Below are 144,179 nucleotides of genomic sequence, written 5' to 3'. Positions count from 1 at the left end.
CACCCCATGTCCAGTCAACGAAGCAGTGGAAGGGATGTGCCAGTGTCTGGAGGCTGTTGGGGCCTGGATGGGTGTCAACAGACTCAAACTCAACCCTGATAAGATAGAGCGGCTGTGGGTTCTGCCTCCCAGGGACAATTCCATCTGTCCATCCATCACCCTGGGGGGGTGATTACTGACCCCCCCCCCCAGAGAAGGTCTGCAACTTGGGCGTCCTCCTCGATCCACAGCTCACATTAGAGAAACGTCTTTCGGCTGTGGCGAGGGGGGCGTTTGCCCGGGTTCGCCTGGTGCACCAGTTGCGGCCCTTTTTGGACCGGGAGTCACTGCTCACAGTCACTCATGCCCTCATGACCTCCAGGTTCGACTACTGTAACACTCTCTACATGGGCCTACCTTTGAAAAGTGTTCGGAAACTTCAGGTCGTGCAGAATGCAGCTGCGAGAGCAGTCATGGGATTTCCCAAATATGCCCATGTTACACCAACACTCCGCAGTCTGCATTGGTTGCCGATCAGTTTCCGGTCACAATTCAAAGTGTTGGTTATGACCTATAAAGCCCTTCATGGCACCGGACCAGACTATCTCAGGGACCACCTTCTGCCGCACGAATCCCAGCGACCAGTTAGGTCCCACAGAGTGGGTCTTCTCCAGGTCTCGTCAACTAAACAATGTCGCTTGGTGGGACCCAGGGGAAGAGCCTTCTCTGTGGCGGCCCCGACCCTCTGGAACCAACTCCCTCCAGAGATTAGAATTGCTCCCACCCTCCTTGCCTTTCGTAAGCTTCTTAAAACCCACCTCTGCCGCCAGGCATGGGGGAATTGAGATACTCTTTCCCCCTGGGCCTTTACAATTTTATGCATGGTATGTCTGTATGTAGGTTTGGTTTTACAATAAAGGTTTTTAACTGTTTTAATATTGGATTGTCATATGCTGTTTTACTACTGTTGTTAGCTGCCTCGAGGCTACGGAGAGGGTGGCATACAAATTCAATAAAATCAAATCAAATGTCTACCACATGTGATAATATTTTCCAACATGGGGTGGTGGTGTAATTGTAATTTTGAGGACTGGTCATAAGTATCTTTTTTTGAGTCCACTGTAACCTTGAAGGGTTGTTAAGTGATTGGTCATAAGTCGGAGCTATTGTGTTCATGACCCAAAATTCTGGGGTCAAATGTGACTGGGTCATTTTGGGAAATTTCTAATGTATCAGGCACAAGGCAACTCTGAAAAACCAGATGAAGAGATGCCATTAAGCATCTGACATAGCAAAATCAAACATACCTCGGTGGCCCATTCTTTCTTTAACTCCATCTGTCTCAAAGTGGTTTTGTCAATTCTTTCTTTTGCTTCTTCCAAAGAAATTCTAAAAAATTCTTAAAAGGGAGAAGAGGGCGGTGAGGAGACATATAGAAGAGACATACAGTAACACCTCGTCTTACGAACTTAATTGGTTCCAGGAGGAGGTTTGTAAGGCGAAAAGTTCGTAAGACGAAACAATATTTCCATAGGAAACAATGTAAAAGCGATTAATGCGTGCAAGGGGGGGGAATTGCAAAATGGTGCTCCGCTGGGCGCTGCCGCCCGGCTGTCACCTTTTGAAAAAGCCAGAGGGCTTCTTGGGGTTATCCCGAACCTGAACTTTTTGCCGAACTTTTCAGGTTCGGGTTCGGGAGGCCGCCGAGAACCGCCGCCGCCCGCCTGTCAACTTTCGAAACAGTCGGGGGCTTCTTGGCGTTCTCCCGAACACCGAACCTGGAAGTTCGGCAAAAGTTCGGGTTCGGGTTCTGTTGTGATTCCGTCTGAGGCCCCTGCTCAGAGGGGGAGGATGAGGAACAGGAGGTTCAGGCAGACGGGGAGGAGGAATCTCAGGCTGAGGGAGAGGGAGGACAGCCAGAGTCCCCCGAGAGGGAGCTCTCCCCAGCAAGCAGCCTGGATTCCTTAGATGAAAATGCACAAGCAATAATTGATCTCCAGCAGAGAAGAGCAACACAACGAAGGGGACAATTAGACAGGTACTTTCAGCACTAAAGAGGCAACAGCTGGGTTTGGGTGTGGTGCTCTCGGAAAGGCTGAAAAGGCAGACCCACCCTTCCTGGCTTGTGGAGTATTATCTTTGGGAGTCCTGGGACCTGGCTGTGATCTTTGGCGTCTTGGAATTCTGGTTTGTGACTTTGAATACTGAAACCTTGGGGGAAAAAGGTGTGGGTCTTATTCTCTACAGTGGTGGGTGTGCCAGCAAGAAGTCTGCTGTATTGCCTGGCCATCAGGACTCTGCTGTGAAGTCTCATAGCCTGCCTGTTGGGAAGAACAGGTTTTTCTCTGTGTTTATTTTTCTAACTATAAAGTGCTTTTGCTTTTACCAGCGTGTCTGGATGCTTTTTCCAGTTGGTGTTGAAGTCTGGGGGCACCCAGACAGAACAGGTTCGGGTTCCGGCTGTTTCAGAAGATTACAGCCTGGTGGCGCTGCCCAGCGGAGTGCTGTTTTTGCGATCGGTGGCGGTGTTTTCGGCCGATCTGGAGGCTCAAACGGAGATGGGGAATCCCGATAGGGAATTCCATGGGCGGAGCTTTGACGTCTCGAAAAGTTCGTATCACGAGGTACCACTGTATATGGTTAGGCCTTTTTAAGATGTCATCCAGAATTTAAATTAAATTATGACAATTGAGACCAGAATTCATGTGGCTGAATGAGAAATGTGTTAAGTGAGTTTTACCTCATGTTATGACTTTTCCTGCCACATTTCTTAAGTGAATCACTGCGGTTGTCAAATTAATAACACGGTTGTTAAGTGAATCCAATTTTCCCATTGATTTTATTTTATTTATTTATTGATTGATTAGATTTGTATGCCGCCCCTCTCCATAGACTCGAGGTGACTCACAACAATAACAAGAACAATGTAAGAACAAATCTAATAATTTAAAAACACTAAAAACCCCATTATTAAAAACAAACACACACACAAACATTCCATGTATAAACTGTATAGGCCTGGGGGAGATGTGTCAGTTCCCCCATGCCTGACAGCAGAGATGGGTCTTAAGAACTTTACGAAAGGCAAGGAGGGTGGGGGCAGTTCTAATCTCCGGGGGGAGCTGGTTCCAGAGGGTCGGGGCCGCCACAGAGAAGCCTCTTCCCCTGGGTCCCGCCAGCTGACATTTAGTTGACGGGACCCGGAAAAGGCCAATTCTGTGGGACCTAACTGGTCGCTGGGATTTGTGTTCCAGAAGGCGGTCCCAGAGGCATTCTGGTCCGATGCCATGAAGGGCTTTATAGGTCATAACCAACACTTTGAATTGTGCCCGGAAATTGATCGGCAACCAATGCAGACTGCGGAGTGTTGGTGTGACATGGGCATATCTTGGAAAGCCCATGATTGCTCTTGCAGCTGCATTCTGCACGATCTGAAGTTTCCGAACACTTTTCAAAGGTAGCCGCATGTAGAGAGCATTACAGTAGTCGAACCTCGAGGTGATGAGGGCATGAGTGACTGTGAGCAGTGAGTCCCGGTCCAGAGAGGGCCGCAACTGGTGCACCAGGCGAACCTGGGCAAATGCCCCCCTCGCCACAGCTGAAAGACGGTTCTCTAATGTGAGCTGTGGATCGAGGAGGACGCCCAAGTTCCGGACCCTCTCTGAGGGGGTCAATGATTCCCCCCCCAGGGTTATGGACGGACAGATGGAATTGTCCCTGGGAGGCAGGACCCACAGCCACCCCGTCTTATCCGGGAGGGTTATAAAAATTGATCATGTGACCCCCAGGACACTGAAACCGTTATAAATGCATTTATGTCAGGCATCCAAATGTAAATAATGTGACCATCGGGGTGCTACAATGGTCATAAGTGTGAAAAATGGTCATAAGTCGCTTTTTCAGTGCCGTTGTAACTTCAAATGGTTACTAAGTGAACTGTATGTCGAGGACTACCTGTATTCAAGAATTAAAGTGAACAATTCTGGTTTCTCTCAAGTTTCAGTTACCATCCAACTCAGCGTTACTTGAGCAACGATTGGTGCCAATTTTTGCTCTTTTGGCCAATACACAAAGTTCCCTTCAACTCGTCTAGTGTTTCCAGATGTTTTCTTCCCGCTGTTCCCAGCGTTTCCCACCAGCATGGCCAAGAGGCACACAGGCTCCTGAAACATCTGGAAGACGCTATGTTGATTCAGCCCTGTGGTTCTATCTATCCCGCATTTCTCCCACTTAAAATCTGGAAAGAATTAAGAATGGGAAATTCTTGACTCCACACTTGACATGGAACTACATCGGCCAGCTGGCAATACAGAAACAAGTGGGAGGAGGAACTGTTAGGATATTAAATTTAGTAGCTGGAACGGTAAAATGGACAATTTTATTTTATTTATTTACTCATTTGTCCAATACACAAATACATAGGAAGAAAAATAGACATGTGATAATATAAAAGAGGGTGAAAGTGAACTTAGAGGAGAGGATATAAGAAAGGAAGAGAATATATAAGATAGGTGAAAGAAAGGAGAGACAATTGGACAGGGGACGAAAGGCACACCAGTGCACTTATGTACGCCCCTTACTGGCTTCTTAGGAACCTGGAGAGGTCAATCATGGAGAGTCTAAGGGAGAAGTGTTGGGGGTTAGGGATTGACACAATTGAGTCCGGTAATGATTTCCACGCTTTGATAACTTGATTGTAGAAATCATATTTTTTACAGTCAAGTTTGGCACGATTTGTATTAAGTTTGAATCTGTTGCGTGCTCTTGTGTTATTGCGGTTGAAGCTGAAGTAGTCATTGACCGGTAGGACGTTGAAGCATATGATCTTGTGGGCAATACTCAAATCGTGTTTTAGGCACCGTAGTTCTAGGCTTTCTAGGCCCAGGATTGTTAGTCTATTTTCGTAGGATGTTCTGTTTCGAGTGGAGGAGTGAAGGGCTCTTCTGGTGAAATATCTTTGGACATTTTCAAGGGTGTTGATGTCTGAGATGTGGTATGGGTTCCAGACAGATGAGCAGTAGTCTAGGATGGGTCTGGCAAAAGTTTTGTAGGCACTGGGGCAGAACACACAGCTGTAGCTGATTGGTTGAAGAGAGCTGGTTCCCGAGGCAATCTATGCTGTGATTGGTTGCTGTGGTTGCAAAGGGGGAGTATTGGGGCCTGGTGACTGACGGCCCCTCCACCAGCCAAAACAGAGGAGGAGGAGGCCTAGGCAAGGCAACCTACTAGGGTCACCCAGAAAGCAATGCACCACATTTTTTTTCTCAGCCTACAGTAATGGTATGAATATGAAACTTTAGATATACATTATTTGAGTTGTCAGGAGTGCGTGTGTAAATTTTGCATTTCTTCAGACAGATAGCGTAGCTGCAGCAGTGTTTCGAAATGGTGTCTGTAAGTGATGTATGTTACAAGCAGCGTGCCATCATTGAATTTCTCACTGTAGAGTGTTGTGGTTAGCTCTGGCCCAGCTCCTGCCCCAAGGACTGTGGATGTGGGGGAGACATCCACATGCTGCAGGCCTGTTTTGCCCCCGGTGGAATCTGATGATGAAGGCTCCTCTGACCAAGAAGACATGAGTGACATGGAGGAGGAGAGTGTGGCAGACAGCTCAGAAGGAGATTAATTATCTAGCTCCTCCTTGGATTCAGAACAAGAGTTAATGATACAGCCACGCATGCGGAGAGCGATGCATAGGCAGCAACAACTGAGAGATTATTATCAAAGAAAATGAGGCCACCTGTGGTTGGGTGGGGCTGTGGTCATTAGTGAGGCTGCTATAAATAGCAGCCTGTGGGTTTGGCCATTGTGGAGGATTATCTGATCATTGTGTTTCATGACTGCTTTATGACTTTGACCTTTTGTGTGCTGATTTTTCCCCACTTTGAAACTAAACCAGGGCAAAGTGCGTTTCACTTTGTGAAAAAAGAAGGACTGTGAATTGCCTCACAGATGCAAGCTAAGTATCACAGAACTGATAAGGGACTTGTACCAATTACCAGTTTGGTTGGAGACAAATGCACTTTGCTATACCAAAAGAGGGCTTAGGTTAAGTGAATTTTCATTATAAAGAACATTGTTTTGAATTTTCAAATGTGTGTGTGTCTGAAATTTGTACCTGTGAATTTTTGGGAGGAGTCTACCAGAGAGCCCGACAGAACATAGAGAAAGAAACTTAGGAACATTCACAAACGTTTGTGTACAGCTTATGGAGAATCTGCAGTCGACAGAAATACGGTTAGTCGCTGGGCACAGAGGGGGAGGCCATTAGAAGATGGTTCGGCAGAGCTCCAAAGTTTTGTGACCAGAACAAAGAGTGGTACCGTTTGGGACAATGGGATCTGAATGACCAAAAGTCTGCACAGACATGTGATAATTTTAAACCAACTTCTTAGTAGGCCTCTAACCAGTCACTGGGTTGCTACTGGTACAAATAAGGATGCTGCACCGGTAGCGAAAGTTGTGCTGCGCGCACAGCTTAGCTTCTCCTGTGCATGTCCCAGCTTGTTTTTGCTTCTGCGCATGCGCAGGAAGAAAAATCTAATGAGAGGATGCACACACGTGCAAGATTTCAGCCATTTTTTGCTTCTGAGCATGTGCAAAATCAAAAATAATTGCTGAAATCTCGCCCATGTCCTGTCGGAATATTTTGCTACCTGCGCGTGCACAGAAGCAAAAAACATGCTGGGACAGGTGCAGGCACATGCAGGAGAAGTAAAGCTGCATGCGCAGCGCACCAGTGGCAATGGGAATGGGAATCCGCCTCTGCCTCTAAGAGATTCTTGCCTGCAATAATGGGCAGCCAAAATTTTTACTGCCACACTGTGGGTCTGGCTTATTTTGTGGGTGTGGCTTAATGGTCATGTGACTGGGTAGGAGTGGCTTGCCAACCATGTGACCAGGTGGGAGTGACTTGAACGATCATTATCGTTCAAGTGAAGTGTTAAGTCCTCGACTTAGAATCTTACCATTGTCGCTCACTGGGGTGACAATTGGCTTCGGGTTTCCCGCGCTCTCCTTCCTGGGTTGCCCCCCCTGACTCAGGCTGGGAAGCTAGGCGAACGGTTGCTGCCAGAAGCATAAATGCTGCCAGCGACGTTTCCCCCCACGCCTTCTGTTTGCACCTCAGGTGGGAGGTGGCCGCGTGAGGCTGGAAGGGAGCCGGGCAGGAAAGAGGGAAGCTCGTCCGAGGGCAGGAAGGAGGAAAGAAGAAAAAAGCAAGGAGCGCAGACACAGCAGTAGGGAAAAAAAGGAGAACTGAGACGAGACCAGTAATCCAGTGTTGGTTATGACCTATAAAGCCCTTCATGGCACCGGACCAGATTATCTCAGGGACCGCCTTCTGCTGCACGAATCCCAGCGACCAGTTAGGTCCCACAGAGTGGGCCTTCTCCGGGTCCCGTCAACTAAACAATGTCATTTGGCGGGGCCCAGAGGAACAGCTTCTCTGTGGTGGCCCCGGCCCTCTGGAACCAACTCCCCCCGGAGATTAGAATTGCCCCCACCCTTCTCGCCTTTCGTAAGCTCCTTAAAACCGACCTCTGCTGTCAGGCATGGGGGAACTGAGATATACTCTTTCCCCCTAGGCCTTTACAATTTATGCATGGTATGTTTGTTTGGATGTATGATTAGTTTTACAATAAGGGTTGTTTAGTTGTTTTAATATTGGATTTACATGTTCTTTTTTATTATTGTTGTTAGCCGCCCCGAGTCTATGGAGAGGGGCAGAAATCAAATCAAATCAAATCAAATCAAATCAAATCAAATCAATCCAGGAAGTGACAACCACCGATAAGCTTGAGTTGAATACTCATCTTCATTTCTGCCGGTGAAACTGTGTTCCACCCCGTCCTGCCTGCTGACCACCACCCCTGCTTACCTGTCATTTCTTCAAGATCTTCCTTCAGCTTTTTAATATCCTGCTCCAAGAACTGAATCTGATTTCCGTGTTCGCTGCTTCCCACGTTTTTGTAGGAGGTCCAGTAGTCAATTTCAGTTTGTTTTTGGACAAGTTTCTGCTCAACGTATTGTATCTGGAAACGCATATCTAGGGCAAGGCAACATTTTCAGTACAGTTATAATAATAACAACTGTTCTGTCTATGCAGGCCAATGACCCAAATTAAAACACAAACACACACACACACTCGAAGCATAATAGAAAAAAAGTATTTTGATTACTACACATTCAGGTGAAAAATGGTTAATAGTTTCAGCTCAAAATTAGTCCATTCTGGCAGGGTTCCCAGCTTAATAGTCTCTGAGATAAGAACAGGTCCCGGGGCGGAAGCAAAAACTCATTAGGGAGAATTCCTTTGCAGTGATTCTGTCAATCAACTGACAGAGTGATCTGAAAGCATAAAGTGTTCCTGGAACTCACACATGGCCATGATTTTTCAAACATTTTTTGCCATACCCACTTCTCCCAAGTTTGTTGCTTATATAGGGACAAGGCGTGGCCAAGAATCACATAAAGCTACTAATGCAAAGATCCTTTCCTTCTCAAATATTCATGTCTGGGCATTGTCCTCCTCACTCTTGCGTCTAACATGGGCTCCTCCACATCCTCTTCTGACTCACTTAATACCATAACTGGGGTCTCACATTGAACCTCAGTCTCTCAGACTCAGAAGAGCGTATCGGTAGTGATACCCGTTCAATTTTATCAATATCTTTTTGTAGGTGAGGTCTCCAGAACTGAACACAGTATTACACTCTTAACTGGGGCAGAACAGAACTGCCGCTACATCTGTCCCATTTTTTACCCACCCACCTCAAAGCAACCACTCAGGAACCTCTTGTGAACCAAAATTCCTAAAAGCCCTCCAGCAACGATCCTGGTTCTTCAACCCTCGAGAAACCACAGCTCACCTCTAATAAGTTTCTCCTGATCTTTCATGTACTGCCATTTGGCCATCATGGCTTTCTCAACGTCATCCCGAGTCACGATTTCTACTTTTTCTAGTTCTTTCTCTTGCTCTTTCAGGGCTGTCAGCAGGGCTCGGATGTGCTCCATCTGTTCAAATTTGAGTTGCTGATTCTGGTGGCAGGACAGAGAAGGCGTACTTTGGATGGTTCTCCCTAACAGTCATTCCTGCACATGCACAGGAAGCAAATCTCACCAGGGGGCGCTTGTACGCGTGAGATTTCGGTGGGTTTTTTTGCTTCTGCGCATGAGCAGAAGCAAAAAACCCCAACCCGCCGAAATCTCTCTACTGCATTTTGCGCAGAAGCAAAACCATGCTAGGAGGTGTGCACAAAAGCTAATTGAAGCTGCGCGCACATCACAACTACCGGTGCGGGTCCTCATTCGTAGCGCTAGCAACCCAATACTGGACAAGTGCACCCAGTAACTGGGCAAAGAACTCATTGTTAAAATTTTTGAAGGCCACCCCTGCAAAACGGTGTTCCATAACTAAGATGGGTCCCTCTTCCCAGGGGTGGGCTACCCTACCGGAATGGGAGCATGCCCCTGCTCCCCCCGCACATGAGCGATTCAACTTCTGCACATGCACAGAAGGCAAGCAAGCACTCTTTCCAGGGTTTTTTCGCTTCTACGCATGCGAGCGTGGGCGGTTGGGGAGAGCTGGTGCAAGCGTGGGTGGTGGGGAGCAGCTGGCGTAAGACATGAGTGAGGGGCTTGCGGCGGGGGAAGGCAGCGCTCGCGGTGGGGGAAGGAAGGGCTTGTGGTGGGGGAAGGCAGCGCTCGTGGCGGGGCAGGGCAGGCGTAGGTCTGGGGAAGTGCCGATTTGGCGTGCACACCTGGCGGCACCACTGGAGCTAGGCTACGTGCTACATTGCCACCACTGGAACTGCATTCCTGACTGTTCAGGGTCGGGCCCACCCCTGCCTCTTCCTGAACCTCAAGAAAGCCCATTTGCTTGCTTACTCTTTCTTTGCTTCTCTCATTCTCGGCTTCCAGTTGCTTGATTTCAGCCAGGAGCTGATCAATGACATCTTCCTTAATCTGAATTCTGAAAGGTAATGAAGGACAAAAATAAGCGGCCGTGCTTTCAGAAAGTACAATGCTCTCTTCGCAAGGAAAGGTGGAAACACCAGCGGAAGAAATAGGCTGAATATTTCAATTCTCTGCTTCAGGTTTCATTTTAAAGGAATACAGTGGTACCTTTATTTACGAACATAATTCGTTCCGTGACCAGGTTCTTAAGTAGAAAAGTTTGTTAGAAGAAGCAATTTTTCCCATAGGAATCAATGTAAATGCAAATAATGTTTGCGATTGGGGAAACCACAGAGAGGGTGGAGGCCCTGTTTCCTCCCAGGAGATTCCTAGAGAGGCCCCACAGAGGCTTCTCCCCACCTTTTCTGGCCCTGTTTCCTCCTAGGAGATTCCTAGAGAGGCCCCACAGAGGCTTCTCCCCACGTTTTCTGGCCATGTTTCCTCCCAGGAGATTCCTAGAGAGGCCCCACAGAGGCTTCTCCGCATGTTTTCTGGCCATGTTTCCTCCCAGGAGATTCCTAGAGAGGCCCCACAGAGGCTTCTCACTACCTTTTCTGGCCATGTTTCCTCCAAGGAGATTCCTAGAGAGGCCCCACAGAGGCTTCTCCCTGCCTTTTCCAGTTACAGTTTTGGAAGCTCGGGTTTGTAAGTGGAAAATGGTTCTTGAGAAGAAATGTCCGTTAGGAGAGGCGTTCTTAGGTAGAAGTACCACTGTACAATGAAACCTTCAGTCAGGGAACGTTGATGCAAAAGAGCAAATGTTGGCGGTTTTATTTGACTGCCATATTTTATTTTATCATTTCCACAACACACATGATGGTAATGAATATCTCCGGGACCGCCTTCTGCCGCACGAATCCCAGCGACCAGTTAGGTCCCACAGAGTTGGCCTTCTCCGGGTCCCGTCAACTAAACAATGTCATTTGGCGGGACCCAGGGCCAGGGGAAGAGCCTTCTCTATGGCGGCCCCAAACCTTTGGAACCAACTCCCCCCAGATATCAGAGTTTCCCCCACCCTCCTAGCCTTTCGTCAGGCATGGGGGAATTGATACTTTCCTTCCCCCTAGGCTTATAAAAATTTATGCATGGTATGTTAGTATGTATGATTGGTTTCTAAATTGGGGTTTTAAATTAACTTAAATATTAGATTTTTTTACATTGTATTATTATTGCTGTGAGCCGCCCCAAGTCTGCGGAGAGGGGTGGCATACAAATCTGATTAATAAATAAATAATAATAAATAAAGTGATAAAAATGAGGTCATTTGCATGGAACCCAGCTGCTGTGGCCTGGAGGTGGAGCTCACCTTATCCTCAAAACGTTGCTACAGAGCACTGCACACCAAGTTAACTAGACACAAGTACAGTTGTTCCCTGAATGCCATTACTCTGCTAAACAAATAATTCGCTCAACATTACGTACTGTTACTACTATTTTTTTCTCATCATTCCTATCACTTATTTCCTCCCACTTAGGACTGTATGACTATAACTTGCTGCTTGTATCACTAAGATTTTTATTAATATTGATTCTTTCCTGATTGCCTATTTGACCCCTATGACAATCATTAAGTGTTGTACCTCATGATTCTTGTCAAATGTATCCTTTATGTACACTGAGAGCATATGCACCGAAGACAAATTAAATAATAATAATAATTTATTAGATTTGTATGCCGCCCCTCTCCGAAGACTCGGGGCGGCTCACAACGATAAAAACAATATTATAATGGCACAAATCTAATATTAAAAAACTAAAAACCCTATCATAATTAAAAACCAAACAGCACATACATAACAAACATAAATTATAAGGAGCCTGGGGGAAAGATGTCTCAAATCCCCCATGCCTGGTGGTATAGGTGGGTCTTAAGTAGTTTACGGAAGACAAGGAGGGTGGGAGCAGTTCTAATCTCCGGGGGGAGTTGATTCCAGAGGGCTGGGGCCGCCACAGAGAAGGCTCTTCCCCTGGGGCCCGCCAGACAACATTGTTTAGTCCAGTGATTTTCAACCTTTTTTGAGCCGCGACACATTTTTTACATTTACGAAACCCTGGGGCACATTGAGCGGGGTGGGTGGGGGGCGCTAAAAACGTTTCGACAAAAAAATTCTCTCTCTCTTCCTCCCCTTCACTCTATTTCTTTCTCCCTCCCTCTTTCTCTCCCTTCCTTCCCCTTTCTCTCTCTCTCTCTCCATCCCTCTTTCTTTCTCTTCCTTCCTTCCTCTCTTTTTTGCTCTCTTTCTCTCTCCCTCCCTACCTCCCTCTATGTCTTTCTCTCTCTCTCCTTCCCTCCCTCTTTCTCTCTCTTGCTTTCTTTCTCTCTCTTTCTCTCTCTCTTTCTTTCTCTTGTTTTCTCTCTCTTGCTTTCTTTCTCTCTCTTGCTTTCTTTCTTTCTCTCTTTCTTTCTCTCTCTCTTTCTTTCTCTCTTTCTTTCTTTCTCTCTCTCTTGCTTTCTTTCTCTCTGAGTTTCACGGCACACCTGACCTTGTCTCACGGCACACTAGTGTGCCACGGCACACTGGTTGAAAAACACTGGTTTAGTCGACGGGACCCGGAGAAGGCCAACTCTGTGGGACCTTATCGGCCGCTGGGATTTGTGTGGTCACACTTGGTCAATAAAGATTTCTATGCTATGCTATTCTCAATGATGCAACCTCCGGGCACGCGCAGTGCTAAAAACCCAGCTGCACAAAAATTCATTTTTTTACGACTTATACATACTGAAATGCCAATAGGGCTTCTGGAAAATAGGTCCTAGGCTCTTTGGATACTTGTGAAGTTCCTTTCTTTTTCTTCTCTTTTTTCTTTTCCTTTGCCATGGCTTGTCTTTATGAAGTCAAACAAATCTGGAGGTCAAGAAAGATAATAAATTTATTTATTTATTCATTCATTCATTCACTCACTCACTCACTCATTCATTCATTCACTCATACATTCCTTCCTTCCTTCCTTCCTTCCTTCCTTCCTTCCTTCATTTATATTTGTATGCCTCCCCTCTCCGTAGACTCGGGGCAGCTAACAACAATTACGACAGCACCTAAGCACCTGGGCTAATGATTCCAACACAATCCTACACTTTTTTTTTTTTAGAAAGTCTGTTCTATTAGGTTCCTTATTATTGATTTCCTGAGGATGTGGTATAGAAAGCAGCCTAAATAATAATGTATTTATCTATCTTTCCTTGTTTTCTTTGTAACAGTTCTAGGAGAAAGGCTTAATTATCAATTGAAATTTAAGTTTTGGAAATGTTTATGGAGAATCTCTAGCAGTTGCAAACTTTAGTCAAACAACTGGATTGTTTGATTGATTGATACATTGGGTATTAATAATTGTTTTGCTCAAGTGCCGCCTTTTTGTTAGATACATCCCCTATCAACGCAAAAGAGATTAAAGGGCCACATTTCATGAGCAAAGCAAAACATTGCAGGTCCAGGGATTTGGCACGAACCTCTCCCAAATAGTCCAATTTTCTTATCAAGTAAAAACAAAGTCCAGAGAGTCCACACACACAATCCTGAACAGCAAAAACCACGATCTTGACGAAACAATGAATCAGATAAACTGCCATGAGGCTAAAACACCAGGCTGCACTTTTATCTGTAGCACTAATTACAGCAGCCCCACCCAACCACAGGTGGCCTCATTTTCTCTTGTAATAATCCTTCAGTTGTTGTCTCCTACGCATCACTCTACGCATGCGTGGATGTGTCATTAATTCTTGTTCAGAATCCAGGGATGATACAGATGATTGATCTCCTCCTGGGCTGTCTGCCAAACTCCCCTCTTCCCTGTCACTCACGCTTCCTTGGTCAGAGGAGGCTTCGTCGGAAGATTCCATCGGGAGCAAAACAGGCCTGCGGCATGTGGATGTTTCCCCCACATCCACCTCCACATTCCTTGGGGCAGGAGCTGGGCCAGAGCTAACCACAACACCTTCTAGTTTCCTTGACAGCTATCCATCTCTGCACGATCCATCACCTTTTTAATTACCACCCCCTCTTCTGGTATTTTTTAACTTTTCCATTGTTGGGCATGCTTTGGCTTTTTAAAGTAGAAAAACCATATTTTGTCTGTTGTACCCAGTTCTTTCTTTGTGCTAAAGAACAATCAAAAACTCAAACAGGAAACCCTGTTTCTGGAATTGAGATACGCTCCTCTTTAAATGTATATATTTATCACTGAACACAACAATTTCTAATTGGGAATATATATATACAGGGATACCTCGTCTTACAAACGCCTCGTCATACAAACTTTTCAAGATACAAACCTGGGGTTTAAGATTTTTTTGCCTCTTCTTACAAACTATTTTCACCTTACAAACCCACCGCCGCCGCTGGGATGCCCCACCTCCGGACTTCCGTTGCCAGGGAAGCGCCCGTTTTTGCACTGCTGGGATTCCCCTGAGGCTCCCCTCCATGGGAAACCCCACCTACGGACTTCTGTGTTTTTGCAATGCTGCAGGGGAATCCCAGCAGAGCAAAAACGGGTGCTTCGCTGGCAACGGAAATCCGGAGGTGGGATTTCCCAGCGAGGGGAGCCTCAGTGAAACCGTAGCATCGCAAAAACATACAGGTCTGGAGGTGGGGTTTCGAAGACTTCCGTGTTTTTGCGATGCTGCAATTTCACTGATGCTCCCTTCACTGGGAAACCCCACCTCCGGACTTCTGTTGCCAGCGAAGTGCTCGTTTTTGGAATGCTGGGATTCCCCTTCTGGGATTCCCCTGCAGCATCGCAAAACCCCGAAGTCCGGAGGTGGGGTTTCCCATGGAGGGGAGCCTCATGGAAATCCCAGCAGTGCAAAACGGGTTCTTCAGCTGGCAAAAGGGGTGAATTTTGAACTTGCACGCATTAATAGCTTTTCCATTGATTCCTATGGGAAGCATTGTTTCGTCTTACAAACTTTTCACCTTAAGAACCTCATCCCGGAACCAATTAAGTTTGTAAGACAAGGTATCACTGTATTCCCAATTAGAAACGGTTGTGTTCAATCATTTCTAGTTGTGTCAAAAGCAATCCACGATTCCTTCAGATGACAATCAAAAATATGGGAATGGAATGTGCTACAGATAAATGCACTCGCCCCCAAATACCACAGTTATAGAGTTTGCTGTCCAAGTGTGATTGTCCCCTGAAGAATTCCAAAATGTAGAACATGTGGCAACACTTTAATAAAACAACATATTACAAATATTAGTTCATGAACAGTACAGCATTTTATCAGAACACACTGTAACGTATTAAATGTGTCTACTGCATGTAGACACATTTAAAATAAAAATAAAAATATGGAAGCTGTTTTATGAGCAATATCCAGATTTGGTCAACCCAACTCCTTCCCAAAATTAAAGGAATTTGAGCTACATACTATATTTTATTGTTTCATTGCGTTCTGAGTAATATCTCACACAAACTTAGCTTGCCTGCTCCTATTCCAAGGAGCAACCATAAAGATGTTATCTCAAATACAGCAGAGAAATGAACAGAACTGAGTTAAGAACAAGAAATTCTTCCTTTAAACAGGAATTGGGTGGCTTTTAGATTTTGTAGTAAGGGAGGGAGGGAGGAAGGAAGGAAAAGGACAAAAGAAAGGAGAGGACAGAAGGATGAGAAAAGAGAAAGGGGATGGAAGAAAGGAAGGAAAGAAGGATGGATGCATGCTGGAAAGAAGAGGGAAGGACGGAGAAGGAAGAAAGGAAGGAGGGAAGGAAGGATGATAGATGGAAGAAGGAGGGAGGGAGAAGAAAGGAAAGGAAGGAAGGATGGATGGATGGATTATAGAAAGAAGAGAGAAAGAAGGAGGGAGAAGGAAAGAAGGAAGATAGAAAGAAGGAGGGAGGGAGAAGGAAGGAAGGAAAGAAGGATGGATGATGATAGAAGGAAGAGGGAAGGAGAAAGAAGGGAGGGAGGGGGAAGGAAGGAAGATAGAAGGAAAAAGAGGGAAGGAGAAGTAAGGAAAGAAAGGAAAGGATGGATGGATGGATGATAGAAGGAAGAGGGAAGGTGAAGGAAGGGAGGGAGGGAGAAGGAAGGAAGGAAGATAGAAGGAAAAAGGAGGGAAGGAGAAAGAAGGAAAGAAAGGAAAGAAGGATGGATGGATGGATGGATTATAGAAGAGAGAGGGAGAAGGAAGGAAGGAAGGAAAGAAGGAAGGAAGATAGAAGGAAGGAGGGAAGGAGAAAGAAGGGAAAAAAGGAAAAAAAGGAAAGAAGGATGGATGAGTGGATTATAGAAGGAAGAGAGATGGAGGGAGAAGGAAGGAAGGAAGGAAGAAAGGAAGGAAGGAAGGAAGGACTATTTTGTCATTCTTCCCCCTGCTCACCAGCGCCGCCCTCCCGCCCTGCAGGGGAACTGCCTTACCCAATTTCTCTCTTCTTGGAGGAAGATAGGAGGGAAGGAAATACTACATCCAGCTGCTTTCTTTTGATTGGCTGCCACCGCAAACTTTACCAGTTGCCGAGGTAACCGCGCCAAGATAGGCTCGAGGAGCCTAAGACACGGCCGGCCGCCTCCAGCGGTTCCTTCGTCCTTTTAAACGGGAGAATGGCTCCCTCTTGTGTCTTAGCTTAAAAACTGCAAGTACAATTAGACGCCGAGGAAGAAAGCAACGAGCTGGTAAAAACTTTTAATTTGGTCTTCAAAAACGGAGTCATGCCTTTTGTTTCCTCTCTATATTGCAATATTTTCTTGGAAAACCAATAAAGAACAAACCTGAAAAAAGGGAAAACCTGAAAGAGGTTCACAAGTATAATGTTTATATAACTTAACTTACAAAGAAAAATTCAAGAGCAAAAATGAAACCTTTCTATCTTTCTATCTTTCTATCTTTCTATCTTCCTACCTACCTTCATATCTATCTATCTATCTATCTATCTATCTATCTATCTATCTATCTATCTATCTATCTATCTATCTATCTATCTATCTATCTATCTTTCTATCTTCCTACTTATCTACCTACCTACCTACCTACCTACCTACCTTCATATCTATCTATCTATCTATCTATCTATCTATCTATCATCTATCTATCTATCATCTATCTATCTATCTATCTATCTATCTATCTATCTATCTATCTTTCTATCTTCCTACATACCTACCTACCTACCTTCATATCTATCTATCTATCTATCTATCTATCTATCTATCTATCTATCTATCTATCTATCTATCTATCTATCATCTATCTATCTATCTATCATCTATCTATCTATCTATCTATCTATCTATCTATCTATCTATCTATCTATCTATGATTAGAATTCTATGCTGCCCTATTCCTTGAACTCAGGGTGGTTCACAAAAAATAGTACATAACATGTAGAAATCTAACATTTAAAAAACACATTAAAACTCCAATTTCTTGAAAAACCAGGCACACCAATATGTCCATGTGATTATCTCTCCCCCCCCCCCCTCTTTTATACAGCTTTTGGGTCATTTTTATTGTGCTTCAGTGTACATTTTTTGGTGTACATTTTTTAAAATTTATTTTTGATTTGATTTGATTTGTATGCCGCCCTTCTCCGAAGCCTCAGGGCGGCTGACAACAGTAATAAAAATAATATACAAGAACAAATCTAATATTAAAAGTCTAAATAACAGTTTAACATTAAAAGCCTAAAAGCCCCATTATTTAAAAAGCATACACACAAACATACCATACATAAAACTACATAGGCAAGGGGAGATGTTTCAGTTCCCCCATGCCTGACGGCAGAGGTGGGTTTTAAGAAGTTTACGAAAGGCAAGGAAGGTGGGGGCAATCCTAATCTCTGGGGGGAGCTGGTTCTAGAGGGTCAGGGCTGACTATTTTGTAATCAGATCAATTCTTTAAAAAAATTAATGAACAGCCCTTGGAAAAAAGCCTCGAAGGACAGGAGGTACTAGGATTTAGGATGACTCTCTAAACCACCAGAACAATTTTAATTTTTTAAATCATCTCTGTTTCGCTCATTTGCTACAGCATTTTAATTTCTGCTTCAACAACTTAAAGGTCTTTTTTTTTAAAAAAGAAATTTTAATTCTACCCTTTTGTGGGTAATAGTGTGATTACAAATTTTACTTCAGGAGTACTGCAGCTTACATTCTAGGTTTTTAAGATCTTAAAGATATGGCTTTTATTAATAGGTAAAGGAATACTAATGGCAAATTTTAATTAGAAGATAATTGGGCTTATCTGGATGACAAAAATTAGAAAGAATGGAATAGGGGTATGATGGTTACTGAAATTAAAGAGGTAGATGGGATTAAAGAATTTGTAATCTGAATATACAGTCGTACCTCTACCTACAAATGCCTCTACTTACGAACTTTTCTAGATAAGAATCGGGTGTTCAAGATTTTTTTGCCTCTTCTCAAGAACCATTTTCCATTTACAAATCCAAGCCTCCGAAACTGTAACCGGAAAAGGCAGGGAGAAGCATCTGTCGGGCCCCTCTAGGAATTTCCTGGGAGGAAACAGGGCCAGAAAAGGTGGGGAGAAGCCTCTGTGGGGCCTATCTAGGAATCTCCTGGGAGGAAACAGGGCCTCCACCCTCCCTGTGGTTTCCCCAATCGCACACATTATTTGTTTTTACATTGATTCCAATGGGAAAAATTGCTTCTTCTTACAAACTTTTCTACTTAAGAACCTGGTCACAGAACGAATTAAGTTCGTAAGTAGAGGTACCACTATATAAAATTTACTAACTCAAGGCTATTTTGTTGTAACAAAAATAGAAGGTATATAGTTATTGTATGTTATTATGTGGAGAGAGAAAAAATACCCCCCCCCCCCAAAAAAAAACCCTTTGTAAATGAAGAAAGGTATGAATAGAACAGAGATCTTGCAGGTCATCAAGTCCAACCCCTGCTTAAGCAGGAAATCCTACAGCACCCCAGCCAGATGGCAGTCCAATCTCCTCTTGAAAGTGTCCAGAGTTGGGGAGTTCACAACCTCCGCAGGCAGGCTGTTCCACTGGTTGATTGCTCTGTCTGTCAGGAAGTGCTTCCTTATTTCCAGGTTGAATCTCTCCTTGGTCAGCTTCCAACCGTTTTTCCTCGTCTGGCCCTCTGGTGCCCTGGAAAACAGCGTGACCCTCTCCTCTCTGTGACATCCCCTCAAGTACCTGTAGACTGCTATCATGTCCCCTCTGGCCCTCCTTTTCTCAAGGCTATCCATGCCCAGTTCCTGCAATCTCTCTTCGTAAGTCTTGGTTTCTAGTCCCCTAATCATTTCGGTTGCTCTTTTTTGCACCTTCTCCAGAGTTTCAATGTCTCTTTTGAAGTGTAGCGACCAGAACTGAATGCAGTACTCCAGATGTGGTCTGACCAGGGCATTATAGAGTGGTATTAATACCTTCCTAGTCTTGGAGTGTATCCCCCTGTTGATACAGCTTAGGATTGTGTTGGCCTTTTTAGCTGCTGCTGCACATTGTTGGCTCATGTTTAGTTGATTATCCACCAAGACTCCAAGATCCCTTTCACAGTCGCTACTGTTATCTATCTCCAAATCAGGGGTGCTGGAGTTTTCCTCTTATTTAATAATTCTCCGTTCCCTTATTATTTTATTTATTTATTTATTTATTTAGTCCAATACACAATGAGGGTTTTAGTGGGTGTATATCTATATACACATAGTAAAATACATGATGAAGGTTATAGAGGAGATACTCATAGTAAAATATATCTAAGAAATAATAGAAAAGAAGATATAGTAATAGAACATATCAATGAAAGAATAGAAGAAGAGATATAGAAATAGAAGAAAGGTATAGGAGATATAGGAGAGCAATAGGACAGGGGATGGAAGGCACTCTAGTGCACTTGTACTCGCCCCTTACTGACCTCTTAGGAATCTGGATAGGTCAACCGTAGATAATCTAAGGGTAAAGTGTTGGGGGTTTGGGGATGACACTATGGAGTCCGGTAATGAGTTTCACGCTTGGACAACTCGGTTACTGAAGTCATATTTTTTACAGTCAAGTTTGGAGCGGTTAATATTAAGTTTAAATCTGTTGTGTACTCTTGTGTTGTTGTGGTTGAAGCTGAAGTAGTCGCCAACAGGCAGGACGTTGCAGCATATGATCTTGTGGACAATACTTAGGCGTCTTAGTTCTAAACTTTCTAGGCCCAGGATTGAAAGTCTAGTCTCATAGGGTATTCTATTTCGAGTGGAGGAGTGAAGGGCTCTTCTGGTGAAGTATCTTTGGACATTTTCAAGGGTGTTAATGTCTGAGATGCGATATGGGTTCCAAACAGATGAGCTGTATTTGAGGATGGGTCTGGCAAAAGTTTTGTAAGCTCTGGTAAGTAGTGTGAGATTGCCAGAGCAGAAGCTACGTAGGATTAGGTTTATAGCTCTTAAAGCTCTTGAATTAATAATTGTTTTGCTCAAGTGCCGCCTTTTTGTTAGATTCACCCCCTATCAACACAAAAGAGATTAAAGGGCCACATTTCATAAGTAAAGCAAAACATTGCAGGTCCAGCGATTTGGCACGAACCTCTCCCAAACAGTCCAATTTTCTTATCAAGTAAAAACATGTTTAAATGTTTATTTAGCAGGAGGAGGTGATTGTTCTTGTCAGCTGCCTTCTGACCTCAATTCCTTTTTTGGGTGGATTGCTCTTCCACGAAGTTAAGCTGAGTTAGCACATGCTTTGGCTATTCTAAGATGGGAATCGGCGGCTTGCGGTCAGCTCTATAACTAAATAAAAGTTGCTTGTGTTACTAAAACTGGAAGCTTAATCTACACCCACAGTTTTTTGATTGATCAAATCCTTCCAGTCCATTAAATGAGTGTTCTAGGGCAGTGTTTTTCAACCAGTGTGCCGCAGCACACTAGTGTGCTGTGAGACATGGTCAGATGTGTTGCAAAGTTCAGAAAGAGAAAGAAAGCAAGAGAGAAAGAAAGCAAGAGAGAGAAAGAGCGCGAGAGAGAAAGAGCGCGAGAGAGAAAGAGAACAAGAGAGAGAGAGAAAGCAAGAGAGAGAGAAAGAGAGAGAAAGAAAGCAATAGAGAGAGAAAGAGAGAGAGGGAAGGAAGGAGAGAGAGAGAAAGACATAGAGGGAGGCAGGGAGGGAGGGAGAAAGAGAGCAAAAGAGAGGAAGGAAAGAAGAGAAAGAAAGAGGAATGGGGAGAGAAAGAAGGAAGGGAGAGAAAGAGGGAGGGAGAGAGAAATAGAGCGAAAGGGAGGAAGAGAGAGAGAGAATTTTTTTGTCCAAACTTTTTTTAGCCCCCACCCTCTCCCCGCTCAATGTGCCCCAGGGTTTCGTAAATGTAAAAAATGTGCTGCAGCTCAAAAAAGGTTGAAAATCACTGTTTTAGGGCTTTAAAGACAGAAACCTGAAGATAAGGAAAGCTTCTTCACCTCGACAAGGAGTCAAGTTAGTCACACCATTGTTGTACCAAGATATATTTTTTTAAATTTAAAATAGTCGCACAAAACTCTAAACCCCACAACGGAATAGTAGATGCCCACACGGTATCGTTTTAATCCCATTTCCCCCTTTTCGTTCAGGTCTGTTATCAAGATGTCTGAGGTTGCTTATGTCCCCAAAAAGCCAAAATTTTAGGTTCACGGAAAACAGAATTTGTAACTAATTGTAAGGCTTTTGAATAATACCCTACATGGTTTATTTATTCGATTTTTTAATGCCGCCCTTCTCCTTAGACTCAGGGCGGCTTACAACATGTTAGCAGTAGCACTTTTTTAAAAAACAGAGCCAGCATATTGCTCCCCACAATCCGGGTCCTCATTTTACCCACCTTGGAAGGATGGAAGGTTGAGTCAACCTTGAGTCGGTGATGAGATTTGAACTGCTGACCTGCAGATCAGCTTTAGTGGCCTGCAGTACTGCACTCTACCCGCTGCGCCACTTCAACTCTATCTCGGTTTAGATAGAACTCTTTCCATAGAGATCTGAAATTCTGGAAAAATGTGACCTCTCCACTATTTTACCTATTTCTTATATCCATAAATTAGTTGAAGGATTTAGTTCCAAGGTAGGTTTACAGTAGTTCAATATTTTAACTTTCTCTTACTCTTTCCCTTCATCTACATCCTCTTCTTTCGTCTTCATGCATCCTTTTAACCGTGTTAATTTTTAACTTAACTTTAAAATAGTCGCACAAAACTCTTAACCCCACAATGGAATAGTAGATGCCCACACAGTATCGTTTTAATCCCATTTCCCAACCAAGTAACCAAGATGATTAAGGGATTGGAAACCAAGACTTATGAAGAGAGACTGCGGGAACTGGGCATGGATAGCCTAGAGAAAAGGAGGGCCAGAGCGGACATGATAGCAGTCTACAAGTATACGAGGGGATGTCACAGAGAGGAGGGGATCACTTTATTCTCCAGGGCACCAGAGGGCCGGACGAGGAACAACGGCTGGAAGATGACCAAGGAGAGATTCAACATGGAGATAAGGAGGAACTTCCTGAAGGTCAGAGCGATCAACCAATGGAACAACCTACCAGCGGACGTTGTGAACTCCAACACTCTGGACATTTTAAAGAGAAGATTGAACTGCCACTTGACTGGTGTACTATAGGGTTCCTGCATGGACAGGGGGTTGAACTCGATGGCCTTCATCGTCCCTTTCACCTCTAACAATCAATCAATCAATCAATCAATCAACAAACAAACAAACAAACAAACAAAAAACAAACAAATAAATTAAAATAAAATAAAATAAAATAAAATAAAATAAATAAAAAACTTTGATATTTTTAAACTTGTTGAATTTATTAACTCATTTTTTAACGGTGCTTTTAGATATCTTTTTACCGGTAATCATATTTTGTGATGTTTCTTGTAAGCCACCCAGCCTTACCTATGTGGCATGGGTTGATGTAGAATAGAATAGAATAGGATAGGATAGGATACGACAGGACAGAACAGAACAGAACAGAACATAATAGAATCCTTTATTGGCCAAGTGTGATTGCGCACACAAGGAACTTGTCTTTGGTGCAGATGCTGTCAGGGGTCAATTAAGCAATGAGGAAACAATCAATATTAATAAAAATCTTAAGGCTACAAGCAACCAGTTAGTCATACAGTCATAAGTGGGAGGAAATGGGTGATAGGAATGATGGGAAAAAACTAGTAGTAATACCCTGTTTCCTCGAAAATAAGACGTACCCCGAAAGTAAGGCAGGTCAGAGGTTTTGCAGAATTTGCTAATATAAGGCACTCCCCGAAAATAAGGCATAGTCAAGTTTACATACGGTATGATGGAAAAACATACAGTACCATTCAAAGCTGTTCATAGCGGTACCGTAATAATGTGGCGTCCCCTGCTGGCCCCTTCCATCGCTTTGTACCGTCCAGTACAGCAGACACAGTCTGCTGCTGTCTCACCGCCATTACAGTCTCCACTACAGTGCGTAGACTGTAGTTCCTCTGGTGGCCGGAAGCTGCAATAGCGGGAGTATACTGTTGTACCATATAAGTGCCATCGTTTGTGTGTGTGGGTGCCATGCTGACAGGTACCGTACCGTAATCAGTGTACCGTACGGTACACTTTCTTTGGGGGTGTCAGCTTTTCTGCCTGTGAATTTGTCTTATTTGAGAATTATAAGGCACCCCCCGAAAATAAGACATCGCACAACTTTTGGAGCAAAAATTAATATAAGACAGTGTCTTATTTTCAGGGAAACACGGTAGTAGTGCAGACTTAGTCAATAGTTTGACAGTGTTGAGGGAATTATTTGTTTAGCAGAGTGATGGCGTTCAGGGAAAAATTGTTCTTGTGTCTAGGTGTCTTTGGTGTGCGGTGCTCTATAGTGATGTTTTGAGGGTTGAACCAGTTTATGTCCAGGATGTGAGGGGTCAGTAAATATTTTCCCCGCCCTCTTTTTGACTCATGCAGTCTACAGGTCCTCAATGGAAGGCTGATTGGCAGCAATTGTTTTTTCTGCAGTTCTGATTCTCCTCTGAAGTCTGTGTCAGTCTTGTTGGGTTGCAGAACCAAACCAGACAGTTATAGAGGTGCAGATGACAGACTCAATGATTCAACGAAATCTGATAAGCAAACAAGTGAATTTGACTCCATTTTCTCATATGGAATTAAGTTTCTAACCCCATTGCTTAATATGGGGTTAAATCATCTGCCCTCCTGCTTAGAAAAATCCTTTAATTCAGATGCCTCAGCAGCTATTTCCGCATCTCTTAAATGTGAGGTTTACCAACAGATTTGCTTGGATCTTCCTAGATTCCAACCCTTGCTTTAGTCTAAGTCACGGGTATCAATTCACAGAGTCACATTCCCGTCATGTGATGTATCGGGACATGATAACATCTTCCAGTATTTGAGGGGCTGTGAGAAAAAGGAATTGACTTATTCTCTACACCAGTGTTTCCCAACCTTGGCAACTTGAAGATATTTGGACTTCAACTCCCAGAATTCCCCAGCCAGCATTTGCTGGCTGGGGAATTCTGGGAGTTGAAGTCCAAATATCTTCAAGTTGCTAAGGTTGGGAAACACTGCTCTACACCACCAGAAGACAGGTAGAAGCTTGTTAAAGAGAGATCCAAGCTAGAACCACATTTCGGATATAAACACCCTAAAAAATGTCCAGAAATACTTTACCAGAAGAGCCCTCCACTCCTCCACTCACAACAGAATCCCCTACGCAACTAGACTTACAATCCTAGGTTTAGAAAGCTTAGAAGTACGTCGCCTTAAACACCACCTAAGCATAGCCCATAAAACCATCTGCTACAATGTCCTTCCTGTCAACAACTACTTCAACTTCAACCGCAACAACACACGAGCACACAATAAATACAAATTTAAAGGAAACCGCTCCAAACTCGACTGCAGGAAATACGACTTTAGTAACTGAGTAGTTGATGCATGGAACTCACTACCAGACTCTGTAGTATCATCACCTAACCCCCAAAACTTTACCCTTAGAGACTATCCACTGTTGACCTTTCCCGATTCCTAAGAGGTCAGTAAGGGCCGTGCATAAGTGCACCAGAGTGCCTTCCGTCCCCAGTCCTAATGTTTTTCTTTTACTAGTATTTTTTAATTTTTTTATTAAATTTGTATGCCGCCCCTCTCCGTAGACTCGGGGCGGCTCACAGCAGTGATAGAAACAATGTACAATACAAATCTAATAATACGAAGTTAAAAACCCATAATTTAAAAAAACATGCACACAACACACCATACATAAATTATATAGGCCTGGGGAAGATATTTCAATTCCCCCATGCCTGACGGCAGAGGTGGGTTTTTAAAAGTTTACGAAAGGCAAGGAGGGTGGGGGCAATTCTGATCTCTGGGGGGAGTTGGTTCCAGAGGGCCGGGGCCATCACAGAGAAGGCTCTTCCCCTGGGTCCCGCCAAATGACATTGTTTAGTTGACGGGACCCAGAGAAGGCCAACTCTGTGGGACCTAACCAGTCGCTGGGATTCGTGTGGCAGAAGGCGGTCCCGGAGATATTCATGTATATAAACATTGTTATATCTTTGTATACTGCCAATACATTCTTGATAAAACAATAAATAAATGAAATAATTTTTCTGACGTTGAAGACAATTAATCAATGGAACAGAAGTTGCCTTCAGAGATGTGGGAACTCCATCACTGGAGGTTAATCTGGAATATCTTAAAGACTCCCATCTAAGGCAGAATGTTGGAGTAGATGACCTCTAAGGTCCCTCCCAGCCTTATGATTCTATTCTATTAAATCAGAAAGGAATTGGATACGCAGAAGCTATGGAAACAGGATTTTCTGTTGGGTAAAAACATTCAAGATCCTCGGTGGCTCTATCTGAGTCATTTATTCAACTATCTGCTCTTTTCAAACTGTTTTGTGGCTTGACTGGTGCTACCACATTCTCTGCAAGGAGATCGCCTCCTTCAACATCAATATTTACCAAAGGTTATTCCTTCCTTTTTTTTGGTTTTTTTTTAAACTTAGTGCAGATAGACTGTTGTTGCTTTCTGCTGCAAATTTGTTCACTTCCCAATCAAAATGGTTATGTGATAACAATGGACCTCATCTTGAAACTGGGCTTCATTGTGGTTTTCCTAGACATTCTGGGCAAATGATAGATAGGTAATAAGATTCTGGAACATATCTTGGCTGCCTTTTGAGGTTTGGCCCCACCAGACCAGTAAGTTTATGCACTATTTATTAAATATTTAATAGGTTTTTTTTAAATTATCCTTCTTTCTCTAGTACCTTAGTATGATCATTAATTACTTTTAAAATAGGAAATAATTAAATAGTATATTTTTCCCATAAATGCTTTAATCATTATCTAGAACTGAACTTTTATAGCAATGAAAGAAAATTGAGCTACTTGCCTAATCTGTTATCATACTGAGCCTTGTGGGTTCAGTACAAAACCTTAAAATGTTACTGTGCTCCTCAACAAATAATGCTGTCTATCATTCGTCCTTTTTGTGGCTATTCAAATAATGTGACTTAATCAACTGAAAAAAGAGTCCAAGCACCTATTAGAGAACTTATCTTGGTTGGTCAGCCACTCCCACCCAGTCACATGACTTTTAAGCCACCCCTCGTCACATGATTGTCAAGCCGCTCCAACCTGGTCACATGGCTGGCAAGCCACTCCTACCCTGGTCACATGACCATCAAACCACACCCACACAATAAGCCACGCCCACAGTGTGGTAGTAAAATTTTTGGCAGCCTTTCATTGCTGCATAAATATAGTAAACTTAATTCAGGCAACACAATTAATTAACTCATTAATTAACTCATGTTCTGACTTTATGCCATCCACTGAACGATAAACAACCCAATTGGCTGTGTTTCTATTGTATGCTCAACTATTTCAAAAACAACTAATCATTTGTTGTGTAGATATACCATAAAGTCCTTCATTTTACCCGAGTTTAAGATTAATGTGTAAACATAGACAGTACATCCTTTGAAAACTCTTTATGATTATTTGTAATATATGCTGTGGTTAGCTCTGGCCCAGCTCCTGCCCCAAGGACTGTGGATGTGGGGGAGACATCCACATGCTGCAGGCCTGTTTTGCCCCCGGTGGAATCTGCTGATGAAGGCTCCCCTGACCAAGAAGACATGAGTGACAGGGAGGAGGAGAGTGTGGCAGACAGCTCAGAAGGAGATCAATTATCTAGCTCCTCCTTGGATTCAGAACAAGAGTTAATAATACAGCCACGCATGCGGAGAACGATGCATAGGCAACAACAACTGAGAGATTATTATCAAAGAAAATGAGGCCACCTGTGGTTGGGTGGGGTTGTGGTAATTAGTGAGGCTGCTATAAAGAGCAGCCTGTGGGTTTGGCCATTGAGGAGGATTATCTGATCGTTGTGTTTCGTGACTGCTTTACTGACTTTGACTTTTTGTGTGCTGATTTTTCCCCGCTTTGAAACTAACCCAGAGCAAAGTGTGTTTCACTTTGTGAAAGAAGAAGGACTGTGAATTGCCTCACAGCTGCAAGATAAGTATCACAGAACTGATAAGGGACTTGTACCAATTACCAGTTTGTTTGGAGACCAGTGCTCTTGGCTATACCAAAAGAGGGCTTGGTTTAAGTGAATTTTCATTATAAAGAACATTGTTTTGAATTTTCAAACGTGTGTGTGTCTGAAATTTGTACCTGTGAATTTTCGGGAGGATTCTACCAGAGAGCCCGACAGAACAATATACGGGATTTCTTAGCAAACAGACCAAAGATGGCACAAATTAGCCATGGCTACAAACATGAGAATTATAAGGAAAAATAAAACACCTTAGTAAGCTGATGTGTCATTGCCATACAGGCTGGTTTTAAATGGATTTACATGGATTAGAAGCTCAAAGAGATGAATCAGAATAAGCTATCGTAACTTAGGACAGCTGATTATGACGTACGTCGATAACCATAATGTGCAGAACTCCATGAATAACAAGAACTAAAATCTTGCAGACATTGAGGAGGTGTGCAGTGATCAATTTACCCAATAAACTTCGCCAGTTTAGTCCAACCAATTTTACAACTTTGACCCGCTGGAGAAACACAGCTGATCCCCCCTCCCACTCACACACCTGCTATTGTGGAATGCCAGCTCTCTCTGTATTGTGGCCAATTTTGTATTGCAGAGAGCCCTCAACTTAGAACCCGAGCATCACAATTGAGCCATAAATTTCAGTCAAAAGTCACAGTGGTGTTTAAATGTGTCACCATATACAGGGGTGTGTGTGTTTGTTGGACAAAAAAATGGAAACACCATGCAGCGCTTCCATGGAATCCAGATTTGTGAAGCTCCCTTCGAACAGTTTTTGTGGAAACTCGGTTCTGTAGGTGTCTATTGAGCTCTGCAGTGATTTTAGGAGCTGTGGTCTTGCGATCCGCTCTAACAATTCGCTTTAGAGTCCGACGGTCTCTCTCAGACAACTTCGACTTTCGACCAGACCTGTGCTTGGCTGAGGACATTTTCCCTTCTCTTTCAAAAGAAGTCATTACGTTTGAGACATTCCCTAACCCATTCCATTCTATCCTATCCTATCCTATATTCTATTCTACTCTATTTGATTCCATTCTTTCCTCTATCCTATCCTATCCTATATTCTATTCCATATTCTATCCCATCCCATCCTCTATTCTATTCTACTCTATTCTATTCCATTCTTTCCTCTATCCTATTCCATATTCTATTCTATTCTATTCTATTTGATTCCATTCTTTCCTCTATCCTATCCTATCCTATATTCTATTCTATTCCATATTCTATCCCATCCCATCCTCTATTCTATTCTATTCTATTATATTCCATTCCATTCTTTCCTCTATCCTATCCTATTCTATTCTATTCCATATTCTATTCTATTCTATTTGATTCCATTCTTTCCTCTATCCTATCCTATCCTATATTCTATTCTATTCCATATTCTATCCCATCCCATCCTCTATTCTATTCTATTCTATTCCATTCCATTCTTTCCTCTATCCTATCCTATCCTATTCCATATTCTATTCTATTCTATTCTATTTGATTCCATTCTTTCCTCTATCCTATCTTATATTCTATTCTATTCCATATTCTATTCCATCCCATCCTCTATTCTATTCTATTCTATTCTATTCCATTCCATTCCATTCCATTCTTTCCTCTATCCTATCCTATCCTATATTCTATTCTATTCTCTATTCTAAACAGTCTTTCAAGGGTGTGTTGCATCTACAGACCTTATCAGTCCTTGGACAGCTGCCAGACCGATTAGCTTCTTGACCCAACGCCTACGGAATATTACTTGGCAAGGAGATTCCGTGAGGCCGATAAGCCAATCGTCCCATGAATAATGAACTAATTTCCTCCTGCAAACACCACTCCCCTTTCACTCCTATTTATTTAGCAACAGCAATAGCATTTAGACTTCTATACCACTTCCTAGTGCTTTTACAGCCCCCTATAAGCGGCTTACAGAATCAGCCTCTTGCCCCCAATAATCTGGGTCCTCATTTTACCCACCTGGGAAGGAGGGAAGGCTGAGTCAACTTTGAGCCGGTGGTGAGATTTGAACTGCTGAACTACAGCTAGCAGTTAGCTGAAGTAGCCTGCAGTGCTGCATTCTAACTGTGCGCCACCCGGGCTCTAACATTTCCTATGGGAGGGGCCATTCAGTGTCCCCTTGTGCTTTTACTCCCAACTCTGTTCCTTAATTGTTCCCTTATCTTGGCAGCTCTGTAGATCAGCACATCGGAACAGGCTCCAGCTGTTCCTTAGCCACACTTATTCCCGACTCCGAAGGTAGCTGATAACTTTCAGATGGCCCTGGTCCCATCTCTGCCTCAAATGCAGAGCCTTCCCCAGGACTGGTCCATGTTCCTCCAAAACCTTCTCACTGCTCCAAGTCTATTGCCCACCATCCTGGCCACTGGTGGGTCAGTCACAACACATATCTCCAGATAAGTCCAGTCACCTTTCCTAATTCCAATGCAACGGGGCAAAACTCCAAACAAATATATATATATATTTAGTATTAAAACAAATCTTCAATATTATTGTTCTATTAAAGCAAATAATAATAATTATAATTATTTATTTATTTATTTTATTTTATTTATTGGATTTGTATGCCACCCCTCTCTGAAGACTCGGGGCGGCTAACAGCAATCATAAAACAGCGTACAATAACAATCCAATACTAAAAATAATTAAAAACCCATTAATATAAAAACCAAACATACATACAGACATACCATGCATAAAATTGTAAAGGCCTAGGGGGAAAGAGAATCTCAATTCCCCCATGCCTGGCGGCAGAGGTGGGTTTTCAGGAGCTTACGAAAGGCAAGGAGGGTGGGGGCAATTCTAATCTCTGGGGGGAGTTGGTTCCAGAAGGCCGGGGCCGCCACAGAGAAGGCTATTCCCCTGGGTTCTGCCAAGCGACATTGTTTAGTTGACGGGACCAGGAGAAGACCCACTCTGTGGGACCTAACTGGTCGCTGGGATTCGTGCAGCAGAAGGCGGTCCCTGAGATAATCTGGTCCGGCGCCATTACTGTATAATTATATTATAATAATTATTCTTATTCTTATTTATTAGATTTATAACAATAAAAACAATATAGGTACAAATCTAATAATTAAAACTATGACTAAAACCCATTATCTTGAAAAACAATCAATATTACACAATCAAACAATCAATATTAACAATCAAACTACACATAACTTTTAATGGTCAGAAGGGAGGGCGTGTGCTAATTGCCCCATGCCTGGCGATATAGGCTCTTGCGGAGGGTGGGGGCAGTTCGGATCTCTGGAGGGAGCTGATTCCAGAGAGCCGGGGCCGCCACAGAGAAGGCTCTTCCCCTAGGCCCTGCCGGACGGCATTGTCTGGTCGACAGGACCTGGAGAAGGCCAACTCTGTGGGACCTGATCGGCTGCTGGGATTTATGTGGCAGAAGGCGGTCCCGTAAGTAATCTGGTCCGATGCCATGTGGGGCTTTATAGGTCATCACCAACACTTTGAATTGTGTCCTGAAACCAATCGGCAACCAATGTTAAATTACTTCAGCATTTTTTAATGCATGGAGAACACTTAAATAACAACAACAATCTACTCTTCTATCCTGAAGTCTATCCTACAGGTAGTCCTTAGAACCACAATTGAGCCTCGGATTTCTGTTGCTAAGTGAGATATCTGTTTAGTGAATTATGACTTTTTTGCCATAGACATTATCGTATTTTTGGAGTATAAGACAGACCCTTTTCCTCCCCAAAAGAGGCTGAAAATTCAGGTGTCTTATACTCTGAATGCAGGTTTTTTTGAAGCTTCCACCCCCAGCCCTAACTAGCTGCTAACAATCTCCCCAGCTCTTATCTTGCAGGTTCTGTCATTGCTACTCTTTGCAAAGAATGTTTTGCAAGCCCTATGTCTTTGCAGGGTCTTTTTCATTGATCTAACTTGCTCCAAATGTTTCTTTCCAGCCCTAACCAGGTGCTAACAATGTTCCCAGCTCTTATCTTGCAGGTTCTGTCATTGCTACTCTTTGCAAAGAATGTTTTCCAAGCCCTATGTCTTTGCAGGTTTTTTTAAATTGCTCCAACTTGCTCCAAATGTTTCTTTCCAGCCCTAACCAGGTGCCAACAATATTCCCAGCTCTTACCTGAAGCCTCGTGTGTGCCGATGAGCGAACCGGTAGCAACAGGATTTAGAACCCACTATTGCAGTGGTTCTCAACCTGGGGTTCGAGACCCCTTTGGGGGTCGAATGACCGTTTCACAGGGGTCGACTAAGACAAATTTCCCATGGGGTTAGGAACTAAAGCTTCTATTGTGTCCCTCTGACCTTCCTGCCAATCAGCTTAAAGCTCTGTTGGGAGAATGGGCGCTAGGCTTATGGTTGGGGGTCACCACAACATGAGGAACTATATTAAGGGGTCGCGGCATTAAAAAAGTTGAGAACCACTGCACTACTGGATGTAAACGATTACATTTCATTCTCTCAGACTTTTGCTGGGGGAAATATTTAAAATATTTTCGAACAACGAAGAGCAAAAGTTGCTTTTCTTGCTATCCCTCAGCCGGTTCTTATCTCTGGGTTGAAAATGTTTTAACTGGAATACCCTTCTCCACCCCTAGTTTTTTTTCTCTCTCTCTCTTCCCAATACCGGCGCAACCACATTCCATTTTCAAACCAGAGAAATAAATGTAATGAGCTTGTCCTAAAACAAACAGACGTCCATTTAACTTCCTGATTCTCAGGCAAAGCGCCAGATGCATGTCTTACAAACACACATTTCCTTATAGCACAATGCTCTTTCTGCGTGAGAGGCATCAAAGATAGGAAATTAAAAGTCTGGCCGGAGCGGTTGTCATGTGTTAAATATGAAATGTCGGGTCCGGCAGAGGAAGGAAACAAACCAAGCCTCACCAAGACATAACTCACTTCCATGGAAGAATTCGGCTTTCAAAATACAGTGCTACTTCGTGTTACAAACCCCTCGTTATACAAACTTTTCGAGATACAAACCTCGAGATTTTTTTTGCCTCTTCTTCCAAACTATTTTCTGACATTGGAACACCATCTTTCGGCTGTGGCGAGGAGGGCGTTTGCCCAGGTTCGCCTGGTGCACCAGTTGCGGCCCTATCTGGACAGGGAGTCATTGCTCACAGTCACTCATGCCCTCATCCCCTCGAGGTTCGACTACTGCAACGTTCTCTACATGGGGCTACCTTTGAAAAGTGTTTGGAAACTCCAGATCGTGCAGAATGCGGCCGCGAGAGCCATCGTGGGGCTTCCTAGATTCGCCCATGTTTCTGCAACACTCCGTGGCCTGCACTGGCTGCCGATCGGTTTCCGGTCACAATTCAAGTGTTGGTAATGACTTTTAAAGCCCTACATGGCATTGGGCCAGAATACATCCGGAATCGCCTTCTACCGCATAAATCCCAGCGGCCGATAAGGTCCCACAGAGTTGGCCTTCTCCGGGTCCCCTCGACCAAACAATGTCATTTGGCGGACCTCAGGGGAAGAGCCTTCTCTGTGGCGGCCCCGGCCCTCTGGAATCAACTCCCACCAGAGATTAGAACGGCCCCCACCCACCTTTGTCGCCAGGCATGGGGAGTTACGATATTCCTTCCCCTAGGTCATTACAAGTTATGTATGGTATGTTTGTGTGTATGTTTGGTTTTTTATAATAAGGGTTTTTAGTTGTTTTATTAAATTGGATTGTTACATGTTGTTTTTTTATCATTGTTGTTAGCCGCCCTGAGTCTGCGGAGAGGGGCAGCATACAAATCCAATAAATAATAATAATGATAATAATATTTTCACCTTTACAAACCCAAGCTGCCACCACTGGGATGCCCCGCCTCAGGAGTTCTGTTGCCAGCGAAGCGCCCATTATTGTGCTGTTGGGATTCCCCCGAGGCTCCCCTCCATGGGAAACACCACCTCTGGACTTCCATGTTTTTGTGATGCTGCAGGGGAATCCCAGCAGTGCAAAAACGGGCGCTTCTCTGGCAACGGAAGTCTGGAGGTGGGGTTTCCCAGCGACGGGAGCCTCAGCGAAATCTCAGCATTGCAAAAACACGGAAGTCCGGAGGTGGGGTTTCAAGGACTTCCATGTTTTTGCGATGCTGCAATTTCGCTGAGACTCCCCTGAATCTGAAGAGGTCAACCACGGATATTTATTTATTTATTTTATTTATTGATTTTGTCCATTACACGATGAGGGTTATATTGGATATACATATAGTACATACCTAATGAAGGTTATAGAGGATATACACATAGAAAAATATATTTATTTATTTTATTTATTTATTTATTCTTTGTCCAATATACAATACATATAAAAGGGAATGGACATTAAGTGATATATAAAAGATAGGAAGTAAAGAGGAAGAGAAGTAGGTGGGAAGGAAAGAATATATATGATAAAAGGGAAAGGAAAGACAATTGGACAGGGGACGAAAGGCACATCAGTGCACTTATGTACGCCCCTTACTGGCCTCTTAGGAACCTGGAGAGGTCAATCGTGGAGAGTCTGAGGGAGAAATGTTGGGGGTTGGGGGTTGACACTATTGAGTCCGGTAATGAGTTCCACGCTTCGATGACTCGATCGTTAAAGTCATATTTTTTACAGTCAAGTTTGGAGCGATTAACATTGAGTTTGAAGCTGTTGCAGTTGTTGCGGTTGAAGCTGAAGTAGTCGTTGACCGGAAGGACATTACAGCTAATGATTTTGTGGGCAATACTTAAATCGTGTTTTAGGTGCTGCAGTTCTAAGCTTTCAAGATCCAGGATAGTTAGTCTGTTTTCGTAGGGTATTGTTTCGGGTGGAGGAGTGGAGGGCTCTTCTGGTGAAATATCTTTGGACGTTTTCGAGAGTGTTGATGTCTGAGATGTGAGATATCTAAGAAAGAATAGAAGATATAGAAATAAAACATATCAATGAAAAAATAGAAGAGATATAGGAATAGAAGAAAGGTATAGGAGATATAGGAGAGACAATAGGATAGGGGTCGGAAGGCACTCTAGTGCACTTATGCACGCCCCTTACTGACCTCTTAGGAATCTGCAGAGGTCAACCGTGGACAGTCTAAGGGTAAAATGTTGGGGATTAGGGGATGATACTACGGAGTTCGGTAATGAGTTCCACGCTTTGACAACTTGATTACTAAAGTCATATTTTTGAAAGTCCAGTTTGGAGCAGTTAATATTAAGTTTAAATCTGTTGTGTGCTCTTGTGTTGTTGTGGTTGAGCTGAGGTAGTTGTTGGCAGGCAGGACGTTGTAGCATATAATCTTGTATCACACTACAGTACAAGGTTTCTATTCTCTACCCTAGTGTTTCCCAACCTTGGCAACTTGAAGCTATTTGGACTTCAACTCCCAGAATTCACTAGCCAGCATTCGCTGGCTGAGGAATTCTGGGAGTTGAAGTCCAGAGAGCTTCACGTTGCCAAGGTTGGGAAACACTGCTCTACCCTACTGTCATTCGAGGACGGTCCTCATCCCAAATCCAAGACCAACCCTACAGCCATCAATCTTCCAAAGCTCGCCCAGGACGGGCTCACTAGCAGCCGCTCGCAATGAAACCGAAAGGAACGAGGCGCAGGTGGGACGTCAAAGTGAGGCTCCGCTCGGAGTTCCCGGAGGGGCGCGGCGGGGCTCCTCCCTCCCGCTCTCCGCTGCTCTCCCATTGGCCGGGAGCGAAGGGGTGGGGCTGCCGAGCCGGGAGCGCCGAGCCCAGCCGAGTGGAGCCGAGCTTCCCCCCCCCCTCACGAAAGGAGACCCAACTCCGACCGAGTTTCCCAATTGCCAGGGGCGGCTCGGTGCGCGCAGTCCCAGCCCCGGCCCGAGCGCAGGTGAGCCCGTTGGAGGCGCTGCCCAGGTGGGTTTCCGTGGGCGTGGCCAGGCGGTGGAGGGAGGGGGCCGTGGGGGGGGGACCCCCCTCCCCACATGGCCGGTGAGGGCAAGCCGCTTCCCCAGCTGCAAAAGGCGAGGGTCGCCGGCGGCTTTTCCCATTGTGTGTTTGTGAGAGAGTGAGTGAATGAGAAAGGGAGAGAGAGAGGAAAGAAAGAGAGAGAGAGGAAGGAAGGAAGGGAAGAAGGAAAGAAAAGAAAGAGATTGAAAAAGAAAGAGGGAAAGAAGGAAAGAAGAGAGAAAAAGGAAAGGAAAGGAAGAGAGAGAGAGAAAGGAAGAAAGGAAGGGAAGAAGGAAAGAAAAAGAGAAAAAAGAAGAAAGAGGGAAAGGAGGAGGGAAGAAAATAAAAGAAGAAAGAGAGAGAAAGGAAAGGAAGAGAGAGGGAATGAAGGAAGGAAGGGAAGAAGGAAAGAAAGAAGAGAGAGAGAAAAAGAAAGAGGGAAAGAAGGAAAGAGATAGAGAGAAAAAGGGAAAGGAAGAGAGGGAAAGGAAGGAAGAAAGGAAAGAAAAAAGAACGAGAGAGATGAAATGAAGACAGCAAGGGAAAGGAAGCAAGAAAGGAAGGAAGGGAAGAAGCAAAGAAAAGAAAGAAAGAGGAGAGAGAGAGAAAGAAAAAGAATAAAAGAAAGCGGGAAAGAAGGAAGGAAGAGAGGGATAGAGAGAGGAAGGAAAGGAAGAGGGAAATAAGGGAAGAAGGAGAGAGAGAGAAAGAAAAGATGGAGAGAGAAAGGGAAGGAAAGGAAGAAAAAAGTGAGAGAGAGAGAGAGAAAGAAAGAAAAAAAAAAAAAGGAAAGATGAAAGAGAGAGGAAGGAAGGAAAGAAAGAAGGAAGGGAAAACTTGCTCTGCCAAGCTGCCTTCCCCAAGCTGGTGCTTGCAGGATTCCTTTCCTCCCTGGGTGTCAAACTGACTCAGAGCGATGGGAGTTGCAGTATGAGATGGGATCACTTTGGGTTGCAGCCAGGTGAACGGTAAACTATGGTTTGCCGGGAAAGTCTACATTGAATCGGGGCTAAGTTCACCCAACTCAGGGGATCCAGAAAAGAACCACACTGTGCAGGACTTGTAGTGGGAATGTGGTTCTTAAACAGGATGCGGTGCACAAATTTTCTACATGTATACACTGTACATGCTTTCATTCTTAAAGCCTGCTTAGAGAAGCGGTATATAAGTCCCGTATGAAACGATATGTATGAGCCTTAAGTGCTATTGCTAAATACCCGTAGTTTTTGCAGACACTGCTGGTTTTTAAAAGCTGCTGTGCAAGTTCTATGAAATTGTTTTGGGACGGACTGGGTTTTTTTTTGAACGGTTGCTGGTAATTTATTACCGATTTGTTGGATTTATATTCCACTTTTCTTATGGGACATGAAGAGGGACGGGATTCCTTAACACCCCCCCCCTCCTCTTTAATAAAAATCTCAGTCAAACCCTAAGAGCGTTGATTGAGTCAAATAACTTGATCCTCTAAAACAGTATTTCCCAATCTCGGCAGCTTGAAGGTGTCTGGACTTCAACTCCCAGATTCCTGGCAAATAATAGAATAGAAACATAGAAACATAGAAGACTGACGGCAGAAAAAGACCTCATGGTCCATCTTGTCTGCCCTTATACTATTTCCTGTATTTTATCTTACAATGGATATATGTTTATCCCAGGCATGTTTAAGTTCAGTTACTGTGGATTTACCAACCACATCTGCTGGAAGTTTGTTCCAAGGATCTACTACTCTTTCAGTGAAATAAGTAGTAGATCCTTGGAACAAACTTCCAGCAGACGTGGTTGGTAAATCCACAGTAACTAAATAGAATAGAATAGAATAGAATTATTTATTGACCAAGTGTGATTGGATACACAAGGAATTTGTCTCCGGTGCAAAAGCTCTCAGTGTACATACAAGCAATAAGTCATAACTCATGATCACACTCATAAAATACAATCATCATAAATTATAAGATTATGCTCTCTGGTAGTCCTGTTGTTTTTTATTATTGACTATTAATGCAGGTCACATTACTGTATATACATTTTGTCCAAGCAAAATTTATTATCAACAACTTTAACGATAATTAAATAATCTACTGCTCCCAGAAATCCAATCTGCATTAGATCAGGAGGGCTGGCTGAAAGGCATTCTATTGGATTATTATCATTATTACTATTATTATTACTATTTATTAGATTTGTATGCTGCCCCTCTCCGAGGACTTGGAGTGGCATTATTCATTATTTGTTTACCAGAGTGATGGCATTTGGGGGAAAAATGTTCTTTGATGTGCAGTGCTCTGTAGTGACATTTTGAGGGTAAGAGTTAGAATAGAATAGAATTCTTTATTGGCCAAGTGTGATTGGCCACACAAGATATTTGTCTTGGTGCATATGCTCTCAGTGTACATAAAATAAAATATACATTTGTCAAGAATCATGTGGTACGACACTTAATGATTGTCATAGGGGTCAAATAAGCAATGAAGAAGCAATATTAATAAAAATCTTAGGATATAAGCAACAAGTTATAGTCATACAGTCAACATGGGAGGAAATGGGTGATAGGAATGATGAGAAAAACTAGTAGAAATAGAAGTGCAGATTTAGTAGAAAGTCTGACAGTGTTGAGGGAATTATTTGTTTAGTAGAGTGATGGCGTTCAGAAAAAAACTGTTCTTGTGTCTAATTGTCTTGGTGTGCAGTGCTCTGTAGCGACGTGTTGAGGGTAGGAGTTGAAACAATTTGTGTCCAGGATGCGAGGGGTCAGTAAATATTTTCCCCGCCCTCTTTTTGACTTGTGCAGTATACAGGTCCTCAATGGAAGGCAGGTTGGCAGCAATTGTTTTTTCTGAAGTTCTGATTCTCCTCTGAAGTCTGTGTTGGTCTTGTTGGGTTGCAGCACCAAACCAGACAGTTATAGAGGTGCAGATGACAGACTCAGTGATTCCTCTGTAGAACTGGATCAGCAGCTCCTTGGGCAGTTTGAGCTTCCTGAGTTGGCGCAGAAAGAATGTTTTTGATGTTAGGTGACCATTTTGGGTCTTGAGATATGATAGAACCTAGAAATTTGAAGGTCTCTACTGTTGATACTGTGTTGTCTAGTATTGTGAGAGGTGGTAGGATTATTCCTGATCTGACTGATGTTGAACTTCGCCTCAGGTAAGGATCTCCACTTTTGGCAACTTGTGGACTTCAACTCCCAGAATTCCCTCAGCTAGTTACAATTTGAAGTCCACAAGTCTTAAAGTTGCCTTGTTTTGGACACCTGCCACCCTTATAAATCGGTTTTGCCACCTGGAGTTTCCCTTTTGATGCTGGACAGCTCCGTTATATCGTTGATGGAGGAAACGTTGGCTTTTACAAGTGGTCCTTGAGTTATGGCCATAATGGAGAGGTTCAATTATGGCAGTGTTTCGCAATTACAGTGGTACCTCTACTTAAGAACTTTGTTCCGTGACCAGGTTCTTAAGTAGAAAACTTTGTAAGTAGAAGTAATTTTTCCTATGGGAATCAATGTAAAAGCAAATAATGCGTGCAAACCCATTAGGAAAGAAATAAAAGCTCAGAATTTGGGTGGGAGGAGGAGGAGGAAGAAGAGGAGGAGGACAGTCGCTGCCCAGAGCGAAGGGAGCGTTTCTTTTCTCTGGGCGCTGGCAGAGGTTTATTCCCTCTCCAAGCGCCCAGGGAAAGAGAAATGCTTCGTTCGCTCTGGACTGCCAAAGCCTCCTTAACCGCCACCAAAATGCTCCTCTGGCAGTCCAAAAAAGCCTGAGATGGCTTGGAATAAAGGGGGAATGGCAGGAAACTGGTTGGGCCTTTGTGCCACTCTCAAATTTCCTGGGAATTTTTTCCGGGCTCGGGTTCTTAAGTAGAAAATGGTTCTTAAGAAGAGGCAAAAAAAATCTTGAATACCTGGTTCTTATCTAGAAAAATTCTTAAGCAGAGGCGTTCTTAAGTAGAGATTCCACTGTATTTTCTGTTATGCTCCCCCTAGGAAGAAGTAAACATTTCATGCACCCACCAACTCTCCGCCGGGACAATTGTTTGCAATATTCAGCACATTTTCACTGAAAAAACTCCAAGCGGCTTATCAGTGTGATTGGGGTGTAATGTGTTTAAGCAACGCCATAATTTATTTGGCTTCATGCTGTCTGCTGCCAACATTTTTAGACAAAGTCTAAACCAGTGTTTCCCAACCTTGGCAACTTGAAGATATCTGGACTTCAACTCCCAGAATTCCCCAGCCAGCAGATGAGGAACAAATTAATTAGGAAGAACAAATTAGGAAGCACCATATCCACCCCCATCCCAGTTAAAAACGGTGTTCCCTAAGGTAGTGTACTGGGACCAATGCTCTTCATTCTCTACATCAATGACCTTGGCGATTGCACCACAAGCAACTGTGTCCTCTTCGACGACGATGTAAAACTCTTCAACACCACCGATAACACAACTACTCTCCAAAAGGACCTGAACTCTGTTTCTGAGTGGTCTAACACATGGCAACTCCAAATCTCAACTAGCAAATGCTCTGTCCTACACATTGGGAAGAAGAATCTGAACTTCAAATACGAACTGAATAATCAAATTATCACAGATAATCCCCACTCAGTTAAAGACCTTGGTATACTAATAACAAAAGATCTAAGTGCCAAAGCCCACTGCAACAACATAGCCAAGAAGGCTTCAAGAGTTGTAAACCTAATCCTACGTAGCTTCTGCTCTGGCAATCTCACACTACTTACCAGAGCTTACAAAACTTTCGCCAGACCCATCCTCGAATACAGCTCATCTGTTTGGAACCCATATCGCATCTCAGACATTAACACCCTTGAAAATGTCCAAAGATACTTCACCAGAAGAGCCCTTCACTCCTCCACCTGAAACAGAATTCCTTACGAGACTAGACTTTCAATCCTGGGCCTAGAAAGCCTAGAACTAAGACGCCTTAAACAAGATCTAAGCATTGCCCACAAGATCATATGCTGCAACGTCCTGCCTGTCGGCGACTACTTCAGCTTCAACCACAACAACACAAGAGCACACAACAGATTTAAACTTAAACTTCCAGAGGGCTGGAGCCCACACCGAGAAGGCTCTTCCCCTAGGCCATTGATGGGATCTGACCGGTTGGTGGGACTCATACGATTTGCTGTTTGTTATATAGAGATGGTGTTTTTTTTTGCCGGAACCTGGTTATATAAGCGAAGGTTTCTGGAAAAATGTTGTAAATCATGGTCAGTTAACCATGACGGGGACTTTGATAGTGTCAAGCATTACCTCTAACCAACCTTAAGCCGAGGCCATTTCGTAGCTTATGAATTCCTTTTCAGGGTTGAACCTCTGTGTTTTCACTCTTGGCATAGAAAAGAGAAACAGAACTCTGCAAAACTTGTCTAGCAGTGAGTAAACAGTGAGCAAAATGCTACAGGTGAAAGGAGGAAGCTGTTGCAAGTTTATAATCCTCTTTACAATGAAAACAAGTCAGCAAATTAAGAAAAAGGCGATTTGGTTATTTTGCGGGCTGTTTTTTTTTGTCTAGAGCCATTGTTGCCTGTGGATGCATTTTGTGGTCTTTAATGAGACATAAAGGAAAGTTTTCTCCTGCTCTGGCTGTCCCAAAGCAGGTTTTATTTGTATTTCTTTTTGGACCAGGCTACCTCCGGAACCGCCTGCTACCACACGAATCCCAGCGACCGATAAGGTCCCACAGAGTTGGCCTTCTCCGGGTCCCGTCGACTAAACAATGTCATTTGGCGGGCCCCAGAGGAAGAGCCTTCTCTGTGGCGGCCCCGGCCCTCTGGAACCAACTCCCCCCGGAGATTAGAACTGCCCCCACCTTCCCTGTCTTTCGTAAACTACTCAAGACTCATTTATACTGCCAGGCATGGGGGAGTTGAGATATTCCTTCCCCCTAGGCCATTACAAGTTATGCATGGTATGTCTGTGTGTATGTTTGGTTTTATAATAAGGGTTTTTAGTTGTTTTATTAATTGGATTGTCACATGCTGTTTTTATCATTGTTGTTAGCCGCCCCGAGTCTACGGAGAAGGGTGGCATACAAATCCGATAGATAGATAGATAGATAGATAGATAGATAGATAGATAGATAGATGGATAGATAGATAGATAGATAGATAGAAAAATAGAGAGAGAGAGGGGAGAGGCAGATAGGTAGGTAGGTAGGTAGGTAGGTAGGTAGGTAGGTAATTGCATTTATTGAAATAATCCAGGTGGTTTTATTTATTTACTTACTTACTTACTTACTTACTTACTTACTTACTTACTTACTTACTTTCTTACTTACTTATTTATTGGATTTGTATGCCGTCCCTCTCCGTAGACTCGGGGTGGCTAACAACAGTAATAAAAACAGCATGTAACAATCCAATACTAAAACAACTAAAAAATCCTTATTATAAAACCAAACATACATACAGACATACCATGCATAAAATTGTAAAGGCCTAGGGGCAAAGAGTATCTCAGTTCCCCCATGCCTGGCGGCAGAGGTGGGTTTTAAGCAGCTTACGAAAGGCAAGGAGGGTGGGGGCAATTCTAATCTCTGGGGGGAGTTGGTTCCAGAGGGCCAGGGCCACCACAGAGAAGGCTCTTCTCCTGGGTCCCGCCAAGCGACATTGTTTAGTTGACGGGACCCGGAGAAGACCCACTCTGTGGGACCTAACTGGTCGCTGGGATTTGTGCTGCAGAAGGCGGTCCCTGAGATAATCTGGTCCGGTGCCATGAAGGGTTTTATAGGTCATAACCAACACTTTGAATTGTGACCGGAAACTGATCGGCAACCAATGCAGACTACGGAGTGTTGGTGTAACATGGGCACGAATCCCAGCGACCGGTTAGGTCCCACAGAGTTGGCCTTCTCCAGGTCCCGTCGACTAAGCAATGTCATTTGGCGGGACCCAGGAGAAGAGCCTTCTCTGTGGCGGCCCTGACCCTCTGGAACCAGCTCCCCCCAGATATCAGAGTTGCCCCCACCCTCCTTGCCTTTCGCAAGCTCCTTAAAACCCACCTCTGTCGTCAGGCATGGGGGAACTGAAATTTCCCTTCCCCCTAGGCTTATAGAATTTATACATGGTATGCTTGTATGTATGAGTGGTTCTTTAAATTGGGGGTTTTTAGATTGTTTTTAATATTAGATTTGTTTACATTGTCTTTTTATATTGTTGTTAGCCACCCCGAGTCTTCAGAGAGGGGCGGCATTCAAATCAAATCAAATCTAATCTATATATATATATATACATATATACAGAGCTGGAGGGATCAGGTCTGGTGGCTCATCTATTAATTCTCTGCCTTACAAGGCAGAAGCTGCCAGATCGAATCCCAGTAAGGAAGGGTATATATATATATCTGGGAAAGCCCATGATTGCTCTCGCAGCTGCATTCTGCACGACCTGAAGTTTCCGGACACTTTTCAAAGGGAGCCCCATATAGAGAGGTTTTCCAACAGTTAATGGCAGGTCTCTCCTAGTTTTTCCCTTTTTCTATTTAGCCACTTCCAAGTCAGGAATAGGATTCTTTGTTTCTTTGTCCCTTCTGCATTTTGACAAGGACTTTTAGGGAGTTTTCTCTTCTCAGCAATAATTCATGATTGACTTCACCCAGCTCTCCTCAGTTATGGTAGCCTCACCTAACATGTGGCAGGTCAGGTGCATTTGATTATTTTTTTTGGTGAGTGTTGAAAGAAGAGGCAAGCGAAGTAATGAAAATATATTGGAATTTTCCCATGAAAAGGATGGGGAGAGGGAGGGAAGGAGAGAAGGAAGGAAGGAAAGGAAGAAGAAAGAAAGTAAGAAAGAAAGAGGGAAGGAAGGAAGGAAAGAAAGAAGGAAGGAAAAACAAAGAGAAGGAAGGAAGTAGGAAGGGAGGGAGAGAGAGAGAAAAAAATAAGTAAAAGAGGAGGAATGGCTGGAAGGAAAGAAAGGAAGGAAGAAAAGAAAGAAAGAGGGAGGGACCGAAGGAAGGAAGAAGCAAAGAAGAGAGGGAGGAAAGGAAAGGAAGAGAGAAGAAGAAAGGAAAGGGAAGGAAGGAAGTAGGAAGGGAGGGAGACAGAGAAAAAAGATTAAGGAAAAAAGGATGAATGGTTTTGGAAGAAAAGAAAGGAAGAAAGAAGGTAGGAAAGAAAGAAAGAGAGAGGGAAGTAAGGAAGAAGGAAAGAAGAAAGAAAGAGGAAAGGAAAGGAAAGGAAAGGAAGAAAGAAGGAAGGAAAGAAGGAAGGAAATAGGAAGGGAGGGAGGGAGAGAGAAAAAGATTCAGGAAAAGAGGATGAATGGTTGGAAGAAAAGAAAGGAAGAAGTAAGGAAAGAAAGAAAGAGGTAAGTAAGAAAGAAGGAAAGAAGAAAGAGGAAAGGAAAGGAAGAAAGAAAGAAAAAAGGAAGGAAGGAAGTAGGGAGGGAGGGAGGGAGGGAGAGGAAAAAAGATTAAGGAAAAGAGGATGAATGGTTAGTTGGAAGGAAAGAAAGGAAGAAGGAAAGAAAGAGGGAGGGAAGTAAGAAAGAAGGAAAGAAGAAAGAAAGAGGAAAGGAAGAGAGAAGAGAGGAAGGAAGGAAGTAGGAAAGGAGGGAGAGAGGGAGAGAAAAAAAGATTAAGGAAAAGAGGATGAATGGTTAGAAGGAAAGAAAGGAAGAAGAAAAAAAGAAAGGAGGAAGGAAAGTAAGGAAGAAGGAAAGAAGAAAGAAGGAGGAAAGGAAGAAAGAAGAAGGAAGGAAGTAGGAAGGGAGGGAGGGAGAGAAAAAAAGATTAAGGAAAAGAGGATGAATGGTTGGAAGGAAAGAAAGGAAGAAGAAAGAAAAGAAAGAGGGAGGGAGGGAAGGAAGAAGGAAAGAAGAGAGGAAGGAAGGAAGGGAAGGAAGGAACTAGGAAGGGAGGAAGAGAGAAAAAAAGATTAAGGAAAAGAGGATGAATGGTTAGTTGGAAGGAAAGAAAGAAGGAAGTGGAGGGTGCATGGGATAGGAGGAGAAAGGCAAAGGGATGGAGGGAGGGAAGGACGAGGATGTAGAGAGACAGAAGTGAGGGATGGAGATGAAGAGAAGATGGATAAATGGATGTGGAAAGGTAAAGGGAGGGAAGGAGTGAAGGCAGGGGAAAGCGAGGAAAAGAAGGAGAGAGGGAGGGAGGAAGGTCGCTCTGTTCAGACCTGGAGAAAGCAGATAAGGAGCCATCTGCTTCCTTATTTGCTGGTCCTTCCAAAATCCCAGTTCTTGCCTTTGTGTTTTGTGTACTGATTGCTTAATTGTTTGCAAGGTTATTTCTGCGGAAAATGTTTTATGCACCTGGCTGGTGATGGAGTATACCACCAACTCAAAAAGACCAGCATCTGTCATGATTAGCATCAGCAAACTTTTATTCTTCAGCCTGTAACATTGCCATGAAAGTCAACCCCGATTTTGTCCTTCAGAAATGCTAAATCGCTTACCTTAATTTTTTCATGCTCTAATAATGAAAGGAAAACTGCAACACCAACAAAAACTCTTGTGTGATTTAGATGCGTTCCCAATAATTATAGAAACATAGAAACATAGAAGACTGACGGCAGAAAAAGACCTCATGGTCCATCTACTCTGCCCTTTTACTATTTCCTGTATTTTATCTTACAACGGATATATGTTTATCCCAGGCATGTTTAAATTCGGTTACTGTGGATTATTTTGTTCAGGGGTGAAATGCTCTCATTTCAGGCGTGTCTGCTGGTCATTGTAGAGGCAGAAGCAGTAATGGGCTGCTGACCCCACGGTTGGCTAGGGTTGCATCCCATAACAATAACATCAATAACAATAACAGTGAGTCGAAAGAGACCTTGGAGGTCTTCTAGTCCAACCCCCTGCTTAGGCAGGAAACCCTAGACTACTTCAGACAGACGGTTATCCAACATCTAAAACTTCTAACGTTGGGGCATTCACAACTTCTGGAGGCAAGCTGTTCCACTGATTAACTGTTCTGACTGTCAGGAAATTTCTCCCTAGTTCTCAGTTGCTTCTCTCCTTGTTTAGTTTCCACCCATTGCTTCTTGTTCTACCCTCAGGTGCTTTGGAGAATAGGTTGACTCCTTCTTTGTGGCAAGCCCTGAGATATTTGAACATTGCTATCATGTCTCCTCTGGTCCTTCTTTTTATTAAACTAGCCATGCCCAGTTCCTGCAGCCGTTCTTCATTTGTTTTAGCCTCCAGTCTCCTAGTCATCTTTGTCGCTCTTGTCTGCAGAGGGCCGGGGCCACCACAGAGAAGGCTCTTCCCCTGGGTCCCGCCAGACGACATTGTTTAGTCGACGGGACCTGGAGCAGGCCGACTCTGTGGGACCTTATCGGAGGTTGGGATTCGTGCGGCAGAAGACGGTCCTGAAGGTATTCTGGCCCGATGCCATGTAGGGCTTTATAGGTCATTACCAACACTTTGAATTGTGACCGGAAACTGATCGCCAGCCAGGGCAGGCCGCGGAGTGTTGCCGAGACGTGGGCGAATCTGAGAAGCCCCACGATAGCTCTCGCAGCTGCATTTTGCACAATCTGAAGTTTCCGAACACTTTTCAAAGGTAGAGAGCATTGCAGTAGTCGAATCTCGAGGTGATGAGGGCATGAGTGACTGTGAGCAATGACTCCCTGTCCAGATCATAGTTTGATAAATGAAATTTGAATCTGAAATATTTCTTTATAGGAAAGAAGGAAGGAAGGAAGGGATGGAGGTGGGAAGGGAAAGGAAGGGAGGAAGGAGTGTTGGGCTGCAGAAAGTATCTTAGAATGAACCCAGGGAAATAAAGATTAGAAAAGAGAGTTGTTTTCAGACTTGCAAGAGTCTGTTACCATAAGCTTACCCTAAAAATAGTTTTAGGACTCATGACTGGACTACTATGATTCTTCTCTGGGCTACTTCAAAGGGCTTCCTTTGACAGTGTTAAACTAAAGATTTATAATTGAAGTCTTGAGCTTTATTATGCAACTATTGCCATAAAGGCTTCAAGAGTTCTTAACCCAATCCTACATAGCTTCTGCTCTGGTAATCTCACACTACTAACCAGAGCATACAAAACTTTCGCCAGACCAATCCTTGAATACAGCTCATCTGTCTGGAACCCACACCGCATTTCGGACATAAACACTCTAGAAAATGTCCAGAGATACTTTACTAGACGAGCCCTTCACCCCTCCACTCGCAACAGAATACCCTATACAACTAGACTTACAATCCTAGGTTTAGAAAGCTTAGAACTACGTCGCCTTAAACACGACCTAAGCATAGCCCATAAAATCATCTGCTACAACGTCCTTCCTGTCAATGGCTACTTCAGCTTCAACCACAACAACGTATGAGCATACAACAGATACTAACTTAAAGTAAGCCGCTCCAAACTCGACTGCAGGAAATATGACTTTAGTAACTGAGTAGTTGATGCCTGGAATTCACTACCTGACTCTATAGTATCATCACCTAACCCCCAAAACTTTACCCTTAGACTCTCCACTTTTGACCTCTCCCGATTCCTAAGAGGTCAGTAAGGGGCGTGCATAAGTGCACCAGAGCTCCTTCCGCCCCCTGTCCTAATGGTTTCTATTTTACTAGTATCATGTATATAAACATTGTTATATCTTTGTATACTACCAATACGCACTTGACAAAACAAATCAATACAATAAATATGGAGAGTGAAAGGATGAAGATGAAACAAGGTGATCCAGATGACAGTTTAGTTAGTGTAATATATATAACCCATAATGAATGTTAGGGTAAGGCCAGGTCCAAGGCAGCACCCTGACATCAACAGTTCAGGGTACACCCTGGGACTGAGATCTGTGAACACACACACAAACTTTCTCCCTCTCTCTGTAGAGTAAATCTTTCAGTTCGCTTGTGTTGTTTTTCTGCACTAATTGCAGGTTTTCTAGTATTACTAATAAAACTAGTTTATCAGGAGCTGTGGGCTTGAATCTCAGCCGACAAGCTTTCTAATTCAAGTATCAGCCCCAATGAAGCCTCCCCCCCATCTTCCTCCTCCTCCTTCCTCCTCCTCCTTCCTCCCAGAGTTTATCTATTTATTTATTTATTTATTTTATTTATTTATTAGATTTGTATGCCGCCCCTCTTCGTAGACTCTGGGCGGCTAACAACAGTAATAAACAGCATGTAACAAATCTAATGTTTAAAATAATTAAAAAGCCCTTATTAAAACCAAACATACACACAAACGTACCATGCATAAATTGTATAGGCCTAGGGGGAAAAGGGTAGTTCAGTTCCCCCATGCCTGACGACAGAGGTGGGTTTTTGAGGAGCTTATGAAAGGCAAGGAAGGTGGGGGCAATTCTGATCTCCAGGGGGAGTTGGTTCCAGAGGGTCGGGGCCACCACAGAGAAGGCTTTTCTCCTGGATTCCGCCAGACGACATTGTTTAGTTGATGGGACCCGAAGAAGACCGACTCTGTGGGACCTAACCGGTCGCTGGGATTCGTGCGGCAGGAGGTGGACCCGGATGTATTTACAAGCCTTGTGGTCTTGGATATACAGTGATACCTCGTCTTACAAACCCCTCGTCATACCAACTTTTCGAGATACAAACCCGGGGTTTAAGGGTTTTTTGCCTCTTCTCCCAAACTATTTTCACCTTACAAAACCAAGCCGCCGCCACTGGGATGCCCCGCCTCCAGACTTCTGTTGCCAGCGAAGCACCCGTTTTTGCGCTGTTGGGATTCCCCTGAGGCTCCCCTCCATGGGAAACACCACCTCTGGACTTCCGTGTTTTTGCGATGCTGCAGGGGAATCCCAGCAGCACAAAAACGGGTGCTTCGCTGGGAATGGAAGTCTGGAGGTGGGGTTTCCCAGCGACGGCAGCCTCAGCGAAATTGCAGCATCACAAAAACACGGACGTCCGGAGGTGGGGTTTCGATGGATGGATGGATGGATGGATGGATGGATAGATTAGATAGATTAGATAGATAGATAGATAGATAGATAGATAGATAGATAGATAGATAGATAGATGATTAGATAGATTAGATAGATAGATAGATGATTAGATAGATAGATAGATAGATAGATAGATGGATGGATGGATGGATGGATGGATGGATGGATGGATGGATGGATGGATGGATTAGATAGATTCAAGTCCCAGTGGGTATGGCTAGCTGATGAGGCCAAAATAAGGCCGAAATAGATCTATCCTAGTCTCCCTTAATTTTCAAATTCAGCAAAAAACATGTGACATATATCTACATACATATACCCATGAAAATCTACGAAAACACACACATATACATAATGGTCTTGGTATATTCGGGTTTCTTCCCATGTAGGAAGAAACCCGAATATACCAAGACCATCATACCTGTACCCGTGAAAATCTACGAAAACATATATATACATACATGCATACATACATACATACATACAGACAGACAGACAGACAGACAGATAGATTAGATAGATGATTACATAATTAGGTAGGTAGGTAGGTAGGTAGGTAAGTAAGTAGGTAGATAGATAGATAGATAGATAGATAGATAGATAGATAGATAGATAGATAGATAGATAGATAGATAGATAGATAACCAACTGGTGATCTTTCCTGCTAGTTTCCACAAGCAAAGTCAATGGGGAAGCCAGCAGGAACTCAACAGTCCTAATCAAGTGATGTACTTGAATTCAAATGACTATAATGTATTTATGTAACAACAGTAACTCTGGATTGTTGGAACTGCCGTTGCTATGCAGCAGCAGGCTTTATGACCACTTGATGGCTAACAATGAAAGTTCCGATCCCTGTATATGAATGATGAAGATTGACCATCTCCTGTGGGCTCCAGTAGGACTTTCATTCAAGTTGAACTCAATACTCTATACTGCTTTTCACATTTTGTGTTCAGTGAGTAGATCTTTACTCTAAACCCGGGGGGAGGGGGGGGAGAATATATTTGAAGCACAGAATCAAGCGTTTTATGTGTAGCATAGAATCGAGATTGGTATCATTTTAGAAGGCCTTGGTAATACAGTACCACACTTGGAATACTGCAACCAGCTTTGGTTACCATCATATAAAAAGGTGTTGAGACTCTAGATCAGTGAGATGGCCGACCTTTTTTCCATCGGGTGCCAAAAGAGTGTGCACACTTGCTATTGCGCATGTGCAAGTGCCCACACCCATAATTCAATGCCTGGGGAGGGTGAAAAGAGCTTCCCCTGCCCCTTGGAGGCCCTCGGGAGGCCGGAAATGGCCTGTTTCTCAACTTCTGGTGGGCCCAGTAGGTTCCTGTTTCGCCCTCTCCAGGCTCCAAAGGCTTCCCTGGAGTTGAGGGGAGGGTAAAAACATCCACCACCACCCCGGAGGCTCTCTGGAAGCCAAAAACACCCTGCCAGAGCCTCTGGGCGATCCACAAATCAGCTAACCCATGCCATAGGTTCTCCATCACTGCTCTAGATCATGATGGTAAACCTTATTTGGTTCATGTGCCAAAAGGGTGTGTGTGGTCATGCTAGCATGTGGTTCACATGCTCATCCCTCCATGCATGTGTGCGACCCCCAAGCATGCCCACAGGCCTTTCTGAAGCCCCAAAGATTTAAAAAATCATGCGTAGAAGCACAAAATCACTGAAATTGCGCATGCGTGAGTGTCCCTTTGTGAGATTTTGGTGTGTTTTTGCTTCCTGTGCATGCACAGAAGCAAAATCACACAAGGGTGTTGGGCTGAGTCCTCGGAGAGGAGTGGCATACAAATCTAATAAATTATTATTAATAATTATGTGTGCACAGGCACATGCGCGCATGCCCGAATCAAGAGGATTCTCCAGGCATTGACCACTCTGTTGCTGAAATTGTATTTTCTGCCATCAAGTTTGGTTTGGTTTACCTTAAGTTTGTATCTATTGTCAGGGTGTCCAGCAAACCTGGGAAATGGAATTATTATTATTATTATTATTATTATTATTATTATTATTATTATTATTAATATTTATTAGTCTTGTATGCCGCCCTTCTCCGAGGACTCGGGGCGGCTCACAAAATACAATACAATAACGTGTACAATCTAATAGTTAAAAACTCTTAAGTTAAAATCCCCTTACATTTTAAAAAAAGAGTCAACTAACTCAATTGCATCTACACATAACATTTAATGGTCAGAAAAAAGAGGGGGCACGATCTAACTGCCCCAGGCTTGGCAACATAGATGGGTCTTAAGGCTTTTGCAAAAGGCGAGGCGGGTGGGGGCAGTGCGAATCTCTGGAGGGAGCGGATTCCAGAGGGCCGGGGCCACCACAGAGAAGACTCCTCCCCTAGATCTTGCCAGACAATATTGTCTGGTTGATGGGACCTCGAGAAGGCCAACTCTATGGGACCTGATCGGCCACTGGAATTTTATCAGGGAAATCGGCAGTTCGGGAAATATCAGGGAATTATCAGGGAATTCATGGAAAAAATGAAAACAAGTCTCCGGAGAGGGGCGGCATACAAATCTAACAAATTATTATTATTATTAAATGGAATAAATCAGGGGGGAAAGCCAAACTGCAATAAAATATTTAAGTCAGGGAAAAATCATGTAAAAAAAAAAACCACGGATCATGGTGCCTGGCAGAATCAAGCAAAGTTATGGCAACAACTTGCTTCCTCAGCTACCGATATTTCTCCATGGCTTAGCTGTTTGGTATGACATCATCTACGACCGCGACTTAATTATATTGCAAGTTACAGGGAAATATCAGGGAATTTCAAAATGCTTTCCCCCTGGACACCCTGAGTTTGTACAGTAAGACCTCACCTATCGCTGGTGTTACATTCCAGACCCGGCCGCGATAGGTGAAATCCGCGATGGGGAATTTATCGACTGATAGTACTTATTTAAGTATTTATATTTTAATTGTTTGGTAAGTTTTCATTGTTTTAAGTGTTTATAAACCCTTCCCACACAGTATTTATTTTAGATACAGTATTTAAATACAGTATTTACAATTTTAGATTTTTTTTTTTGGAAAAACCTGCCGATCGAGTTCCGCGGGCTGTTTAAATCTGCCGATCGACTTCCTCAGAAACCCGCGAACCAGCGAAGATCCGCGAATGATTTTTCTCATTAATATTTCTTGAAAACCCGCGATGAAGTGAAGCCGCAGTAGGTGAAGCGCGATATAGCGAGGGTCTACTGTACTCGTGTATTGTTGTAGTTGAAGCTGAAGTAGTCATTGACAGGTAGGACATTGTAGTAGACAATTTTATGTGCTACGCTTAGATAAGATCTGACACGGCGCAGTTCTAAGTTGTCTAAGCCCAACATTTCAAATCTGGTAACATAAGGTTTTGTGTTGCGAGCAGTGGAGTGGAGGATTCTTCCCGCAAAATATCTCTGGACCCGCTCAATTGTATCCATGTCCGATATGCAGTGTGGGTTCCAGATGGATGAGCTGTATTCGAGAATTGGTCTAGCAAAAGTTTTGTGGCAAATCTGTGGCAAAGATTAGGTTCTATTAAGACAGTCTGTCTAGTTGCAATATTTGTTCATGTTAACCTGGCTGTGATGACAAACTGAGTAATAGAGATAACTAACCGCATATTATTGTGTTTTTTTAAACTGCAAGAACCTGACTGCATGAAGAAATACCAGCCTAGGGCAATTATTATGGCTGCAGTGAGCTTAGCATGCAAATACTACGGGTTGTGGCTTGCAAACCTTTATTCTTGAAATTATGGGGTGTGAACGATTCATGCTTAATAGGAAGAGGAATTTCCACTTGTATAATTTCCAGGTAATCAAATTAGCAAATACAAGTCATATGCTGCTTTTTTTCTTTCTTTCTCTAGCCAGCTAAATAAAATTTGCTCGAGGGATTGAAATATGGAAAGTTCTTGAATCTCCAAAAGGAATTACTCTTGCTTATTTTAATGACTTCTGTATTACAGTGTTCCCTCGATTTTCGCGGGGGATGCGTTCCGAGACCGCCCGCGAAAGTTGAATTTCCGCAAAGTAGAGATGCGGAAGTAAATACACTATTTTGGGCTATGAAAAGTATCACAAGCCTTCCCTTAACACTTTAAACCCCTAAATTGCAATTTCCCATTCCCTTAGCAACCATTTAGATTATTATTCACCATGTTTCTTTATTAAAGTTTATTAAAAAAATATTTATTAAAGGTGGACGAAAGTTTGGTGATGACATATGACGTCATCGGGTAGGAAAAACCGTGGTATAGGGGGGGGGAAACGCAAAGTATTTTTTAATTAATATTTTTGAAAAACCGTGGTATAGACTTTTCTCAAAGTTCGAACCCGCGAAAATCAAGGGAACACTGTATTATCAGACCTGAATCTTGGAGAGAAATGAACTTTCTTATCAAAAAAAGTATACATTTACTATACAGGGGGTCCTCGACTTAATGACCACAAATGAGCCCAAAATTTTTGTTGTTAAGTGAATTGTTTGTTAAGTGAGCTTTGGCCGATCTTACGACCTTTCTTGCCACAGTTGTTCAGTGAATCACTGCCCTTGATAAGTTACTAACCTGGTTGTTAAGTGAAGTTGGCTTCCCCACTGACTTCGCTTAAGCTTTCTAATGCTGCGACCCCTTAATACCGTTTCTCATGTTGTGGTGACCCCCAACCATAAGTCTAGCGCCAATTCTCCCAACAGAGCTTTAACCTGATTGGCAGGAAGGTCAGAGGGACACCCCCACTGTAAACGCCTGATTGGTCGGATTGTAAAAATAAGTTCCAAGGCGCCAGAATAGAAGCTTTAGTTCCTAACACCATGGAAGATTTGTCTTTTCCCACGGTTTTGGTGACCGCTGTGAAACGGTCGTTCGATCCTCAAAGGGGTCCCGAACCCCAGGTAGAGAACCACTGGATTAGAAGGTTGCAAAATGGGAATCACATTATCCTGGGACATTGCAACAGATTCTATGGAACTGGTAGTAAACTTGTCAAAGGTTGTGAAGTCAGCTTCCTTGCTTCCCAATCCTGATTGTTTAAAAAAAAGTGGATAAAGAAAAGACCTGGTCATGGCTTACAAGTGGAACACTCAAAAAGGAGACAGAAGGACTAATACTGGTGGCACAAGAACAGGCCAGTAGAACGAATGCTGTTAAAGCCAGAATTGAAAAGTCCACAGACATTCTGAAGTCCAGATTCTGTAAAGAAACAGATGAAACAATCGATCACATACTCAGCTGCTGCAAAAAGATCGCACAGACTGACTACAAGCATAGACACGATGCTGTGGCACAGATGATCCACTGGAACTTGTGCCGGAACTACCATTTACCAGTGGCAAAGAACTGGTGGGATCATAAGCCCGAAAAAGTGGTCGAAAATGAGCAAGCAAAACTACTGTGGGACTTCCGACTTCAGACTGACCGAATTCTGAAGCATAACACACCAGACATTGTGATCGTGGAGAAAAAGAAAGTATGGATCATCGACATCGCAATCCCAGGGGACAGCAGAATTGAGGAGAAGCAGCTAGAGAAATGAGTGAAATACGAAGATCTAAAAATCGAGCTGCAACGATTCTGGCATAAGCCCGTGAAAGTGGTCCCAGTGGTACTTGGCACGCTGGGCGCAGTACCAAAGGATCTCAGCGGACATTTGAAAACCATCGGAATTGACAAAATCTCCATCTGTCAATTGCAAAAGGCTGCTTTACTAGGATCGGCAAACATAATTTGCCGCTACATCACGCAGTCCTAGGTGCTTGGGAAGCGCCCGACTGGTGATGAAATATGAAATCCAGCATAGTGATCTCGTTTGCTGTGTTGTACTGAAATAATAATAATAATAATAATAATAATAATAATAATAATAATAATAATAATAATTTGTTAGACTTGTGTGCCATCCCACTCCGAAGACTACTTGCTCAAAACAAGCAACTGAGTCATTTATGAGGCTTGCAGATGTCTTGCAGATACAAACAGCGAACCAGTAGTATTCAAAGTAACATTTACTGTTTGCACCAAGTCTTAATCCCATTTATTAAACACCCACGTGACAAATAAGTTGGACAGATAATCTCATCAAAGATCAGCTTGAGTTAACAGTTTAGCCAGGGCTGCCCGTGATAAGGTTTATCGAATGAAACTTTTCCTGGGCTGTTGGTGGCGTTATCTTTATTGCTTAGTCCTTCTTTGCTTTTAGATAGGTAACTAGGAGGAAACTGAGAGAAGAGAATCAGAAGATTAATGCTGGTTTATTTAGAAACATGCCAGAATTGCTTCTTGATCAAGGATACTTTGAATTTCCTGCGCATTTATCTATGCAGTTCAGGCATGGGAAAAAGTTGGTAGTGGCTTCAGACATTTATTTATTTATTTATTTTGTCCAATACACAATAATACACAATGAAGTAATAGAGGATATATTTGTGTAAAATGTATTAAAGAAAGAAGAGAAGAGAAAATATAGGAATAAAATATATCTATCAGAGAACAGCAGAAAAGATGTAGGAATAGAAGATATATGAGATATCGGAGAAATAGGACATGGGATGGAAGGCACTCTAGTGCACTTATGCATGCCCCTTACTGACTTCTTAGGAATCTGGAGAGGTCAATCATGGATAGTCTAAGGGTGGATAGTCTACGGGTAAGGCTCGACTACTGTAACACTCTCTACATGGGGCTACCTTTGAAAAGTGTTCGGAAACTTCAGATCATGCAGAATACAGCTGCGAGAGCAATTATGGGCTTTCCCAAAAATGCCTATGTAACACCAACTGCAGTCTGCATTGGTTGCTGATCAGTTTCCGGTCACAATTCAAAGTGTTGGTCATCACTTATAAAGCCCTTCATGGCACCAGACCAGGGTATCTACGAGACCGCCTTCTGCCGTACAAATCCCAGCAACCGGTTAGGTCCCACAGAGTGGGCCTTCTCCGGGTCCCGTCAACAAAACAATGTCATTTGGCAGGGCCCAGGGGAAGAGCCTTCTCTGTTGCAGCCCCGGCCCTCTGGAACCAACTCCCCCCGGAGATTAGAATTGCCCTCACCCGCCTCGCCTTTCATAAGCTCCTTAAAACCCACCTCTGCCATCAGGCATGGGGGAACTGAGATATTCTTTCCCCCTAGGCCTTTACAATTCATGCATGGTATGTTTGTTTGTATGGATGTTTGGTTTTACAATAAGGGTTTTTTAGTTATTTTAGTATTGGATTTACATGCTGTTTTTTATTACTGTTGTTAGCCGCCCCGAGTCTACGGAGAGGGGCAGCATACAAATCCAATAAATAAATGAATGAATGAATGAATGAATGAATGAATGAATGAATGTTGGGGGTTAGGGGATGATACTACAGAGTCAGGTAATGAGTTCCACACTTCAACAACTCAATTACTGAAGTCATATATTTTACAGTCAAGTTTGGAGCTGTTAATATTAAACTTGAATCTGTTATGTGCTCTTGTGTTGTTGTGGTTGAAGCCTCTAAAATAATGACCAGTTGACTTTCTGAAGCACTTGGCAAGACATTGTAAGTTGCAAACTCACTAAAACCGGATAAATTCTTTTTCCCTGTCCATCGATGACACCAAGGCATGCCACCTCTCTCTGTCATCCATAGGAGATTTTTTTCAGAAGTACATTTGAACAGGAGACCAGGAGATGTTACATTGGAGTGCTAAATGGGGGAGTTGTAATTCAAGGACAACCTGTATGTTTTTTGAACTACAAGGTTTGCCTGCCACCCAGGATCTAGTATGCGTGAAGGTTTTAATCTGAGATTGCCAACATCTACAAGTTAGGGTTTTTTTTTTAAAGGTTATATATGAACCATTTTCTGTAGGCCATAATTTAGAAGACTGTAAATCAAAAAGTTCCAAATTTTGAACTGCAATATCAAAGAACAATGAGGGAAAAATATTGCAGACCAATATTGTAAACCAAATTCAACATGCTCACCAACTATAATTTAGTTTTCTCTGTGTTTGTCAGATTTATATTCATACCCTAATTATACAGCAGCAAACATACAGATGTGTTCTAGACCACAATATATTTTTGAGGCTGAATAAATTGCCCACGTTGGCCGGTTTACTCTACTGTCAAGTTTTAAAAACAATTTAAAAACCCCTAAAACTGAGAAAGTTAGTAAAAGTTTCCTTTTTTTATGATCCTAAAAGAAATCTGTCAAAATTTATATCGCAATAAATTGTTGCAAGCTTATTTTGCGTGGGTATGTACATGTTCATCATTTTTAAACCATTTTTGGAAAAAAATACATTGCATTTATTTATTTGTTTGTTTTGTCAAGTACATATTGGTGCTATACAAAGGTATAACAATATTATATACATGATACTAGTATTATATACATGATACTAGTAAAAAAGAAACATTAGGACAGGGGACGGAAGGCACTCTGGCGCACTTATGCACGACCCTTTTCTCCAACATGGCCATCCCATGTGTTGATTTATGTGTCATTAGTTATTTCTTATATTATTATTAACATGCTCTGATGCTAGGGAGTTAGACATTCTACTCCTCCTCCCCACCTGAAAAGAACTCTGTTCCAACTACCAATGGGCGTGGCCAGCATGTGACTCATCTAGCCTGTGGGCTGAGAGTTTAGACATTCTACTCCATGCTAAGGAGTTCCGTTTTGTAGCGAAGCATGGAAGAGCCTCGGTGGCACAGTGGTTAGAGTGCAGTACTGCCAGCTACTTCTGCTGGTCACCGGCAGCCAGCCAGTGGCGAGATCGAATCTTGCCACCGGCTCAAGGTTGACTCAGCCTTCCATCCCTCCAAGATCGGTAAAATGAGGACACAGATTGTTTGTTTGTTTGTTTGTTTACTTATTTACTTATTTACTTATTTACTTATTTACCGGTACTTATTTACTTATTTACTTATTTACTTATTTACTTATTTACTTATTTACTTATTTACTTATTTACTTATTTATTAAATTTGCATGCCACCCCTCTCCGTAGACTCAGGGCGGCTCACAACAGTAATAGAAAAACAATGTACAATACAAATCTAATAATTAAAACTAAAACCCCATAATTTAAGAAAACATACACACAACATACCATACATAAACAGTATAGGCCTGGGGAAGTTATCTCAGTTCCCCCATGCCTGACGGCAGAGGTGGGTTTTAAGCAGCTTAGGAAAGGCCAGGAGGGTGGGGGCTGTTCTAATCTCTGGGGGGAGCTGGTTCCAGAGGGTCGGGGCCGCCACAGAGGAGGCTCTTCCCCTGGGCCCTGCCAAACAACATTGTTTAGTTGACGGGACCCGGAGAAGGCCAACTCTGTGGGACCTAATCGGTCGCTGATGTTGGGGGCAATATTATTATTATTGTTATTTATTATTCTTATTCTTATTATTATTATTTATTAGACTTATATACCACTTAGAGAGGGGTGTAAAGCACTGTGAAGCAGTTTATAAATCTAAACGCTATTGCCATATCTAGCTATAGTACTTTATAAACAAATGAGGGTTTCTTATATAGTTATTCAGCCATTAGTCGGTCTTAAGGGTGTCAGTTGACCAGAATCTCATGGTTTCCTTCCCCCTCTTATGTCTCTTATGTCTTATCTGCTTTGACTTGTTCAACTGCCAACCCAGTTTCCTGCCATTCTTTCCAGTACAAAATATTATTTACAGACCGGAGAAATATTCAACACCAATTAGTGGGCTGTGGAAGTTAATGCATTTAAAATTCCAGCACAGACAGGGGTAACTTGAACACTAATTGGGCACACCCAAACCAATTGGGAGCTGGATTCTGCTTTAACAAAATAATGAGTTGACTAGAGTGACCTTAGTGTTTACCTCACCTACAAAAAGATATTGACAAAATTGAACGGGTCCAAAGACGGGTTACAAGAATGGTGGAAGGTCTTAAGCATAAAACGTATCAGGAAAGACTTCATGAACTCCATCTGTATAGTCTGGAGGACAGAAGGAAAATGGGGGACATGATGGAAACATTTAAATATGTTAAAGGGTTAAATAAGGTTCAGGAGGGAAGTGTTTTTAATAGGAAAGTGTACACAAGAACAAGGGGACACAATCTGAGGTTAGTTGGAGGAAAGATCAGAAGCAACATGAGAAAATATTATTTCACTGAAAGAGTAGTAGATCCTTGAAACAAACTTCCAGCAGACGTGGTTGGTAAATCCACAGTAACTGAATTTAAACATGCCTGGGATAAACTTATATCCATTGTAAGATAAAATACAGGAAATAGTATAAGGGCAGACTAGATGGACCATGAGGTCTTTTTCTGCCATTAGACTTCTATGTTTCTATGAGGGGAATCAAAAAAATCAAAAACTTTAAGGCTTAAAAAAAAAAGAGGGACTCTAAGGTTGTGAGGAGGAGCATACACTTCCAATATACCTCCCATACACTGCGCCAGAGAGAGAAACCCAGGGGGAATGGCAGGAAACTGGCCGGGCCTTTGTACTGCTCTCAGATTTCCTGGGAAATTTTTCAGGGTTCGGATTCTTAAGTAGAAAATGGTTCTTAAGAAGAGGCAAAAAAATCTTGAACACACGGTTCTTATCTAGAAAAGTCCTTAAGTAGAGGCGTTCTTAAGTAGATGTGCCACTGTACTATACATCAGTGTTTCCCAACCTTGGCAACTTGAAGATATCTGGACTTCAACTCCCAGAATTCCTCAGCCAGCATTCGCTGGCTGGGGAATTCTGGGAGTTGAAGTCAAAATATCTTCAAGTTGCCAAGGTTGGGAAACACTGGTATACATAATCTACATAATACTAAAAACTAGAAGGAAATGGAGAACCAATGAAAAATGGAATTTGGGACACATTCTGCTTTTTCTTAATTGTGTTAAGAAAAAGTAGAATGTGCTAACAGTGTACATACTAATAGCTGAGCTATCTGTGCTCTCAGCCTTGCGGTAGGTCGTAAGGATGTGGTCTATGAAAGGGGGAGCTCACAACACAAATTCTGTGTTGTGTTATTTATAAATGTTACCATGCTTCTGATAATTTTTCATTCCACTCAGAATAAATAGAATGCAAGTCTACCCTGTACATTTTCAGGGTGGCAACCAATATATATATATATTTCCCCCCGAGGATCAGCCATATTAAGGGATTGCAGCATAAACAGTAAAGAATCCTGCGGCAATTCAAAGACTTAAGAGGTTATTACGGAGGAAGTTTTACGGATGACAATTTACTCTTTCAGATGCTTTAATGTCATAAAGTAGCCTGTGGTCTTGTAAGAGCTGACTGTCATCGTAACTTTGTTCGCCTTTGAGGTGACATTACTTTCTTCTTAATGGTCATATTGAAAAATATACATCCAATTAATAATAAATATATAAAATGTACATACTGGCTGAGACTTGAGAGGGCGGGGGCTTCGATATTCTTTGAAATAATTTTTCATTCCCCGATCGTGGAAGGACACCACCCAATTTTGACGCAAATTGTGAGATTTTGCTCTGGAATGTACAAAAGCGAAAGGAACTCATGGATTTAAAAAAAATAGTATGAATCATATCAAGGCAAACATTAACAATTTATCCTGCTTTAATATGGTATACCAGCGAGGGCAAAACATTTTAGCTTGGATGCCAAAAGTGTGTGTGAGTGTGTGTATGGGGGGGGGGCTCTCTAGGAATCTCCTTGGAGGAAACAGGGCCGGAAAAGGCGGGGAAAAGCCTCCGTGGGGCCTCTCTAGGAATCTCCTGGGAGGAAACAGGGCTGGAAAAGGCGGGGAGAAGCCTCCGTGGGGCCTCTATAGGAATCTCCTGGGAGGAACAAGGCCAGAAAAGGTGGGAATAAGCCTCCGTGGGGCCTCTCTAGGAATCTCCTGGGAGGAAACAGGGCCTCCACCCTCCCTGTGGTTTACCCAATCGCACACCTTATTGGCTTTTACATCGATTCCTGTGGGAAAAATTGCTTCTTCTTACTAACTTTTCTACTTAAGAACCTAGTCACGGAATGAATTAAGTTCGTAAGTAGAGGTACCACTGTATTCATTTTCCCATATGTAGATGCATACTTTGCGGTATTTCCCCCCCTCTTTCTGTACTGATTACTCATTGTGCTAAACTGCATTCTGTACAGTCTGTTCTCCCAAAGGTGCTTTTTTTCAAGAGGCAGCTAACTGGATTTTCTGGTTTTTCTTGGAAAATGTTTTGCTTCTCATCCAAACATAGAAACATAGAAGATTGACGGCAGAAAAAGACCTCCTGGTCCATCTAGTCTGCCCTTATACTATTTCCTGTATTTTATCTTAGGGTGGAGATACAGTGGTACCTCAAGATACGAACCCCTCGTCTTATGAACAACCCGAGATACGAACCCGGGGTTCAGAAAATTTTTGCCTCTTCTTACGAACTTTTTTCGTCTTACGAACGCCAAACCCGAACTTCCGGGTTCGGCGTTCGGGAGGCTGCTGGGAAGCCCCCCGGCTGTTTTAAAAGGTGACAGCCGGGCTGCGGGGCTTCCCAGCAGCCTCCCGAACCCGGAGGTTCGGCAAACCTTTCGAAGGTAAATCTTACGAACCTTTCGTCTTACGAACCTCCCCCTGGAACCAATTAGGTTCGTAAGACAAGGTATGACTGTATGTTTATCTCAGGCATGTTTAAATTCAGTTACTGTGGATTGACCAACCACGTCTGCTGGAAGTTTGTTCCAAGCATCTACGACTCTTTCAGTAAAATAATATTTTCTCATGTTGCTTCTGATCTTTTCCCCAACTAACCTCAGATTGTGCCCCCTTGTCCTTGTGTTCACTTTCCTATTAAAAACACTTCCCTCCTTATCCAAGATTCTTTATGGTTACTTAACCTTCGTTACCAGTTCGGAGTCACGCTAGAAGTTCCCTTTTTGCATGCATGCTCGTCTGTGCATTTCACCCATTTTTGGCGGGCTTCTTATACTATTATTAACATGCTCTGATGCTAAGGAGTTAGACATTCTACTCCTCCTCCCCACCTGAAAAGAACTCTGTTCCAACTACCAGTGGGCGTGGCCAGCATGTGACTCATCCAGCCTGTGGGCTGAGAGTTTAGACATTCTACTCCATGCTTGGAACAAACTATGCGTAGAGGGTTATTTTCCCATAAATTTGACTCCGGTGGACAGATTTCAAGCGGTAGGGCTGGTTCGGAGGCATGTCCAGCTGGCCTTTACTGCTGGTTTGGGGAGTTGGAGGAAATTCCCACTACTGGTTCTAGCGAACCGGTAGGAACCCACCTGTGAATCTCACCAGGCAAGTGTTCATCGTCGCCAGCGCTCCCTGGGTGCTCCAAGTAATCGGCGAAGGCGTGTACGTTTCCGGTGGTCGGGTACACACTGTCAGTGCAAGATCCAGTTTCTACGCATGTCCAGGAAGCCAAATTATGTGTAAGGACGCTCACATGAACAAGATTTCACCAATTCTCAGCAGTTTCTTTGCATTCGCGGAAGCAAAAACCCGCTAAAAATGAATGAAATCTCTCTTGCACGAGCATCCTCACAGGAGATTTAGTTTCCTGTGCAAGCGCAAAAAACCAAATTTCGTGTGAGGATGCACATGTTTGGACACTCGAGTGCAAGCGAGATTTCACCAATTCTCGGCAGTTTCTTTGTTTCTGCACATGCGCGGAAGCAAAACCCTGGGAAAAATTGGTGAAATCTCTCTTGCACGAGCATCCTCAGAAGGGATTTGGCTTCTGGCAACTAGCGCAGAGAGCCAGGTTTCATGTGAAGATGCTCACAAGAGTGAGATTTCACCAATTCTCGGCAGTTTCTTTGCTTTGGCGCATGCGTGAAACCAAAAAAATGCCCCAAATTGGTGAAATATCTTGCACGAGCATCCTCTCAGGTGATTTGACTTTCGGCACAAGTGCAAAAAGCCACATTTTGTGTGAGGATGCTCACAGGAGCGAGATTTCATCAATTCTTGGCAGTTTCTCTGCTTCCGCACATGCAAAAAACCACCAAAAATTGGCAAACTTTCTCACCAAGAAGCGTCCTCACATGAGGACTTCCTGCATTTGCTGAAGCCAAATGTCTCCTGTGCGCGTGCTCGCCCGCCGGTCACACAGAGCTGTCTGTGCATCTCCATATTCGCTACCGTGTTTCCCCGAAAATAAGACACTGTCTTATATTAATTTTTGCTCCAAAAGTTGTGCTACGTCTTATTTTTGGGGGGTGACTTATATTTTTCAAATAAGACAAATTCACAGGCAGAAAAGCTGACACCTCCCAAGAAAGTGTACCGTACAGTACACTGATTATGGTATGGTACCTATCAGTATGGCACCCACACACACAAACGACGGCACTTATATGGTACAACAGTATACTCCCGCTATTGCAGCTTCCGGCCACCAGAGGAACTACAGTCTACGCACTGTAGTGGAGACTGTAATGGCGGTGAGACAGCAGCAGACTGTGTCTGCTGTACTGGACGGTAAAAACCGATGGAAGGGGCCAGCAGGGGATGCCACATTATTACGGTACCGCTATGAACAGCTTTGAATGGTACTGTATGTTTTTCCACCATACCGTATGTAAACTTGACTCCGCCTTATTTTCAGGGGGTGCCTTATATTAGCAAATTCTGCAAAATCTCTGACATGCCTTACTTTCGGGGTACGTCTTATTTTCGGGGAAACAGGGTACCACTCTATAGAGTGGCCCATACCAGCAAGAACCCATTACTGAATCTCACCATATCGATTTGACCTCCTCCCTCCCTCCCATGCATACAAATCTAATAAATAATAATAATAATAATAATAATAATAATAATAATAATAATAATAATAATAATTTCTTCTACCAGAATTGAATATTTCTTTTCCTCTCTTCTCTTCCTGCAGATGAAGACCTTCTTGATATAAACGCCGACCACGTAACATCTGTAGTACGATGACCATCATCCAAGAAGGCCAACTCCACTCAAGAGACTCTTGGCTATCCACATACCGCTCGCCCAAACCCTGCAACAGAATTTAGATTTTTGTTTTTTCCCTTTTTCTTTTTGAAAGAAAACGGTGTTTGCTCTTCACAAACCGACAAGTTCTGGCTTTGCTGGCGAAGATTTTTGGATTTATTTTTTTCCTTCTTGGCTGGAAGCCAACAAGATGATCGATTTGAGCTTCCTCACCGATGAAGAGCAGGAGTCGATTTTGAAAGTGTTGCAGCGGGATGCAGACTTAAAGAAGGCCGAAGAGGAGAGGGTCAGGTAAGGAAAGGCCTCAAATAATTCCACCCTACAGAGTCAAACACAAATGAGCATAATTGCGGCAACAACTTGCTTCCTCAGCTACCGATATTTCTCTCTGGCTTAGCTATTTAGCGTGACCTACGACCGCAGCTTAACTAGATCGCAAGTTACAGGGAAATGTCAGGGAAGGTGGGTGGGTAGGTAGGTAGGTAGATAGATTGATTGATTAGATAGGTAGATAGATATATAGATATATAGGTAGATAGATATATAGATATATAGGTAGATAGATAGATAGATAGATAGATAGATAGATAGATAGATAGATTAGATAGGTAGATAGATAGATTAGGTAGGTAGGTAGATTGATAGTTAGATAGATAGATAGATAGAGAGAGAGAGAGAGAGAGACATAGAGAGAGAGATATTAGATAGATAGATAGATAGATAGATAGATAAGATAGATAGGTAGATAGATAGATAGATTAGGTAGGTAGGTAGGTAGATTGATAGTTAGAGAGAGAGAGAGAGAGAGACAGAGAGAGACAGAGAGAGAGATTAGATAGATAGATAGATAGATAGATAAGATAGAGAGAGAGATAGATAGATAGAGAGATAGAGAGAGAGATAGAGATAGATAGATAAATAAATAGAGAGAGACTGATAGAGATAGATAGAGAGAGAGAGAGAGAGAGAGATTAGATAGATAGATAGATAAATAGAGAGAGAGAGAGAGATTAGGTAGGTAGGTAGGTAGGTAGATAGATAGATAGATAGGTACATAGATACATAGATGAAAGATAGAGGAATGGAGCACTTTACTCTTTCCGGTAGCAGGCCTTCAGTGGTTAGGGAGCCCTATTCTCGAGGACCTCTAACGTAGAATTCGATTTCTACGAAAGTTTGGTCTCCAGCCAAAGTCTACGGCGTCTTTTCTTCCTTGTTTTTCTTTTGACTTGTGGTTTTAAGAGTTTTCCTTACTTGAGATCTAATCTGGCCTTGGCATTTTGTCTGCATTCCGTTCTTACGACCTTTTTGCTGAAAGAGGAGTGAACAGCCACATAGCTCACTGCATTTTAGCCCTTGTGCAAGATCTAATAAACCTCGGGCCAGAAGTCCCACTCCGCTCAGCGATGAAAACAGGGAACAACTTGTAAATCCAGCCAGTGGGTTTGTGGAATACTCATACTTGGTTTGTGGATGTAATGACAGCATGTGGATACACGATGGGTTTTAGGAGAGGTTAAAAATAATCTGGCGCTTTTTGGACTCTTACCACCAAGGCCACCATGGCACCATGCAGTCTGAGAAAGTGAAAAGTTGTGGCTGTGTTTTACACTAGAAAAACACCCTCTGTTGTTTTCCTAGGTTTTCTTTGGTGGCAATAGCACATGGGTGTGTGTGTTTTTCTGTGTTTTACTTTTTCTGCTTTAAAGTCTGCAAGTTGCCTTATCTGAGCATGGACATTGAAAAGATCAATGATGTGGTTGATGCGCAGCTCTCAATATATATCTGTGGGTCAGCGGTGGGTTTTGATTTTGGACTCCCTGTCTGTCTGTCTCTCTCTGTTATTCTCATCTTACCTACCTACCTACTTACTTACCTACCAGGGGTGGGTTGCTCCCAGTTTGGACCAGTTCTTAGAACTGGTAGCAGCAGCAGGAGGTTCTCCCCACCTGTCCGGGATGCTTTTGTGCATGGGCAGAAGTGTTGTGTATGTGCGCAAGTGCACATGCAAATTGTAGCAAAATTATTTAGAACTTACCACTGCTACCCACCCATGTACCCATCCATCCATCTTTCTACCTCCTTCCCTCTATACCTACCTAAACATTTTCCTTTCCTTTCCTTCCCCTCCCTTCCCTTCCCTTCATCCACTCTATTTTCCTTTCCTTCCTTCCTCCTTTCCTTTCCTTTCCTTCTTTCCTTCTTTCCTTTCCTTCCTCCTTTCCTTTCCTTTCTTTTCCTTTCCTTCCTCCTTTCCTTCCCTTCCCTTCCTCCTTTCCTTTCCTTCTTCCTTTCCTTCTTCCTTTCCTTTCCTTCCTCCTTTCCTTTCCTTTCCTTTCATTCCTTCATCCACTCTCCTTTCCTTTCCTTCATCCACTCTCCTTTCCTTTCCTTCATCCACTCTCCTTTCCTTCCTCCTTTCCTTTCCTTTCCATCCTCCTTTCCTTCCTCCTTTCCTCCCCTCCCCTTCCCTTCCTCCCTCCCTCTACACCTACCTAAACATTTTCCTTTCCTTTCCTTTCCTTCCCCTCCCTTCCCTTCATCCACTCTATTTTCCTTTCCTTTCCTTCTTTCCTTTCCTTCTTCTTTTCCTTTCCTTCCTCCTTTCCTTTCCTTCTTTCCATTCCTTTCCTTCCTCCTTTCATTTCCTTCTTCCTTTCCTTTCCTTCCTCCTTTCCTTTCCTTTCCTTTCATTCCTTCATCCACTCTCCTTTCCTTTCCTTCCTCCTTTTCTTTTCTTTCCTTTCCTTTCCTTCCTCCTTTCCTTCCCTTTCCTTCCTCCTTTCCTCCCCTCCCCTCCCCTTCCCTTCCTCCCTCCCTTCGTTCCTTAATCCAAAATCTACCATGTCTCTTTGTCTGTCTCTATCCGTATTAATTTTAAAGCGATCCATCTGCCTCACTCAGCAAGGTCAGGAAGTAGCATAAGGCCTGGTGGCATTTTCTTCATAACTGCTCCTTCCTAGGTTTGATGGCTCAGCAGTTGACGTCTGTCAAACCGACAGCTCAGATTTGAGGCCCATGCCATGGGACAAGGTGAGCTCCCATTCTTGCCCAGCTCCTACCCAGCTAGCAGTTTGAAAGCATGCAAATGCAAGTAGATAAATAGGTACCACTCGGGGCAGATTGCACTTACTGCTGCTACTGGCGCGCTGCGTGCGCAGCTTCAGGTCTCTGGCGTGCATGCGCACGCGCCCCAGCGAGATTTTGCTTTTGTGCATGTGCAGGTAACAAAATCTTGCAAGGGGACACGCGCCCAAGAGAGATTTCAGAGATTTTTTTTTGCTTCCACACATGTGCAGAAATCTTGTGAGTGTGTCCCCTTGCGACATTTTTCTTCCTGCGCATGCACAGAAGCAAAATCTCACCGGGATGCAAACATGCGCACACCAGAGACCCAAAATCGCCCTCAGAACTCAACTTTTACTTTCGGTGCGCCGTCCTCTATCGTTCCGGTAGGAACCCACTACAGTAATCCCTCGCTACTTCGCGGTTCATCTTTCGTGGATTCGCTACTTCACGGGTTTTCAAAGGGGGTTTAAATTCATTAAATCCATTGAAAATTTTAAATCCATTAAAAGTTCATAAAATTCTTCTACAGTACTACTGTACTCTATTAAAGAAACTGGTAGGATATCACATGTAGTTCCAGCTGAGAAACATTATAGAATGACTGTTTAATACAAAGGGTGGGTTTTAAAAGTCGTTATTATTATTATTATTATTATTATTATTATTACTACTACTACTACTATTATTATTATTATTAATTAGATTTGTATGCCGCCCCTCTCCGCAGACTCGGGGCGGCTCACAACAACAATAAAAACAATGTCAAACAATATTCACAAATCTAATACAGTGATACCTTGTCTTACAGACTTAATTGGTTCCGGGACCAGTTTCTTAAGGTGAAAAGTTTGTAAGATGAAACAATGTTTCCCACAGGAATCAATGGAAAAGCAATTAATGCGTGCAAGCCCAAAATTCACCCCTTTTGCCAGCCAAAGCGCCCATTTTTGCGCTGCTGGGATTCCCCTGAAGCTCCCAAAGTCCTCGAAACTCCACCTCCAGACCTCTGTGTTTTTGTAATGCTGCTATTTCACTGAGGCTCCCCTCGCTGGGAAACCCCACCTCTGGACTTCCGTTGCCAGCTTTTGCGCTGTTTTTGCGCTGCTGGGATTCCCCTGAAGCATCACAAAAACATGGAAGTCCGGAGGTGGGGTTTCCCATGGAGGGGAGCCTCAGGGGAATCCTAGCAGTGCAAAAACGGGTGCTTCGCTGGCAACAGAAGCGTGGAGGTGGGGCCTCCCACCGGTGGCGGTGGGTTTGTAAGGTGAAAATAGTTTGTAAGAAGAGGCAAAAAAATCTTAAACCCAGGGTTTGTATCTTGAAAAGTTTGTATGATGAGGCGTTTGTAAGATGAGGTGTCACTGTAATTTAAAACACTAAAATACCCTTATTAAAAGCAAACATACACACAAACATACCATGCATAAACTGTATAGGCCCGAGGGAGATGTCTCAATTCCCCCATGCCTGACGGCAGAAATACATAAAAAAATATATTTCCTCTATTTCACGGAAATTTGTTTTTCACGGGTGGAGAGGGGCGGCATACAAACCTAAATAATAAATAATAAATAAACACCTCCTCCACGAAAAACGAGTAACCACAGTACTGTACTGGTACCACATCATTCCGTGTCCCCCCGCCATATTCCACATGACCATAGATGTTTCTTTGGACAATGCTGGCTTCTTTGGCTAGGAAATGGAGATGTGCCCTAGTCCATAGAATTGGACATAACTGGACAGGGGACACCTTTACTTTATCTTCAAACAGGATGCAAAGGAGAGGGGAGTCAACTTTTCTGTTTGCATATGGTATTACTCAGCTGGGCTGGGTTCCTATTCTTTAGGAAGGCAAGAGTAAAAAAAAATAAGCTCTAAATCTTCACGCATGAGAAGTCCCTGGGATTATCGGAGGGCTAGCAGAAAAGTTACAGACTTTGTTTTTGCGTTCTGAAGAATTGGCGAAGGGGAATTCATGTGAGCTGTAATTGTACAAATCAGGAGATCTTAATCCTGCTTCTTATTGGATCAGTCTGTGATGTGTTGCCAGAGTTTTAAATTTCTTCTTTGCTTCTTTCTCCTAAAAGAGGAAAGAAGAAATTTAGCCATTAAACTTAGGAGCCTTGGTGGCGCAGTGGTTAGATTGCGGTACTGCAGGCTGCTTCTGTTGACTGCCAGTTGCCTGCAATTTGGCAGTTCAGATCTCACCAGGCTCATAAGAATCTAAGGACCTAAGAAGAGCCCTGCTGAATCAGGCCAAAGTCCATCGAGTCCAGCATTCTGTGTCACACAGTGGCCCACCAATTGTCCATGGGGATCTTGAGCAGAAAGAGAAGGCAAGACCCTCCCTTTCCCTTGACCAATGTTCCCTCTAAGTGTGTGTGTGTGTGTGTGTGTATGCAGAGTAACGCAGGAGGAACAGATAAGATACCAGAATATACTATGGCAATTAATGATCCAGATAAATGAATGAAAACCCTTTTGTATAAAACAGTAGTTTACTCTTCAGTGAAAAAGATCTTCAGTCTTCTATATACAGGAACTTTACATCAGCTATATTCAGCTTACTTACAAGTAGATATTCAACCAATATAGGTTACAAGTAGATACAAAACCAATCCAGGTTTCTAGTAGATACTAAACCTATTCAGGTTTCTTTGTAACACTATCTCAGTTCTATTCAATATCTAACTCACGCACAAACTGCTCTAGCCAGCCACCATCATCAACAGCAAATGACCAAGCCAGCAAGGCCAACAACAACCAACAAGGGAATAGTGAAGTTGACTTACATCTTACAATGCTCTGGCCCAATCACATTGCAATTCACACCCAATGACTCAGCATTATTTATTTATTTATTTATTACTTAGATTTGTATGCCGCCCCTCTCCGACTTGCTTATATTCTACCTTTTACCTTATATGGTAATACATTCTTACGTTTCACCTTAATGGTACGACAGTAGTACTCCTACTTACGAACTTAATTCGTTCCGTGACCAGGTTCTTAAGTAGAAAAGTTTGTAAGAAGAAGCAATTTTTTCCATAGGAATCAATGTAAAAGCAAATAATGTGTGCGATTGGGGAAAGCACAGGGAAGGTGGAGGCCCTGTTTCCTCCCAGGAGATTCCTCCTAGAGAGGCCCCACAGAGGCTTCTCCCTGCCTTTACCGGCCCTATTTCCTCCCAGGAGACTCCTAGAGAGGCCCCATGGAGGCTTCTCCCTGCCACCCCGAGTCTACGGAGAGGGTCAGCATATAAATCCAATAAATCTAATCTAATCTTTACCGGCCCTATTTCCTCCCAGGAGATTCCTAGAGAGGCCCCACGGAGGCTTCTCCTTGCCTTTTCCAGCCCTGTTTCCTCCCAGGAGATTCCTAGAGAGGCCCCACAGAGGCTTCTCCCTGCCTTTTCCGGCCCTATTTCCTCCCAGGAGATTCCTAGAGAGGCCCCACGGAGGCTTCTCCCTGCCTTTTCCGGTTACAGTTTCAGAGGCTCGGGTTTGTAAGTGGAAAATGGTTCTTGAGAAGAGGCAAAAAAATCTCGAACCGGTTTTTATCTACAAAAGTTCATAAGTAGAGGTGTTCTTGGGTAGAGGTATCACTGTATGATGATATATTGCCCAGAATTGTTTAGTCTAACAGGAATCACTGCAGTTTATTTATTTTTTATTTATTTATTTTTTATTTATTTATTTTATCCAATACACAGTGAGGGTTTTAGTGGGTATATATCTATATACACATTGTAAAATACATGATGAAGGTTATAGAGGAGATACTCATAGTAAAATATATCTAAGAAATAATAGAAAAGAAGGTATAGTAATAGAACATATCAATGAAAGAATAGAAGAAGAGATATAGGAATAGAAGAAAGGTATAGGAGATATAGGAGAGCGATAGGACAGGGAACGGAAGGCACTCTAGTGCACTTGTACTCACCCCTTACTGACCTCTTAGGAATCTGGATAGGTCAACCGTAGATAATCTAAGGGTAAAGTGTTGGGGGTTTGGGGATGACACTATGGAGTCCGGTAATGAGTTCCACGCTTCGACAACTCGGTTACTGAAGTCATATTTTTTACAGTCAAGTTTGGAGTGGTTAATATTAAGTTTAAATCTGTTGTGTGCTCTTGTGTTGTTGTGGTTGAAGCACTCTAGTGCACTTGTTATTTGTTAAGCAAATCATGTTAAGTGGATCACAATGACTTTGCTTAATGAGCCACAGTGTCCCTTAGCACAGTAATAACCTAATCTTAAAGCGCCTTTAAAGCTAAGAGCAATTTTGCCTTTCAAAAGAAATTAAGCAACAGCAGGAAGAAAGTGAATATGAATTCTAACTAATAAACATTGTTCACAAACAAGGGATGTGCATTTTCAGAAAACCTAGGCTTCTCCACTACTCCTTCTAAGAACTGATTTAGGGTTAGAATTAACAAGTGGAACATAAAGATAGGCATTGTGTTGACAGGGGGAAATGTTTATTTTATTTTATTTTATTTTATTTTATTTTATTTTATTTTATTTATTTATTTATTTATTTATTTATTAATTATTATTTATTTTTTTATTTTTTTATTTTTTTATTTTTTTATTTATTTATTTGATTTTTATGCTGCGCTTCTCCTTAGACTCAGGGCGGCTTACAACATGTTAGCAATAGCACTTTTTAACAGAGCCAGCATATTGCCCCCACAATCCGGGTCCTCATTTTACCCACCTCGCAAGGATGGAAGGCTGAGTCAACCTTGAGCCGGTGATGAGATGTTGTCTTCTGACCAGTCATATTTATTCAAAGGGTGTTCCATAACTGCAGGTAGAAAGAAAAGATACTATTGGTACATATTGGGCAATTTCCAGTTGAACAATATCTTCGTTGGAAATATATTGGATAGGCAAAGAGAAGAACAAATATTTGAATGCTCCGGAACTTGAAACATACTTAAAAAATTAGTTAAAATATATTATTTGCTTGCTCTCAGACTTATCTTATTCTGGTTACAACTTATAGATAATTCTTGCTTAATGACCAGTTGCATATTAACTGTTCAAAGCTATGATGGACTCCACTCAAAAGATACATATGACATGGTTCCAGAGTTCCAACAGTGGCACAATTGATATATATTCGATCATTCATTCATTCATTCATTCATTCATTCATTCATTCATTCATCCTCCAGTTCTACTGAATCACATGTACTATATTTTTCAGAGTATAAGACTCATCTTTTTCCTCCCTAAAAGAGTCTGAAAATTTGGGTGCATCTTGTACCCTGAATGTAGCTTTTTTCAAAGCTTTTTTTTCAGCCCTAATGATCTTCCCAGCTCTTACGTTGCAGGCTTTTTCATTGTTACTCAGTCTGAAAAATGTTTTTCCAGCCCTAAATATTTGCAGGCTTTTTTTCATTGCTCTATTTGCTCCGAATAAGTTTCTTTCCAGCCCTAACTAGGTGCTAACGGTCTTCCCAGCTCTTACCGGCTTGCAGGCTCTTTCATTGTTACTCTCTCCGAATAAGATTTTTTTAAAGCCTTAACCAGGGGATAAAATAATGTGCTGAAACTGACAAGACTAAAGACGCTAGCCAGATGAATACCTGGTAGGCAGATTTTTTTTACCCTATTTTCTTCCCCAAAAAACTAAGGTGCGTCTTATACTCCAAAAATATAGTAAGCTTTTTATCCTCCCCCTCCACCTCCAGATATAATAACCACTATATTTTTCATTACTTTTCTAGGAATTTACCTGAAAAAGTAAAGGATGATGCCCAAGTCAAGAATATGAGCGGGCAGTGGTTTTACGAAGCCAAGGCAAAGAGGCACAGAGAGAAAATAAACGGAGCCGATATTATCCGGGCATCAATAAGAAGGAAGCCCTTGACAATAGGTATGTGTTGACTTGGAAAAAAAGAGAAGATTGGTTTTTTGTAGAATGGAAAATGTTTTGGGGGTTTTTTTGGGTAGATTTTTAATCAAGAATATACAGTGGAACCTCGACATACGAGCAGCTCTACTTACGAGCTACTCGAGATAAGAGCTGGGAGGGGAGCGACATTTTTGTTCGCCTCCCGAGCTCACATTCGGGATACGAGCGCCAAGGAGCTGTCTCCTGAAGCCGAACGCTAACTTCCGCGTTCGGCTTCAGGAGACAGCTCCTTGGCGCTCGTATCCCGCGTGTTTTAAAAGGTTGCAGCCGGCCTGGGGGGCTCGCTGGGGTGCTGGCAAGCCCCCCAGGCCGGCTGCAACCTTTTAAAACACGCGTGCCGCTTCGCAGCTGTCTCCTGAAGCCGAACGCTAACTTCCGCGTTCGGCTTCAGGAGACAGCTGCGAAGCGGCGCGGGTGTTTTAAAACGTCGCAGCCGGCCTGGGGGGCTCGGGGGCTTCCCCCCGAGCCCCCCAGGCCGGCTGCGACGTTTTAAAACACGCGCGCCACTTCGCAGCTGTCTCCTGAAGCCAAACGCTAACTTCCGCGTTCGGCGGCAGCGGGTTTTTTTGTTGTTGCACGGATTAATTGACTTTACATTGTTTCCTATGGAAAACAATGTTTCGTCATACGAGCGTTCCGACTTACGAGCCTCCTTCCGGAACCAATTAGTCTCGTAAGTCGGGGTTCTACTGTACTTTGTTATGGTTAAAGAAAACAATCTTACACTTAACACCCAAAAAACTAAAGAACTGATAATTGACTTTAGGTGGAAGAAAGATGTATATTCACCATTGCACATAAATGGTGAGGAGGTGGAGAGAGTTGGTAGTTTCAAATTTCTGGGCACTTATATCTCAGAAGACCTCTCATGGACTATGAATGTTAATATGCTTGTGAAGAAGGCACAAAAGAGGCTGTACTTCCTGAGAATGCTCAGGAAGATAAATTTATCTCCGCATCTATTGTTGTCCTACTATCGCAGCACCATTGAGAGTGTCTTGACATACGGCATTCTAGCTTGGTATGGGAGCAGCTCTGTAGCGAACAAAAAAGCTCTACAGAGAATTATTAAAACTGCCCAGAACATCCTTGGGCTCCAGCTACCCGCCCTGGATGACATCTTCACATCTCGCTGTTCTAGGAAGGTGCATACCATTCTCAAAGACTCTTCTTATCCTGCTTACAATCTCTTTGAACTGTTGCCTTTTGGCAGAAGATACAGAACAACTAGAACTCGGACCACACGTTTCCTGAATAGTTTTTATCCCAGAGCTATACTCGCACTTAACAATGAACTAAAGGGGTCACCATCAGTGAACTGTTGGACAATATTACTCGGTTTGTCATGTAGATGATTGAGTGGTTCAGGGTGGGGAATTTGAAGTGGGTGGGACATTTATTCTATTTTTTATTCTATTTTTTATTCTATTTTTAAATTTACCTATTCTGATTTTATGTATGGTGGGACTGGTCTCTGGGTGTCACACGACTTTCGTTGCCAATGACAATTCGTTGTTTTTGACAATGACAATAAATTATTTATTATTATTATTATTATTATTATTATTATTATTATTACTATTATTAATTAGATTTGTATGCCGCCCCTCTCCGAATCATCATCTTCTTCTTCTTCTTCTTCTTCTTCTTCTTCTTCTTCTTCTTCTTCTTCTTCTTCTTCTTCTTATTATTATTATTATTATTATTATTATTATTATTATTATTAAAATGAGAAAGGCCTTTTAATGGTCTTAATTTAATGATCAGTTTTCCTCCAGCCTATTGCTCTCTAAATGTTTTGGACCTCAGCTCCCATGTCCAAATGCAATTCCAAGCCAGCATGAATGGTGGCTCTCTCTAAGTGGAGAATCTACCTACCTACTGTTGAGAGTGTTCCTCGTCCAACTCTAGTAATGATAGATTCTGTGAAGGATGAGCCAGGCTCATCTTGTTGCCTTAGGCCAGTGGTATTGCCAGCTGATACAGAGAGTGAGGGAGAAATAGACCTGGATGAACGCAAAGGACCACCAGAGGTGGTAGATATGCCAATGGCAGTAGGGTCTGATTTAGAGGAAGAGGAGGAAGACTATGAGCCTTTGCTAGATTAAGAAAAAGACAAGAATACTTGTATGGGAAAAGGAAGTAGTCTGTAGTTTGTAACTCTAGGGAATTGTTGACTACTCCTATAGATATTTAAGGATGGAGTATGGGTATATCAGGGTGGCGTTTCAACGTACAATGAAGTCGGATGATGTTTGAGGTTCCAGCCAGGTTGCGCTAGCCAACTGTTATTTTCATGTTAAAATCCTCAGAGTAAAAAGTGCCCTGTCTGCGGAGATTCTGAGAAGCTGTAAAAAGTAAGTTTGTGAAACTGAAGACGCCTTATCTCATGAAGGAATTCGCAATTAGCATTGACTGATAATAGCAGTATAAAAAAGGTGTAAAATAGGATATTGATTTATGATCCATTGGATAAAAATGTATAATTATGTATGTTTTTTTATATGTTTTAAGGTATATGCATAGATGCACATATGGAAACTGGAGGGAAAAAAAGGAATTTGCATGTTCAAACTGTATATTGGCTACTCTCTGTGTATTAGACAAAACATAAGCTAATGTTCTCCTATTTTTTTTTTGTCTTTATCTTATATGTTAGCTGAACTGAGTCAGAATAAGTCGGGAAATACCAAAAACAGCTGGGTGAACAACGTCAACAAAAAGATCTTTGTGTCACCTGAACAGTTGGGTGTCATACAAGATAAAGAAGAGGAATCCAAATCTAACCAGAGGTTAGACATCTCATGAAATTTGCTGATGGTATAATAATCTGTGATCAGATATAAACCCATTGATATAATTTCTTACCACAGACTGCCAATTTAGAATTATTTTCAATTCATTTCCTGCACCTGTCTTTTATTTGTTCTTTAATTTCGCGGCATAATCAGGTTTCTTACAAGTGCATCAGATCTTGTCAGTTCAGTGTAATGGATTCTATTCTATTCCATTCTATTCAATTCAATTCAATTCAATTCTACTCTACTCTACTCTACTCTAGAAACAGAAACATAGAAGATTGACGGCAGAAAAATTCCTCATGGTCCATCTAGTCTGCCCTTATACTATTTCCTGTATTTTATCTGAGGATGGATATATGTTTATCCCAGGCATGTTTAAATTCAGTTACTGTGGATTTACCAACTACGTCTGCTGGAAGTTTGTTCCAAGCATCTACTACTCTTTCAGCAAAATAATATTTTCTCACATTGCTTCTGATCTTTCTCCAACTAACCTCAGATTGAGCCCCCTTGTTCTTGTATTCACTTGCCTATTAAAAACACTTCCCTCCTGAACCTTATTTAACCCTTTCACATATTTAAATGTTTCGATCATGCCCCCCACTTTCCTTTCTGTCCTGCAGACTATACAGATTGAGTTCATGAAGTCTTTCCTGATACGTTTTATGCTTAAGACTTTCCACCATTCTTGTAGCCCGTCTTTCAACCCGTTCAATTTTGTCAATACCCCTCCCCTCCCCTCCCCCTCCCCTCCCCTCCCCTCCCCTCCCCTCCCCTCCCCTCCCCTCCCCTCCCCTCCCCTCCCCTCCCCTCCCCCTCCCCTCCCCTCCCCTCCCCTCCCCTCCCCTCCCCTCCCCTCCCCTCCCCTCCCCCTCCCCTCCCCTCCCCTCCCCTCCCCTCCCCTCCCCTCCCCTCCCCTCCCCCTCCCCTCCCCTCCCCTCCCCTCCCCTCCCCCTCCCCTCCCCTCCCCCCTCCCCTCCCCTCCCCCCCTCCCCTCCCCTCCTCCCCTCCCCTCCTCTCCCCCCTCCCCTCCCCTCCCCCTCCCCCCTCCCCTCCCCTCCCCTCCCCCCCTCCCCCTCCCCTCCCCCCTCCCCTACTCTCTTTCTTTCTTCTTCTTTCTTTCTTTCTTTCTTTCTTTCTTTCTTTCTTTCTTATGTCTGGGATATTTTGAATAGAATAGAACAGTGATGGTGAACCTTATATTTCTCAGGTGCCAAAATAGTGCACGTGTACACTATCACACATGTGCGTGTGCCCACACCCATATTCAATACTTCCCATGCGCCTCCACTCCCCCATTTCCTGACTTCTGGTGGGCCCCGTAGGCCCCATTTTTCATCCTCCCCAGCTCCAGACACTTTCTTGGAGCTTGGTGAGGGCAAAAACGACCTCCCCTGCCTTGCTGAAGGCCCTCTAGAGGCCACAAATGCCCTCCCAGAGCCTCTGTGCAAGCCAAAAATCAGCTGGTGGATGCCCAGATGTGCAGTGGAGCTGAGCTAGGGCAATCGCTCGCGTGTCACCTGTGCCATAGGTTCGCCATCATGGGACTAGAATAACAGAGTTGGAAAGGGACCTTGGAGGTCTTCTAGTCCAACCCCCTGCTTAGGCAGCAAACCCTACCACTTCAGACAGATGGCTATCCAACATCATCTTCAAAACGTCCAGTGTTGGAGCATTCACAACTTCTGGAGGCAAGCTGTTCCATAGATTAATTATTCTAATTACATTAAAAATGTATCTGTATTACTGTATCTTCTCCTACAGATTTATTCCAAACTAGAAATACTGTAAATGTGCCCAGGATCGTTTGTGTGTTTGGGTGTGCATATACCACTTTTGTTTGAGGTGAGGGCTGGGTTATTTTTTAAGACCTGTGCTTCTCCCTCAAGTAATATTTACTTCTCTTCTCGTGGTTGGAAAGAGAAAAGTAATCTTCAGGTAAAAGGTCTTTAAGGTACCGCCTGAAAAGCAGAAACCCACATAATTGGAATGCTTTGAAAAGTATAAATGGATTGTCTGAGGCTCTTTTTTTGGTCATCCCTAAGACTGTCAATACATTTGGTTAGATTATTAAATGTTTATTGTTCGGGGGTTCTTGTTCTCATTGTGCAGTCGCGTCTGCTTCCTGTTTGTGGGCACACTATAATACCTACATCGTGGTATTAGGCGTTGCCCTGTAGATACTTGCATTTATTTATTTATTTGTGCGTTTGAGTCATTGTTGACTCCTGGAGATTGCCTGGGCGAGGCCCCGCGAATCAAGCTAGGGCTTACATTCGGGGTAGGTTTTATACATTATACCGCACGAATCCCAGCGGCCGATAAGGTCCCACAGAGTTGGCCTTCTCTGGGTCCCGTCGACCAAACAATGTCGTTTGGCGGGCCCCAGCGGAAGAGCCTTCTCTGTGGTGGCCCCAGCCCTCTGGAATCAACTCCCCCCACAGAGATTAGAACGGCCCCCACCCTCCTTGTCTTTTGCAAATTACTCAAGACCCACCTTTGTCGCCAGGCATGGGGGAGTTAGGATATTCCTTCCCCTAGGCCATTACAAGTTATGTATGGTATGTTTCTGTGTATGTTTGGTTTTTATAATAAGGGTTTTTAGTTGTTTTATTAAATTGGATTGTTACATGTTGGTTTTTATCATTGTTGTTAGCCGCCCCGAGTCTGCAGGAGGGGCGGCATACAAATCCAATAAATAATAATAATAATAATAATAATAATAATAATAATAATAATAATAATAGTAATAATAATAATTCGGGATAGGTTGTATCACCACCCAGAATCCTCAAGGAGTTTGGTGGCCTACAAGTTGAAAGAATAAATAACTAAATAAGAATATCTCCGGGACCGCCTTCTGCCGCACGAATCCCAGCGGCTGATTAGGTCCCACAGAGTTGGCCTTCTCCAGGTCCCGTCGACCAAACAATGTCGGCTGGCGGGGACCCAGGGGAAGAGCCTTCTCTGTGGCGGCCCCGGCCCTCTGGAATTAACTCCCTCCAGAGATTCAAACAGCCCCCACCCTCCTCACCTTCCGTAAAATGCTGAAGACCCCCCTTTGTCGCCAGGCGTGGGGATAATTACCATCTTCTCCCACCCTTTTTTGTTATGTTTTCGGCCTTACTGTATGATGGATTAGGTTGAATGTATATGATTGTATAGTTAGGGATTTTACTATGTTATTAATGTTTTTTAAATTGATTTAATTTTTACTATTGGATTTGTAATGTATTGTATCACTGTTATGTTGTGAGCCGCTCCGAGTCTTTGGAGAGGGGCGGCATACAAATCTAATAAATTATAAACTATAACTATAAACTATAAGTATAACTAAATAACCAAATAACTAACTAAATACGGAGAGGGGCGGCATACAAATCCAATTTTGTCAATATCCCTATTTAAAGGGGTGACACAGACAGGATCTAAGCTTATTTTCTTGCCTTTTTTTTCCTCAGTCCCAAAATGTCCAATGCAGCCTCCAATACATTACAGAAACCTCAGGAAGAATCAAGGAAGCCAGCTCTTTCCCCATCTAAGGTAGGTTTATCATTACTACCCAGGGATGGTCAAGTGCCTATCAGTGGTTCTCAACCTTTCTAATGCCGCGATCCCTTAAAACAGTTCCTCATGTTGTGGTGACCCCCAACCATAAGTCTAGCGCCAATTCTCCCAACAGAGCTTTAAGCTGATTGGCAGGCAGGTCAGAGGGACACCCCCACTGTAAACACCTGATTGGTTGGATTGTAAAAAATATGTTCCAAGGCGCCAGAATAGAAGCTTTAGCTCCGAACGCCATGGGAAATTTGTCTTTTCCCATGGTTTTTGGCGACCTCGGTGAAACGGTCATTCAACTCCCAAAGGGGTCCTAACCCCTAGGTTGAGAACCACTGTCCTAAATGAATGTTTAGAAGATGCAACAATCTCTTATGACCTCACCTGAGTGCCATTGAATGCTTATGCTAATCCTAACTGCATAGCCCTAAATTGATTTTTTTTTTCTATGACTAATTCAGTAACATTTTTAGGTGATCTCAGAATTTTACTAACATTTCCGTAGGGCTTGATTCTGGCTCTTTCATAAGCAGAGTAAAAAAAGACTCATTGTTCTTGAAAGGCATATGGAGGGAAGAAGGGAAGGAAGGAAGGAAGGAGGGAGGGAGGGAAGGAAGGAGGAGGAAAGAAGGGGTGAAAGGAAGGAAGGAGGGAGGGAAGGAAGGAAGGACCGAATGGAGAGAGGGAGGAATGGAAGGAGGGAGGGAAGGAAGAAGGAGTGGATGGAAGGAAGAAGGGAGAAAAGGAAGGAAGGAATGGAGAGAGAGAGGAATGGAGGGAGGAGAAGAAAGGAAGAGGGGAAGGAAGGAAGAAGGGGTGAAAGGAAGGAAGGAGGGAGGGAGGGAGGGAAGGAGGAGGAAAGAAGGGGTGAAAGGAAGGAAGGAGGGAGGGAGGGAAGGAAGGACCGAATGGAGAGAGGGAGGAATGGAAGGAGGGAGGGAAGGAAGAAGGAGTGGATAGAAGGAAGAAGGGAGGAAAGGAAGGAAGGAATGGAGAGAGAGAGGAATGGAGGGAGGAGAAGAAAGGAAGAGGGGAAGGAAGGAAGAAGGGGTGAAAGGAAGGAAGGAAGAAAGGAGGGAGGGAGGGAAGGAGGAAGAAAGAAGGGGTGAAAGGAAGGAAGAAGGGAGGGAAGGAAGGATTGAATGGAGAGAGGGAGGAATGGAGGGAGAGATGGAAGGAAGAAGGGAAGGAAGGAAGGAAGGAAGAAGGAGTGGATGGAAGGAAGAAGGGAGGAAAGGAAGGAAGGAATGGAGAGAGAGGAATGGAGGGAGGAAAGGAAGAAAGGAAGAGGGGAAGGAAGGAAGAAGGGGTGAAAGGAAGGAAGGAAGAAAGGAGGGAGGGAGGGAAGGAAGGAGGAAGAAAGAAGGGGTGAAAGGAAGGAAGAAGGGAGGGAAGGAAGGCCCGAATGGAGAGAGGGAGGAATGGAGGGAGAGATGGAAGGAAGAAGGGAAGGAAGGAAGAAGGAGTGGATGGAAGGAAGAAGGGAGGAAAGGAAGGAAGGAATGGAGAGAGAGAGGAATGGAGGGAGGAGAAGAAAGGAAGAAGGGGTGGAAGGAAGGAAGGAAGGAAGGAAGGAAGAAAAGATCAGGACAAATATAACCTTGCCATCACTTTTTTGTAATTATTTTACTTCTTTTTTAAATAATACCTTGAGATAAATTGTTATAAGAAGCAAATGGCCTTTTCTGAGTAGAGCAGCCTCCAATTCCTTCAATCGAATTGGATTGGTTAAGGAAGTGCCTCTGTTTGTTGAAATTACAGGTTTCATTGGCAGCCAGTACAACTAAGTGATTAGTAACCCCTCATATGTAACCACATAATTTATGAAGTCCATCTAGGTCTTTGGCTAATCCCCCCAAACAAGCTAAAGCTGGTTAAAATGAGGATGTGAGACATAGGATGAGATAACATAGTTGTATGTTAGGTTGGAAAAATACATTTGAAACAAAAGGTGCAAACCACTTTCATATTTTTGCTGAAGAACCAAAATAGAAATCCTCTTATAGTAATTTTGTCTTGTGTATTCGGTTTTTGCTAAAATTTGGTGGTTATGAAGTTGGCTCTCCACAATGCCTTGATTTAATGACATAGTTTAATGGGGGGATCCCTTGAATTTTGGAAAAGTGGAGAGTATGCATTCACTTTCTGTCATGTTATATACCACATCTCGGACATCAACACCCTTGAAAACGTCCAGCTATATTTCACCAGAAGAGCCCTTCACTCCTCCACTCGAAACAGAATATCCTACGAAAATAGACTAACAATCCTGGGTCTAGAAAGCTTAGAACTACGTTGCCCAAAACACGATCTAAGTATTGCCCACAAGATCATATGCTGAAACGTCCTACCGGTCAATGACTACTTCAGCTTCAACCGCAACAACACAAGCGCACGCAACAGATTCAAACTTAATATTAACCGCTCCAAACTTGACTGTAAAAAATATGACTTTAACAATCGAGTTGTCGAAGCGTGGAACTCATTACCGGACTCAATAGTGTCAACCCCTAAACCCCAACATTTCTCCCTTAGACTATCCACGATTGACCTCTCCAGGTTCCTAAGAGGTCAGTAAGGGGCGTACATAAGTGCACTAGTGTGCCTTTCGTCCCCTGTCCAATTCTCTTTCCTTTATCTCATATATCATATATATTTTCTTCCTTTCATATATCTTCTTCTCTATTTTTTACATATTATCTTTATATATATTACTTCATGTCTATTCTCTTCCATATGTATTGTGTATTGGACAAATGAATAAATAAATAAATAAAAATGTTGGAGGACAGACTCAAAGGAATTAATTGCTTCTAGGCTCTGGGATATTCTCATTTTAGAAGTAAATATCAGAGCTAAAAATAGAATTATTTTTATTCCACCATTACAATGCAATTTTTAGTTTCAAATCACGACCAAATGTGACAAATCACCATTCTTTTTCTTCAAACGTTTTGTCCTCTATTAAGATGGATTAACATTCATTATTGTCTCTTTTTACTGCTCTTTAATGCTGGAGCTAAATATTTTATACATCTACATATATAAAAAATATGCCTTTTAATAAAATGCATTAGTTGGAAAAGATGCTATGAGTTTCTGATTTCTTGTTACCATACATTCTTCTTACAATTATTTTCTCTGTATGTTTTCTTAAATTACAATATTTTTAGACTTGATGCAGTCTAGCTGCAAACTTTGAGAAGATATTTATATTATCAATCTCCAGTTTACTGTATTCTGTGAAGGCAATTTTTTATTCCTCTATCAAATGTGGTTTTTTTGCTTTCCAGAATGTATGTCTGAGTTGCACAGCTGTGTAATGCTGGTGTTTAATTTCAATCATGACAAACAGCATCTTTAATGGAAGCAAGTCTTAATGAATGGAGTAAGGTTTATCTTAATTAAAAGGGACTAACAGTCATTCTTGCTTAATACAGTTTTTATCCTTCTAAATGTTGTCAAACCCCTTTGAAGTATAGCCAGTGAAGGGAATTGAGAGCATTTGCCTCTTTCTTTCCATGTTTTTAAACCTTGTAAATTAAACCCTTCCAGCAAAGGAAAAATCCGTTTAATGACTCCATTGGACCTGATGATAATGCAAAAACTGAGCGACCTGAAAAGGGAATGACTGATTCATCGGAAGCAACAGAAGAAGGTGAAGATTTTTTTTTAAAAAAATAGTCTGCACGTTTTTTATAGAATAATCAAAACCTTGAATGAATATTACAGTATGCTTTATTATTATTTATTATTATTATTTATTAAATTTGTATGCCGCCCCTCTCCGTAGACTCGGGGCGGCTCACAACAATAGTGGCAAAACAATGTAATACAAATCTAATAATTTAAACTAAAAACCCATAATTTAAAAACATGCACCCAACACACCATACATAAACAATATAGCCCTGGGGAAGTTATTTCAGTTTCCCCATGCCTGACGGCAGAGGTGGGTTTTAAGGAGTTTAAGAAAGGCAAGGAGGGTGGGGGCAATTCTAATCTCAGGGGGGGAGCTGGTTCCAGAGGGTCGGGGCCGCCACAGAGAAGGCTCTTCCCCTGGGACCCAATGCCAGACGACATTGTTTAGTCGACGGGACCCGGAGAAGGCCAACTCTGTGGGATCTAATCGGTCGCTGAGATTCGTGCGGCAGAAGGCGGTCCCGGATATATTCTGGTCCGGTGCCATGAAAGGCTTTATAGGTCAAAACAAACACTTTGAATTGTGACCGGAAATTGATCGGCAACCCATGCAGACTGCGGAGTGTTGGTGTAACGTGGGCATACTTTGGAAAGCCCATGATTGCTCTCGCAGCTGCATTCATATACACGTTACAATTGTTTAGCAAAGGTATGGTATGGAATTGGGGTGGTGAGGTTTGCAGATAATGGGCAAAATTGCACAGTACAAAATTATATTAAGGCAGCTTCTGTCTCTTTACAATTGTACAAGTTATATGATGTTGTTATTTAGTCAGTGCTTTGCTTATCCAATGCTAATATAGATAGTCCTCAACTTAAGACTGGTCTTTAACACCCATTCTTTTCCAGACCGATCATAATGCATGGCTGGCTAGGGAATTCTGGGAATTGAAGTCCACAAATTTTGAACACTCTAGAAAATGTCCAGAGATACTTTACCAGAAGAGCACTCCACTCCTCCATTCTCAACAGAATACCCTATGCAACTAGACTTACAATCCTAGGTTTAGAAGGCTTAGAACTACATTGCCTTAAACACGATCTAAGCATAGCCCATAAAGTCATATGCTACAAAGTCCTTCCTGTCAACGACTACTTCAGCTTCAACCACAACAACGCATGAGCACATAACAGATACAAACTTAATGTAAACCGCTCCAACCTCGACTGCAGGAAATACGATTTCAGTAACCGAGTATTTGATGCATGGAACTCACTACCTGACTCTGTAGTATCATCACCTAAAACTTTACTCTTAGACTGTCCACAGTTGACCTCTCCCGATTCCTAAGAGGTCAGTAAGGGGCGTGCATAAGTGCACCAGCGTGCCTTCCGTCCCCTGTCCTAATGTTTTCTTTTATTTTTATTAGTACCTTGCATATCAATATTATTATATATAATGTTTCTTCTTATTTTTTCTTATTACTGGTATGTTTATGAATATTATTATATCCTTACATACAGTAATGGGCTACCAACATTTTTACTACCACGCTGTGGGCGTGGCTTATGCATTTTGTTTCAACATTTTCAGTGCAAATTGGTGCTCTGGTTAGAGGTCCATTTTCGCTAACCCACTGCATTCCACCCCCCCCCCCTCGGTCCAAGCAGTAGCCCACCCCTGGTTATCTACTATATACCGCCTTCTGCCGCACGAATCCCAGCGACCAGTTAGGTCCCACAGAGTTGGCCTTCTCTGGTCCCATCGACTAAACAATGTTGTCTGGCGGGACCCAGGGGAAGAGCATTCTCTGTGGCGGCCCCAACCCTTTGGAACCAGCTCCCCCCCAGAGATTAGGATTGCCCCCACCCTCCTTGCCTTTCGTAAATTTCTTAAGACCCACCTCTGCCGTCAGGCACGGGGGAATTGAGACATCTCCCCATGCCTATATATTTTATGCATGGTATGTTTGTGCCTATGTTTTATTTTTAAATAAGGGTTGTTGTTTTTTATTATTATTATTAGATTTGTTACTGTATATTGTTTTTACTGTTGCTGTGAGCCGCCCTGAGTCTACGGAGAGGGGCGGAATAATAATAATAATAATAATAATAATAATAATAATAATAATAATAAAAAGTGTATGTACAAACACACGCATGCACAGCTCTTCTAAAATTATACACATTCAACCTCATTTTCTGCGATAGGAAAAACATACCCAAAGCCCAGAAGGGAAAAAAAGAAGAAAAAACATCAAAATTTTGCTACCGGTATTGTATACCTGACCATACCCATAGGAGCCCATCACTGCTTACATACAGGGGGTGGACAAAAGAATGGAAACACCTTGCAGCTCTTCCGTGGAATCCAGATTTGTGAAGCTCCCTTCGAACAGTTTTTGTGGAAACTGGATTCTGTACGTGTCTATTGAGCTCTGCAGTGATTTTAGGAGCTGCGGTCTTGTGATCCGCTCTAACAATTCGCTTTAGTGTCCGACGGTCTCTCTCAGACAACTTCGACTTTCGACCAGACCTGTGCTTGGCTGAGGACGTTTTCCCTTCTCTTTCAACAGCAGTCATGACTTTTGAGACATGACCTCTTGAAACGCCAAACATTCGGGCACTTTCTGTTACACTAGCGCCTGCCATCCGAGCACCAACAATTTGGCCTCTTTGAAAGTCTGAGAGGTCTGCCATTCCTAAAAGGTTATAACCAATTTCATTAAATTTCTGTAAAAAAAAAAAAGTTAGTTTTAAAAAACATATCAAATAACAGAATTAAAAAAACATTAAAATATGTCGAGTTTTGATTGATTTGAACCTGTTCAAACATTATGATGCCAAAAAGTCAAGTGTTTCCATTTTTATGTCCACCCCTAGTATCTCCAATTATGTACTTGACGAAATAAATAAATTAAAATTAAATAAATAAGTGGCCAAATATCTGCAGTTTGCTTATAAACCTTTCATTGTATGTCTCTCTCTCTCTCTCTCTCTCTCTCTCTCTCTCTCTCTCTGCCTCCCTCTCTCTTTCATTCTCTTCCTCTTTGTCTTCCTCTTCCTGTGTGTATGTGTCTTGTTTTACATCTCCACCCCATGTCCAGTCAATGAAGCAGTGGAAGTGATGTGCCGGTGCCTGGAGGCTGTTGGGGCCTGGATGGGTATCAACAAACTCAAACTCAACCCAGACAAGACGGAGTGGCTGTGGGTCTTGCCTCCCAAGGACAATTCCATCTGTCCATCCATTACCCTGGGGGGGGGGGAACTACTGACCCCCTCAGAGAGGGTTCGCAACTTGGGCGTCCTCCTCGATCCACAGCTGACATTGGCACATCATCTTTCGGCTGTGGCGAGGAGGGCGTTTGCCCAGGTTCGCCTGGTGCACCAGTTGTGGCCCTATTTGGACAGGGAGTCACTGCTCACAGTCACTCATGCCCTCATCACCTCGAGGTTCGATTACTGCAACGCTCTCTACATGGGGCTACCTTTGAAAAGTGTTCGTGCAGAACGCAGCCGCGAGAGCCATCGTGGGGCTTCCAAGATTTGCCCATGTTTCCTCAACATTCCGTGGCTTGCATTGGCTGCCGATCAGTTTCCGGTCACAATTCAAAGTGTTGCTCATGTCCTTTAAAGCCCTACATGGCTTTGGACCAGACTACCTCCGGAACCGCCTGCTACCGCATGAATCCCAGCGACTGATAAGGTCCCACAGAGTTGGCCTTCTCCAGGTCCTGTCGACTTCGTTTGGCGGGCCCCAGGGGAAGAGCCTTTTCTGTGGCGGCCCCAGCCCTCTGCAACCAACTCCCCCCAGAGATTAGAATTGCCCCACCCTCCTTGTCTTTCGTAACCTAAAGAGTCATTTATACCGCCAGGCATGCGGGAGTTCAGATATTCCTTCCCCCTAGGCCATTACAAGTTATGCATGGTATGTTTGTGTGTATATTTGGTTTTATAATAAGGGTTTTTAGTTGTTTTATTATTGGATTGTCACATGCTGTTTTTATCATTGTTGTTAGCCGCCCCGAGTCTACGGAGAGGGGCGGCATACAAATCCAATAAATTATTATTATTATTATTATTATTATTATTATTATTATTATTATTATTATTATTTTGCAGTCACTCTGTTGCCTTCCGTAGAAAACCAACCCGGAGAAAATTTATTGAACTACAGCGGATCAGAAGCATCCGAGCAATCTTCTTCAGAATTCAGGCAGGCAGGAAAACTGCCCGTCCCAAAAGCCAGGAAGAACGTCCACAAGACCTCCGATGTCAGCTTGCAGAGCAAAGACTCCTTACCCAGAGCACAGAGAAGGATCAAGCAAGTCAATGGCCAAGGAAGGCCGCCCAAGAGCATCCTCAAACGAAGCTCCAGCTCAAGCTCCACGGATTCCGAAGTCTTGCGTCTTAGTCAAACCTTGGAGCCGCCAAACAAAAGTGGGTCACCAACCTCCACCATCCTTGAAGACGTTGCGGAGAAGAGCCCTCCACCCGGACAAGACTATTCTCAAAACTCACTGGAAAGACTAAAGCAGGTCAGGTTCTCCTCCAGCGTCAATAAGAATGAACGTCGACCAAAACTTGACCTGCAGGAGGGCAAAGAAATTGGAGAATTCAATTTGTTAGACACCAACTCTGTTAAGACCGATGAGAATGAGGTCAATTCTTTAGACCGTCCATCTTTTCCAGCAACGTCAGGACATTCTTATTCTCCGGTTTTAGATGGACAGGTGAAGGATGGACAAGACTCTCAAGGAGGGGAAATACCTTCAGGTTCCTACAGCTTTAATGACTCAGATATGCCACGATTGGTGAAAAGTCCTCCTCCCACTGAAGTTTCACTTCCAGAGGAACCATCCAGCAAGATGGTCCCAAGCACCATGGACAATGAAACTGTTCCAATTGTGTCCCAGCCCAAAACTAAGTTGGTGAATCCTGAGCCATGTGATACCACACAACCCAGCACTGGTAAGAAATAAAAGAATAGAATAGAATTCTTTTTTATTATTATTATTTTTATTTTACAAATGTGACATACAAGACAAAGGAAAAAAACATACATAAAAACATATATATACAACATTTGGGAAATGAAAATTTCCCCACCTTTTTTGGGGGGGATATTTGATCATATTAATATTTTGCATATTAATATTTTGCATATTTGATCATATTAATATTTTGCATATTAATTTTTGAATTCTTTTATTTGACGTGTTGTTTTGCATAAATTTTTATTTATTTATTTCTGTTAGCCAATCATAAAATTTTGCCCATGTTTTATAGTAATCTGATTCTTCTTTTCCCTCTAATCTTTTGGATAGCCTGTTCATCTCCGCACAGTCTAGTATTTTTTTAATTATTATGTTTTCTTCCGATATTTTATCTGTTTTCCACTGTTGGGCATATACTATTCTGGCAGCTGTTAGTATATGTATAACTAGGTATCCTACATCTTTTTCTATTTTTTTATTAAAAATACCCAATAAATATAATTCTGGGTTTTTTTCAATTTCTTCATTTGCTATTTCTTTTAACCAATTTGTTATTTTATTCCAAAACTTTTTTTTCCTGTGCATGTCCACCATTGGTGGTAGAACGTGCCTCTTTCTTTTTTACACTTCCAACATATTGGAGAGGTTTTTGGGAACATTTTTGCAAGTCTTTCTGGCGATAGGTGCCACCTGTAGAACATTTTTAATTGGTTTTCCCTGAATGCAGTTGATCTTGAATTCTTTATTGGCCAAGTGTGATTGGACACACAAGGGATTTGTCTTGGTGCAGATGTTCTCAGTGTACATAAAAGAAAAAGATACATTTGTCAAATAATCATGTGGTACAACACTTAATGATTGTCACAGGGGTCAAATAAGCAATGAAGAAACAATCAATATTAATAAAAATCTTAAGGATACAAGCAACAAATTACAGTAATACAGTCCTAAGTGGGAGGAAAATGATGATAGGAATGATGAGAAAAAACTAGTAGAAATAGAAGTGCAGACTTAGTAAAAGGTTTGGCAGTGTTGAGGGAATTATTTGTTTAGTAGAGTGATGGCATTCGGGAAAAAACTGTTCTTGTGTCTAGTTGTCTTGGTGTGCAGTGCTCTGTAGCGATGTTTTGAGGCTAGGAGTTGAAAAAGTTTGTGTCCAGGATGCGAGGGGTCATTAAATATGTTCACCACCCTCTTTTTGACTTGTGCAGTATACAGGTCCTCAATGGAAGGCAGGTTGGCAGCAATTGTTTTTTCCTGCAGTTCTGATTCTCCTCTGAAGTCTGTGTCGGTCTTGTTGGGTTGCAGAACCAAACCAGACAGTTATAGAGGTGCAGATGATAGAAAGCCAATGAGAAAGCCAATGACAACAACAGCTAGCCAAATTGTCACCTATCTCCAGTCTTGTTTTTAAGAATACAGGTAGTCCTTGATTTACAACATATTCATTCATTCATTTATTTAGTCCAATACAAATTGAAAGTTAAGGAGAATAAAGCGTGTAGTAGTAAATATCAGGGAAGGGATAGAAGAAGAGACATGAGAATAGAATACATCAATGAAGAGTAGAGGAAGGATATATGGATGGGAGAAAAGATATATAAAATATAGGAGAGACAATTGGACAGGGGACGGAAGGCACACTAGTGCACTTATGCTCTCCCCTTACTGACCTCTAAGGAATCTGGAGAAGTCAACCGTGGAAAGTCTAAGGGAAAAGTGTTGGGGGTTGGGGGTTGATACCACGGAGTCTGGTAATGAGTTCCACGCTTCAACAACTCGGTTTAGTGACTGCTCAAATGGTACTGGGATAGCAAAGGTGGATAGAGAAAAAATCTTTTCTCTATCACACAATACTAGGACAAAGTTCATAGGTAGGAAAGTGAGGGAAATATTTCTTCACCCAGAGGGCTATTGGTTTACGGAATTCACTTCCAGAAGAGGTTGTGACAGCTGTCAGTCTGGCTAGCTTCAAGGCAGGATTAAACAGATTCATGGATGCCGAGTGTGTCGGTGGTTATTGAAACGGATGTCCAAGTGCCGCCTCTATGTTGGTTGAGGCAGGCAGGATTCCCTTGAGTACCATTTGTTGGGGGTCAGGGGAAAGGGAGGGTCTTTCCTTCTCTTTCTGCTTAAGATCCCATGTACAACTGGTGGGCCACTGGGTGTCACAATGCTGGACTCGATGGGCTTTGGCCTGATTCAGCAGGGCTCTTCTTATGTATGTTCTTACTGCAAAAAAGTGACATGACTGTTTTCACATTTAAGATCATTGCAGCATCCCCGTTATCATGTGATCAAAATTTGGATATACCATATTTTACAGAGTATAAACGCACTGGAGTATAAGACACACCTTAGTTTTGGGGAAGGAAAAGAGGGAAAAAATAATCTGCCTATCAAGTCCAAAGACAGGCTACAAGAATGGTGGAAGGTCTTAAGCAGAAAACATATCAGGAAAGACTTAATGAACTCAATCTATAGAGTCTGGAGGACAGAAGGAAAAGGGGGGATATGATCGAAACATTTAAATATGTTAAAGGGTTAAATAAGATCCAGGAGGGAAGTGTTTTTAATAGGAAAGTGAACACAAGAACAAGGGAACACAATCTGAAGTTACCGTAGTTGGGGGAAAGATCAGAAGCAACATGAGAAAATATTATTTTACTGAAAGAGTAGTAGATCTTTGGAACAAACTTCCAGCAGACGTGGTAGATAAATCCACAGTAACTGAATTTAAACATGCCTGGGATAAACATATATCCATCCTAAGATAAAATACAGAAAATAGTATAAGGGCAGACTACATGGACCATGAGGTCTTTTTCTGCCGTCAGACTTCAATGTTTCTATTGTTCTAAGTATTCATCTGGCTAGTCTGGTCAACTTCAGCATATTAGTTTGCTGGTTTTGAGCTCACGTGCTTGGAGGTAAAAAAAACAGGTTGGGGATAAAAAACAGTTTCTAAAACACTTCACTTCTCTTTGTCTTCAGAGAGATTAGCAGGCTGTTCAAGAATTTCTACCAATACCAGTGTTCTGGGAGAAGTGAAATAAAAATGCAGGACACGGAATGAAAACAAATAATACGTGAATATCTTAAAATCCACCGATTATGCAGTTGGACATCCTATGCAATAATTAAACTACAAATTGAAATGATTGGCTGATGTAAAAATCCTATAAATTGGACAACGCGTTTTAAAATTAGTTTTAAAAATACAAGCAGATGTCCGGCAATGTTTTGGGAAGTATTTGGCAAATTGGAAAAGTGCCATCAAAGATAGCCACTTTTCTAATTCAAAACACACCACCTAAAAATGAAATAGCAGAGGTGGGCAATGATGGCCCATTTATAACTTGTGGACTTCAATTTCCAGGGCCTGACTATTTACGGGGCCGTCTCCGGCCACATAGCTCCCAGAGTCCCATTAGATCGCACAGAATCGGCCTCCTCCAGGTCCCGTCAACTAAACAATGTAGGTTGGCGGGACTGCGGGGAAGGGCCTTTTCTGTTGCTGCCCCGGCTCCATGGAACCAACTCCCCCCCAACCCCCCTGATGTTCGCATTGCTCCCACTCTACTGGCTTTTCGAATAGCTGTTAAAACCTGGTTTTGTCGACAGGCCTGGGGGCCGTGAACCTAGCACCAGACATGCCCGAATTCATGTTTGTTTGGTATGTATCCCAGCGGCCGATTAGGTCCCACAGAGTTGGCCTTCTCCATGTCCCGTCGACAAAACAATGCCGTCTGACAGGACCCAGGGGAAAGAGCCTTCTCTGTGGTGGGCCCAGCCCTCTGGAATCAACTCCCTCTGGAGATTTGAATTCCCTCTACCCTCCTCGCCTTCCGTAAAATGTTCAAGACTCACCTTTGCTGCCAGGCGTGGGGGGAGATTAATCTTCCCCACCTCCTTTTTTTGCTGACCTTTATGTTTATGCTCAGTCGGACTCAGTGTGTATGATTGTGTAGCAGATAGGTTTTTATAACAATGTATTTTAAATTAGTTTTTTAAAGTTTTTAACATTAGATTTGTATTTATATTGTATTGCTGTTATGTTGTGAGCCTCCCAGAGTCTTCGGAGAGGGGCGGCATACAAATCTAATTAATAATAATAATAATAATAATAATAATAATAATAATAATAATAATTATTATTATTATTATTATTACTATTACTATTACTATTATTACTATTAACATTATTATTTATTATTATTATTATTATTATTATTATTATTAGTAGTAGTAGTATTGTTATTATTATGTAGTTAGATTGATTTGGTTTTTTTTAATGAGTTATTAGGGTTATGGGGTTTTAATTATTATCATTATTTGACTTCTTTTTATTGTATTATTATATTGTTTTTTATTGTTGAAAGCTGCCCCGAGTCCTACGGGATTAGATTGCATAGAAATTGAATAAATTAAATTAATTAAATTCCTGAGCCAACATGGCAGGCTCAGGAATTCTGGGAGTTGAAGTCCACAAGTCATAAAAAGGCCATATTCTGTTTCTCCGAAAATAAGTCACCCCCGAAAGTAAGACATAGGAGAGGTTTTGTAGAATTGCCTAATATAAGGCATCCCCCGAAAGTCAGACATAGGAGAACAGAGCATATATAACATATATTTGAAGAAAGTGTGATTGTTGTACATGGAAATAATGGTACGGTAGTAGTAAGAAATTCTTGATAGGATTCACAGCTTGTCTGATTATGCTGGTTTGTGATGACATCTACTGTACAGTATATAATAAATGTTCAATTATTTTGTTCAGCAATAAATGTGAATTCTTCTTCATTGAAAAAAAATAAGACATCCCTTGAAAATAAGACGTAGCACATATTTGGGAGCAAAAATTAATATAAGATGCTGTCTTATTTTTGGGGAAACAGGGTATTTCCCCACCCCTGGTAGGTACAGGGGGTGGACAAAAAAATGAAAACACCTTGCAATTCTTCCATGGAATCCAGATTTGTGAAGCTCCCTTCGAACAGTTTTTGTAGAAACTGGGTTCTGTACATGTCTACTGAGCTCTGCAGTGATTTTAGGAGCTGCGGTCTTGCGATCCGCTCTAACAATTCGCTTTAGAGTCTGACCGTCTCTCTCAGACAACTTTGACTTTCGACCAGACCTGGGCTTGGCTGAAAACGTTTTCCCTTCTCTTTCAAAAGCAGTCATGACTTTTGAGACCTGACCTCTTAAAATACCAAACATTCGGGCACTTTCTGTTACACTAGCGCCTGCCATTTGAGCACCAACAATTCGGCCTCTTTGAAAGTCTGAGAGGTCTGCCATTTCTAGAAGGTTATAACCAATTTCCTTAAATTAAAAAAAGTTAGTTTTAAAAAACATATCAAATAACAGAATTTTTTAAAAAATCAACATTAAAATATGTCCAGTTTTGATTGATTTGAACATGTTCAAACATTATGATGCCAAAAAGTCAAGTTTTTCCATTTTTTTGTCCACCCCTGTAGATAATCAGGCAGCTGGAAATCAATTAATTGGGGAAGCTACCATTTTTTTTTTTAAAAAAATGTTTCTCAAGAAATATTGGCTGTGTCTCTTGTAGGCCAGGAGTTGCGCTTGGCTGAGGCAGAGGACGCCATCTTGCCAAAGTCCGGCCTTGCAGACCCTGAACAAGGTAAGCCTGCTCTTGTTGTGGGTCAGAGTGTTGATAAACGTGCTGCCGAAAGCCTGAAGGCCGCTGACGAATCCATATTCAAAGTGTTAGACTGGTTCAAAAGAAGTTCCAGCGCTTCTGACAAAGAAACAGTTTTGACCACCTCTCAGGGAGGGCCCCTTGTGGAGGAGGTGGACACTCCGAAGTCGGTAGAACGGCCCGAAGTTGGAGAAAATAAGGGGTCAAATTCAAATCCGTTAAATCTGAAATCCTCTCAAAGAGGAGAGTCAACGAGCAGAGGTTTAAAGTTCCACGATGGCATAAAGCAACCGGGACAATTATCATTTTCGGAAAACGAACGTCCGAGGGGTGTGGTCCTAGGAGACCAAGCTCCTTTGAATCAAAGCGGAGAAAACGAGAACGCAACTTCTCGCAACGTCCACATCGCTAAGAGAATCCATTTCCAGAAAGATCAGACCCAGGGCAAGATGGGCGAAAGTACCCTACAGGACATATGTGAAGATGCCCTTGAAGATAAAACATTCGTGGATTTGAAGAGCTCTGACGCTTCTCTCAGAAGTGGAAAAGAAAAGGGACTCCAGATATACACAGATGGAGAGAGAGATGTTAAATCTTTCTTGGAAGAAGAAAACGTTGAGCGTCAATCTGGAGAAACTCCAAAAGATCCTAAAGGAAAGGACTGCCGTTTGGTAGACGCTGAAAATATCGCCCAGGCCAACAATAGAAGTAACCTGGTCCTGCAACAACACGAGTTAAGACAACCAACCAAGATGGGAGATGAGAAAAGAGTCAAGGATATGAAGGCTTTCTGGGAAGGCGGGAAAGAACTTGGAAATAAGGACCTTCTTACAAATGAAAATATGTCTAATTATACAAAGGAATACGACAGGCTAAAAAGAGTGAGCGGATCTTCTGGGTATGTAACCAGTGAATCCGACCATGAACAAAGCAAATATAACTTAGTTACCTTCAGAAAAGTTGAACTAAGTGAGGAGGATTCTGAGATGGAAGGTGACGATGTTAAGTTTCCAAGAACAAGCGGGCCCATCGCGGGGGATAAATCTATGGAAAGCCAAGACATTAATATAACTAATGAAGTGCTTTCAAAGGATCGGAAAAACGCTAACGTGACGGGATTGTTGACTGCGAGCAATTTGCAGCCAAGTTACAAAGAGGTGGTATCTTCTAAAGAAGGTCAGAAGACCAAAGTGACTGCTGTAGAAAAAGTCACTATACCACCCGCTCTTAAGCCAAAGTCTCCTTTTACGATTCATTCCCTGAAAGAAAAAATGGATGAAGAATCGAGGTCTCAAATGCTGAATCCTTCCCAATTTCAGAGCCTGAAAAACTTTTGGGACACGGGGACGAAATCACAGAGCAAAACGGATGAGACGACCCCACAGAAGCCCAATAAGAGTAGCCCTGGAGGTCCCACGAAAGGGTTACAAGAAAGAATTGGAAGTAGCCGAGCCATTTTGGATGATGGAAGATCTGGTTTTCCTCTCCAAGAAGAGGAAACGAGACCTGCTGCTAAGATTTCACACCAAAGTCCTTTAGCTAAACCCATGTTTTCCCCACCAGCAACTACAGAACCCATGTGTTTAGATTATGTTCCACTAAGGGATTCTGGCCCTGTGCTCCCAGGGAAGGAAGACACAGGAATAAAATTTGTTTCACCAGAAATACAGCAGGACATTGCTCACAGTAGTTTCCAACCAACAGCGTCGGTTGAAGAGTTACCAAAGTCCTCTTGCCCACCAATGCACGACAAAGGGATTCCACATGTAGAGCTGGTAGGAAAGGATCCAGTGGCTCCCAATGACCAGATCCAAGGGCCTAGTTTTGTCCTTCCAGACACAGATGGAAAAACTGGACTTAAAACAAGTGAGGTGGTGGAGGTTGTCAATAGGACTTTGGTCCCAGGAAAAGCTGCAGCTGCTGACACTTTTAATATGAGTTTGGAGAAGTTGCTCAAGGAGACATCTGATCTACGGGCCTCTCTCAGGCATCATGTAATAAGGGATGTCTCTGAGCCAGCAGATCCTACATCGGAAAAAAGTGATTTTTTTAATAAGGTGAGGGAGCGCAGCCACCATCCTTATCCCAGCAATCCAAAAGAGATTCGAGTGGGTTCTCAAACAGAAGGAACGGTTCAAAAACGTGACTCGCTCCAAACTCCGCCTGGGGAATTCGCAACCACTGTGGGAAGTTTGCCTAGACCATTGGAAGAATTAACCCCTGTGCCAATGAAAGTCCTCAAGAAAGAGGATAGGCAAATGTACTTAAATGACAATCCTGCTTGGGAAAAGAACCTGTTGGTTCCATCGCTGGAGCTGATACAACCTGATATCTGTGGGGCAGCTCAGAATAGACTAGACTGTCCTCAAGATGAAGTTTTTGAGACGGTATCCAAAGATGACGTCTCACCAAGCAGAGAATGCGGCGATTTGAATGCCAAACTGATCCGTCTTTTGAAAGAATCGGCAACGTGGCCCAGTACAGAGGACGTTGTGAAAATACTGTTTGATGATATCCCTAAAGACAATCAGCAAAACTCCAGTCAACAGATGAATGAAAAGGAAGACTTGGCTTCGCCCCAAACGTCCAGTCATTTGCAAGAGACAGCGGGTGAGATTGTTGGAGGAAGGAAAGCTACAAACAAAGATGACCACGTGAAGATTGTCACGCAAGAGGGCACAACGGAAGCGACTAAAGAATTCGCAGAGCATAAGGAGAGAATCCAGGGAGAATTAGCTGGGGAGCAGCCTCTGGACGAGACGGAAACAGCTGTGAAAACTATTAAACCCAAATCGTGCGACCAGGTAGCATTTCGAGCCAATTTAAAACGAATACTTAACGAAGATTCGACAGTGTTACTTGGAGACATAGAAGTCCCTAAACTTACACAATCCACATTAAAGCCTGATCCGTCTGCGAGCTCAGTTTGTGCCAAAGATATATTCGATATCCAGGAAGTAATTGAATCAGTAGAAAAATCAACTGTTCCTTCTAATTCTAGAGAGGTTGAATTCAAAGCCCGTTTCCAAACATTGCTCAAGGAAAACTATGAAATCTTATCACATGGCCAGAAAATCACAGAGAGCAGCAATGAGATGCAAATAAGTGAAAAGTCCACTGAAAACAGAGGTTTTATCAGCCAACAAGGAACAGACTGGGTTCAAGAAGACAATGAAACTGCAAATAGGATTAGCGTACCATCAAGATTTCAACAAAGTGAATTTAATTCTGGTTTACAGAAATTACTTAGGGAAGCTGCTCAGGCGCCACCTTCTCAACATTTAAACCTTCCTCGAGAAGAAACCGTCGTGAAATCGGTTGCTCCAGCAAAAGACGACCGGGTATTAAAATCCAATTTAGAAAAATTAATTTGGGAACATTCTGAATCTGCTTCTCAGCCACCCACAGTCCATTGCAAGAAAGTCACCGGTGATTCAACGGCTGATTTAGAGGAACGAAAGTTACCTGTGCAAATGTCAAGATTGACGGAAGCGGCGTTGAGTGATTATCGCAGCGAACTTAAGATCCCACTTACAGAGGAGGCCTCCAAGCAAGCTGACGGAGGAGTAAAGATTCCCGAGAACATGGCCTTCCAAAAAGTAATCCATCTTAACTTAGCATCTTCAGAAAGCCCACATCTGGAAAAAGATAAGGAATTTCCTTCCGATAAGACGGAGGACAGACGTATACAAGAACATGGATTGCAAAGATCGAGTACCCCCATCTATGGAAGTCCTCTCCAAGCCAAGGAATTGGAGCTTCATCATATTGCCCCTCTAGTTGATGATGGCAGTGCCAAGAATTGGGAGTCAGATTTTTCAGAGGAAAATAAATCCATTCCAGGAAGTCAAAGAGATCCAATATGTGAGCATTTAAATTTTATTTTATTCTTATCTGGGTCTGTTTTATAAAGGTGGTTAGAAAGCCATTTGGAAGCTGCACACTCATTTTGCACACACACACACACCGCCCCAAAGCAAAGATGTCCAGATTTATGTCCAGATGTCCAGATTTATGATTCAGGGGTCATGTTTCCTCCTTTGCACTGAATTAAAAAAATGTTTATGTATTTTTGCAGTAGGTCCAGAACATCGGGCAAAAATTTGTGCAGGAATCTAATTGATGCTCTTCCTTTGGTCCAATTGGTTAGGAGTCAGGAATGATAGCATATATTTTGGATATTTTTTTTTAAAAAAATGATTTCTTTATACCTGCCAGATATAAGTTTGGATTATTCTCCTACTAGATTAATTGCAAGGGACATCATCAATATTGTACACAACCTCTTCCCTTTGACCGCACAAATTGATGGGAATTCTAAACAGCCACTTTTTCAAAGTTCATTTTAAACCCTCAATTTAGCAAATTGAGACTATTTCACAAGAGGAAGACAAAGGTTTATCCATATATTGCTTTTCCATCAGTTGGAGGACTTTGCTTAAATAGTTTTGAGTTAAATGTGCTCCATTATTAGTCTTAAATGTGCCCGACAAAGTAAATTTGGGATATGCACCTAGATTTTATTCCAAACCATCTTGCACAGTTAGAAACCAGTGCAATACAATTTTATACTTTTTCAGCAATTCCTTCCGCACCCTTTTTAATATATTTGGACCACTGAGGTTGTTTGCGGAAATTCCTCCTGATCTGAACGAATGAGGAGAAACTTAAAAGACTTTCTTAAGTTCAGAAGGAATGGTCTTAAGAAAGTTTAAAGAAACTTGAGGAATTTCTTCAGATCAGAATGAATGAGGAGAAACTTAAGGGGAAAACTTTCTAACAGGGAGAATAAGTAACCAGTGGAACAGCTTGCCTTCGGAAGATGGCGGTGCTCCATCATTGGACGTTTTAAAAAGAGACTAGACAACAACTTGTCGGAAATGATACAGGGCAGTGATAGGAGAACCTGTTGTTACAGTATATGACACCCGACTCTGTTTTGTTTATTTTTACGTGAATGGACCGCCCTTTGCTTGTAGCACTGCTGCGGTGTCCTTTTTCGTAAAAATAACAATGTTTATTTTTATGTGAAGACCTCCCTTTGAAGGAGCTGGGGAATCCCTCCCACGAAGAGATTCCAGGGGCGGAGCTTTGACATCACCGGCAGGTTGCTAAGGACGCCAAGGTGATCACTTCCTGGATTCCATGGAATCCAGGAAGTGATCACCTTGGCGTCCTTAGCAACCTGCCAGTGACGTCAAAGCTCCGCCCCTGAAATCTCTTCGTGGGAGGGATTCCCTGTTCGGGTTCGGTTCGGGTTTGGCTGAATTTTATGTAAAGTTCGGCCGAACTTGCCGAACCCGAACACCGTTGGGCTTGCCTATCACTAATTATATTTTGTGAGCTGCCCCAAGTCCTCAGAGAAGGATGGCATACAAGTCTAATAAATAATAATAATTAATAATTAATAATAATAATAATAATAATGACACACAAACCAGTTTCCAGACTTCCTGGAGACTGGGGAGGGTAAAAATGACTTCCTTTCCACCTGGAAACCCTCCGGAGGCCGGAAATGGCCCATTTCCTGACTTTTGGTGGGCCTGGTACTCCTGTTTTTCACCTTCCCCAGGCTCCAGAAGCTTTTTTGGAGCCTGGGTTGGCTGAAAAAGCCCTCCCCTGCCCCCTGGAGGATGAAAAACCCCTCCTAGAGCCTCCACACAAGACAAAAACCAGCTAGCCGGACTGCACCTGTGCACCGGAGCTAAGCTAGAGCAATAGCTCACATGGCAGCAGATACGGCTCCGCATGCCACCTGTGGAACAGGTGCCATAGATTCGCCATCACGGCTATAGGGTCTTTCTGCTTGAGCGGGGGGTTGGACTAGAAGACCTCTAAGGTCTCTTCCAGCTCTAGTCTGACTGAATGGTCTGAAACCTTTCTGACAGTAGATGCTGCTGTCTACTATAATCCACTATAACTTCAGGTAGCTGGTGTACGTGCGGGCACGTCCGAGCGAGATTTGGTGTCTGTGCATGCGCAGGAAGTGGTTTTTTTGCGAAATGATGCGCCAGAGAGATTTTGGCCATTTTCAGTGACTTTTGATTTGCGCATGTGCTGAAGCAAAAAAGTCACAGAAACATCGCACGGCTGCGCGGCCTCTCACAAGATTTCGCTTCCTGCACATGCGCAGAAGCAAAATCTCGCTCGTATGTACGGGCGCACCCGGAGCTGCAGGCACATTGCACAGTAGCGGCGGTAAGTAGGAACTCTTGCTTGTCTGGGACCACCAGTATTAGAAGAAACACAGAATTGTCTCATTTAGTGGCAGCGCTTGCAAATTTCATCTAGCGCAGGGAAAAGGGAGGAAGCTCTGTTAAAAAAGTGCTATTGCTAACATGTTGTAAGCCGCCCTGAGTCTAAGGAGAAGGGGGGCATAAAAATTGAATAAATAAATAAATAAATAAATAAATAAACAAACAAACAAACAAACAAATAAATAAATAAATAAATAAATAAATAAATAAGTGAATGATGAAGACTGTTCATATCACCATGAGAGGGAATGGTGATAAGGGCTGGCATTCTTATAATACAGTGGTACCTCGACATACGAGTTTAATTCGTGCCTGAGCTGAGCTCGTATGTCGATCAATTCGTATCTCGAACGAATGCATTTAGATTTGGGTTTTCGTGCCGAGATAACTGGAAAAAATTGAATTCTTGCACCACCTAGTGGACGCTCGGCTCGTATCCCGAATTTGAGCTCGGGTGTCGAACAGAAATTTTGCTCGCGGCTCAGCTCATAACTTGGAATACTCGCATGTGGAGCAGCTCGTATCTAGAGGTACTACTGTATTTGGGGTTTTTTTTAATTAACTCCATCTATATAATGCACACAGATAAAGATAGGTTAACCTGGTTGGGTCATTCGTCTACATGTGTTGTGCAGTGCTCATATCTTTTTGTTTTGAAACAGGTTCGGAGGAAGAGTTGAATCCCGTTATGAAGGCCCTGAAAAGGAATGCAAATAGGCAAATTCCTTCTAAAAGTGTAGAGGATATACCATCAGCCACCTCAAGTGAGCAAAAGAATGACTTTTCCCATGCCCTTAACGTTCTTCTTTTAATATACTTTTGTCCCAGTCTGTCCACCGTGGTCGTTTTATGTTCCTTTTGGAAGGAGAAATTATTGGTCAAAGCAATGGAAACTGCAGTTTAATGTTTCCAAATGTAAAATAATGCACTTGGGGAAAAGGAATCCTCAATCTGAGTATTGTATTGTCACTTCTGTGTTAGCAAAAACCTCAGAAGAGAAGGATTTAGGGGTATTGATTTCTGAGAGTCTCAAAATGGGTGAGCAGTGGAGTCAGGCGGTTGGGAAAGCGAGTAGAATGCTTGGCTGCATAACTAGAGGTATAACAAGCAGGAAGAGGGAGATTGTGATCCCGCTGTATAGAGTGCTGGTGAGACCACTGTGGGAATACTGTGTTCAGTTCTGGAGACCTCTCCTACAAAAAGATGTGGATAAAATTGAACGGGTCCAAAGACGGGCTACAAAAATGGTCTTAAGCATAAAACGTATCAGGAAAGACTTAATGAACTCAATGTGTATAGTTGGGAGGACGGAAGGGAAAGGGGGGACATGATTGAAACATTTAAATATGTCAAAGGGTTAAATAAGGTTCAGGAGGGAAGTGTTTTTAATAGGAAAGTGAACACAAGAACAAGGGGGCACAATCTGAGGTTAGTTGGGGGAAAGTTCTCAGAAGCAACGTGAGAAAATATTATTTTACTGAAAGAGTAGTAGATGCTTGGAACAAACCTCCAGCAGACGTGGTTGGTAAATCCACAGAAACTGAAATTTAAACATTCCTGGGATAAACATATATCCATCCTAAGATAAAATACAGGAAATAGTATAAGGGCAGACTAGATGGACCATGAGGTCTTTTTCTGCTGTCAGTCTTCTATGTTTCTATTTCGAAAAGTTTTCCTCTTTTAATTGTCCCAACCTGTCCACCGTTGTCATTTTATGTTCCTTTTGGAAGGAGTAATTACCTTGAAAAGTTTTATGCATCCAGCAAAACGCATCTACAATTTTGATAAGTACAGGAGGGATTGGGGAAAAAAAGTTTATAAAGTTATTTGTTAGCAAGGTGAAATGGCTCTTGATCAATATTGTAGCTATTCCATGGATCCAAATCCATGATGGCCCTCCCCAGTTTTTATTACAGGTAGTCCTCGGTTAGCAACTACAGGTGGCACCTGCAACTCCGTCACTAAGTGAAGTGGTTGCTAAAGGGGACTCTGCACATGATTGCCTTCCCACAGACTGCAGAAGCACTCTGCAAGCCCCCCATACACTCAGTGCACCCCGTTTTTGGCAAAAATGGGTTGTGGGGGCAGGGCTTTGGGAGGCCAAAAATGGCTGTATTCGGTGTATAAGATGCACTAACATTTCCACCTCTTTTAGGGGGGAGAGAAAGGTATGTCTTATACAGTGTTCCCTCGATTTTCACGGGTTCGAATTTCGCAAAAAGCCTATACCACGGTTTTTCAAAAATATTAATTAAAAAATACTTTGCGGTTTACCCCCCCCCATACCACGGTTTTTCCTGCCCGATGACGTCATATGTCATCGCCAAACTTTCATCCGCCTTTAATAATTTTTTTAAAAAATAAACTTTAATAAATAAACATGGTGAGTAATAATCTAAATGGTTGCTAAGGGAATGGGAAATTTAGGGGTTTAAAGTGTTAAGGGAAGAAGGCTTGTGACACTGTTCATAGCCAAAAATAGTGTACTTACTTCCGCATCTCTACTTTGCGGAAATTCGACTTTCGCGGGCGGTCTCGGAACGCATCCCCCGCGAAAATCGAGGGAACACTGTATTCCGAAAAATACAGTATTTATGCCGATGGCAGAGTCCCAGGAACATAGAATCACCTTCTGACAAGCAAAATGAATAGGGAAGCCAGATTCACTTACCAACCATGTTACTGACTTAACAACTGCTTTGATTCACTTAACAACGGTGGCAAAAAAAAGGTTATAAAATGGTGCAAAATTCACTTAACACCTGTCTTGCTTAGTGGCAGAAATTTTGGGCCCAATTGTAAGTCAAGGACTACCTAAATTGTATTTTAAAATGTTGCGAGATCTCCTTCTCTTCTCCCTGTGGCAGAATACAGATGGTTTTTGAAAACCTGGTTCCCATTTTGCTTCTCTCTCACCTTTAGAGGCTTCGGCCTACAAGGATATCCCGAACAGCCGAATATATCTAATTGTCTCACCATTTTTCCTCTTGCACAGATAAAGAAAAAATAAGCCTTGCCAGGGAAGACTTAGTGCTTAGTGCTGAAGATGGTAATTATTTTATATGTAGTTGCATGAATGTTACACTTTAATAAAAGTATTTGTATTAAGTATTAAGTAATTTGCATTAAGTATTTGTGTTTTCTGTGATAGCTAATAGCTAGGCTTTATATAAGCAGTTAAATATTGCATGATTTAAACTCCAGGTTAGTCTGTGGCTTTTGGTTTAATGCCATATATTGAAGATGGCTGTCTCAGAAATATAGAGGGCCGTCTAGCTTATGCTACTCAAGTTGTGGCTCAAACAATTATTTTTATTTATTTATTATTTATTTTATTAATTGATTTTGTCCATTGCACAATGAGAGTTATATTGGGTATACCTATAGTAAATATATAATGAAGGTCATAGAGGATATACTCATAGTAAAGTATATCTAAGAAAGAAGAGAAGAGAAGAAATAGGAATAAAATATATCAGTGGAAGAATAGAATAAATATAGGAAAGAAGAATGGTATAGGACAGTGTTTTTCAACCAGTGTGCCGCGAGACATGGTCAAGTGTGCCGCGAAGGTCAGAGGGAAAGAAAGCAAGAGAGAGAGAAAGCAAGAGAAAGAAAGCAAGAGAGAGAGAGAGAAAGAAAGCAAGAGAGAGAAAGAGCGACCGAGAGAGAAAGAACAAGAGAGAGAGAAAGAAAGCAAGAGAGAGAAAGAGAATAAGAGAAAGAAAGAAAGAGAAAGAGAGAGAAAGAAAGCAAGAGAGAAAGAGAGAGAGAAAGAGAGAGAAAGAAAGCATGAGAGAGAGAGAAAGAGGGAGGGAAGGAGAGAGAGAGAAAGACATAGAGAGAGAGTGAGGGAGAGAGAAAGAACAAAAAAGAGAGGAAGGAAGGAAGAGAAAGAAAGAGGGATGGAGAGAGAGAAAGAAAGAGGAAGGAAGGGAGAGAAAGAGGGAGAGAGAAATAGAGCAAAAGGGAAGAAGAGAGAGAGAGATTTTTTTTGTCCAAACTTTTTTTAGCCCCACCCCACCCCGCTCAATGTGACCCAGGGTTTCGTAAATGTAAAAAACGTGTCGCGGCTCAAAAAAGGTTGAAAATCACTGGTATAGGAGATATCTCCTATAGAGATATAGGAGAGCAATAGGACATTTTAGAGGAGATCATGAGCTACGTTAATTCTTTGCAAAGAATTTTGCTGGTTTTTATTAAAACGTAACTTGCACGTTTTTGACGGGGTGGTTGTTTTTTCCCCTTTCCAATAACACTTTATGAGTCAACCTTTTTAGCAAGACTAGAGTCTAACTAGCTCTCTCCATGTGAATTGCTGCTTTTTAGTTTCCACAGCACCTCCTCTCTCCGACAGTCAGTTTTCGCGCCCGGAAAAAATTAAGATAATCAGCAAATCGGTCCCAGCGTTTCTTCAGGATGAGGCAAGTGTTTTCAATCTCTCTTTAAGAAAAACCGTAATGTTGATTTTGCTTGAAGGTTGTGCTGTTTTTAATAAAATGTACGGCAACTAGAAATCAGGAGGGTAAAGAAATGAAGGTTGTAGATTTGCTTTCCATTGCAATCAGTCTGAATGTTGTAAGAAAGAAAATAACCTTGGAGAATCCTATTAAGAAAGCAGCACTTTTCTTTCTTAGGGGCTCATAAATAACATTTTATGCATCTGCTCTGGTTGAACAACTGCTTTCACACATTGAAACCATCATCGGTTTCATACTTCACATTTTATTTTCTCTAAAGGGATGGCAATTAATTCCCCCCCCCTCTAAAATTGTAATTTGTGTTGCAAAATGTGTATTTAACTGCAAAGCAAAACCAGCCCTCTGATTGCTTTTCATCCAGCTAAGGCAGTGATGGTGAACCTATGGCACGGGTACCACAGGTGGCACATGGAGCCATATCTGTTGCCCTAGCTCAGCTCCAGTGTGCATGTGTGGGCCAGCCAGCTGATTTTTGGATTGCACAAGGCTCTTCGAGGGCGTCCTTGCTTCCAGAGAGCCTCCTGGGGTGGGGTGGATAGGGGAAGCCTTTGGAACCAGAGGAGGGCAAAACCTGAGCCTACTGGGCCCTCCAGAAGTTTGGAAACAAGCCATTTCTGGCCTTCAGAGGGCCTCTGGGGGCAGGAGAAGCTGTTTTCTCCCTCCCCAGGCATTGAATTAGGGGTGTGAGTAGTCATGCATGCACAATAACGCATGTACACACTGTTTCAGCACCTGCGGGAAAAAAGGTTCACCATCACTGAGTTAGGGTATATAATAATAATAATAATAATAATAATAATAATAATAATAGAACAAAACAATAAATAATAATAATAATAATAATATATTATTATTATTATTATTATTATTATTATTATTATTATTATTATTATTTCTTAAGAAATTCCTCAAGTTTCTTTAAAGTTTCTTAAGACCATTCCTTCTGATCTTAAGAAAGTCTTTTAAGTTTCTCCTCATTCGTTCAGATCAGGAGGAATTTCCGCAAGCAACCTCAGCGGTCCAAATTATTATTATTATATTATTATTCTTCCCGAAACCCCCAAATCTTTAATCTTAGATTGTCTACAGTTGACCTCTTCCCTTTTCTAAGAGGTCTGTAAGGGGCGTGCATAAGTGCACCATTGTGCCTACCGTCCCTGTCCTATTGTCTTTTTTTATCATTATTTTCTATGTTATGTTTATATAAACTACTATCCTAGCCGCTCTGAGTCCTTGGAGAGGGGCAGCATACAAATCTAATAAATAATAATAATAATAATACAGTGGAACCCCGACATAAGAGCTGCTCTACTTAAGAGCAACTCGAGATAAGAGCTGGGAGGGGAGAGATATTTTTGTTCTACTTACAAGCCCAAATTCGAGATACAAGCGCCAAGGAGCTGTCTCCTGAAGCCAAACGCTAACTTCCACGTTCGGCTTCAGGAGACAGCTGCGAAGCGGCGCGCGTGTTTTAAAAGGTTGCAGCCGGCCTGGGGGGCTCGGGGGGGTGCTTGCAGCTTTCTTTCTTGCTCTTTTTCTTTCTCTCTTTTACCTTCCCTTCCTCTATTTCTTCTTTTCTTTCTCCTTCCCACCTTCTTCCCTCCCTCCCTTCACTCATTCCTCTCTTACTCTCCCCTTTCATAAGTTTCCTTGTTTCCTTCCTCTGTTCCTGTCCCTTCCCCCTTTCTTTCTTTCTTTCTTTCTTTCTTTCTTGCTCTTTTTCTTTCTCTCTTTTACCTTCCCTTCCTCTATTTCTTTTCTTTCTCCTTCCCACCTTCTTCCCTCCCTCCCTCCCTTCACTCATTCCTCTCTTACTCTCCCCTTTCATAAGTTTCCTTGCTTCCTTCCTCTGTTCCTGTCCCTTCCCTCTTTCCTTCCTTCCCACCCTCCGTCCATTCATTCACCCATTCCTCTCTTGATCGCTTAAAGCCGGTCCCTGGTGCAAAAAGGGTTGGGGACCTCTGTCCTACAGGATTGGGTGGCAGAGAAGTTGAACATATGTAAATTTAAAAGTTTAAGAAAGTTTACAAGTTAAGTGAAAGAAACTTCATTATTCATTTATATGTACATGTACATTTCTTCATTAAAAACATGTCTTTCTGCATAATTTAGACTAACTTTGTGAGTTTTTTGAGGGCTGGAACCAATTAAAATTATTTACATTAATTCCTATGGGGAAAAGTCGTTCGAGATAAGAGCTGCTCGACTTAAGAGCCCAGGTCCGGAACGAATTAAACTCGTATCTCGAGGTACCACTGTAATAATAATAATAATAATAATAATAATTATTATTATTATTGGTTGACACAAACACACACACACACAAACCAACCAACCAACCAACCAACCAACCAACCAACCAACCAACCAACCAACCAACCAACCAACCAACCAACCAATCTATTCAATCTCTGGAATTAGAAATTATTTTCTTTCCCCATAGAATCAGATTTGATAAAACCTGAGGATTGCAACACTGGCTCCTTTGTCTAATGGACACATGGCCTTTTTTTTAAAAGCCCAGAACGAAATACAACAACACACCGTGACACTTGTCTTATCTATGCCACTAGCCCATATATCTTCAAACTTGGCAACTTTAAAACTTGTGGACTTCAACTCCCAGAATTCTGTTTATTGAAGTTCACAGGTCCACAACAACATGTCACTTGTATTATCTCTGCCACTAGCCCATGGATCTTCAAATTTGGCAACTTTAAAACTTATAGACTTCATCTCTCAGAATTCTAGGCATCGAAGTCCACAAGTCTTAAAAGTTGCCAAGTTTGGAGTCCCCTGTGTGACTAGCCAGCGAAACTGGGCAGCTGGCCTCCTTTCCTTCAAAACCGATCCGAGTTTGTTTGAAGAGGGAACGCTGTATCTTCTGAAGGCGCCAACTAAATTCCCTTTCTGTTGTTTTTCATTTAAGTGCTGCTTAAATTATTGCATGCAAATTATGCACGCCACATTAACCTGAGTTATGGCTGGATCCCAGACTTGGGGAATCTTGGCAAAGCTGTTTGTTGTCCTTACCACTTTTTAAAACATCTGTGCAGACTTTTCTTTCTCTCCTTTTGTGTAATGTCTTGTAGAGCGATGACAGAGAGACAGATTCAGCATCAGAGAGCAGTTACCTACATGCGAAAATCAAGAAGAGCCCAAGTTCCTTAACCAATCTTAGTGGCTCTTCTGGATTGGCATCCTTGTCTTCTGTATGTAAACCAAAGCTCTAGTTAATCATGTGCTGCTTTTACTAATAGTCTTCTCTGACTTCTATTGGGAATAATGCTTGGTGCTCTTATAATGGATCTTGAGTAATTATTACAGGTTGACAAAAGTTTGTGTAATCACCATTTGAAGTTTAGCGACCATTTCAAGCTGCAGTGACACAGTGGTCAAAAGGCAGTACTGCAGGCTACTTCTGCTGATAGCCGGCTGCCAGGCCGTTGCACCATGAAGACGGGTTGAATTTTTTCAATTCGGCATTGATGTAGAATTCTTTCTTTAGCAAATCTTGATGAAGTTCACCCAGAAGCATGCTAATAAAGTATTTTGCATTTTTGAATTTGCAAAGTGCACTTGTATTTTGAAGCCAGAATTTTAAATCAGCCTTGAATTTTCAGGGGAGATGGAACTGACCGTAAATATCTATAAAACAGGGTCTTATATTGCCTTACTCATTGCATTCTTTTTGGAGAATAAGAGAATTGACTGTCATCAACTAAATGCTAAGACAAAATGCTAAATGTCACCAATGGATAATTATATAATAGGTCTGGGTGCAAATCTCCAAATAATGAGTACAGAAAGGAAAATCAAAAACTAGTTAAGAGGGGTACTTCACTATTCTTCCTTCCTTCCTTCCATCCTTCCTCCTTCCTTCCTTCCCTTCCATCCTTCCTTCCCTTTCTTTCTTTCTTCCTTCCCTCCCTTCCATCCTTCCCTTCTTTCCTTCTTTCCTTCCTTCCCTTCCTTCCCTTCCTTCCTTCCTTCCCTCCCTTCCATCCTTCCCTTCTTTCCTTCCTTCCCTTCCTTCCTTCTTTCTTTCTTTCTTCCTTCCCTTCCATCCTTCCCTTCTTTCCTTCCTTCCCTTTCTTTCTTTCTTTCTTTCTTTCTTTCTTTCTTTCTTTCTTTCTTTCTTTTTCTTTGTCAAGTACATATTAGTAGTTAATTGGTTCCGGGTAACACAATGAGTACCAAAAAAGGAGTACCAAACAAAATTTTCCCCTGAGGAATAATGCAGTGAGTCACAAGGCAGCTGACAATGACAAATTCTAGCTTGTGTGTTGAGTACCAAACAAAATTTATGTAAAATGCATTGAGTACTAACTTTGATGAGTTCCAAACCAGTTGAGAATCAATGTAACTTTGTCATAGAATTAAAAAAGAGCAGATGAAATATTTTCTGCTGGGTCGGCTGAATAAAATTAATTCTTTGCATGAGCGCTCCTAATGATTTTTTTTGCTTTCTAAAAAAGAGCATGCATTCTTTGGAGGTGTGGATTATGTCTCTCCCTTTGAATAATACAGTGGTACCTCTATCTACGAACGCCTCCACTTACGAACTTTTCTAGATAAGAACCGGATGTTCAAGATTTTTTTGCCTCTTCTCAAGAACCATTTTCCACTTACAAACCCAAGCCTCCGAAACTGTAGCCGGAAAAGGCAGAGAGAAGCCTCCCTGGGGCCTCTCTAGGAATCTCTTGGGAGGAAACAGGGCTGGAAAAGGTAGGGAGAAGCCTCTGTGGGGCCTCTCCAGGAATCTCCTGCGAGGAAACAGGTCCGAAAAGACGGGGAGAAGCCTCTGTGGGGCCTCTCTAGGAATCTCCTGCGAGGAAACTGGGCCAGAAAATGTGGGGAGAAGCCTCCGTGGGGCCTCTCTAGGAATCTCCTGCGAGGAAACAGGTCCGAAAAGGTGGGGATAAGCCTCTGTGGGGCCTCTCTAGGAATTTCCTGGGAGGAAACAGGGCCGGAAAAGGCAGGGAGAAGCCTCCGTGGGGCCTCTCTAGGAATCTCCTGGGAGGAAACAGGGCTTCCACCCTCCCTGTGGTTTCCCCAATCGCATGCATTATTTGCTTTTACATTGATTGCTATGGGAAAAATTGCTTCTTCTTACAAACTTTTCTACTTAAGAACCTGGTCATGGAACGAATTAAGTTCGTAAGTAGAGGTACCACTGTATCTGTAAAGGGTTTCTCAGCTGTTCTTCATTACTTTTCTATCGCATCCAGAGATAGTTTTTTCTTCTTCTGCGCTTTGCTGCCTTTCCTATGCTGAAGCACCTAGGAACTCACCTTTAAAAAAAAAAAAAAATTATTCTCTTCCTTTCGGACATCTGTAGGTGAGCACCAGTGTGATGAGCGTGTACAGTGGAGATTTTGGCAACGTGGACGTGAAAGGGAATATCCAGTTTGCCATTGACTACGTGGAACAGTTGAAGGAGTTCCATATTTTTGTTGCCCAGGGCAAAGATTTGGCAATCGCAGACGTGAAAAGGCAACGTTCGGATCCGTAAGTGCAGCTGGAGGAGGGAACCAGAAACAGTCATTTCTTTAAAAAGAAAGAACTGTGTCATATTATTTTCATTGTTTATTTGTTTGTTTGTATCTCATCTTTATTACTTCGATAAAAAAAAAATCAAGGTAGCAAATATATCCATTGCACCTTCCTCCTCCTGTTTTTTTCCACAACAACCCTGTGAGGTGGGGTTGGCTCAGGGCAGGGGTAGGCAAAGGTGGCTCTTCTATGACTTGTGGACTTCAACTCCCAGAATTCCTGAGCCAATCATGCTAGTTCAGGAATTCTGGGAGTTGAAGTCCCCATGTCATAGAAGACCCAATTTTGCCTATCCCTGGCTTTCATGGATAAGGTGGGACTAGAACTTACTGTCTCCTGGTGATTGGTCCAAAGTCACCCAGTCAGCTTTCATGCCTAAGGCGGGACTAGAACTCACTGTTTCCTGGTGATTGGCCCAAAATCAACCAGTGGGCTTTCATGCCTAAGGTGGGATAGAACTCCTTGTCTCCTGGTGATTGGCCCTCTTTATTTCATATATCAGATATATTTTCTTCCTTTCATATATCTTCTCCTCTATTTTTACATATTATCTTTATATATATTACTTCATGTCTATTCTCTTCCATATGTATTGTGTATTGGACAAATGAATAAATAAATAAAAAATAAAAAAGTCACCCAGTCGGCTTTCATGCCTAAGGCGGGACTAGAACTCACCATCTCCTGGTGATTGGCCCAAAGTCACCCAGTCGGCTTTCATGCCTAAGGCGGGACTAGAGCTTACCATCTCTTGGTGATTGGCCCAAAGTCATCAAATCAGCTTTCATGACTAAGGCGGAACTAGAACTCTCAGACTCCTGGTGATTGGCCCAAAGTCACCCAGTTGGCTTTCGTGCCTAAAGCAGGACTAGAATTCAGAGTCTCCTGCTAATAAAATTAATTAAAAATAAAATAGAAACCAACAAAGAAAAAACTCAATGGACCATTGGGTCTTTTTCTGCCATCAGTTTATAAAATTCAGTAAATGGATAAACCCAAATAGGGCTGAAAGGAATTTGTCCAGGGAAAAACACATATTTCATATTTTAATTTTTAGAAGAAGCTATAAAGAAATCATAGATTTCTTCTTTTTCTTTCTTTTTTTCATTTAAAAAGAAACTTAAACTCTAACTCAGTGTTTCCCAACCTTGGCAACTTGAAGATATCTGGACTTAAAACTCCCAGAATTCCCCAGCCAGCATTTGCTGGCTGGGGAATTTTGGGAGTTGAAGTCCAGATATCTTCAAGTTGCCAAGGTTGGGAAACACTGCTCTAACTGAAGGTTTTTAGGTTGGTATTGAGCTTCACTGGAAATCGTATTCTGACTCTTTTGTCTTCTCGTATTTGAACACGACACCTTTTTAGATACGTGAAGAGTTACTTGCTGCCAGAGAAGCATAAATTGGGCAAAAGGAAGACGTCTGTGAAGAAGAAGACACTGAATCCTGTCTACAATGAGATATTACGGGTAACTGGCATCTTTTTCTTCCTTTCTGAGGAGGGTTTTCACCCAGGGGAGTTGTTGGTATGTTTCGGTATAGCTAGGCTATGAGATCTTCGACATACAGTGATCCCTCGGTTAGCGCGGGGGTTACGTTCCAAGACCTCCCGCGCTAACCGATTTCCGCGTTATACTGGATGCGGAAGTAAAAACACCATCTGCGCATGCGCGCCCTTTGTTCCATGGCCGCACATGCGCAGAAGGTGGAGCGACGCAAGTTCGGAGGCTGGCAATGCAATGGTGATTTTTCCGGGCTCCTCGCCGCTACCCACAGGGCAGCGCTGGCGGCAATGGCAATGGCAACCCTCCCTCCTTCCCTTCTCTCCCTCCCTCCTTCCCTCCTTCCTTCCTCTCACCGGCTGTCAATTTTCTCTTTAATTGTGAGTATCCTCCTGGTCTTTTTAGCGTCGCCGCCTCCGTGTGCAACGTTTAGGAGGCATCTTCCAACAAGTCTGAACAAGTTCCAACAGTTGCAAAGCTTTTTTTTGCGTTTGCAACGATTGGTCGAGATTTTGGCCAATCAGCAATCAGTATGACGTCATCGGGCGGGAAAAACCGTGGTGTAGGGAAAAAAACGCGGACTTATTTTTTAATTAATATTTTTTGAAAAACCGCATTGCAGCGTTTCGCGCTAATCGAGAACGCGCAAATCGAGGGATCACTGTACACCGAGAATTTTAACAAGAGCATGGGTGTGTGATAAAGCCAAAGAAACAAAGACACAGACTTAGTCATTTATTATTTATTTATTTATTTATTTATTGGATTTGTATGCCGCCCCCTCTCCGTGGACTCGGGGCGGCTAACAACAGTGACAAAAAACAGAATGTAAAAATCCAATACTACAACAGCTAAAAACCCTTGTTATAAAACCAATCATACATACAAACATACCATGCATAAATTGTAGAAGCCTAGGGGGAAAGATTATCTTAATTCCCCCATGCCTGACGGCAGAGGTGGGCTTTGAGGAGCTTACAAAAGGCAAGGAGGGTGGGGGCTATTCTAATCTCTGGGGGGAGTTGGTTCCAGAGGGTCGGGGCCACCACAGAGAAGGCTCTTCCCCTGGGCCCCGCCAACTGACATTGTTTAGTTGACGGGACCCGGAGAAGGCCCACTCTGTGGGACCTAACTGGTCGCTGGGATTCGTGTGGCAGAAGGCGGTCCCTGAGATAATCTGGCCCGGTGCCATGAAGGGCTTTATAGATCATAACCAACACTTTGAATTATGCTTAATAAGTGCTATTTACATATACAGTGATACCTCGTCTTACAAACCCCTCGTCATACAAACTTTTCGAGATACAAACCCGGGGTTTAAGATTTTTTTCCCTCTTCTTCCAAACTATTTTCACCTTACAAACCCAAGCCGCCGTCACTGGGATGCCCCACCTCCGGACTTCTGTTGCCAGCGAAGCACCAATTTTTGCGCTCCTGGGATTCTCCTGAGGCTCCCCTCCATGGGAAACCCCACCTCTGGACTTCCGTGTTTTTGCAATGCTGCAGGGGAATCCCAGTTTCACAAAAACATCACAAAAACACAGAAGTCCGGATGTGGGGTTTCCAGGACTTCTGTGTTTTTGTGATGCTGCGATTTCACTGATGCTCCCTTCGCTGGGAAACCCCACCTCCGGACTTCCGTTGCCAGTGAAGCACCTGTTTTTGCGCTGCTGGGATTCCCCTGCAGCATCGCAAAAACACAGAAGTCCGGAGGTGGGGTTTCCCATGGAGGGGAGCCTCAGGGGAATCCCAGCAGCGCAAAAACGGGTGCTTCGGCTGGCAAAAGGGGTGAGTTTTGGGCTTGCACGCATTAATCGCTTTTCCATTGCTTCCTATGGGAAACATTGTTATGTCTTACAAACCTTTCACCTTACAAACCTCGTCCTGGAACCAATTAAGTTTGTAAGATGAGGTATCACTGTAGACAAAAAATAGAAACATTCCATAAGAAGCGCTAAGCAAATACAAGATGATAAGCACTAAGCAAATACAATAACATATGCACTAAGCAAATACACTCCCCCCATCAAGGCAAAGTAAAAATGACTGAGCAGAAATGAGTGTTACAGCGTCATTTGAGGGAAGGAGTACTGGCGCCCTCTTATGACGAACCAGCCTAGAATATTTAACAGTTAAAGTGATAGTACAAGTTTAAAGTGATAATACAAGTTTACAGTGGCAAACCCTAACAAACATGTACCCTGTACCAACATGAGCATAGATTAACTCCAAGGTTTAAATCAGACTAGCAATCGAGAAATAAACGATACCCCAATCAAGAAACTAGCCAACAATAAACAGTCCAACCAAACAATCTGTAAAACTATCCTCACCAATACTGACAGGCAGGGGTGGGCTACTAGCCAGAATGCTAAATTGCGCTCGCTGTGGAGGCTCATAATTGCTTGTGGGACCAGCGCGATTTTGTTTCTGCACCAGACTCTGTGGGACCTAACCAGCCGCTGGGATGCATGTTTTATGTACACTGAGAGCATACGCACCAAAGACAAATTCCTTGTGTGTCCAATCACACTTGGTCAATAAAGAATTCTGTTGTTCTGTTCTGTTCTGTTCTATTCTATTCTATTCTATTCTATTCTATCTTAGCCTTATTTCATGTCTTTTTGTTTCTCTGCAGTACAAAATAGAGAAAGCTGTTTTGGAGAGCCAAAGATTGAATATCTCAGTTTGGCATCACGATACTTTTGGGCGGAATAGTTTCTTGGGTGAAGTGGAGCTGGACTTGGCAAACTGGGACTGGAATGACAGTCAGAACAAACAAATGATCTGGTATCCATTGAAACCAAGGGTAAGCTTTGATTTACTAACTGTGTCCTCTGAGTTTAAAAGGTCACTTTGCTCATAATCCTGCGTAGCACAATTTCCCCAAATGTCCCTGAACAAAAAAATATTTTTTTGTAATTATCGCAGTTGACCTGTACCTTTCTGAATCTTTTTTTGTTCCGATTTCAAAAATGTATATCGTTTTTTCTGTAGCAGGTATAGTTTCCACGGAGCAGCATCAATTATTATAAGGTATAGGAAATTGTTCTGCTGGGCTCTCTGGTAGAAGCCTCCTGAAAATTCAAGGGTACAAATTTCAGACACACACACATTTGAAAGTTCAAAACAATGTTATTTATCACAAAATTCAAAAGAAACAAAGCACCCTTTTTGTATTGCAAAGAGCACTCTTCCCCAAAACCTTGCAGGCTGTACAAGTCCCTTAATCAGTCCTTAAGTACTTAGCTAGTAGTTGTGAAGAAACGTCACAGCCCTCCTTCTTCCAACAAAGTGAAACACACACACACACTTTACTCTGCTTTGATGTTAAAGGTGTGAAAAATCCACAAACAAAGTTCAGAAACAGGGAGGCATTGTCTTGAAGAACTGCAATCAGATAATCTTCCACAACGGCCAAACTATCACGTTGCTATTTGTATCAGCCTCTCTTATCTCCTGTAACATGTCCTCAATTGGTCTCTTCTACGCATAATTCTGCGCCTGCGTGGGTCCAAAACTTCCTCATCCAAAGTGACTGAAGATAATGAAGATTGGCTTCCTAGGCTGTGTGCCAAGCCCCCCTCTTCCAAGTCACACCCACCTTCTTCTTCGTCCCAGGAAACTGCACTACCTGACTCTCTCGACAATAAAACAGGCCTATGACATGTTGATGTTTCCCCTGAATCCACCTCCACATTCCTTTGGGCAGGAGCTGGCCCAGAGCCAACCACAACAGGAAATATACTGGCGACATTAAGAAAACAGTAATTAAACCTACAGAAAACCTACATTGAAAATGTAGAAACAACGTAATAACAAAAATGCTTCTATATCAAAAACTTCATGTGATAGAGCAAAACTAAGCATATTTTTGGAATCAGCACATCAAACTCCATAAAACACACACATACTACCTTCGCTGATGGTTTTTGTGTGTGTGTTGACCAGTGTTGTGTTTTATGTCCTGAAGTACAAAGCTTCTGTGACAGTTGGCTTTTGTAAAGCTTATAGCCATGAGAACTTAAACAAATACAGTATACAGTAATCCCTCGTTTTTCGCAGGGGATGCATTCCAAGACCCCCCGTGAAAAATGAATTTCCTTGAAGTACTGGAAAGATATTTTTTAATGTATTTAATGAGTATTTGGACTTTTAAAACCCATCCTTTGTATTAAACAGTCATTCTATAATGTTTCTCAGCTGGAACTACATGTGATATCCTACCAGTGGATTTAAACTTTTCAATGGATTTAATGGATTTAAGCCCCCTTTGAAAACCCGTGAAGTAGCGAATGCACAAAAGATGAACCGCGAAGTAGCGAGGGATTACTGTTTATTTTATTCATTTATTTTTTAATTTTGTCCAATACACAATGAGGGTTTTAGTGGGTATACAGTATATCTATATACACATAGTAAAATACATGGTGAAGGTTATACAGGAGATACTCATAGTAAAATATATCTAAGAAAGAATAGAAGTTATAGTAATAGAACATATCAATGAAAGAGTAGAAGAAGAGATATAGGAATAGAAGAAAGGTATAGGAGATGTAGGAGAGCAATAGGACAGGGGACGGAAAGCACTCTAGTGCACTTGTACTCGCCCCTTACTGACCTCTTAGGAATCTGGATAGGTCAACCGTAGATAATCTAAGGGTAAAGTGTTGAGGGTTTGGGGATGACACTATTGGCTTGTGGTGGTGAATTTTAGTTTTGGAAAAAAAACAAAATAGCCGGTCACATTACATAGTTGAATGTGAGGGTTTCAGCCACCCCTTTAAATTCCCAGTGACTGTTTGTATTTCTTTCGGCATACTGTTTGATGAAAAGATACGTAGAGTTACAAAAGTACAGATAACGATGTGTGGTAGGCCTTTCATAAGCATGGACTGTTTTTTGCTTTATTTTTTCATTTCTTTTTCCAAATGGTGAAGACTCCCTTAAATGGATTAGAGCTTGAAAACAGAGGGGAGATAAAGATAGCTCTCCAGTATGTCCCACAGCCTGTTGTAGGTAAGTATTCCAGTTCTGTGTTTGTGTGTGTGTAGATATAAAGATATATAGAGATATAGATATAGAAGGGAGGAGAAAGTGAGAAAGAGGGTGTTCTGCCGGCTTCTAGTACAAGCCTCCAATGAAAAGGAGATTGGTTCAAAACAGACACACACACGCAGTAGAAGTCCAGTAAATGTTTTTTATCTCAACAAAAGAGAAGCAAAACTCCCTTTTAGAATTCAAAGGGATTTCTTGTATAGACAAGGCAGTAATGGATTACAGTCCGATAAGAAGGCAAGCAATAAATCCACAATAAACCAGTACTGTGAAGTTCGGCACAAATACAGTTTGTTCCAGACGTGGCAAAAACTTATAAGGATTTCTTTTCTCAAAGTCCGTGACTCCCAACAACTACGATCAGATAATCTCCACGCTGCTGAGCCCACACGCTGCCAATTTAATAGCTGCTATGATTACGTGAGCCCCACCCAACCACAGGTGGATTCTCTATCGCCTGTAATAATTCTTCAGTTGTTCTCTCCTATGCATAACTCTAGGCATGCGTGGGTCTAGCAATTCATCATCCGAATCTACCAAAGATAATGGAGATTGGCTTCCTGGGCTGTCTGCCAAGCCCCCCTCTTCCAAGTCACCCCCAAAGTTTCCAGGGGGCTGGACTAGTAGATCTCCAAGGTCCCTTTCGACTTTGTTATTCTATTCTGCTACCTATAAAAAATGCAGTCAACAGGTAACCCCAAAAGTAAAATTATTATTTGAACCCCTTTGTTAATCACCTGTTATGTTTGTCTCTGTTTTAAAGGTAAAAAGGCTCCAGCTACCGGCGAAGTTCACATTTGGGTGAAACAGTGCAATGACCTTCCTGTCCTCAGAGGCCCAAAGCTCAATTCTTTTGTGAAGTGGTAAGTCCATCACTGAGCAGCGGTTAAAGATGCTGAGCTTGTCAGCGGTCAGTTTGAGACCCCAATGTTTGCGACGGGGTGAGCTCCCATTGATTGTCTCAGCTCCTGCCCACCTAGCAGTTTGAAAATACGCAAATGCGAGTAGATAAACAGGTACCACTTTTGGTGGGGAGGAAACAGCGTTCCATGCGCCTCGCGGGTAATGATCTTGGCCACATGATTAAGGAAGCATCTTCAGATAATGCTGGCTTCCTCAGTTGTTCCCCCTAGAATTGGACATGACTGAACATGTTCGTTAAATTGTTTTAGATTGCTTTTTTAAAGGTGTTTTAATATTACATTGCATATTTATTTATTTGTTTGTTTGTTTGTTTATTTATTTATTTATTTATTTAGTTAGTTAGTTAGTTAGTTAGTTAGTTAGTTAGTTAGTTAGTTAGTTAGTCCAATACACAATGAGGGTTTTAGTGGGTATATATCTATATACATGTAGTAAAATACATGATGAAGGTTACAGAGGAGATATTCATAGTAAAATATATTTAAGAAATAATAGAAAAGAAGGAATGGTAATAGAACATATCAATGAAAGAATAGAAGAAGAGATATAGGAGTAGAAGAAAGGTATAGGAGATATAGGAGAGCAATAGGACAGGGGACGGAAGGCACTCTAGTGCACTTGTACTCGCCCCTTACTGACCTCTTAGGAATCTGGATAGGTCAACCGTAGATAATCTAAGGGTAAAGTGTTGGGGGTTTGGGGATGACACTATGGAGTCTGGTAATGAGTTCCACGCTTCGACAACTCGGTTACTGAAGTCATATTTTTTACAGTCAAGTTTGGAGCGGTTAATATTAAGTTTAAATCTGTTGTGTGCTCTTGTGTTGTTGTAGTTGAAGCTGAAGTAGTCGCCGACAGGCAGGACGTTGCAGCATATGATCTTGTGGGCAATACTTATGTTATGTTATGTTATGTTATGTTATGGAGTGTGCAGGGTTAGTCCTCTGAGTGGTCAAAGACACACTACACAGAAGAAACGTGGAGGTTTTGCAGATATCCAGCTGATAGCCCAGAGATATGAGTAATAATTCAGTAATACAATCCAGATACATTAAGTGCATAAAATATTATTTACTTTGGCAAATATCTTTGTCAAGAACATTCCTAGTCATACACAATTAAATCAGTCAGTACATCTCAATAAATATACAATACTATAATCTTAACTTTTCCAGCTTACAAATACATAAACCATCATTTGCACACACGGTTCTTACTACAGCATAGTCGCAAAGACAAAACAGAAATAGCCAAGAGTAGCCGAGAGAGTGAATCACGCTTCTGGCTCCCTCTTATGCCAATCATTGTTGGTTTATTCTATATATTGCCGAACCCAATTAGCTATGTACATATAAAGTGTATTGGGTTCTCATTTCTTTTGTTTTTGTTGTCCGAAGTACCGTTCTTCCGGATACAAGTAGAAAGAGCCGTCAGAAAACGAGAGCTGTTGCAAAGACGACTAATCCAGTCTTTAACCACACCATGGTTTACGATGGCTTCAAACCTGAAGACTTGAAAGAAGCATGTGTGGAACTTACTGTTTGGGATCATAATAAACTGGCCAACCATTTCCTAGGAGGGCTTAGAATAGGACTTGGAACAGGTATGGATTTCTATCATTTTCTCTTTCCTTCCTTCCCTCCTTCTTCCTTCCTTTCTCTTTTTCTTTATTTCTTTCTCTTTTTCTTTCTTCTCTTCCCTTCTTCTCTTCTTTCCTTCCTTCCCTCTTGATCTGTATCTTTTTCTCCTTCCTTCCTTCCTTTCTCTTTTTCTTTATTTCTTTCTCTTTTTCTTTCTTCTCTTCCCTTCCTTCCTTCCTTCCTTCCTTCTTTCCTTCCTTTCTCTGTATATTTTCCCCTTCCTTCCTTCCTTCCTTCCTTCCTTCCTTCCCCTTCTCCCTCCCTCTGTATCTTTTTCTCCTTCCTTCCTTCTTTTCTCTCTGTCCCTCCCTTTCTCCCTCTCCCCCCCTTTTCTGTGGGAGTGTGTTAAGATAATTATGTCACTTTTCTCAGTTGCTTGTAATTTCAAACGCCTCTAAACAAATGCTTGTAAATTGAAGACAACCTCTATTACCGTGCTGATAACTAATCAATATTTGCTGCTAATCTCATTCATTTAAACCCTTCTATTAGGCAAAAGCTATGGCATTCCAGTGGATTGGATGGACTCTACATTAGACGAAGCCACCTTATGGGAAAGGATGATCAACTCTCCTAACACTTGGGTAGGAGCCACGCTGCCGCTCCGGATGCTGATGGTAGCAAAAATGACAAAATAAAAACGACACCGTTATAAATTGCTTCCAGTTGAGATTTGCTGGCGAGAAGAGCCAGGAAGATACAGAGATTAAGGTCCAGGGAATCAACTCTTCCATCAGGTTAAATCTGAGCAGTTGGGCATCTTTATGCTGTATATAACTTGACCTTGCTTTTATTGGATGCTACCACCATAAAATGTGGGTCTATTTATCACCTGGTACTGAGTTTTAAATTAAACTCTTTTAATCTTTAATAAACACTGTATGTATTAAAACCTGAAATGTATTTAAATTAATCGCAGGTGTCTTGTGTGGTCTTTTAAATCGATCATGAAAAGGAATTAGGGCGATTTCACTAAATAACCCTAAAATGGTCATCTAACATCAAAAACGTCAAAAAAAAAAAAAGGCAAAGAACTCAGGAAGCTCAAACTGCCCCAGGAGCTGCTGATACGGTTCTACAGAGGAATCATTGAGTCTGTCATCTGCACCTCTATAACTGTCTGGTTTGGTTCTGCAACCCAACAAGACCGACACAGACATCAGTCTTCGGAGAGGGGCGGCATACAAATCTAAGTAATAAATAAATAATAATAATAAATCAGAGGAGAATCAGAACTGCAGAAAAAACAATGGCTGCCCACCTGCCTTCCACCTGTATACTGCAGGAGTCAAAAAGAGGGCGGGGAAAATATTTACTGACCCCTCGCGTCCTGGACACAAACTGTTTCAACTCCTACCCTCAAAAGGTCGCTACAGAGCACTGCACACCAAGACAACTAGACCCAAGAACAGTTTGTTCCCGAACGCCATTACCAATAATTTCCTCAACGCTATCAACTTTTTTATTAAGTCTGCACTTCTATTTCTACTAGGTTTTTCTCATTATTCCTATCACCCTTTTCCTCCTGAACCCGAACTTTTGCCGAACTTTTTGGGTTTGGGTTTGGGAGAACACTGAGAAGCGCCCAGCTGTTTCAGAAGTTGACAGCCGGGTGGCGGTGCCCAGCGGAGCGCCGTTTTGTGAATATTTTTTTTGGCTTGCACGCATTAATAGGTTTTACATTGTTTCCTATGGGAAACATTGTTTCATCTTATGAACCTTTCGCCTTACGAACCTCCTCCCGGAACCAATTAAGTTCGTAAGACAAGGTATCACTGTATATTCAAGGGTCACCCAGAAAGGAATGCACCACATTTTTTTTTTCTCAGCCTACAGTAATGGTACGAATGCGAAACTTTAGATATACATTATTTGGATTGTCAGGAGTGCGTGTGTAAATTTTGTGTTTCTGCGTAGCTGCAGCAGTATTTCGAAATGGCATCTGTAAGTGATGTACATTACACGCAGTGTGTCATCATTGGATTTCTCACTGCGGGAGAAGGAAACTGTTGGGAACATTCACAAATGTTTGTGTACAGTTTATGGAGAATCTGCAGCCGACAGAAGTACGTTTAGTTGCTGGGCACAGAGGGAGAGACCATTGGAAGATGGAAATGACTTCATGACCAGAACAAGGAGTGGTACTGACAGGGCATACACGCCCTTGTGTCTCGCTGGAGGAAGGTCATAGAACGGGAGGGAGATTACGTGGAAAAATAAAAAGGGTTCGCAACTTGGGCGTCCTCCTCGATCCACAGCTCACATTAGGGAAACATCTTTCGGCTGTGGCGAGGGGGGCGTTTGCCCAGGTTCGCCTGGTGCACCAGTTGCGGCCCTATTTGGACCAGGAGTCACTGCTCACAGTCACTCATGCCCTCATCACCTCGAGGCTCGACTACTGTAACGCTCTCTACATGGGGCTACCTTTGAAAAGTGTTCAGAAACTTCAGATCATGCAGAATGCAGCTGCGAGAGCAATCATGGGCTTTCCCAAATATGCCCATGTTACACCAACACTCCGCAGTCTGCATTGGTTGCCGATCAGTTCCGGTCACAATTCAAAGTGTTGATTATGACCTATAAAGCCCTTCATGGCACCAGACCAGATTATCTCAGGGATCGCCTTCTGCTGCACGAATCCCAGTGACCAGTTAGGTCCCACAGAGTGGGTCTTCTCCGGGTCCCGTCAACTAAACAATGCCGCTTGGCAGGACCCAGGGGAAGAGCCTTCTCTGTGGTGGCCCCGGCCCTCTGGAACCAACTCCCCCCCAGAGATTAGAATTGCCCCCACCCTCCTTGCCTTTCATAAGCTACTTAAAACCCACCTCTGCCGCCAGGCATGGGGGAATTGAGATACTCTTTCCCCCTGGGCCTTTACAATTTTATGCATGGTATATCTGTATGTATGTTTGGTTTTTATAATAATGGGTTTTTAACTGTTTTTAGTATTGGATTATTATTATATGCTGTTTTATTATTGCTGTTAGCCGCCCTGAGTCTCCGGAGAGGGGCGGCATACAAATCCAATAAATGAATGAATGAATAAATAAATAAATAAATAAATAAATAAATGGACTGTAAGTTTCTTTTTAAATAAATTTAAAAAATTGATTTTGAAAATGAAAAAATAAAAAATAACATATGTACATTTCTAAACAGTTCATACTCCGTGTCCGTTATCTTTTAAATTGTCAATTCTACACACTATCTTAAATTGAACTTTATGCACTTACATATGTACAAGCAAAGATACTCTTTGTTTTATAGCAATCAATAATTAAACATTGGTTTTTGTTTCATCTCTCTATGTGTCTTTATATTTTTATACTGGTTTTCTTTCTGTTTACGTACACTGATACTCTGTATTGTTAAAGTTAATTTTTGTTGCGGATCCATTCATGCCTTTTTTGCCACATCTCGTTGGTTTCTTTACTTTTCATTCCTTTACTGTGTTTCCCAGAAAATAAGACACTGTCTTATATTAATTTTTGCTCCAAAAGTTGTGCTTCGTGTTATTTTCGGAGGGTGCCTTATATTTCTCAAATAAGACAAATTCACAGGCAGAAAAGCTGACACCCCCAAAGAAAGTGTACCGTACAGTACACTGATTACGGTACGGTACCTGTCAGTATGGCACCCACACACACAAACGATGGCACTTATATGGTACAACAGTATACTCCCGCTATTGCAGCTTCCGGCCACCAGAGGAACTACAGTCTACGCACTGTAGTGGAGACTGTAATGGCGGTGAGACAGCAGCAGACTGTGTCTGCTGTACTGGACGGTACAAAGCGATGGAAGGGGTCAGCAGGGGATGCCACATTATTACGGTACCGCTATGAACAGCTTTGAATGGTACCGTATGTTTTTCCACCGTACTGTATGTAAACTTGACTACGCCTTATTTTTCCACCGTACCGTATGTAAACTTGACTACGCCTTATTTTCGGGGGTGCCTTATATTAGCAAATTCTGCAAAACCTCTGACATGCCTTACTTTCGGGGTACGTCTTATTTTCGGGGAAACAGGGTAATTGCGTTCGTCATTTGGTCCATTTCCGCAGATCTCTCTCTATATTTTTTCTATAATTAAATTTTCAGGTGGGATCTGATCTTTTTTCCACATTTGCGTGATAGAGATTCTTACCGTGGTAATTATATGCGTCATGAGTGTAAGTTTCATTGTGTTCATTAAATAATTGTTGAAAAAAAAGTGGTGCATTACTTTCTGGGCGACCCTCGTATTTTACCAGCTTTATGTTTCGGTCTTTCACCTTTATTACTTTCTTAATTTATTGTCAGGTCGGCAGTAGTCTTCAAGAGCTACCATGTGGTGCTGTAGTAGAGATAAATCATGTTCAAGGAAACAAATGTCTGTTGCATGTAGGGACAGCCAAAACTAACTTTCATTCCACACTCTCACCTCCCACTTTGGAGGTTTTCTTTTGAAAGCAAGATCTAAAAGGAACAGCAAGACTTCTGTTGCGGTCTGGGTTTCCAGGGAGATGAAAAACTCGAGAGGAGTGTCGGTCCAAGAGAGTCAGAGAATTAAAAAACATGGTAAGGAGGGACTTTCCTGATCTAAGGTAATCTTTCTTTCTTTCTAATGATTCTTGAAATGAAAGGGCAGTATGTAAGAATGACCAAATCCAGGACCTTTAACTCAAGCATTGACAAAAATGAAGACACATACAAAATTCAGACGAGTTTGCATTAATGTTAATGAGTCTCATGTCCTGATCTTGTTTAATAATGGGGAGTATACAATGTTCTTCAGAAATTTAACTTGGAAAATTCAAAATAAGGAGAAATTTCCTCTTGGTGACGACAATTAATCAGAGGAACAGCTTGCCTCCAGAAGTTGTGAGTGTTCCCTCACTGGAAGTTAGCTAGTTAGTTAGTTAGTTAGTAAGCAATGCAAATGTAAGAAGTAAAATTCAATCACTTTATAAAGAATAATGTAACCCAGAGATGAAGTAAATGAAGGATAGAGAATTGAATTTTCCCTGGTGAAGGGAATTTTTATTTTCTTGTTTGGTGATGGCACACTATTATGTTTTATGTTTTTGCTTTTTGTAAAATTAAAAAATCAATAAAAATTATATTTAAAAAAAAATAGTTAGTTATTATTTATTTATTAGATTTGTATGCCGCCCCTCTCCGTAGACTTGGGGCGGCTTACAGCAATGATGAAAACAATATATAATGACAAATCCAATAGTTAGAATCTAAAATAACAATAATACATTTAAAAAGTCTAAAAAACAAGAAACCCCAATATATATATATATATATATATATACAGTGGTACCTCGGTTCTCGACCACAATTCGTTCCAGAAGTGTGGTTGAGAAACGATTTGGTCAAGTACCGAATTAATTTATCCCATAGGAAATAATGGAAATGGATTTAATTGGTTCCCAGCCCCTGTTGACTCGCTGGGAACCAATTAAATCTATTTTCTTTATTTCCTATGGGATAAATGTTACCGCCGAGGGCGGCTGCAATCCCGGCAGCTTCAGGGGGCTGAGGAGCTCTATAAGCGCTCCAAGCTGCAGGAAGGGTGGGGGCGGCTGCAATCCCGGCAGCTTCGGGGGGCTCCTTTCCTCAGTGCTTCGTCTTGTTACCTGTAAGCAGCTGCACCAACTTCCTCCTTCCCGGCGGCGGCAACGACGGCGGCTTCCCTTCGAGTAGCAACAGTGCCGGGAACGTCACGTAATGAAGGGAAGCTACTGGAGCGGCGGCAACTGCTCAGACGGCTCTGGCGGCTTCCCTTCATCACGTGACGTTCCCGGCGCTGTTGCTACTCTAAGGGAAGCCGCCGGCGTTGCCGCCCCCGGGAAGGAGGAAGATGGTGCAGCTGCTTACAGGTAACAAGACGAAGCACTGAGGAAAGGAGCCCCCCGAAGCTGCCGGGATTGCAGCCGCCCCCACCCTTCCTGCAGCTTGGAGTGCTTATAGAGCTCCTCAGCCCCCTGAAGCTGCCGGAATTGCAGTCGCCCCCAGCGGTAACATTTAGGATAATAAACAAAATTTTATGTGGCTGTTTGGTATCTGAATTTTTGTTCAGATTCCAAAGCAAATTTTTGCCGAAAATTTTGTTCAGTATTCGACATGTATGAGAACCAAAGCGTTCGAGAACCGAGGTACCACTGTATATATAAAAATATACATACAGTCATATCATACACAAAGAACTACATAGGCAGGGGAAGATGTTTCAGTTCCCCCACGCCTGACGACAGAGGTGGGTTTTAAGGAGTTTACGAAAGGCAAGGAGGGTGGGGGCAGTTCTAATCTCTGGAGGGAGCTGATTATTAAGAAGAGACTGGGCACAGTCACTTATGTGGAATTATAGAGCAGTGATTTTCAACCTTTCTTGAGCCGCGGCACATTTTTTACATTTACGAAACCCTGGGGCACATTGAGCGGGGGGTGGGGGGACTGCTAAAAAAGTTTGGACAAAAAAATTCTCTCTCTCTCTCTTCCTCCCTTTCGCTCTATTTCTCTCTCCCTCCCTCTTTCCCCATCTTTCTTTTTTTCTCTCTCCATCCCTCTTTCTTTCTCTTCCTTCCTTCCTTCCTCTTTTTTGCTCTTTCTCTCTCCCTCCCTACCTCTATGTCTTTCTCTCTCTCCTTCCCTCCCTCTTTCTCTTTCTCTCTCTTGCTTTCTCTCTCTCTCTCTTTTTCTTGTTCTCTTTCTCTCTTGCTTTCTCTCTCTCGTTCTCTTTCTCTCTCGCTCACTCTTTCTCTCTCTTGCTTTCTTTCTTTCTCTCTCTCTTGCTTTCTTTCTCTCTTTCTTTCTTTCTGTCTCTGAGCTTCGCGGCACACCTGACCATGTCTCGCGGCACACTAGTGTGCCATGGCACACTGGTTGAAAAACACTGTTATAGAGGATCTCCTGCCATAGGCGGGGGGGGGGGTTGGACTAGAAGACCTCCAAGGTCCCTACAGTCCAATTATTTTATGTTCTATATTCTGTGTGAGCGTGAAACACTGGAGTGTTTATTTTCCCTCCATCTATTCTGTAACTGAACCGGACGCCTGCTCCCTCCCCTGTTATAATATACAGATTGAATGGGATCTTTCATTGTTGAACAAGGAAGTCTAGTATGCAGACTTGATTAGACAAAAAAAAGAGTTAAATATTTGCTAAGAGAAAAGGAAAAGCTGCATGGGGACATTTATCTGGAGGTTACCTTCTGTTTAAAAAATAATAATATCCAAACTACAGTGATCCCCCGGTTATTGCGTCCCCGACCATTGCGAACAGGGTAATTTGCGATTTTTCAACCCGGAAGTCAAAACACCATCTGCGCATGCGTGCCCTTTTTTCTATGGGCACGCATGCATAGATGGCGCCCGGCAGATCAGCTGCTGGGCGGCTTCCCTGGGTCTTCCCCCTCTTGCTGGCGGGAGGGCGAGCAGCGGGCATCAGCAAGGAGTTTCCCCACCACCCACGCAAACTCCTCGCTGCCGCCCGCCCTTGCCGTTCATTCTCGCCGCTTTCCAGCTGAGTCCTGAAGCGAATTCGCTTCAGGACTCAGCTCGAAAGCGGCGAGAGCGAGCGCCAGCGAACGGCTTGTCCGCCGCCTGCCTGCCCGCTAGCGAGGAGCCGAAGATTGGGGGCGGGGCGACTGTTTTAAAATGTCGCCGCCGGCATGGGGGGCTTGCCAGCCCCCCCCGGACCCCCAGCCCGGGTTTGGGGGGCTGCTAGGAAGCCCCTCATGCCGGCGGCGATGTTTTAAAACAGCCGCCCCGCCCCCAATCTTCGGTTCCTCGCTAGCGCTGTGGAAGTTAAAAACACCATCTGCACATGCGCAGATGGTGTTTTTACTTCCGCAGCGCTACTTCGCGAAAACCCGCTCGTTGCGGGGGGTCCTGGAACGGAACCCTCGCAACGAGCGGGGGATCACTGTATACAATATATTGCTTCCTTGAAGGGTTTCCTTGAGTAGAGCTTCAACCGGGGGCATCTTTGTAGTTTGAAAACTACAGAGTCAGATTTGATTACAGAATTTGGGACAGAAAACCCCAAGCTAGATGCAGAAAGGAAGTGACAACAATTTTCTCTATTTCCAGAGCTCTCACAACTCACGAAAGTAGAGAGCAGAAAAAGACCTCATGGTTCACCTAGTCTGCCCTTATACTATTTCCTGTATTTTGTCTTAGGATGGATCTATGTTTATCCCAGGCATGTTTGAATTCAGTTACTGTGGATTTACCAACCACGTCTGCTGGAAGTTTGTTCCAAGCATCTACTACTCTTTCAGTCAAATAATATTTTCTCACGTTGCTTCTGATCTTTTCCCCCAACTAACCTCAGATTGTGCCCCCTTGTTCTTGTGTTCACTTTCCTATTAAAACGCTTCCCTCCTCAACTTTATTTAATCCCTTAACGTATTTAAATGTTTTGATCATGTCCCCACTTTCCCTTCTGTCCTTTTCCTTCTATACATGTACAAAATTAATGTTTTGTACTTGTATACACAAGAAACTGATTCTAAAAGAGCCTTGGTGGCGCAGGGGTTAGAGTGCAGTACTGCAAGCTGTTTCTGCTGGCTGTAGTTCACCAGTTCAAATCTCACCAGGCTCAAGGTCGACTCAGCCTTCTTCCATCCTTCCGAGGTGGGTAAAATGAGGACCCAGATTATTGGGGGCAAGATGCTGACTCTGCAAACCGCTTAGAGAGAGCTGTAAAAGCACCGTGAAGCAGTATATGTCTAAGTGCAAAAAAATAAAAAAATTATAAGCTGGCACGTCTAGGGCAGAGTTCACATCAGAAGCTGCTCATACAGATTCCTGGCCCCAGACAAACCTTGCTTGTAGAAATAATGTCTCTGGATCAGTGATTGCCTATTTGTTGTGAATTGACTGATACGAAGAAATGATTCAAATTAAAATCTTAATAATAATAACAACAGAGTTGGAAGGGACCTTGGAGGTCTTCTAGTCCAACCCCCTGGCTTAGGCAGGAAACCCTACACTACTTCAGACAGATGGTTATCCAACATCTGCTTAAAAACTTCCAGTGTTTGGAGCATTCACAACTTCTAGAGGCAGGTTGTTCCATTGATTAATTGTTCTGTCAGGAAATGTCTCCTTGGTCCTAAGTTGCTTCTCTCCTTGTTTAGTTTCCACCCACTGCTTCTTGTTCTCAGGTGCTTTGGAGAATACGTTGACTCCCTCTTCTTTGTGGCAGCCCCTGAGATATTGGAACGCTGCTATCATGTCTCCCCTGGTCCTTCTTTTCATTAAACTAGCCATGCCCATATTTAGTAGCCATCTAGTATTGAATTCATGCTGTCTCTTTCTTCCCCAGTAGGTCGAAGAGTTGCATCATTTCTCTCTTGAGCACAAACAGATGTGACAATGCAAGGGCTGTGAAAATATTTACAGGCCCCTCACATCCTGGACACAAATTGTTTCAACTCCTACCCTCAAAAAGCACTGCACACCAAGAAAACTAGACACAAGAACAGTTTTTTTCCTGGACGCCATCACTCTGCTAAACAAATAATTCCCTCAACACTGTCCAACTATTTACTAAGTCTGCACTACTATTACTACTAGTTTTTTCCCATCATTCCTATCACCCATTTCCTCCCACATGACTGTATGGCTGTAACTTGTTGCTTGTATCCTTAAGATTTTTATTAATATTGTTTCCTCATTGCTAATTTGACCCCTATGGCAATCATTAAGTGTTTTTTACCTCATGATTCTTGACAAATCTATATTTTCTTTTATGTACATTGAGAGCATATGCACCAAAGACAAATTCCTTGTGTGTGCAATCACACTGGGTCAATAAAGAATTATATTCTATTCAAAAGGATGGCCATTGAATCAGGAGAGAGAAGAAAGAAAGTTCTGGACAACCGGGACCTTCTAAGCTTGTGATGTCACAGAATTCTCGGAATTTTTCCACCAACTGCCATTTCGATCCATTGAACTTCTGAAGGGCAGTTCAGAATTTTTGAATGTTCACCTGAAGGAAGCCACTGAGGGGAACCTGTGGTTTGAAACAGCAAGAGGTGGGAAAAATATATCGTTTTCTTGATATGCCTCAGGACGGGAAGAGTCCGACAATACCCAAAGAGATGGAAGGAGAGCTGGAATGGAGCATGGGGGATCCTTTCGACCAGTTGGAAAAGCTCCACGGTCTTCCTGACGAGGAGAAGGGCGAAAAGGCCCTGTTGCGCTCGCGCCTCAACGAACAGTCTCAGTTGATCTGTATCCTCAAGAAAAGAGCCGACGACCAACTCTTGCGCTGCAAGGCGCTGGAGCAGATCAACGCCGAGCTGGAACAGACCAAAACGTGCGACTCTTTGAGGTTGGAGAACCAGACGCGGCGTATTCAACACTTGGAGCAGCGCTTTATGGACTTGGCGGCCAACCACGAGGAAATGATTCGCTTCAAAGATGAACACAAACGTCAGAATAAGCAGCTCCGAGAAGAAAACGGCCGCCTGCGTCAAGAAAACGAAAGCCTCTTCAGCCAACCGTTGAAAGACAAAGAAGTAGAACTGGTCCGGCTTTCTTCGGAGTTCAAGAAACTTTCCACCGAAACGGAGGCCTTGAAGAAAGCGTATCAACAACGCTGTCGTTCTGCTGAAGAACGCGAGAAAGAACTTCTGGAAAGCCAGAGGGAACAAACCAGAGTCTACACCAAGGAGATCGCCTCCTTGAAAAGGCAACTGGACGCCCTTGAGAAGAAGCAGAAACCGACCCTGGACCAGCTGCAACAAACGGAGCGGCAGCTGCGGGAAACCGAAAGCACCCTGCAAGCCAAGGTAGAGGTCCTGGCGCAGGAGAAGGAGGACTTGTTGAATCTGGCAATGGAGAGAGGCAAGGTGCTTCAGGAAAAACAACGGGAGATCAGCGAGCTGGAGAAAAAGGCGGAGGATATGGAGAAGGCCAAGCAGGCCGCCGAGCTACGGTTCGAGACGGAAGCCGCCATGGTGGATAGCAACCTCCGAGTTCGAGACTTAAAGCGGCGTCTCGAAGGGACGGAACAAGCTTACTCCGAGCTGCGGATGCATTTCGAAGCTTACCGAAAACACAGCACCGAATTGCTGAACAAAGAGAAAGAGCTAAATACCAAATTACGCCATTTTATGGCGTAACGGGCACCTCTGTCCATCTGAAGCCTTCTTTTAAAGGAAGACTCGCCTCTTTAACAGCTATTGGGGTGCTTCCCGCCCCTCTCCAACCTAGCTGATAAATATAACATCTTTTATTTAGAGTTAGATAGATGGATCACTCGTAGGGGGTTGCGACTGCAGCCCAGAGAGATGCTGAATATTTAGAATAACTTTCAAATAAATGTGTCGAGATAATGACGCTTTCTGGTCTCTGTTCTGCCGGCGTGTTTCAACCGCTCGTAATTACAGGGTAATTAGTCCAGGAAGACACACACCACACGATAAAAGGGAAAACCCAAAAGTTTTTATAAACAGAAAAACAGAAACAGCTCCCTTTTTAAATGTCAAAGGGATTTTCTGGTACACACAAGGCACAGGTTAAATGCAATCCAATTGCTCACCCAATAACTGGGAAATTGAGCCCAATTCTAAAGTCCAGAGAGTCCACACCGAATCTTGAACAGCACAAAAACCACGATTCTGATGAAACAATGAACCAGATAAACTGCCATGAGGCTAAAACACCAAGCTGCACTTTTACCTGTAGCACTAATTACAGCAGCCCCATCCAACCACAGGTGGCCTCATTTTCTCTTGTAATAATTCTTCAGTTGTTGTCTCCTATGCATCACTCTACACATGCGTGGATGTGTCATTAATTCATGTTCAGAATCCAGGGATGATACAGATGATTGATCTCTTCCTGGGCTGTTTGCCAAACTCCCCTCTTCCCTGTCACTCACGCTTCCTTGGTCAGAGGAGTCTTCGTCGTCAGATTCTACTGGGAGCAAAACAGGCCTGCGGCATGTGGATGTTTCCCCCACATTCACCTGCACATTCCTTGGGGCAGGAGCTGGGCCAGAGCTAACCACAACAGTCTCAAGCAGAGATTTTTTGCATTTAAGCCTCGTGCCATTTCTAACATTTATTTATTATTTATTTAGACTTATATGCCGCCCTTCTCTGAAGACTCAGGGCGGCTCACAACATATAAAAAACAGTACGAAAATAATTCTAAGCCCAATTAGACCACATTTGGAATACTGTGTTCTGGAGACCTCAACTATACAAAGATATTGATAAAATTGAACGGGTCCAAAGACGGGCTACAAGAATGGTGGAAGGTCTTAAGCATAAAAAGTATCAGGAAAGACTTCATGAACTCAATCTGTATAGTCTGGAGGACAGAAGGAAAAGGGGGGACATGATCGAAACATTTAAATATGTTAAGGGTTAAATAAGGTTCAGGAGGGAAGTGTTTTTAATAGGAAAGTGAACACAAGAACATTGGGGCACAATCGGAGGTTAGTTGGGAGAAAGATCAGAAGCAACGCGAGAAAACATTATTTGACTGAAAGAGTAGTAGATGCTTGGAACAAACTTCCAGCAGACGTGGTTGATAAATCCACAGTAACTTAATTTAAACATGCCTGGGATAAACATCTATCCCTCCTAAGATAAAATACAGGAAACAGTACAAGGGCAGACTAGATGGACCATGAGTTCTTTCTCTGCCATCAATCTTTTATGTTTCTATTATAAAATTGCTCTAAAAAAAATCCAAGTTATAAAGTCATACAACATGCTTACGCTTGTCCAGGAGTCACTTGGGTTAACACAAAATGCATTTTAAGATACTGCCGAAAGGCTATTAGTTTATTGATGGCTGCTTTTAGGTTTTGGTGCCGCTCAGAATCTGATAAATTTCAATGAAACTCTGAACATGAGGCAACTGATAATCAAAGCAAAACCTTAATCTCTCACCTTAAATCAGTGCTTCTCAATTATTTTCTGCAAGAAGTAAACATTTCGTGCATCCCCAATTTTCCACTGGGACGATTGTTTGCAATATCAATATCAATACTCAAGTGGCTTATCAGCGTGATTGGGGTGTAATGTGTTTAAGTGACACCTTAATTTATTTGGCTTCATGCTGTCCGCTGCCAACATGTTTAGACACAGTAAGCATACTGGTATTTCCTCGTCTCCCACCGTAGTTACAATAAAGCCAAGCACTACATACTCTTTGTCATATTTCCTCCTCTTAGCTTTCGGGAGACTTAAGTTTGTCTCATTATCTCCATCTCTCTCCTCTTTTCTTTTCATCCCTGTTAAATATTTTTCCATGGTGTCTCTTAAGGGTTTGTTATCTCCACTTCATTATTATTATTATTTATTGGATTTGTATGCCGCCCCTCCTAGGCTAGGCTCAAAAGTTCCATTTGATTAGAGATGTCATATTGGCACATCTGGGAAAACCTGAATCTGAAAGCTTCTGGTTTGCCACACCCGACACTCACCTGCCCATCACATTGTCCAACCAATACTAAGACGCCTTAAACAAGATCTAAGTATTGCCCACAAGATCATATGCTGCAATGTCCTGCCTGTCGGCGACTACTTCAGCTTCAACCACAACAACACAAGAGCACACAACAGATTTAAACTTAATATTAACCGCTCCAAACTTGACTGTAAAAAAATACGATTTCAGTAACCGAGTTGTCGAAGCGTGGAACTCATTACCGGACTCCATAGTGTCATCCCCAAACCCCCAACACTTTACCCTTAGATTATCCATGGTTGATCTATCCAGATTCCTAAGAGGTCAGTAAGGGGCGAGTACAACTGCACTAGAGTGCCTTCCGTCCCCTGTCCTATTGCTCTCCTATATCTCCTATTCCCTTCTTCTATTCCTATATCTCTTCTTCTATTCTTTCATTGATATGTTCTATTACTATATCTTCTTTTCTATTATTTCTGAGATATATTTTACTATGAGTATCTCCTCTATAACCTTCATCATGTATTTTACTATGTGTATATAGATATACTGTATACCCACTAAAACCCTCATTGTGTATTGGACAAAATAAATAAATAAATACACCAACAAACTGAAGGAAAGAAAGAAAATGAAGAAAGAGTTGAAAAGGAAAGAAGGCAAGAGACAGCTTTTCTGAAGAACAAAGAAAGGCTTTTACAAAAGCACTTTGGGAACGAGCCCTATCCGAACAGCCAGGGCTTGGCTACTAGTCAGTTACCGATTTGAGCTGCAAAGCTCGTGGCGCCTAGAAAGCAAACTTCCCCCCGCGCGCCATTGACCCAGTACTCCAGATAGCGTTTAAAAAAACCCCACCCACAACAGCCAGCCTGAAGCCACGCCTCTTTACCGCGCCCCTCCCCAGCTTGCCGGACTTTTACTCCCAGAATGCTCCTGCGGAGCGCGCCGGAGCATGCGCAGTCGTCGTGGCAAGGGAGAGAGAGAGAGAGAGAGAGCGCGCGAGCGAGGCGGGCAGATAGGCCGCCGCGTGAGAGGAAAAGAAAAACCGGGCGAGGCGTGAGGTGAAAGTGAAGGCCGCCGCCGCCGCCTCTCCTCCCCCCCTTTCCCCCTCCCCCCCCCTCTTCGGAGAGAGCGGCGGAAGGCCTCACCGCAACCCGGGCCCGCCTCGGAGGCATCCGGGGACGACGGCCGGGCCCCGTCGTCTCCGCTATTATGCGCCACAGCTTGGCCCAGCTCTTAGCGGCCTCGTCGGGGCAAGGAAAACCCGGAGAGGCGGTCGCGGCCTGCTCGCTTCCAAGCCCGGGGGCCGAGCGGCGGCCTGAGGAGGAGACCCAAGCGGCGGTGGCGATGACGGAGGATTCCCTGGAAGACCCGGACGATGCCGACCTACTCTTGCCCGCGGGCCTGGAGCTGGACGCCTGGCTGGAAGCGGCGGTGGGCGGCGAAGACTGCGAGGCTTCCCCTCCGGCCTACTGGGGCGGGGCGAGCCCGCCGGACGAGCAGCCTTCCAGTTCTTCTAGGACGACGCGGCCGGGCAGCAGCAACCGACTGAAAGCGGCGGCGGCAGCTCGCCTGAACCGGCAGAAGAAGAAGCTCTACGTGCAGGGCCTGGAGGCGCGGCTGCAAGGCCTGGCGGCCGAGAACCGTCAGCTGCGCGACCGCAACCGGGGCCTCTGCCGACGCCTGCGCGACCTGGAGCGGGAGACGGGCTACCTGAGGGCCGTGCTGGCCAACCAGAGCGCTTTGGGCCGCTTGCTCGGACGCTTGGCCGGCGGCGGCGACGGCAACGGCAGCCTGGGTCTCCGCATGAGGATCAGCACCAGCCTCTTCCGAGAGACGGCGGCCGGAGCCTGCGGCGAGAACGGCGACCACGATTACGCGCTCCCCATCCCGGCGGAAGAACCGACGGAGAAGCTCCCCTCTTCCTCCTCCTCCTCGTCGGCGTCTTCGGCCTCCATCCCCGGCGGCGTTTGCCTCCACGTGGACCGCGACCACCTTTCGGTGGAGTTTTGCTCTCTATGCGCCAAGCGGGCGGCCAGCTCGGAGACTTTGGCCGCCGCCGCTGCTTCTTCTCCTCTTCTTCCTCCTCTTGCTGCTGCTTCCTCCTTGCTCTCCAAAATGTAGGGTCAAGTATTTCCACTTCTTCGAGCCTACGCAGAAATTTAAAAAAAATATATATAATATCTATACACCCGCCATAATCCAGGTGTCTGCCTGCTGCCATCATACCAGGGGTTGCTGGCGGAAGATGCAGTTAAGAGAGAGAGAGAGAGAGAGAAAGAGGAGAGGAAGAGGAATGTAAAATATAATAATAATAAAAGAAAAGGAACCAGAGATAAATGGGGGTAAAGTGATGAGAGAAAGCTGGCTTCTTTGGTTAGAGCCGCCTTTGTTTATTGGAAGGGTGGGGGGAAGAAATGCAAAACTTCCCCCCCATCTCTCTCTTTTTTTTGTGTTAGAGGATCATCTTGTTGTGTCAGTGTGGGGTGGCGTCCAGGACGCCCAGCGGTGTTGTGGCTGAAATGTTTTCTGCAGGCGCATTGATCAAAACGGCTCTTGTCGCTGAAATTGCACCATGGAGAAAGGAGATAAAACAGTGGTGGTAAGAACAGCCCCAAAAGGGCAGAGGTAGCTGCTTCAGGTTCCCATGAAATGAATAATAAATAGTGGGAAGAGATTTAAAAAATATAAAAAAATCTAGCCGGGTCTGTTGCTTAAAAAAACCCCGAAGCTGCAAAACAAAATGCGTAAAACTTCAACGTCTTCGCTGGAGAGAAACTTAACATCCAAATAAGTAATAGAATGCACAGCAGGTAGTTTGAAACAACAAACAAACATGCATGTGAAAACTGTAAAGCCTCTGTTATACATTACTATTAAACTTTTCTGACAGTTTCTCTTTTAGGTGCTTGCCCTGCCAGGCTCCGTTGTGTAGGGGTTAAAAGAACAGTCGTTTACCACCTCGCAACCTGGTAAGGATCCATAATATTCCCATAATGTGGTATCGGGCAGTTTGCATTTGTACATAGCCTGTTTTTCTTTACAAAAAAACAACAACATTTGGTCTGGTCCAGGGGTTAGAAGTAAGTCTGAAGGAAGTTCCAAAAATTGATTAATTTCTATCAATCAAGTTTCAAGTAATTTAAGCACTACTTTCTTCTGTCATTCTAAATTTTCAACATGTTCCCAATAAAGTCACTTGTAGAAACTATTTTAATGTAATATTTCAAAATAATAGATTAAGATTGGGGGCTGGATGAGGGGAAATGCTGCTAAATGTACATTTAGCAATATGTCGTGTGGAGAAAGGGGGGAATTAAAACCTTTTTTTTGTTTTGACTGAGACAATGTGAGTATATCTTTAAAAAAATAAAATATACCTCAACATTTACTTTAGAACTTGGGTTTTTCTACTGGAATAAACTACTGAGTTTTGCAGTTTTGACAGTGTTTAGTGAAGAGGCAATTGCTATAATTTTTCCCAGTTAACAGATCGATTATTTGTCCATATACCATAATTGGTCCATATACTATATAATGTGTCCTTATCTGCAAGGAAGCAAATAAGCCTACAGATTGTTCTAGCAATATTGGTGTTCTATCATTACATTGCTGCATGCATTTTGAAGACTACCTAGAAATACTTTACTCTAGTGAAATTTTGTTTAGTTTTGTTTCATGCTGGTCTCTTAAAGTGGGATCTGCACTTTGCTAAATTGTACTAAAATGAAAGTGGCATGCCAGATTGAAAGTTTTCAAAAATTGAAAAGGAAAAAGTAAATAAACAAATATATATTCTCCCCCACACATTTATGCAACTGTTCCTGTCTAGGGTGGAGGAAGATTTTCTGCTGACAAGCTCATGCTGGTTTGGGGGCCAGCACATACGCTTTCCCTGCGTCAACTGTCGAGCTTTATGTTTAAACTTCTGTAAAATGGGGAACAAGGGTTGTGAAATAATGTAAAGTGAGGTTTCACAAAGAATATTAAACCTGGAAAAATCACTTGCCCCCAGAAAGGAGGCTCCCTCTTATTTTGACTTGAATTAGAAACAGCGGTGGGCTACGAGCCGGAACGCTAACGCGGCTCGTAAGTTCTTGCGGGACCAGTGCGATTTTGCTGCTGCATCTGTGGAGGTAGTACACTCGCGCACGGAGCAGCAGGTAAAAACCTCCCCGAAACACGGACACAATTTTGCTACCTCCACAGGTGCAGCAACAAAATCGCACTGGTCTCGCAAGGTGCAGCAGCAAAATTGCACTGGTCTCGCAAGAACGTACGAGCCGCGGCAGCGAACGCAATTTAGCGTTCTGGCTTGTAGCCCACCGCTGATTAGAAACGTGAATATTTCTCCTATGAATGAAATTCAAAATTCTCAAAATCTGTTGCAATCCTTATGTGTTGTTCAACCGCAAGATTTTCTTTGTGAAACCTTGCTGTTTAATGAAGTATGTGTATATTTAGCATCCTTGTTTTTCTTTATGCTGAAGTGGATACAGCTGTCATGGGCAGAAGAGACGGGACCAGCTGCTGGCCACCCTTCCTGCTTTATTTTAAAAGGTAGTATGAGAAAAAGGGAGCAAGGTAACAGGGCATTGGCTGTATTTCACTTTGAAAACCAACACCGAACAGGGTAACGTTGATGTTTTGAGCAACTAATCCAATCTCGCGAGTAATTAAATATACTGGTGTGAAAAGTGGCATCATTAAAAAAAGCATTTGCTAGTTCATGTTTTCATATTCTGAAATTGACTAAATTGTTCAAACTTTTATTCATGTATCAGGCAATTGGTAACACCTAAAATTTCCCAAGCTAGAATTAGGATTGCTACAAAGACTATTTTAATTCTCTTTTAATTGATGTGCAATAGCTGTACTCCATTCTGTTGTCACATCTGCTGTATGAATGTCTCTAAGTCGGTAGGAGCATCTACAAGGAAACTGGCAGCTGCAGCCCTGCAGAGAACTAATTTCTTTGCCAGTTCATTTCTTGATATTATCCCATACTTACAAGTCTTCTAAATGTAGTAGTCCTGGCCAGATAATAAACGGAAATATGAAAATATAGACAAGTTTCACCATTTTTAATCATGCTTCAATATCTTTAAACGGCAGCAATTTATTGTCCACAATTCATTCATTCATTCATTCTCTTGGGAGTGGCTCCTCTTTTTCTATTGCTGATACAGCATTCGGCCAACAGGAGGAAAGATTTGTGACACATATTTATCTGTGATTGTATTTAAAGAAGCAAATGCCTTTTTAAATTGCTTTTCACAGAAGTCATTTTGTTAATGTTGCATTATTGTGAAATGGAATCCTCTTTTGTTTTGTATGATTTAAAGTATTGTGAGATTAAAAATACATACGTATTCTGGGTATTGAACCATGTGTGTCGTTGCAAAATAAACTGTTGCCTTGAATACCATTCTCAGCATAGAAAGTAAGTGACACATTTGCTTAGGCAAAAGCCCAGAAGTGAAGACCTGCAGGGATTTTAGTGCCTACTAAAACATATTCAAGCCAAATAGATTTGCAAATATTTTGTCCTTGTTAATCAGTTTGATTGAATATTTCTTGAAATTAAAAGCTTGAATGGAATATCCTAATAGTACTTCAAAAATATGTCAGTGTTTCTGTATAAGTAATTCAGGCATACTTATGAGGACATCTATTAAAATTAAAAATGTTTACCTTTCAGTCAAAGACTCAAGGCTGTTTTTTATCGAATCCCTGAATTTCCTATAAAATGGTGGTATGGCTGGGTGGCTCATTCAGAAATGATTTGTACAGTGTTAAGAAATGTATTATAGTTTAACCAATATAATTGTCTGTATTTTTTTGTCTGGGGATGGCTTTATATTTGTTTTCAGAGGGTTTTTTCTGTGATTGATAATGATGTACCAGTATTTATTTAGGATGTTTAATTTTCTGTATAATTTTTCATCAAATGCTCCCAGAATGGTTTACCTAATATAAAAACTACAAAACTAAACAAGAATTGACTATTTTTTTTAGTATAGAAAATAACCACTAGCCATTACTTTGTTCAGATAAAATTTATTGATCTCATATGTTTGATTCTCATGCTTGAGAATAATAACCATGTACAAGGCAGTTAAAACGGTTTGTTTTATAGATTTTTATAATTCTGATTTTCAGAATTATAGTGATTTTCAGGCATTCTTTAAAATGTACTTCATACAAGATTTAAAAATAGTGACAAGGCTTAAACAGCAATGGGCGAAACTAAAATTTCTGCATTTACAGATCATTTTATTTATAAATGTTGATTATTAAAAAATTAAGTACAGTATATGCATTGACATATTTCAGCTATGACAGAATTATACCAACTCACTAAGTTTGTTGTGTATATTGTTTTTTCATCCTTTCTGGGAAACAAGCTGCTAATAAAAAAAAAAAAAGCTTTAAAGATAGTCCTCAATTTACAACCATCCATTTAGTATCTGCTCAAAGATACTATGGCATTGAAAAAAACCTGACCTATGGCCGCTCCTCACACTTAGAATCATTGGGTAGTTCTGTGGTCACATGATAAACGTTCAGACACTTTGTATTTATGACAGTTGCAGCTTCCCGGGGTCATGTGATTGCCATTGGCAGTCTTCTCCCACCGGCTTCTGACAAGGAAAGTCAATGAGGAAAGCCAGGTTCACTTAACAACAGGATTCACTTAACTGTGGCAAAAACAGTTGCAAAATCAGGTGCAAGAATGGTCTTGGCAACAAATTCTGGTCCTAATTGTGGTTGTTAAGGTGAGGACTACCTATATTGGAACAAGGTTATTGCATGATTCCATGCATTTTAATTCTCGATGTGCCACAAATTAAATACACCTCTCGTCCCAACTTTTCTACCTCCTCCAAGGCAAACTTGTTTCCCCCCAATTTGCATTTTCTTTCCTGAACCCCCCCTAATAAGGGCCTCCCCAAATTCTTCCCCTAAAGCCATACACTCACAGACTTCCCCACCCCCCCTCCAAAAAAACCTTTGCGATAAACCCGGAGTGTCCAACTGTGGAAATTTTTAAGATCTGTGGACTTCCAGAATTATGTGAGTTGAAGTCTACACATCTTAAAAGTTTCCAAGGTTTCTGTGAACTTCAACTCCTAGAATTATGTGAGTTGAAGTCTACACATCTCTGAGGTTAAACAAACTTTTAAAACATTTCATGGAAAAATGATTTGGCATCACCAAAACAGTGTTTAGATTAATTTTGTTCCTAGAATTAAAATGTGAAGCGGCCATTTAAACATTTGGGTTCGATACTTTGTTCACTGCTTGATTATAAATGCATTTTGGGTGTCCCCCCCCTCCTGTCAATTCCCCAAAGTTTGGTATCTGGCTGATATTTTGTCAGTTTTTATCCATAAAAGAAACTGCAATATGCTTTATTGACTAGAAGGATGTTCATATTAAATACTGATCAGACAGCATGGTTCATTTCAAGATGTATATGTAGAATTTAACCAAGTGGAATATAATCTTCACTTGTATTTCTATAATATTTCTATAAACTAGATGGCAATAGCCTTATTTAAGGATTCAAAGTCCGGATTGTGTATGAATATGATGTACCTATTGAAATATTTATGCTTTAGACTTGTATGCAGAATTCTGCCAGATCTAATGTCTTTATTTATTTATTTACTTATTATTTAGATTTGTATGCCGCCCCTCTCCGCAGACTCAGGGCAGCTCACAACAAAATAAAACAATTCATGACAAATCTAAATTATAATTTAAAATATTTTAAAAAACCCATTTACTAAGCAAACATACATACAAACAAACAAACATACCATGCATAAATTGTATATGCCCGGGGGAGATGTCTCAGTTCCCCCATGCCTGACGACAAAGGTGGGTTTTAAGGAGCTTACGAAAGGCAAGGAGAGTGGGGGCAGTTCTAATCTCTGGGGGGAGTTGGTTCCAGAGAGTCGGGTCCGCCACAGAGAAGGCTCTTCCCCTGGGGCCCGCCAACCGACATTGTTTAGTTGACGGGACCTGGAGAAGGCCCACTCTTGGTGAAATGAATGAAGAATGTGTAAAATGAATTGTTCTCAAACCCTTTGGCCTATATAGAAAATGAAACAGTTATTTTGCTTAAAAAAAAACCCAGGCCGGTGTGAAGTTTTGAGCAGTAGTAGTTTAAAAAGACAAAAATAGAGATAAGCCAAGGGCCGTCGGTTGCCGTTCAGAGGAAAGAGGATTTTGATAAGATTGTGGGCGAGCATGCCAGCGTGTTATGCCACACTGGAAGGCCATTTCTTGATCCTTCGACAAGGAAAAAGCATACAGGCCAGTGTATCCATGGTGGTTGATGTGAGGTGCTAGTAAAAATGGATGTTGGGGCATGGGTATATGAGACCACATAGGTAGTCCTTGACTTACGACCACAATTGAGCCCAAAATTTCTATTGCTAAGTGAGACACTTAAAGGAATGTTGCTCCGTTTATGACCTTTCTTGCCACGGTTGTTAAGTGAATCACTGCAATAAGTGAAGTGAATCTTGCTTCCCCATGGATTTTTAATCGGAATAGAGTTGGAAAGGACCTTGGAGGTCTTCTATTCCAACCCCCTGCTCAAGCAGGAATAGAATAGAATAGAATTTATTGGCCAAGTGTGATTGGACACACAAGGAATTTGTCTTGGTGCATATTCTCTCAGCGTACATAAAATAAAATATACATTTGTCAAGAATCATGTGGTACAACACTTAATGATTGTCATAGGGGTCAAATAAGCAATGAAGAAGCAATATTAATAATAATCTTAGGATATAAGCAACAAGTTACAGTCATGCAGTTAACATGGGAGGAAATGGGTGAAAGGAATGATGAGAAAAACTAGTAGAATAGATGTGCAGATTTAGTAGAAAGTCTGACTGTTGAAGGAATTATTTGTTTAGTAGAGTGATGGCGTTCAGAAAAAAACTGTTCTTGTGTCTAGTTGTCTTGGTGTGCAGTGCTCTGTAGCGACGTTTTGAGGGTAGGAGTTCAAACTTTTATGTCCAGGATGTGAGGAGACTCTATACCCGTGATGCCGAGCCTATGGCACGCAAAGCCTATCTGCTCGCGCACTAACCACCACCCAGCGACATAGTTAGATGCAGAGGTGGACTGCTGCTGGTTCCAACTGATAGTTCCGACCAGCGGCACTATCGCATCCTCCTATATTGCCGTGTTTTTGAAGCTGCGCACATGTGCGGAAGGTGTGGAAGCACATTTTTTTGGTGCTGAGCAAACTGGTTGTTACATTACGTGACGCCCAACTCTGGTTAGATTCCAACATAATCTTCCCTCCTATAGCCACACCCACCCTGGTCCACCAAGGTTAAACACAATCCTGATGCAGCCCTCAGTGAAATTGAGTTTGACATTCCTGGTGTAAGGGAACTAGGTATGTTTAGCCTAAACTTCAGAAGAGAAGGATTTAGGGGTAGTGATTTCTGACAGTCTCAAAATGGGTGAGCAGTGTGGTCGGGCGGTAGGAAAAGCAAGTAGGATGCTTGGCTGCATAGCTAGAGGTATAACAAGCAGGAAGAGGGAGATCGTGATCCCCTTATATAGAGCGCTGGTGAGACCACATTTGGAATACTGTGTTCAGTTTTGGAGACCTCACCTACAAAAAGATATTGACAAAATTGAACGGGTCCAAAGACGGGCTACATGTATGGTGGAAGGTCTTAAGTATAAAACGTATCAGGAAGGACTTAATGAACTCAATCTGTATAGTCTGGAGGACGGAAGGAAAAGGGGGGACATGATCGAAACATTTAAATATGTTAAAGGGTTAAATAGGGTTCAGGAGGGAAGTGTTTTTAATAGGAAAGTGAACACAAGAACAAGGGGACACAATCTGAAGTTAGTTGGGGGAAAGATCAAAGGCAACATGAGAAAATATTATTTTACTGAAAGAGTAGTAGATCCTTGGAACAAACTTCCAGCAGACGTGGTTGGTAAATCCACAGTAACTGAATTTAAACATGCCTGGGATAAACATATATCCATTGTAAGATAAAATACAGGAAATAGTATAAGGGCAGACTAGATGGACCTTGAGGTCTTTTTCTGCCGTCAGTCTTCAGTGTTTCTATGTTTCTAAAGAAAAGGAGGCTCACGGGAGACCTAATAGCATCTCCCAGTACTTGAAGGGACTGTTGGGGAAGTGAGGGATTTATTCTCCAAAGCACCCCAGGGCAGGACAAGAAAAAATGGGTGGAAGCTCATTGGAGAGGGATACAACCTGGAAATAACGAGAATTTCCTGACAGTGAGAACATGTGTGTGCCTCCGCCAGCCAGCTGGTCTTGAGATCTCTGCTGCGCATGCATTGGGAGTGGGGCATTTCCACACGCTGCACTGGGGAAAGCATTTGGGGAGATTGCAGAAGGTACAGGAAGGAGGAAGCCAGCGTGCGATGGGGAAAACAATTGGGGAAATCTGAGAAGGCACAGGAGGGAGGAGGAAACCAGCATGGAAATTGCCATCCTCCCATCAGTTTGAATTTTCAGAGGTTGTGGCGAAAGGGCAACTGCCTGAGAAGTATGAGTTTGAGTAAGAGGAGGAGAAAGGAGGGAAATTGCCATCCTCCCATCAGTTTGAATTTACAGAGGCTGGAGAAATGTCTTCGGAGAGGGGCGGCATACAAATCTAATTTTTTATTATTATTATTATTATTATTATTATTATTATTTATTTATTTATTTGCTGGGAAAAGAAATTGTGGAGATTGGGGGTCTAGGGCCTGCAGGGCAACATTGCATTGGGGGGGGAGGCAGCACGCACGCACATGGTGTGCACATGTACCATTTTGGTGCCCAAGGAAAAAAAGGTTAGCTATCTGTTGTGATTCAGTCTGAGGCTCCTCAGGGAACGGCTGGAACTCTGCCGGCTCCATGCTCAGAGGGGGAGGACGAGGAACAGGAGGAGGAGGAGGAGGACCAGGCAGACGGGGAAGAGGAATGTCAGGACGAGGAGGAGGGGGAACAGCCTGAGACCCCCGGGGGGGGGGGGAGCTCTCCCCAGCGAGTAGCCTGGAGTCATTGGATGAAGACGCACAAGCCATCATAGATATGAGGCAGAGAAGGGCAGCACAAAGAAGGGGACAATTAGCCAGGTACTTCCATCCCTAATAGGCAACAGCTGGGTTTGGGTGTGGTTCTTCTTAGAAAGGCTGAAAAGGCAGGCCCGCCCTTCCTGTATTGTGGAGAGTTATCTTTTGGGAGTCCTGTGACCTTGCTTCGATCCTTGGCGTCTCTGATTCTGGCTTGTGGCCTCGAAGGCTGAAAACTTGGGGGAGGCGTGGGTTTTATTATCTACAGTGGTGTGTGTGCCAGTAAGAAGCCTGTTGTATTGTCTGGCCGTCGTGACTCTTCTGTGAAGCTTCACATCCAGTCTTTTTTTTAAAAAAAAAAAACCTCCAGTGATGAAGCACCCATAATTTCTGGAGGCAAGCTGCTCCATTGGTTAGCTGTCCTCACCGTTAGGAAATTTCTCCTTAATTTCAGGTAGTTTCTTTATTTGATGACTTTCCATCTATTGTTTCTTGTCCTGCCTTTCAGTGCTTTGGAAAATAAGTTGATCCCCTCTTCTTTGTGGCACTTTCTTCTCTGGATTGGTCTCGCCCAATTCCTGCAATCATTCTTCATATGTTTTTGTCCTCAGGACTTTAATTATCTGTGTTGCAATTCTTTGTGCTTTTTCCAAAGTCTCAACATCTTTTTTTTTAATGCTTATTTTGTCAGAAGGTCACAAAGTGTTTGCAGGATCCCAGCAGTGCAGCCACCATGAATTAAGAGTCAGTTACCAACAGGGTTGGGCTACTGCCCTGAAAGGGGGGGGGGCACAGTGGGGGTAGTGAAAATGGAGCTCCACCCCAGAGCACCCAATTTGCACTGAAAGATATTGAAAGAAAATGCAGGGCGTCCTGCATAAGCCACGCCCACAGTGTGGTGGTAAAAATTTTAGTAGCCCTTGACTGGTTACCAAGCATCTGAATTTTGATCTCGGGACCATGGGGATGTGTGAAAAGCGGTCTTATTACTGTTTTCAGTGCCCTTGTAACTTCGAATAGTTACTAAATGAACTCTTGTAAGGCAAGGATTACCTGTATTCACCTTGCAAAATGGAGGCGTCCCTAATTCTCTTTTGTTTGTAAAGTGTCTGAGAAGTGGCTTATTGTGGGTTTGAGACATACTATTTTGGATTTCACATATGATCTAAAATTAACCAGCCTTTTATATATTGTGTTTAAAAAGCTCAATATGACTCATATTGGGGTGAATATTAATATAATTACAACTACACTGAATAAAAGATACTAAAGATATTCAAGTGTGGACTTCTTCAGGTAGGCATATGATAAATAGTAAGTGAGCTTTAGAGCATTGGTCACTAACTGGTAGTCCGTGGACCACTGATGGTCCGTGAGAAAGCTTTGGTGGTCTGCAGAAAAATGATTCACATTTTTACTATTGCA

General features: G+C 42.6%; 4 protein-coding genes across 14 annotated transcripts in view; 3 read left to right on the top strand and 1 right to left on the bottom strand.

Moving 5' to 3' along the window:
- The window catches only part of CCDC83 (coiled-coil domain containing 83), a 31,895-nt gene extending 15,520 nt beyond the window's left edge, over window positions 1-16,375 (bottom strand). Inside the window, exons 1-6 of the mRNA XM_070751636.1 lie at window positions 16,297-16,375; window positions 12,658-12,782; window positions 9,868-9,952; window positions 8,850-9,018; window positions 7,859-8,026; window positions 1,287-1,378 (exon numbers count right to left, since the gene is read on the bottom strand). Of these exons, the coding sequence (XP_070607737.1) occupies window positions 1,287-1,378; window positions 7,859-8,026; window positions 8,850-9,018; window positions 9,868-9,952; window positions 12,658-12,755 (612 nt within the window). The 5' untranslated portion in view covers window positions 12,756-12,782; window positions 16,297-16,375. The remainder of the gene's footprint in view (window positions 1-1,286; window positions 1,379-7,858; window positions 8,027-8,849; window positions 9,019-9,867; window positions 9,953-12,657; window positions 12,783-16,296) is intronic.
- An 18,624-nt stretch (window positions 16,376-34,999) lies between these two features.
- On the top strand, window positions 35,000-119,152 carry SYTL2 (synaptotagmin like 2). 7 transcript variants are annotated; one of them, XM_070749567.1, is made up of 19 exons: window positions 35,000-35,247; window positions 63,079-63,443; window positions 71,966-72,114; window positions 74,813-74,945; window positions 78,416-78,497; window positions 82,068-82,170; window positions 86,298-87,125; window positions 92,730-92,801; window positions 99,739-99,840; window positions 102,075-102,128; window positions 103,409-103,503; window positions 106,653-106,772; window positions 108,902-109,071; window positions 110,482-110,584; window positions 113,256-113,426; window positions 115,558-115,636; window positions 116,439-116,538; window positions 117,997-118,202; window positions 118,732-119,152. In XM_070749567.1, the coding sequence occupies exons 2-19, from the start codon at window positions 63,343-63,345 to the stop codon at window positions 118,875-118,877; spliced, it is 2,814 nt and encodes a 937-aa protein (XP_070605668.1). In that variant the 5' UTR covers window positions 35,000-35,247; window positions 63,079-63,342; the 3' UTR covers window positions 118,878-119,152. The 7 variants fall into 7 exon arrangements, with proteins under 7 accessions (XP_070605668.1, XP_070605666.1, XP_070605663.1 ...); XM_070749565.1 differs by having other exon boundaries at window positions 86,277-87,125; XM_070749562.1 differs by having other exon boundaries at window positions 86,277-87,125; window positions 92,730-96,683.
- A 3,548-nt stretch (window positions 119,153-122,700) lies between these two features.
- On the top strand, window positions 122,701-129,583 carry CCDC89 (coiled-coil domain containing 89). Of its 4 annotated transcripts, none has more exons than XM_070751633.1 (2): window positions 122,701-122,802; window positions 127,564-129,583. In XM_070751633.1, exon 2 carries the CDS (start codon window positions 128,306-128,308, stop codon window positions 129,368-129,370), a length of 1,065 nt encoding a protein of 354 aa, XP_070607734.1. In that variant the 5' UTR covers window positions 122,701-122,802; window positions 127,564-128,305; the 3' UTR covers window positions 129,371-129,583. The 4 variants fall into 4 exon arrangements, with proteins under 4 accessions (XP_070607734.1, XP_070607735.1, XP_070607736.1 ...); XM_070751634.1 differs by having other exon boundaries at window positions 122,733-122,802; window positions 127,567-129,583; XM_070751635.1 differs by having other exon boundaries at window positions 122,734-122,828.
- Window positions 129,584-132,587: 3,004 nt separating this feature from the next.
- CREBZF (CREB/ATF bZIP transcription factor) lies at window positions 132,588-137,372 on the top strand. Of its 2 annotated transcripts, none has more exons than XM_070749587.1 (3): window positions 132,588-133,792; window positions 134,566-134,644; window positions 136,163-137,372. In XM_070749587.1, exons 1-2 carry the CDS (start codon window positions 132,885-132,887, stop codon window positions 134,612-134,614), a joined length of 957 nt encoding a protein of 318 aa, XP_070605688.1. In that variant the 5' UTR covers window positions 132,588-132,884; the 3' UTR covers window positions 134,615-134,644; window positions 136,163-137,372. The 2 variants fall into 2 exon arrangements, with proteins under 2 accessions (XP_070605688.1, XP_070605685.1); XM_070749584.1 differs by having other exon boundaries at window positions 135,505-137,372.
- Window positions 137,373-144,179: the final 6,807 nt, after the last annotated feature.

The sequence above is a fragment of the Erythrolamprus reginae genome, chromosome 4 (genome assembly GCF_031021105.1).
Source record: "Erythrolamprus reginae isolate rEryReg1 chromosome 4, rEryReg1.hap1, whole genome shotgun sequence".
Classification (NCBI taxonomy): domain Eukaryota; kingdom Metazoa; phylum Chordata; class Lepidosauria; order Squamata; family Dipsadidae; genus Erythrolamprus; species Erythrolamprus reginae.
Note: the sequence above shows the minus strand (reverse complement) of the source record. Positions and strands in the feature narration are given on the sequence as shown.

Excerpts from the sequence above, each read along its gene's own strand:
- SYTL2 (XM_070749562.1), top strand. The coding sequence starts at position 63,343 with ATGATCGATTTGAGCTTCCTCACCGATGAAGAGCAGGAGTCGATTTTG. Across the intron at positions 78,498-82,067 it reads CAGCTCTTTCCCCATCTAAG|CAAAGGAAAAATCCGTTTAA; the intron begins GTAGGTTTATCA and ends AAACCCTTCCAG. Across the intron at positions 96,684-99,738 it reads AAGTCAAAGAGATCCAATAT|GTTCGGAGGAAGAGTTGAAT; the intron begins GTGAGCATTTAA and ends GTTTTGAAACAG.
- CCDC89 (XM_070751633.1), top strand. The coding sequence starts at position 128,306 with ATGCCTCAGGACGGGAAGAGTCCGACAATACCCAAAGAGATGGAAGGA.
- CREBZF (XM_070749587.1), top strand. The coding sequence starts at position 132,885 with ATGCGCCACAGCTTGGCCCAGCTCTTAGCGGCCTCGTCGGGGCAAGGA. Across the intron at positions 133,793-134,565 it reads TCCTCCTTGCTCTCCAAAAT|TTTCTCTTTTAGGTGCTTGC; the intron begins GTAGGGTCAAGT and ends CTTTTCTGACAG.